Here is a 113,215-nt window from a genome sequence, read left to right as displayed (position 1 = left end):
TTTAAAATGATTGGAGGCATACAAGTTGAGCAAAGGAATACAATTGCATAGAAAATGAAGTCCAAAAGAGCATCAGAACACAATTCGCGAGCGCGCCATGCAAAGTCGCGAGCGCGAGAAGCACACAAGAGGGTCAGAGAGTTTACAGGCCAAATTCGCGAGCGCGCAATGAAATTCGCGAGCGCGAGAAGTGCAAAATGAGAGTCAGAGAGTTTATAGGCACAATTCGCGAGCGCGCAATGAAATTCGTGAGCGCGCATCGTGTTTTCCAGCCTGCGCAGTCTGTACTATTTTGGTCATATCTCTCAATATATAACTCTGATTTGGGTGATTCAAAAACCCATGGAAAGCTAACGCATAGAGGAACAAATAACTCTTTAGACTACTTCCTAATTCCATCGTTAAATAGGGTCAAAATCAAGGTGAAGTTATTGGTAAATTTTCCAACAAAACCTATTTCAGCATAAACTCAATATCTACTTCATTTATTCATTTCATCCCATGCTTTCTCACCATTTCCAGTCCTCTCACTCAACATTAAGCAACATATTTTCTCATTATCAACACACCACACAAGTTCTCATGCAAAGAAAGTGGTAAATGACAAGAGATATCAAACCTTCACTCCAAAAAGCTTGAGCTCTTCTTAGCTTCCTTTTTCTACTACCCTTGAACTCACTTCACCTATAAATAAGAATTCTTATGAATACTCTAAAAATATCACCAAATGTTCAAGTATGAAATTCAAGAAGGTTTACTTACTTGGATAGAAGAGAAGTTGAAGTTAAGGCTTAACTACCATTACAAGCTTCACTACCATTAAAATTGAAAGGAAGGTGGAAGAGGAAAGGAAGAAGATGAAGAAGATGAAGATAAAGATGAAAATGGGAAAGTGACGTGGAGATCACGGGTAGGCTCCCAAAATATCATTGATTGTGTGTAAAATTACCAAATGATACCTTAAGTGTCAAAAGGTTACAACTTAATACCCAAGCTTGATCTTTTAGTGCAAGTAAATCCTAACCCTTATACTTTGATCTTTTTCTCTCATTCAAGTAAATCCACTTATAATCTCATTCTACCCTAACCGGGTTTGGTTCAGGCCGACTCAACTCGACTCTATACAACGACTCGACTCAGTAGGATGTCACAATACTAGTTATTAATTAAAAGGCTATAATTACATTTCAATATTATAGTAATTGTAATAATAAAATATTATGTAAAGTATTAAGTTTAATACTTTTTTATCAGAGAATATACTTAGTATGTTATAATTAATTAATAATTATAATCTATATACATTAGACTTCAAAATATAATTATATTAATATATATGATGATACTAATAAAAAAAAGACATTTAACTAAGAGCCCATAATAATTATGTTTATAAGTTAATTAGTAATAATTTATACGAGTCATGATCTAATTTACTAAAAGTATATCTTAAATTAAAATATAATTATAATTATCATTAGAAGTTTACCAGTGACATTGATAAATAGCTTTAAAAATTTTTAATTATAACATTATTAGCATTCTACTCAATTAATAATTTTTTTTTATTTTTAATAAATTTCATAATTACCAAACTATAAAAAAATTCAATTAAGTTACTAAGACATGAATATTATATATAATTTTATTTACTATATTATAAAAAAAATAAAAAATTTAATTTATTAAGATATTATAATTTAATGTACATAATTTTATTAAAATTTAATTATGAATAAGATTATATTACTATCTAATAATATTTTATTCATTAATAAATATTTAAAGTATAAATTACTATAGTTACGAGTGTGTATATATATATATATATATATATTGTGTGTATTTCTACGTAAGAATATTAAGTAGCTTAGTGGTAAGGTAACCTAATTAGTACATGGAGGACAGTGACGGAGCCATGGGGTGCTGGGCCCACCGACCCTGGCTTTGATTTCTTTACATGTGCCTTAAGAATAAAATTGATAGCTTAGCATGGTAAAATCCATGCACTCAAGTTGCTAAACATAAGTTCAACACTCATGGGCTATAATATTTTGTTTTTTAATTTATTTTTTTACATAATTTTAGCTAATAAAATAATTTTAGATAGTTTTTGCATATATATATATATATATAAAAGCATACAAGATCTTACAATTTTCATAAGTTATTTTTTCTTGTGGTTGAACTTGAATGATTTATATCATTAATTTTAATTTTAGGTTATTTAATTTTATATTCTTCTTTAAATTTTAGTTTTGAATTTGATTTCATTCTATGAATACATAAAATTCAAGTAAAATTTTAAATATACAATAGTATTACAAATTTATATTTCAACTAGGTAAAAGTCTGTGCTTTGCGCGGGTTGTTTTGATAGTTTTTAATTTATAAATACATATTAAAGATTTAATTTTTTCATGAGTTGTTTTATTGTTGTACATCATATTTTATAAATTGTAATTAGTAATATTATTAAAAATTTTATTTTTCCCAAAGATTGTTATATTAAATTATCATGTTATTAAAATTGCAATATCTTTAATTTATATTAAAATAATTATTCAATTCAATTAATCATGTCTAGACTTAAAGCTTATAATTTGAAAAAATCGTAGAAGAATAGAGCATTTCTAGACTACCAACGCTTGCGTTTATTAGTATTTTTTTTTAAAAGAAAAAAATTGGGTCTTATTAGTTTTTCTAAAACTATAAATTTATGAATTTATAAATATATTATATAAAATTGAAATCCAAATTCGTTATATCTGAATATGAAATTTAATTAATAAATTTATAAATTAGTAATAATCAACAATTCAAATATATAATTTTTTTAAATTTTTAAATAATAATAAAATTAATTCAAAAAATTGTAAATACAAACTTTTTAATTCTTTTTTTTTAAATAATTCATGTGTTTTAAGACGATACAAAACACAAACACAAAATAAAACTTCAATACTCACATGCTATTTTTTATGTGTATATTTCAATGTTTGTGTGTACTATTTAATATATTATTTAATTTCTTTTATTTTACTCTATTATATTTATATTTAATTTCCCGCACACTGTTTAGCATGATAGTTTTTATTTTATTTAGACTTCAACTAAGGACAACATATAATGATTGAACATTTTAGCCTATATTTCTGTTTTACTCTCTTACATTAGAATATTTTTTATGGTACTGTACAAATTTCTTTGGCATGATAAGAACAAACCAGATTGCCATATAAATGAACTAATACACTAAATTAATTTGAAAATTAATTAAAATTAATATTATCGTCGTTAGAAAATCTATACAAGTTAATTGAAAAGAGAAATGAAAAGAAACTTATAATTGCATTTACTGTATCTCTATCACATCATTTTTGAAAAACATTGCAGGAACTAAAAAACTCAACAACTGAACATAAACTTTTATTCATTCTTCCAAGCATACAATATAAGTGAGAAACCAAGACCTTGCAATTGCTATCTCTGAATCACTGAGAGTACAACCAAGTCAATACAGAGGCGTCAAAAACAGATTAGCTAGACCATAATTTCTAAGCAGATAGGCATGTTTGGAACTTGAAAACTGCATTGCTCATTGCATTACCAAATAACAATTATGGACTTCTCAGGAGGCTTCAACAGGGAGCCCACTGCCAGTATGGTTTGATTGTCTTGGAACTTTCACTTTAATCTCTTGACCTGCATTACTGTCTTACTATCAATGCAGATCATAAGACATGGATCTTTAAGATCAACTGTATCACATTCGATTGTGACATTATGCATTTGCCCTTATCACAGACATGAGTTTTTGCACCATAAAACTTCTTTCCAAAAATATGCTCATTTTAGCAATAAAATGGTAGTGGAATGTATTGAGGCATTATCGATTTTCAGGTAAGAAAAACATTTAACGTTCTAGATTCTAAAAAACAACATATATATACAGATTGGCATAGAAACTCATATCCATTTAAACGAAAAACTAAAAATAACAACCATAATAAATTAGTCATTAATATCAAACATTAAACAGTTTAAAAAAAAAACTACAAAAACTGATGTTGAAATAAGCCATAAGCATGACAACTCCACCATTCTCATTTATCTTTTTCTTGGCAATCTTGGAGACCGGCTTAACTTTTTGTGGATTTGTAGAAGTACAGTAACTGATTGAAATTGAGACTTCAAAGGGAGAGTGAGGAAATACAAATGTTTCAGGTTTGATATAAATATATCTAAATATATATGACTATAGATAAGAAAATATTCAAAAAAATTCAAAGCGATATGTATTTATTTAGAGAAAAGATTTTTTAATATATATATATATATATATATATATATATATATATATATATATTCAATTAAAACTAAAAATATAAAAAAAAAAGAAAAAATTCAAAATTTTATAAAAATAGGAAAAGTAGAAAGCTGCAAGGAGAAATAGTCATGTAAGCATTTTTGAAATTTTTTTGCTTCAGGATTATATATATATATATATATATATATATATTGTTTATTATTGGTTATTTAATTAAAATTTAACAACTTAAAAAAACTTCAGAATTCTAAATTCATTGAATAAACACATATAATATTTAATTTATTCAAAGAGATGGATTTAATATTATAATTAATAATTCTATTTTAATAGTTTTTAGAAAATAATATGAAATTGAATTGATTGACTTTTAAAATTACAATAACATATTTAAAAATTTAAATGCTAATAATTATTTTCATTTTTATTTCTAATGTGTAAATTTTAGAAAATTATTTCTTTCCTCTTTAAAGTCAATATGTATACTAAAATAATGTCTATTATTTTGTTGTTATTTATACTATTTTTTTCATTAAAAAATTTTGACCATATGTAATATATTTGCTTATGCAATTACATTATTTTTAGGTGCTCTTTTAAATTACGTTTATTTTTTATTCATCGTATAAAAATATATTTTTACCCCCTGTGAAAAAATTTTGGCTTTGTCACTGATGGAGGTCATGAGTTTCATTCTGCTAATCATCATAAAAATTTTGTTTTAAATCATATGGGTAACAAAGTGGGTACCCGTTATCCAACCTCCTAAACCCGAATTCGATCCAAACATCACTGCTCGAATCCATTTATACACTAGCTACTCGAACCCGCAAAAATCGGAATGGCAATTTAACCCGACCCGATTTGTGGATTCATTCCTACATCAAAACTACATCGTTTTGATAATAAAATAGTTATTATTATTATTTGTTTTTTTTTTTTTTTTTAGTACTGGAAGAGGGAAATTTGAACCCGAATCTATGGTTGGGTCATATATGAACTTACCACTAAGCTATGCCTTGGTGTGCATTATTATTATTGTTGTTAAGTATTAATTAAAAGACTATGATTATATTTCAATATCATAGTAATTGAAAAATAATAATACTAGGTAAAATATTAAGTTTAATATTTTTTTTTATTAGAAAATATGTTTAGTAGGTTATAATTAATTATCGTTGTTGTAATCCTTAACCTATATACACTAGACTTCTAAGTATAATTATACTAAAATATATCCTTTTTCAAAAAAATTATACTGATATATATGATGATTCTAATAAAAATAAGAGGACATTTAATTAAAATCCAATTATAATTATATTTACAAGTTCATTAGTGATATTTTATACGAGTCATATTCTAAATTACTATAATTATATTTAGATTTTATATTTCACACGAGTCATATTTTAAATTAAGATCTAATTATAATTATCATTAAAAGTTCACTAGTGATATTTATAAGTAGTTTTTAAAATTTTTAATCGTAACATTATTAGCATTTTATTCAATCAACAATTTTTTTTAATTTTCAATAAATTTCATAACTACCAAACTACAAAAATTTAACTAAATTACTAAGACATGAATACACTATATATAATTTTGTTTAATATATTTTATGTAAAATAAATAAATTCAAATTATTAAGATACTATTATTCAATGTATGTAATTTCATTGAATTTTACTTATGAATTGAATTTTACTTATGAATAAAATTATATTATTATTCAATATTTATTAATAAAAATTTAAAATATATAATTAACTATAAGTACAATTGAATATTTAAATTTGTAGATTATTAAAGAACTAAATTGATTAGGAAGGTAGAATGGGTAATTTACCCATGCAATTGGCTAGACTCCTTATCTCTTCTTCTCATTATTGAACCGTAGCTTTCTTCTTCATCTTTTCCTCTGTGAATTCCAAGGAATTATCAAGTGATTCTTAAGAAAAGGTTAGTTATTTTCTCTTTTTTTTTCTATGGTTTTATTTTTGATTTCCATGAACTATAAAATGAGGTGCTTGTTTATTGTGGCTGACTTGGTGGAAATGAAGTGATTAAAAGTGATTTTTAGGTGATTTAAAGTGATTAAAGATGGTAAACATGAATTTGATGTCAAGATTGTATAATTGATCAAATTGGATAATTCTATGCATTTGATTGATATTCTATGGATTAGATATTTTGACTTATGAAAAATAATTATGTTAATTAAGTGTTAGGAGAGTTGTTATGCATAAATTAATGGTGTAAATAAGTTAGGAATGCTTAAGGAAGTAAAATATTCTTGAGTTTAATACTATTAAGCTGCCTGAAAATTTAGTCACTAAATTGATTTAATTAAATAGGTAAACAAACTACTAAAATTATGAAATTTTATAGAGAGCTAGCTTGGGATGTTCAGAAAATTATGGTAAAAGGAGAATCCAGAAGATAAAGGGAAATGAATATATAATTAAGTGAATGCAGGCTGCTCACTGTGTGATGTGTGATTTGAGATGTGTGATTTAGTTGTAAAAGGAGATTCCAGTACTATCACACATCACACACTTTAGGGCAATAAGTTTTGAGATTATTTTACTCATTCTATTCTATTTATCGGTCATTTGAATTCACCGAATTTAATTGCATTTTTATGATTGAAATTCAATCATTCTCAAGCCTAAACACTTATCGATCTGAGAGGCTTTGTGTTGAATATCTTGGGTTTAGAATTTAGATGATTTCAAAGGTTTATGCACAACCTAAGAAAATTTGAGGTTATGTAAGTTGGTAAAGCATATATGCAATATACCTAAAAATGCTGAATCATTAAAAAAATCTCAAACTTCATGATTAGTTTGAATTGTACTCTAAATTCAACTTTTTTTCTCCTAGTGCTATGATCATTTGGCTTAATGATAGTGAGATGATAAGCATTTAAGCTTTTATTATTAATGTCAATCAAAGGGTCTAAACTTGTTAAATGATAGAGATTATTATTGGTTGCTTGCAATTGAAATTAGCGGATGAAATAATATTCACAAATAAATGATTTCTGTGCAGTACCTATACCTACAAATTATTAAGTTTTGAGATATGATATTTGAATGTTATTTACTCGGAAGTAGCTTTAGGTATTCTTATTAAAACAACTTCGATTTTATGGTTGGTTTGTCATTTTGAATTCAGACTGTGCAAATGGTTTGCATTCTGTTATCATGCAATAACTTAATATAATTTTGAATTATAACATGGCGTGCAAGTCGTAGCATAAGAGAGGTGAGACATGGAGACAGAGAGGAGAGTGGCATTTGATTGAATGGAGTGAAATTGTACAACTTGAAAAGATTAGGATGACATTGAACAATTTAAAAAGGTCATGGTGAAGGATGAACAAATGACCCGATCGAAGCCGGTTCAAATACATCGGATAAAATCCACTTCATTTAGTAGTAAACCATATATGGATTTAGAACTAAATCGGACTCAAATAAAGATTGGATACGAATATAGTATAATCCAATTTGAATCCGATCTGATGATGGATAATTTTATTTTTTTTATTTATATCTATCTATAAATTATTGATTATAATTCTCGATCTACAACAACATTCATTCTTCTTTTGCTTCTTTCTTTTTTTATTAATATTCCAAATCATTCTCCATACCTCTTTCATCCTTTTTGTAATTTTTTATTTTAAATCTTTACATCAAGCAAAAGCATAGGAGTTAGACACTACAACTAGCAACCCTCAATTTTTCGCGCTTAATGATCATTGAAACATGTTCTAGCTACCTACCATATCATGCATTCTTTTTAGTTATTGTATGATTTTTTAGATTTTCAAGCATAATATATTATATGCATTTTTATTGAGTTATTTTTTTTTTCAAGCATAATAAAGAAAAAGATAATATTTGATCCGAATCAATTGGATCCAGCTCTCAATCCAATCTGAATTCAAGTGAAGTGGATATATATAGTTATAGGTACATGGAAATTATAGTGGATCGGATATGAATTTTTTTATAATCCAATCCGAATCCGATTTAAGATCATTACTACTCATAATGAAAAATATGATTTAGCCATTGATAACTCACAATGAAATACTCAAACCAAACTAAAAGATTACCTATTAGCAGTATAAATCGACATCAAATAAAAGTGAAACAATAATGAATGTTTTACAATAAAGATAAAATGTTGTAAAAGATCCAAAGAAGCCATTGATTCAGAGTAATGGTTTGGCCATGGAACCCAAGAAAAGAAAGTACAGTAAGATATATGCTTTTGACTTCTAAGAAAAGAAATTCAAGTCTACCTAATTTATTGAAATTTAATATGTATCTTCAAATCTCTTTAACTTTACCCACCAACAATTCAAGGGCTCAATGTGGAAATAGGTACTAAAAACGAGAATCATGAGCAGCTTTTATAAAATTTTCATAAATCTGAAATAAAGATAGTCTTGAAGAGAAATGGCTCTTTAGCTGATACCAAACTTCATCTTTAATAAAAACATAAAATTAAATTCAAAATTCATGTTATAGTATAATCAAATTGAGAGAAAGAAGAGAGAAAAATCTAGCTGCGAAATTTCATAGTCAATTCACAGACTTTCTGAATGCAATCCCAAGAGAATTTTAATCAAAATACAAAGCTTAAGAGGAAACCCTTCCAAGCTACAAATTTTTTAAACTCAAATTCTTCAGTTGGATAATCCTTTTGAACTCTCCACGTTTCCATCTTTATAATCGGATTATTTCTTCTCTGCTTCTTCTTTAATTTCTTCTATTTTAGTGCCAGAGGAAGAATCGAAAACTTGAGTTGATAAATTTCTGCAGTGAAGACTTGAAGAAGGAAAAGAATGGAGAAGAGGAGAGATGGAGATGTGGTTTGGGAGGTGGGTACCAGGTGGAAGTGACAGTGGCAATGATGGATTGAGAAGGAAAGAGAGAGGGAGAGAGGTGAAAATTAGGTTTAGTGAAAATTGAAGTGATCGTTCGACGATTGACAATTGGGGCCAAATGAGGGTCGTTGGGAAACATTAAATGAAGGTTAAAAAAGTCAATTCAAATAAAGTTCACATCAGACTTGGGTGACTTGGCTAATTCATATTTTTTTTGTCCACGTGAGCTGCCACGTGTTATGTGTTAGAAAATGAGTGTCACAACTACACAATTGAGTTTTCGGTTAGCCTGCTTAACAGGAGACACCTAATTGCAAACTTCTAAACATTCAAACACTCAATCAAATAGCATTTTCCGTTAGACACCAAAATAAATAAAAACAACAGAAAGTTCAGACACAAAAAGTATATTTATCCTATTATCATAGCAGTTTCATTGGAAACAAATCTAAATTTGAATTTGGAGTAATGCAAGTGTTAGAAGTAGAAAGTTTAAGAAGTTTGGATCAATTTCGCTGTCTCATTATTTTTCCATTCAAACCAGGGAACGCATGGGCTCATAGCCCTCCCTGTGTTGATGAGCTTGAATGGACTCAGCCCTACTATCGACTTTGGAAATTTTATGCGCGTGGCACTCTAGTGCTGCTGGTCGTGTATCCGTGGGCCTATAACAAAAATAATGTAATTCTGATAGTAATTCAAACAAAAATGCCATCCTAAGGGATAGTGGATAAGATCTGAATTCTATAGGTACTTAATTAGTGTTACTGCTTTTTTAAACATATGAGACCGCATAGCGCAGTGGATTAGCGCGTTTGACTTCGGATCAAAAGGTCGTGGGTTCGACTCCCACTGTGGTCGTGTAAACATTTATTTAATCTTTTCTTTTTTTGGAATTTTTCTTATATATTTATCGTTTTTTTTTTTGGAATTTTTCTTATATATTTATCGTTTATGTATATTTATTTACACTATGTTTGGAAAATAAAGGAAAGAAAATAAGAGGAAAAAATAATAAAGAAAAATCTATTTTCTTTCCTTAAACATTTTATCACTATTGTGTTTGGATGGAAGGACATAAGGTTGAGGAAAGAAAGTGTATATATTTTAAAAAACTGAAATTATTGAAGAAAAAAAATTATCCTAAGTTTACCATTTTACTCTTAATAAAAGAAATAATATTAAAATAATCTATATTATATTTTAAAAAAACTGAAATTATTGAAGAAAAAAAATTGTCCTAAGTTTACCATTTTACTCTTAATAAAAGAAATAATATTAAAATAATATATATTATATTTTAAAAAACTGAAATTATTGAAGAAAAAAATTGTCCTAAGTTTACCATTTTACTCTTAATAAAAGAAATAATATTAAAATAATCTATATAATATATAAAGCAGAGAAGTTTATCTTAAATGACGGCCACGTGTAAATCTTTCAAATTGCCAAGTCTAAGGACAGCAAATATTGAACATAATTGTAAGAAGATAAGTTATAACGATAACAACTGTAAAAAGATAAATTGTTTTCTATTTTCAGATAATATCATATAGGAGGAAATAAAAGAAAAAAAAAACTAAACTAATATTAATAAGCAAAAACTATTTTATTTGGAAATAAGAAAGGAATATAAAGGGAAAGAATTATGATAATTATATCTTCAAATTTGAAGAAAAATATAAAAAATATAAAAAGAAAATTTATAGAGAAAAATTAATTTTATTTTTATTTTATATTCAAAAAAAATAAGTAACATAAGTTTTTTTTCTTAAATTTAGTTTCGAAAAATGTCAATATTAAACGAATTGGTCAGCCTATTTTTTTTTTGTTCCCTGTTTATGAGTTTTTTAATCCAATAAATGTTTCCTCCTGTTTAGAGTTACGCTTTGACGAAAATTGATCATTGGAAGAATTAGATTTTGAACTCAATTCTTTACGCTTTGCATTTTCCTTCCTCTATTAACTTTATTTTTCTTTTATATAAAAAAATAACATAAGTTTTTTCGAAAAAAAATTTAGTTCCTTTTTATTTTTTCTTAAATTTACTTCTGAAAAATGTCAGTATTCAACGAATTTGCCAGATCTATTTTTTTTTTCTTCCCTATTTATAAGTTTTTTACTCCAATAAATTCTCCATCCCGTTTAGAGTTAGATTTTGACGAAAATTGATCATTGAAAGAATTAGCTTCTAATCCAACTCTTTACTCTCTGCATTTTCTTTCATCTATTAATTTTATTTTTCTTTTACATCAAAAAATAAGTGACATGAGTTTTTTTCGAAAAAAAATTAGTTTCTTCTTATTTTTTCTGATTATTCATTAACAAAAAAAGGCAAAAAAACAAATTACAAAAAACTTCATTTTTTCTTGATAATAAAAAAATCTTAGTTGATTAGCTTGATGTATGGAATAGTCTTATATACCAGAAGTTAGGTTGCACGGACGCGGGAATACGAGATATAAGAATGTATGCGATACGACAATCTTTAAAAAATAGAACATCCACATGCTTAAGACACACTACACTAAATAAGTATAATACATTAATATTTCAAATAGATAAATAATCATTTTTAATAAATCATAAACATAAAATAAAATATACTTAATTATTTATTTCAATATGATTAGTTAAATCCTCAAAATTATTATCACTATTCAAAAATACATTAATATTGTGTGTGTATTTTTTTATGCAGGTCATATTAAGGGTGTCAAAATGGATCATGACATGAGAATATGATTCGCCTAACACGCGAAATAAATTGATTAGAGTTGAGGTTAAATATGTTTGTGTTATAAACAAGTCACTCATTTATGACACAAATATAAACGTGTCGTACCACGAGTTGACATGCGGGCTAGACGAGTAATCCATTTATTTAAGAGTAAAAAAGTAATTTTAGTATTAGATAGAAATACTCCAACTAAAATCTATTTAAATTTTATTGTTGTATTACTTTTTTATTTTAGTTACGAATCTTGAAGAATTTATGCATTTTATTTATGAAAATTTATTTTTAAATATAATCTGAGTTAAATAGGTAAAATTTAAAAATACTATAAGCATATTAAATTGGTCGTATACAGGTTAACACTACCCTCTTCACTTGTTTATAATATTAAATGGAGTTTTACGGGTTGTATATTGATCAATATGACCAATTTAACTTGTTTATGATATTAGGCGAGTTAAACGTGTTGTGTCTGTGTCACCTGCTTAATTTTCTTCTCGTGTTCATGTCGACGAATTTAATGCAATTATTAAATTGATCATGTTCATGCTGACTCTAATTATATCATGTGTTAGGTAAATCCGTATCGAACTGGACACCTCAACCCATTTTGAAACCCTAAGTCATATCATACATGACTTTTGTTATTGCATACCTTGGTAAAAAGCTTTGTAGAATACTTAAGAACACACATATTAGCATTGCAACTTTTTTTAGCATATCTCAATGAGATACAATTTTGTAATGAATTTTACAATAATTTTATTATACAATTTTGTTAGTTTTGAATAATGTTATGAAAGATTATTTCATCCTTCAATATTGTTTCGCGCATCGCGTCGGTTCTAATACTAGTAATATATAAAAGAAGAGAAGTCTATCTTAAATAACAGCCAAGTATTAGTCTCTCAAATTGCCAAGTGTAAAGAGAACAGTTATTTAGCATAATTATGCCAAGCGTAAGGAAAACAATTATTTAGCATAATTGTAAGAAGATAAATTGTATTGACAACAATTGTAAGAAGATAATTTGTTTTATATTTTTAGAAAATGTCATATGGGAGAAAAAAAAGAAAAAAAAAACTAAACTAATATTAATAAGCAAAATTATTTTATTTTGAAATAAAAAAAGAATATAAGGGAAAAGAATTCCCATAATTATATCTCCAAATTAGAAGAAAAATAAAAACTATAAAAATAAATTTGTAGAGAAAAATTAATTTTATTTTTCTTTTACATTCAAAAAAATTAATATAAATTTTTTCTTAAATTTAGTTCCGAAAAATGTCAGTATTCAACGAATTGGTCATATCTAATTTTTTTTATTCTCTTTTCATGAATTTTTTAATCCAATAAAACTTCTTCCCCCGTTTAGAGTTACGCTTTGTTGAAAATTAATCATGAAAAGAATTGACTTATAATCACAACTCTTTACTCTCTGTGTTTTCCTTCCTCTATTAATTTTATTTCTTTTTATATTAAAATAAAATAAGTAACTTTTTTTTTTTTGAAAAATTTAGTTCCTTCTTATTTTTTCTTAAATTTAGTGCCGAAAAATGTTAGTATTCAACGGATTGACCTAACTTAATTTTCTTTATTCCCTGTTCATGAGTTTTTTAATCTAATAAACTCTCTCTTCCGTTTAGGGTTAGGCTTTGACGAAAATTGATCATTGAAAAGAATATATATATATATATATATATATATATATATATATATATATATATATATATATATAATCTTGAAAAAAAAATTATTTAAAAAGCTGACTCGACACTTTTCAGCACTCACTTTTTTCTTTTTTTTACTAATTTTTTATTTTTTAATCTTTTTTAACATTTATTTTTCTTTTTTTAAATAAAATTTGTAATCTATCTATTTCAAAAAGTTTGAACCTCTTACTGTCATATCTTATGTCAATAGAAGAAGAGTTTGAAGAAGAGTTTCACATTCGAATCAGCTTTATATTCTTCTTATTTATATATAATCCTAAAGCAAAAAAAAAATTTTAAAAACCGACTTGACACTCTACTTTTTCATCATTTACTTTTTTCTTTTTTTATAAATTTTTTATTTTTTAATCTCTTTTTTTAACATTTGTTTTTTCTTTCTTTTAATAAAATTTGTAATCAATCAATTTCAAAAAGTTTGAACCTCTTACTATCATATCTCATTTCAATAGAAGAAGAATTTCAAATTCAAATAAGCTTTATTTTCTTCTCATTGTTTTCTAAATTTGAAAAGCACTGAAAAAATTTATCTTGCTATAAGTTTGTTGATCAAAATAATTTTTGCATCTTCTTTCTCATCGCTATTTTCTATTTCCAGATGCCGGAAATCAATTTCTAAGAATATTGTATCAGTCATGCTCCTAGCAACTCAAACGCAAACCTATAACTACGGGCTTAATTAGTTTTATATCATTTTAGTTAACGCTCTTTTTCTCTCTTAGCGATTTTGTTAATTTGCAGGTCTACATGCTTTATATGAGAAGAGGTTTGATTTCTTTTTTTGGTCATAATTATTTTTTTTGAAGCAAATTAAGTTTATTTAGTGGCTTTTAATTTCATGGATACAAATTTTTTAAAAGAGAAAGGCGTTGGCATCAATTGTTGAGGCCTCCATTATAGAATCAGTTTGTGGAAAACAAGTTAGAATACATATATATTCATTGTATGTTAGGTATCACTCTGTTATTTTGTTGTCATAGTTACTCTTTTTTTAAATCATTATAACTTTTATATTTTTCTATATATTAATTGAATTTATATGATTTCCTAATTCACTCAGTTTCTAATTTATATGATACTCTTTTCCTATATTTTGTCATTTTGTTGAATTAATTTTAAAAGAAAGCAATAAAATGAAAATAAAAAGTATTCATTTATTCCATGCTTTTTGTCAAGGAACTTTATTAACTTGAATGTTAAATTACTTTGTTGCTTGTTATAAATTATTAATTATTTATTTTGCTGATTGTTATAAATTACTTTTAATAATCTTACGACAATGGTAATTAAGTTAGATTAATGTCAAAGTTTATGTTTTTAATTTCTGTATCTTTTAATCATAATAATAAGGCGTTGTGTTTTTTATTTCTGTATTTTTTAGTCATGAAAAAATTAATATTTGATTGATTTTTTCTATATCTTTTTAACAACAGAAAATAAATGGACGATCGTTATTGGAAAATTTTGATAATACAATTTATGGAATGATAAGCATTGCTCCAACATTCAAGTTCGAGTAATATCCCACCAAGCTGATACTACACGTGTACATGTTATTTATTTGTTCAAATGTCAATACTACAAATTGCATCTGCTTGATAATCAAAACTTAGAAGTATTTATTTTTGTTCTTTCATAAAATTGTATTATTCTATAATTTTTAAGTTTATAAAAATGCAAATTATGATATTATTGAGACATAAAAATTGAGAAATAGTTATAAACTTGAAGATTTGAAAATTTAAATAAGTTTAGTTCAAATTTATTTTTATCTAAAATACTTTCAATTACTTTTATTATTTATTTACTATAAAGTTATAAATAAATTTTTTTGAAACAAAGTAAAATGTACAACAAACAGAGCGATTCGCGCAAATGTGCGGGCTTTCGCCTAGTTGGCTTCTAATCCCAACTATTTATTCTCTGCATTTTCTTTCCTCTATTAATCTTATTTTCTTTTATATCCAAAAAAAAAAAGAGTAAAATAAGTTCTTTTTGAAAAAAAATTTTAGTTCCTCTCTATTTTTTCTGATCATTCATTAACAAAAAAAAAGACGCAAAAATAAATTTAACAGAAAAACACTTCATTTTTTATTGAGAATAAAAAAATCTTGGTTGATTAGTTTGGTGTATAGAATAGTTTCATATACCAGAAGCTAGGTTTAAAGACACAGAAACATATACGATACGATAATTTTTAAAAAAGTAGGACATCCACACTCTTAGGACTCGCTATACTAAATAAGGACAATACATTAATATTTCAAATAAATAAACAATTTCATTTCTCATAAATCATAAACATAAAATAAAAAAATAATTAATTCCTCATTTCAATATAATTAGTTAAATTCTCAAAATTATTATCACTATTAAAAAATATATCAATATTGCGTATGTATTTTTTTATATAGGTCATACTAGGGGTATCAAAATAGATCGGACATGTAAACATGATTCCCTAACACAGGGAATAAATGGATTAGGGTTGTGGTAACGGGTTCGTGTCATAAACGAGTCACCCATTTATGAAACGAATATAAATGTATTGTGTCGCGAATTGACATGTGGGTTGGTTCAACAAGACTCACTTAACATGTTTATGATATTAAGCGGGTTACACAGGTTGTATATTGGTCAACACAATTCACTTAACCTGTTTATGATATTAAGCGAGTTAAATGTGTCGTGTTTGTGTCACCTGCCTAATTTTCGTGTCGTGTTCATGTTGATAAATTTAACACAATTATTAAATTGGTCGTGTTCGTGTTGACCCTAATCGTGTTGCGTGTTAGGTGAATCTGTGTCGAACTTGACATGCCAACCCATTTTGACACCTCTAGGTTATACTATGCATGGCTTTTACTATTGCATATCTTGGTAAATTACTTCGTAGAATACTTAAAAAGACACATCTCAATATTGCAACTTTTTTATAGCATATCTCAATTAGATACAATTTATAATGCATTTCACGATCATTTTAAATAAAAGAATATTATTTCACGATTATTTTACTATTCAATTTTGTTATTTTTGAATGATGTTATAAAATATTATTTTATCCTTTAATATTGCTACGTGTGAGTTTTAACACTAATAATAAATAAAAGAATAAAAAATTAGCAATATTGCGAATGGATGAAGCTTATTTACGTTTATAACTTTGTCAAATCTTAAACAGTTAGCATCAAAAGAGCATTAAAATAAATGATAAGTCGTGAAAAAAAAAATGAAGCTTAGTTGGGGTAGTTTTGTAATTTAGCTTAAAACAGTGATATTTTCACTCATGTGTGAGGCACCTTCTCTCCAATTTGGAGAGATTGGGTTGAGGTGGGCCGAAGAGAATTTGGTGTAATTTTCCCTCTTGTTCCCAAGGAGGAAAATAGCTTTCCTTGATTATTTTCCTTCAATATTTTCTTTCCACCCAAATTTTCTCTCGTCCAAACAAAGTGTCAACTTAATACATTAAGTTTAAACTATTTATGTATTTGACTTTTTCTTAAAAAAAATACTCCCTCCGTCCTCAAAAAAATACTACATTTGTTCTATAGTATTTGTCACATTTAAAATTTCATATTCCTTAAGAAAGCCATTAAATTTGTTTAAGTTAGAATAAATTATTGAGTAAATTGACTATATTACCCTTAATTTAATACTAATTCTCTAAAAAAATCATTAAATTAAAGTAATAATTATTTGTCCTATACAAATGGTAACATATGGAAAAAATGAATTTATTAGTTCTTGAAACCACAAATGTGATAAGTATTTTATGTCCATTTTAAATAACACGAGCAATTATTATATTAAAATAATAAATAAAAATTAATGAAGATCATTAAAAATAAAATAAAATATAATAAATTATAGTAGACAATTTAAGAATTAATTATAATGCAAAAAAAAAAAAAAAGAAATGAATTATATTTTGAGACAATCTAAAAAAGAAGGATGGATTCTCTTAGAACAGAGAGAGTATATATTGACTGAAAAAAAATTATAAATTTGCGTAGGGGTGGTCAAAATCCAATTTTCAGAATCAGAACCGTCGGTTTCGAACCGGTGGGAATCGAAATCAGTCCAAATCAAAATCAGTCCGAACTAAAACCAGGATCTGCCTGAACCGATTTGATTCTGATTCTTCCAATTTTGGAACCGTGAACCAGCGGTTCCCAAAACTAGTCAGAACCGACGATTCTAGTTCCGGTTGGAATCATCTGAAAACCGGTCAGAACTGTTCGAAATCGTCTCGAACCGATCAGAACCGTTCGAAAATCGGCCACAACCGTCAATTTTGAAACTGTTAAGGAATCAAAACTGAAATTGTTCAGTTTCAAATCATAACCGGAATCGTTAATTTTCAGTTCGATTTTAACTCTAAAAAATTTATAATCAGAACCAGCATTTCCGGAACCTGGGCCACGTCTGAATCTGCGACTGTGAGGTGTAGTATGTTTTTCGAGATATTGTAACAATACCTACCATCCTACCAACGTTACCTAACATTGTCTATAGAGTTTTCAAAGAGGATTTGCTAACTAACGTACTTATAGACAACTGTAATTTGAAAGTGAAGTGTAACTGACAAATGTCCCAAAAATACAAGTGTGTTAATTAACACAAAGCTCAACATAAAGAGTCAAAGGGGCGGTAGCTCCGTGGGGTCCCATGCTAACGGCTTACCGCGTAAATCTATCAAATTGCGACAAGTCGTAGATCGGAGATTGGCTTTTCACAATCACACGTAGGTATTTGGTAGTTGAAGCAGTCGGACAGGTGGCCTACCTCACAAGTTGCCGACTACAACATAATAGCATCATTATTTCTTTTTCCTGCTGCATTGCCGGCTTTTAAGATCTTAACCTTCCAATTGGGCCGCAAAGAAATTACTGTTGTCAATAATGTAATTTTGGTAAGACTATGTACTCTAGATTTTTTAAAATTTTAATTTTTATTGGTAATAACTTCATTTATATTCATATCGATGTAATTAACATAAATTAGAAAAATAAGAAATAATTATTTATGACAAAATTCACAGAGTTTTGCTTTACAAGACCCTTTCTAATTTTCTTAGCACAAATTATACAAACTTTGAATTTTGATCCCCCACTTTCTAGAATAAACAATGGTTTGGATTATTCTACTTAATTAAATTGTTATTGCTTTGAAATACATATTCATAAGTCAATAATACTTAATAATTATCAAGCAGAATGGTGTCATAGTAATTATTAATTATAATACTAGATCACTCAACCTAATGATGGAGCTAAGACAATTTTTTTGAACTCAAATGAAATTTGTTAAACTTTTGGGGGGTTAAATATAATTTTTCTATATTTTAAGGGATCAAAGTGTAATTTTTTTTAATATTTTTTGGGGAACCCGACCCACATTACATCTCTCACATCTCAATAATACACTTTTGACAAGATGCCATAATTTAGATACTCATCTAGATCCAATAACATACACAACGTTAGACATACAAATGTACAATAATCATTGACGGAAGCATCTTAAAAATAATAAAATTTAAAATTTTAGTGTTTAATAGGTTTAGAATTTAAATTGAGATTTTAAATATTAGGGTGTTAGAGTTAATATTTAAATTTTTAGAGTTTTAAAAAGTTTAAGATTTAAAATTTTCTGGAGACTGGTATTTACAGATTGTGGTTCAATTGATAACGCAGACTGAATATATAAGCAGAACTCTCGGGTTTTATCTCCACTAACCGCATATGCAGGGACAGGTAAAAAGTGTTAAGCGATCTCTGTTAATAGGGTCCAGATATTGGTAGTTTAAAAAAAAATTAAGGATAAAAATTAGAATTAGAATTTTAGGATTTATTTTATACTTTTAATATATTATTTCATTATAATATTTTTATAGAACACAAACTTTTATTATAAGGGTGTAAATCTTTTAAATTTTTAGGCTCTTTTTGTTTTCGCAAAATAACTTGTGAAAATATATTTTTTACAATTTTTCATTATTTGGGCATTCAAAAAATCAACAGAAAATATTTTCTGGGTTAAAGTAAAATTATCATTTTCTTTTAAGAAAAATGATTTTCCATTTAAAAAAAAAAAACATTTTCTAAACATTACAAATTTATTATAACCTTATAAATATATATTTTTAATTTATTAATTACCGTTAACCACCGTTACCGATCAATATCACACCAGCCACCCGCGATCATCGCCTACACTACTGGTCACCATTGACTTTCAAGTGAAACTGCCAGTTGAGCTAGCAGTTCTAAATTGGTTCTGATGATAAGGATAAAAAGCAAGCTTGTGAATTACTGATTTCAATCTAGAATAAAACTTTTTTTTTTTTTTTAAAAATCCAGAATAAAAGTAAGATGCAGAATTCAAAATTCCGAGTTATGTATGTTTGTACACTTAGGTTTGTATGGACAACTATTTTATAAATAGCTTTTAACGTTTTGACATGTTAAAACGTTAAAAAATATTTTTTGATATTGTTCGGTAATTTCAGCGGTTTTAATAGATATTAATTGTTGTAATAACTATAATTAGCTATTAACGGTTAAATATTAGTTGTTAACGGTTAATTGTTTATATAGCGATTTAAAATAAAAGTGTTCGGTGAGAATAAATGTTTGATTAGGTATTTAATATAAAAAGACAAAGCAGGATAAAATCATATAGAACAAGACAAAGACAATTGATGGGCATAAGTTTGATAAAAAAAAATTATAAAACGCTAAACGTTAACGAGGATAATGTTTCATGAAACACCGTCTCAAACTCTAAACTTTAGGGTAGATGTGACAATACCGAACATACTAATAAATTAAAACAATGTTTTAACTCAATCAAAACACTAAACAATACTCCAAACGCTTTTGCCAAATAAAATCTTTGTAGTGTTCGGTAACATAGAGTTTGGACTAGTTTTTAGATGTTAAGACAGCATTTCATAAATAACTCATGTAAAATTTAGCTTTTAAAGTTTTACAAAAAACTAGTCAAACAGTTATATGCCAAAACAATTATATGCTACTAAAATAATTATCAGCTCTAAAATAACTAATTTTGCGGATCCACCTTCAAAAAATGGGATAGAAATAGTTATAAAAGGTAACAATTTTCTTTCAAATGGGAACAAATCATTGATTCAGATGTATGGGCAATGGGAAAATTATTTTGTCAGAAAAATAACCATATTTGTGCAGACATGGACAATTGTAATAATTTAATTTACAGATAATATATAAATAATTGAGTTAACATACAACTGTCATAAATTCATTCTCATGTCAAAAAAAAAAAACTGTCATAAATTCATTCTCTTTCCACCTCCATTACGAGGGCTCCACAACCATGCAAATGGTTTTTTTTTTTTTTTGAAAGCGTGAATGAATTTGCCATGTGTATGCATATTTCTAAATTAATTAATGACCAAATACGTATATTGAACCTTATATTTTTGTAAATTTATTTATAAATTTAAATTTTATATTTGATATGAAAAGATATAGAATTAAATTACATTAATTCAGTTATGTTATATGGATTTAAATATAATTAAAAAAATATAAAATTTATAAATAAATTCTACAACTTTAAACAAATTTAAAACTTCATAACCAAATAATCCATTTTCTTAGTATTCTAAAATTATTTTGTCAAGAATATTTTAAAAAATAAAAGTAAATATATTTTTTAATTTTTAATTAATTTCAAACATGAAAAATTTATTTACAAGTGAATTTTATCTAATTTATTTATATCAAATGGCGCATAATTAAAAAAAAAAAAATTTCGGTGTCATAAATTTTGAAGGGATCTACTGTGCTTTTGAAAATATAAATCTCATTAACATTACAAAAGCTCCGTTGAGTAGAAGTGAAGCTCCGTTGAGTAGAAGTGTTGTTTACTAAAAGCTCCTCAAGATTTTTTATAATAAAAAAAGGACTCTTGATATTTTAAAATTCAAATTTTTTCTTCTATGATTTGTTAATTACTTGATAATCAACGCTTAAATGCTTAATTTATAAAATAAAAATTATATATTATTCATTCACATTTCACTTCATAATAAAAGCAATAAAATTATTTTAAAAAATAAAAAAATAATAATCAATTTATTTTTCAAATTTGATGCCATATATAGAGGGTTAATTGAGTTTTTTTTTATTAGAATAAATAGATTAAATTAGATTATTAAGTGAAAATAAATAACTTGTTTGAGTCAGAGATAAAATTAAGTGATTAAATTTGTATTTTCTGTTTTTCAGACACTTTGATTACAAAAAATAAATCAAATTAATATTTTTCTTGAAAATTTTTATAAAATCGATATATTGGACAGATATAAAGACAAAATTAAGTATTATTCTTAAAAAAAAAAAGAAAAAAAATTCAAATATTTGAATTATGAACCTTTGGACTTTCTCCACCTTTTAAACAAGATCGTGTTTATCGCTTTCAGGCACCGTTAAGTTTATTTTAAGGCAAGAATATTGATTTAATTTATTATATATTTTTATTAACCTATTTAAATACTGTGAACGCAAGATCGTCATCTTCTTCAAAAAGTGCAACCTCTCAATTCTCAAATCTCAATTAACAGAATTTACTGAAACGGCCATAACCACACGGTTGATACGCGCTTTCACTTTCCTCTTTCCTTTTCAGCACTCTTCTCTTCTCATGTATCTATCCGATACTTGAAAAGCCCCACAAGATCACGCTAACCTGAATAAACCATGTCTACTAACCACCGGCACCACCTCCACCTTCTCCTTATCCTCCTCCTTATCGCCGCCGCGCATTCCCGGCCTTTCTCGTCCTCTGATCTGATATCCGATGGAGTTCATGACAATAACGGTGTTACTTCTCCCTACATCTTTCTTAATCCGTTATCTTTCAAAGCTGAATCGTGTGAGCAGACTTATGGTTTCTTACCGTGCACCACCACCGCATTTGGCAACTTGTTTTTGATAATTGTATATGGTTATCTTATGTATTTATCGGCCACTTACTTGTCTGCTGGTAGTGAGCTTTTGCTTGCGATTTTGGGACCTGGAATTGTTGGCGGTTTGTTTCTTCCTATGCTTGGTGCACTTCCCGATGCAATGCTAATTCTCGGTAATTGGATCTGATCTGATTCCATTTGCTTTAGTGTCGATCTTTTCTTTTTTTTGATTGGTTTCCTGGAAAGCGCGAGAAAATTAAAGAAATAGGGAGAAGGACCCGCAATATTCTTTTTTTAGTCATATTTAGTTAACTTCGTTTTCTGGCCTTTGAAATTGTAATTTAAAATTTTATAGTCTCGGATTTGACTAGTGTTATATTAAATACTTAATTCTTCTTTATACGGACCTTGGCCCAGAGATGCTGCATTCGTCAAATTGCATTGTGTGCACACTTTTTTATTTTAATTCTTTTAAAAATTCTTTCCCATGTTGATGCTTAGTGTCCTTCTTGCTTTTTGAATTCCTTTTATACCCATCATGCATATACCCGGTATCATTTACTCTTTAATGCGAAGATAAAGAATCAATTTCTAATATAATTTTCTGTGCTGATGTTGATATGTTAATACTAGGAGTAACAGTAACCATTGCTCATGTCATTGTATGTCTAATGCTGAATTTTATGGATATACTGTTCTCTATTTTAGTTAATCAGTTTTTTTTATCCCTTATTTGTAAATTTTATCTGTTGATTGACTCTTGTCTTTTCTCCTCAGTATCTGGAATTTCTGGAAGTAAAGAAACAGCTCAAAGTCAAGTCTCTGTTGGAATGGGTTTGCTGGCTGGGTCAACTGTCATGCTTATTACCGTTATTTGGGGATCCTGCGTTATTGTTGGCAAATGTGACATTCGGGAGTCAGAGATAGGTCCAGTTACAATAAGTGGTCAGAACACGAAGGGATTCAGCTTAATTGGTATGTTACCCTTCTTGCAATATACGGAAATATAGAAGATGAAAAATATGCACAATTGCTAGAAGCAGAAAATAGTTGTAGACAAAAGATCTGACATCAATTGGACATCAGAAAGCTATGAGTGTAATACCTACCTATTTCCTTAAACCCGCGAATAAGTCAGTAGCATTTTCTTCAATTGTTTTTCTTTTTATTGAAGAATGCATGAATCATTAGGATTAGGTGAATGTAATTACCATTGGAGGACCTTGTGTTTTGACTTTTGAGTTACTGATCCAAGTAGAAATAGAAACCACTGCAAAATTTTAGAGGGTAAACTCCCCAAAAGAATCATAAAAATTATGAATGCTATGACTCCGCCGGTATCTTGCCACCTGAGAACCTGTTCTGGTGCATTGAGCAATAGATAGGTAATGGCCTTATTTTCAGTTGCAAACCTAGGTGATCTTGTCAAATGTCAAAATTAGCTTCTAAGTTAGCTGATCCATTTGTTGATGGCATTTTGGAAGTCCTTTTGTTGTTGTTCTGATAAAAAATATAAATGCTCAAGGAACTTGAATCAGGGGGAAAGTGTTCTTAAGATTGCTTGAACAACAATGCAATGAGCTATCTTCTACACATTTCGATGGCAGCTCTGCTCTGCTACTGCTATTAAACATGATAGGGTTGAAAAGTGAAATTGAAATTAAAAATACATTTAGAATGATCTACTGGTGGGTAATGTGAGAGACAAAGGATGGCGGTTGAGATGGTTAAATACTGCATAGAGTCAATTAGGGGACTCTGAAAGTGACAAATATTGTGAAAATATAATCATCAGATGAAAAGTTTTGCGAATGCTATATTCTAAAATTCTGATTCTCCCTCCTCTCTCTCTCTCTCTCTCTCTCTCTCTCTCTGTTATTTTTCCTTGTTGCCTATTGGGTTACAAAATGTTATATCTAATTAAATATGGTATACACCTTCACACTACAGAAATTTTGATCTTGTGCAGGCTCTGGTGTTAGTACTGATATTTGGACTTGCTATGCTGCAAGGATAATGGCTATTTCTGTTATCCCATTTATTATTGTTCAACTACCACAAATCCTCAATTCTACTTCAGGAAGGCACTTGGCAGTCTTGATTGCACTTATTTTCTCTCTCTTAATGTTGATTTCTTATTGCATTTATCAGGTAACTTTCTTTTTCTTGACATGGAACAAAAGGCATCTGGATGAATTCTTTTTTACCAATCATACTGAGTCTTTTTTTCCGCAAGGGGCAAAATTCACTTAAATTTTCATTAGATCTGTAACTTCACCTTTTAATATCTACCTCAAACAAATCAAACTTCATAACACAGAATGTTTCATGCCCTTTATACCAGTTATTATATATTAGAAATTGCTACAATATTGCTTATAAGTATCTTCTAGTTGAAAAAGTCTGTTGCAGTATGTCAAATACAAAGTTGATTTTAGTTCATGCCCTTTGTAGTTGATTATAGTTCAAGCTTTCAAATTAAAATTTTCATAGTTTAAAATTTTCTTAGGACAAGATTCTTGTGAGCATGATATAGCCTTACTAATCATGCATTATTCAATTTAAATCCTCCAGTTACTTTTAGAGGTTGTGGGATTCAAACCTACAATAGAAATAGGCCTTTAGAAAGCTCACATGCATTTGGCTAGAGATGCGAATGCGACTTCAATACACAATATATTATTACATGACAAATCTCCAATATTTTTCCCTCTATTCCTTCTTTTACAATAAACGATTAACACTAATATTTTATATTTTCCCTCTCTTTGTATTTTGTTAATTTTATGTGCCAAAGTATGATAGATCTAATAATTTTTTGGACATTATAGACAGAGAGTTTCATTTATTGCCAATATTTTCATCTTTTCGTCCAAGGGATGGTGGTCAGTGAGAAATGAAATGCCTAATTTAGCAGCCTTTCTATAATTAAGTGTAGGGCCTTATAACATTGAAGGAGGATGATGCATACTTAGTGCATTACTATACTTTCAGATTGTACACTTTCTTCCTGTGATTTACTCATTAAGGATCAATTTTCCTAATCTGTGACTGTCTTTTCGCACATGATTATGCAGGTCGTTCAGCCATGGATCCAGCAACGACGACTTGCTTTTGTGATGCATAAACATGTGATATCAGGAATTTTGAAACATTTAAGAGAGCGTTCTTTGGGAAGGCTCCTGACTGACGATGGTCAACCTAATATAGATGTGATTAAAAGGTCAGTTATTTGAACATTCAAAAAATTCCTTGTTTCTTCATCTGATCTCTCTCTCATGTAAATGTCGACTTTTATTACCATTGCAGGTTGTTTGAAGCAATTGATGAAAATAAAGATGGCAATCTGTCTCGTTCAGAATTAAAAGCACTGATTTTAGGAATCCGGTTTGAAGAGATTGACTTCGACAAGGATAATGCTGTGGATAAAGTAATGAAAGATTTTGATACATCTCGTGATAACGCTATTGATGTTGGCGAGTTTTGCCGTGGTATCTCCAAATGGATTGAAGAGGCAAAGCAATCAGGGGCAGTCTCATCTGACTTTGGCTCTAGGACATCAAAGTTTCTACATAATTTTCACTTGGTAGGTAATACTGTTATGGATTTCTGGCTTTTTACACTTCTAAGGTCACATCTTTTCACTAATTCATGTACAGCAAACAAAGAGAGAACATGCTCAGTTGGGGGCTGAGGAACAAGGAGAGGATCAAAGTGATGATGAGGTTGTGGAGGGCATTGAAAATGCCAGATGGATCTCCATCAAAGCAGTGTTAATGTTGTTATTGGGAGCTGTTATTGCGGCTGCATTTGCCGATCCTCTGGTGGACGCAGTTGATAATTTTTCTGATGCAACAAGTATTCCTACTTTCTTTATCTCATTTATTGCACTTCCCTTTGCTACTAATTCTAGTGAAGCTGTGTCAGCAATCATCTTTGCTAGCAGGAAGTCAAAGAGAACTGCTTCATTAACATTTTCTGAGGTTGGCTTCTGCTTTTCTCCTCTTGATGTTTCTATTTCCCTATTCTCTGAATTGGATTGGCTGTCACCAAAAGTAACAGCAAATTCAGAGGACGTTTGCTAATGCACATTTTTCTTTAGCTATTATTCCAGAGTTTTCAGTCTTCCAAAGATTAAAGTGTTAAAATCAGAATACTATTTTGAACTGCCTTATCAGTTTTTTTTAATCAATAGTAGCTGTTCTAGTAGTTGTTATCTCTTCTTAATCAATACTCAGCCAACTTCCAAACACTAGTATAAATGGAGAACAAAGCAGTGATAATAAAATAAAAAGTTAACAACAACAGGAACTGAGTGGGATTTGCTTATTGGTATATAGGCAGAGTACGGATCAGGTGTCTGCAACAAGTGATCTTTTTCAAGGAATAAAAAAATGCAGTTGGAATGCAGAATAATGGTTTTGAAATGACCATGATACCTTTGAAACTGATACATTAAGAGAAAAAATTACTTTTAATTTTATGGTTAACTTCCTTGCACATTGTTTTGGTAGGTAACTTGCACATGCACTGAATCATTCATTTGAATTTTAATAAGCATATCAATAGTTTGCGATTAGGATAAAGTGCTAACTTATGTTTTTGTTGCTGCAGCTATACGGAGCAGTAACAATGAACAATCTCCTTTGTCTATCGGTGTTCTTGGCTCTTGTTTATCTCCGGGGTTTGACATGGGACTTTTCAGCAGAAGTTCTGGTAATTTTGATTGTGTGCATTGTAATGGGTGCTTTTGCCAGCTTCAGTACCACATTCCGTCTTTGGACGTGTTCAGTGGCTTTCCTTCTCTACCCATTCTCACTGGCATTAGTATACGTTCTTGATTATATTTTGGGTTGGTCGTAGGGTACGTAAAACTTGAAACTCAGTTTTGGGTGCACTTGATGTTGCACTTGCGGGGCTGCTCTTTCTTGATGTTTGTGTTGTATAACTAATACTGAAACGCGACTGAGACTGAAATTTTGTAGCTCCAGTATTGTTATCAATTTTACTGGTTGTATTGGAATATCCATGAGCCCTGTTACCTGTGCTTAATCTTTGTGGATTCTTTTTGTTCTTTTTGATTCTAACTGCTACAGATTTGTGCTTTTTAAGTTTTAATATTATCATCCTGATAAGTTTCCTGCGGTGTTTCTGCGCAAATGTTTTTTAACTTTTTGAAAGAAAAGTTATTTCCAAAAGGAGTTTTTTTAGAGATAATAAACATTTCAAAAGAGAAGATTCGCGGAACTCTATTTTTTAGTTTCTTAACTTATTTTAAAATTTAAAATTTTTTTATTCAAAACACTTATAGTCGAGAAGATTTGAATTCAATATTTCATACTCCTAATACTAATTAAATCAATCATGTAATACCTGATTGATTATTTCAATATATGCTAAAATATATTAGTCAATTTCAATACATGTTAAAATATATCAAATTTATACCTGATTGATTATTTCAATATATGCTAAAATATATTAGTCAAATATCAAGTTGGAAATTTTTTTTTTACTAGAATTCGTTGATGAACTAACTGGAATGCTGTCTTGGATAATTGTTAGCAAGGAAATTAGGGGCGAGCATTAGAAAAAAGAACTGAAAACTAAAGCTTTGTTTGGATGAAGGAAGGAAGAATCATTTAAAGTAAGGTATACTATAGTGTGGTAAGAGAAAATTATGGTAAATATTCTTTTTTTTTTGTGTTTGTGGAGAAGGTATGATAAATGAAGGTTTAATAACATTATTTTCTTTCCTTTAATGGTATTGGAAGCTAATATTAATTAAGAAAATGTCTTTTCTGTATTTGTGGAGAAGGTACAATAAAGAAATGTTTAATAATATTGTTTTGCTTGATTTGATGGTACTCCAAGGTAACATTAAATATAAAGATTATGAAAATATAAATATAGTTATGATAATTTTGAAAATCAAAATTTTTAACCATACTTAAATTCCAAATCGGCGGGTTGAAGGTTGGTGTGTTTAGATGAGTTTTCAACCCTTCAAATAACTTTCAAAAAATCATCCTCTCTCTCAAATTCTTTTCACAAATGACTAAATCATCTCTTTTTACCTTGTCTTATTCTCCAAACCCACCAAATAACCTCCGTTCAAAGAATCTTTAAATCAAATAGGTTGAGTTCTAGATCTATTGTCAGATGTATACGCACTTATTATTAAACTATACTTTGATGTATAATTGGTTTATTCAATTAACATAAACTGAATGCTCATCTTTAGATAAAATATTAAAATAGCCAAAAAAATTGTTCAATTGAATGGATATGTAGGGTTTTATTGAACTAAGCAACAAAACACCACTTAAATGAGCCGAGCTAATATGAACTTTAGCACGCTCGAGTTTAGCTTGTTTAAAATTAACCAAACTCGAATTCCACTTGATAACTATAAACGAGTCAAGCTCGAACTTAAAATTTATCGAATTAAAACAAAAGTCGCTTTAACATATTGGGTTAACTCGAGCTCGGTTGAGTTTGATAAAGTTAGTTTGCGAATTAATGAGTTTGAACTTGACTCGTTTATTAAACGAGCTCGATATATAGCTTGACTTGAACTCAGCTCGATAAACTTATCAAATAAACTTTTATTTACCCAACTTTTGAGCAGTTTATGAACCACTTGTTTTATTTGTAGCACTAAAGATACATACTGATATACACCATAATAAATAAATAAACCAAAAAAGAAATATTAACAGTGTTGGTATATCGAATATGGAATTATTCACCTTTAATTATATTAATAGAAATTGGAGTTATTTTTTTAAAACCCAAATTAATTTTCATTACATACATATTATTTATGTGGAATTTCAAAACTCAGAATAAAAGATTTTGGTGATCGAGAAAATTAAAAATATTTATTACACAATTTTAGATTGGAACTTATAGTGTAATATGTAATAGATATATATTGATCAAACCCTAGAAATTAAATAGTCCTTGTATCAACATTTAGACTTAATTTGTTTTCATAAAATTACTCTATATTGGAAAATATTTTTGATAATAAATATGTAAAAATATAAAAATGATAAATTTTGTCACTTGTCGGTGGCTGGTAACTGGTAATTGGTTTTACACTTTGCAGTTGAAGGATTACAATCCCAGCTTGAAACATTTGGATTACACTTTACAGCAAACATTAGCTACTGCTTGTAATCTTTTTTGGAGTTCAAAAAGTAAGATTTGCATTTCACATTGTTTTAATGACCAAAGAAAAAAAAAAGGGAAAACACCAATAAAGAGAGAAACGAAGTAGTCAAAAAAGAAATTTGAACATTATCGAATAAAAGGAACAAGAAATCAAATATAAAGGCAGCCATCTTTGGCTTGAAAGAGCAAGATAGTGCCATTAGAAAAATAAATATATATAAATATAAAAAATTCTACAAAGAAATTATGTGTGCATCTAATTATTTGATCTAATTTTTTTTTCTAACAAAAATAAATATATAATATCACAGCTAGAGATATAATAAATTTAAAAAAACCCGAAGATTGACATTCCATTACTGCCATAACAAGTGATTTCTTAAGTTTGGACACGAACAAAGTTGATAGGATTTCCTTTTCACGCCGCATGTCCTTCCCGCGTGGCGACACGGGAGCGAAAAAAGGAAAGAAAAAGATGGGATTTCTCTCGCTTTCGGCATATTGGGCCTTGCAAGATTTCTTGTTGATTTTATTAAACTGTAAACCGGGGTCTATTATTTTCAAATTAAATGAATATTATATGTATATATGTGTACACACGTAGGTATAACTATTGCGGTGAAAACACCAAATTAGACCAACTAGACCTCTCATCAAATTGGTGAAAATAATATAGTGACTCCTCAAATTAGTGAAAATACCGGTAGTCGAAATGACTTAAATTCGAGATTTTTCACTCTTCACATAAGTGAGAGAACCAACCAGACCACCACTTGATTGACAGCTCTTATTTATTTCATATCCAACAATTGCCTTGTAGATATTTGTAAGTTATAATTTGTATTTATATTATTTTAAACTTTATTAACCTAAAAATAATTGCTAATAAATTGTTTAAAATCAATATTTTTATGATTATTTTGTTTATAATTATTTAAAAGTATTTTTTTCTTCAATATTATTTTTAAAATTTAATTAATATTTTTATTTATTAATACATTAAAATAAAAAATAATATACTCACCTTAAATTAAAAAAAAAATTTATGTGCATATATACATTATATATGAAAGTATTTATCGGAGTCGGCCACTAAGGATTAAAGAGCTCTCGATGAATATTACATATATTCATGAATGATATTCAGCTCGAAAATTTGTTGAAAACTCGTCAAGTCGGCCACCAATAATGTTCAGCTCGAAAACTCGTCGAACCTTATTGAGCTTTATACATACACACATATAACGTTTATTTTATACTTATTCAAGTAGAGCCCAAACTCAAAATTTTTAAGCTGAACTCGAGCTTTCTTCAAATCGGCTCAAGCCTAAAATTTTCAAGTTTATTGATTTTCGAATCGAGTTAAATCCAAAATTTTCAAGTTTATTGATTTTCGAATTAAGTTAAATCCAAACGAGCCGAACTTCGATCCTGACAGGTTCGAGCCCAATTCGGTTCATTTACACCCTTATTCATGATGATTGAACCTTCAACCTCGCTCAAGGAAGAAAGGTGTCCAACAAGCATTCATCGGTAATGTTGTATTATATATTGTTTATGATTATAGCTTTATTGATTTGCATTTTTCAGTTTTGAGTAATTCCTTTATTATTTTAGAGATTTCAAAAAAGACCAGTAGCTAAACCAGCTATGCTTTACAACCAACATCTTATTTCTTTCCTTAACATTCTCTTTCTCCTCCTCATCACCACTGTCCACTCACGATCCGTCCCTTCTTCTCCGGCGACCAATGGCGTCATTACAGACTGGATGTCAACGGAAAGCTGTGATCAGACTTATGGGTTTATGCCATGCAGCGGCAATAAATTTGGGAACTTAATTTTGATAATTGGTTATGGATACTTATTTTTCGTAGCTTCTACATTTTTGTCGAATGGTTCCGAGATCTTGCTTGAGATATTAGGGCCTGGAATCGTCGGCGGATTGTTGCTTCCTCAGCTCGGCGAACTTGCCGATGCTACGCTTGTACTCGGTAAAGTTTATTTACACTTTATCATGAACATTTTCTTCTTAACATTTTTAAAATATTTGAAGAGGAAAACAAATAATTTTGAATAATTTATTAGGATTTTGAATAATTTTGATTCTTGATTTTAATTTCGTTTTAGAAAATAAGCACAAATTTTAAGCAATGATTGAAAAATCAAAGCGAATTGACATAAATTAAATTATTTCGATTTTATTGTATACTTTTATTTAATTTTGGTTTGGTTTTGAAAAAGAAATGTTTTGGTTTTCAATATTATTGGCCGGTTCGATTTAAAACCGAACTATCCGATCACACACATCTAGATTTATATCCAACCATTAGACTAAACCTATTTGGTAAGTAATTTTAATTAGTAACTTACATAAATTCAAACCAATTATTAATTCCAAAACCATCATATTTAGAACTTTATTCTACAACTGATTTGCATTATATAATATATAAAATAATGTTCAAAATTTTGATCGAACCAAGTGGTCGGACCGATTGCAATATAAATCGATAGCGGATAGGTCGATTAAATAAAAAAAAGAAGGTAAATATGTGATCTTTTAAATTCAATGAAGTAAATGGTCACGATACGATGTCAATTTATAAAAGGTCATAGGCTCCAATATTCGTCTTAACAATTTTTTTTTAAAAAAAATTATAATAAATAAAAAATAGGTCCAGAAATTACGAATAAATTTACCTAAATTTTCTTGAAAAACCTACATTAATGGTGTGTCCAATTCTAAAAATAGTTATTATATAATCAATAATTGATTAATTGTTTATTTACTTAATTAATAAAATAACATAAAAATTTTAAATCTGAAAATATCAAAATAAATTGTAGTCTAAAAATTTTTTATTTTTCGTGTGAAGGATTGAATGGTTTGAAAATTGTTGTAACATTTAAATTGTTGTAACAATATAAATTGATATTTAGATATTTTTATTATTACATTATACATTAATATTTGATTTGGATGATGAACAATATAAAATTAATAGCTATAAATTGATATTTGATGATGAATAATTTGAAAAATAATTATACACTTATAATTATATAATTATAAATTATTTTTAACAAATAATTATTGTTCCTATATTATTTCTTTTTTTTTAATTGTATCTATATATAGTATCTGGCCTTACTGGAAACACAACAACTGCTCAAAGGCAAGTATCGGTAGGAATGGGTTTGTTGGCTGGCTCAACTGTCACTCTTCTTACGGTTGTTTGGGGTTCTTGCGTTGTTGCTGGCAAATGTGACATTGGAGAGGAAGATTCGCTTGCCATCGATGGAAAGGACACTAAAGGTTTCAACTTTACTGGTATGTTTTATATATATATATATATATATATATATATATATATATATATGCGCGCGCGTGTTATCCAAATTCATTTTTAAAAATCTCACTTCACACTCTAATTACCTAAAATTATCAACTCCTGAAGTCCAATGAATTCCAATAATTAAACAAATCTCAAATTATTTGTTGTCTCAACAATTTCCTAGCGAGATAAATTATTACAGCAATTGCAGAAGTATGTGGGTTAATCCCACGTCGAAAATATAAGATGAGTAAAAGATTTGCGAGGAAATTGAACCAATTAAAATTGTTTAGTCTATTATAGCTGTGTTCGACAATAGTTTTTTAAGTTAACTTTTGAACGCTATTTAGACTAATAGTTATATTTTGTAATTTATAAAAGTACATATTGTGATGACTAAATAATTAAATTTGGGATAGTTGCAATTTTGGTGTATGAACATTTATTTTATTTTATTTTAGTATATGAACAGAAAAAGCTTATAATTTAGTGAATAATTATTGATTTTTTTAAAAATTTAGTGGATTGTGCATGTGTTCAGCCGGAAATTCCATAGGATGACATGGGCCGACATTTTTATTTATGGCTTGATTAGTAGATGCCAAGTAGGACGTTTTGCTACGTGGTTTTGACTGACTAAAGACGCGAAATGACTAAACTAACCCTGAGAATTAAAAATGACACGCCCCATTTTCACCCAAACAGTAAGTCCAACGGTTCCTAAAAAGGGAAAAAGTTTCACAAAGAAATCCTAATTTTATTTTTAGTAAGTGAAATCCTAATAGTTCAGAAAATTAGTTGTTAGAATTGCTTGCAAATAAACTAATTTTATTGAGATTATTTTTAGGAAGTTCAGTTTCTCAGATCAATGTATAACAACTTGAAAAACTGTTGTCTACTTGGCAGGCAGTGGTGTTACTACAGATATTTGGACTTGCTACAGCGCAAGGATAATGGCTGCATCTATTGTCCCATTTCTTGTTGTTCAATTGCCACAACTTTCAGATTCAGTTTCAGGAAGACACATAGCATTGTTAATGGCGTTTGTTATATCTCTCTTAATGTTGATCACTTATTGCGTTTATCAGGTAATGAAATTAGTTAGTATAAATAAAGGTATTATTGCTCTCTTACTGGGGAGAAAAAAAAAAGGGAAGAAACTAGTAAAAGATTGTGACAATTTTGTCAAAAGTAATATTGGTAGTTTATGCAGGTAGCACAACCAAGGATCCAAAGGAGAAAACTTGCTTATGCAAGATACAAACATGTAATATCAGGAATTTTAGAACATTTTAGACAGCGAGCTTGCGGAAGACTCCTAGATGATTATGGTCAACCTAATATTGTTTTATTACAGAAGTTAGTGCTTTTTACCAACTCAACATCACTCCTTTGATTTGTTGTTTCTTTTTTCCTTTATTTAATACTGCTTCTAACAGTTCATCTTCACTGTAACAGGTTGTTTTGCTCTATTGATGAGAATAAAGATGGTGTAATCTCTGAAGCTGAATTAAAAGCACTAATTATAGGAATTCAGTTCGAAGATTTAGACTTGGATTGGGATGATGCTGTGGATCTAGTAATGAAAGATTTCGATATGTCTCGTGATAATGCTATCGATCTTCAAGAGTTTGTCAATGGTATCACAAAATGGATTCAGAAGGCAAAACATTCGAAAGCAGCCTCATCTGAATCTAGCGTTGGGATGATGAGGTTTATATATGAATTTTACACAGTGAGTGCTAATTAACGTTACATTCTCTCTAGTTTAATGCAACTATTTTAGTACGATCATGACATTAATTTCGCTAATTCACGAACAGCAAACAAGGAAAGAACACACACTATTGGGGCCTCAGGATGTTCGAAGTGATGAAGTTGTGGAGGAAGTTGAAAACCCAAAATGGAATACCTTTAAAGCAATAGCATTGTTGTTACTTGGAGCCGCTATTGTGGCTTTTTTTGCTGATCCTCTGGTGGATGTTGTTGATAACTTTTCTAAACAAACAAGCATTCCTCCTTTCTTCATCTCATTTATTGCACTGCCCTTGGCTACCAACTCAGGTGATGCTGTGTCAGCCATAAATTTTGCTCGCCGTAAGAAGATGAGAGCTGCTTCACTAACATTTTCTGAGGTTTGTTTCTAGCATTTGAGTAGTCTAGATAAATTTTGCTGTTCTTGTAGCTGCTAGCTGTTGTACTAGTTGTTAACTGTTGTATTAACTGGTAGCTATTAGCATTTGGTTGGTAGCTATTTCTAGAGGGTTTAAATTAGAAGTGTTCGGTAAAAATAGTTGCTTAATTAGTTCCTTAACTTAAAATGATAATAAAAGATATTAATTGTTTAATTAGTTGAATTCAGGAGAAAAAAATAATTGGTGCAAAATGTTAAAAGCTAGAGTATTTAACGTTTCATAAAAAATTCTCTTAAACTCTAAAAATTATTATAAAAGCTACATTACGGAACGCTACAATTAATAGAAATAGAGCTTTAACTTGTTCAAAATGCTAAAGACTATCTCAAATGCTGTTGCCGAATATGACCGTAATGTAGCTGATGTAATGGTAAAAACAAACATAGCATAAGAGCTTACATTCCAAATTAAAAGTTACCTAACAAATTTGAAATTGTATTAGAGTTGTATGGGGTAGAGTGCTAACTTGTAATTGATGTTCTTATGTTGCAGATATATGGGAAAATAACAGTAAAGATCTTGCTTTGCCTAACGGTATTCTTTGCCCTTGTTTATTTTAGAGGGCTTGAATGGGATTTTTCTGCTGAAGTGGTAATTGTTCTTTTTGTATGTATTGTAATGGGTACCTTTGCTAGTTGTCACACTACATTTCCTTTGTGGATATCTTTAGTAGCTTACCTTCTCTATCCATTCTCATTGGGCCTTATTTGTATTCTTGAGTATGTCTTCTGTTGGAAATAGATTTGTAGTTACAAACAATCTGTAATTAAAATCAGTTTATATATTGGTTAATCAAATTTGAGTTCTATATGGATATTGAATTTATTATTCATCATGAGTTTCAGTTGGGTTTGAGCTTAATAAAGCCACGTAATTTAATTTTTAATCGACTATTAATATCATTTTAAAAATAAATGACAATCAACAATCAGATTAACCGTGGTTAATATTTTCGCCTTATATGAATTAATCTTTTCATTTTTATTCAATAAAAGAAATTTGTTCTCAAAGATTTGGTTAGGGCATAGATGAAAAATCTAATTAATTAATTCATTTTATATTTAGAAAATACATATCTTTTCTTTATTATTACCTCATAAAGTGATTCACAGTTTGCTTGTTGGTACTAGCTTTACGCGATAGCAGTTTCAAATAGCTGGTAACTAATAGCTATCAACTTATTAATATTAGTGTTCGGTAAATTTTTAATAGCAGTTGCTGTTAAATTATAAAATAATAATTAAAGATATAATTATTTTTATATATTATAATATATATGTATAATTTTTTTAAAAATATATATTTTTTATTATTATATTATATAAATAAAAATTTTAATCAAAATTTTTAAATATTATAAATAAAATAATCTTATATTAATATTTCTTTTTTAAAATTAAGGTTAATAAACCAAATATATATAAAATCAAATCAATTAGCAGCAGTTATCAAAAATAAATTTTAAAATATAATTAATTAAATAAATAATTGATTAAGACTTTTATTGGTTATTAGCTGTTTAAAAAAACCGGGTGCTAATAACGCGTGATAGCCTGCCCGTAGTGACAGCCGACAGTGACAGCAATTAACCGATGATATTGGCGTTTGCTAAAATTATAGTTGTGGCTGTTAAATGGCTCAAACGTTGAGAATTTCCGTTAAGTTCCAGTGCATTTACAAATGTACCCTTACTGAGTTTGGAGGAAAAGAAATGCCGCAACGTCGAGTGAGTTGGAGCAGCTCACTCCCTCTTGTTTTTTAACATTTTCATTTATTATGTGTGATTTAGTTCAATTTTCTAATCACACTTTCTGGGTTTTTTTTTTCTTGGTTTCTATTATTAATGGCGGAATTGGTGGGTCGAAGGTCGTACAACTGTTGTAATTGTCGAAACCATGTTTCTCCTCATGATGATATTTCAATTTATTATTTTAAATAACTATAAATAAAATGATAAAAAAATATTAATTTGATAAAATATAATTTTATTAATAAATATATACAAATATCGATAAAATATTAATATTATAAATATAAATCATATTTACCAGATATTATATAATTAGATCAATAGATAATTGGAATTTTTTATCGACTATCAACTATATAAATCAATTGAAGCAAATCCATTCTAAAATCCTTACCAAGCATCTAAATTTTAGTTTTTGGGTATAATTTAATTGTCAACGGCGTAAATTAATTAGACCAAACCCCTCTAAATTCGAAAAATAAAAATTTTAAATATTATCTTGTATAAATATATGCACAAAACATAGTAATTCAGCCAACTTACAACTTCAAATAAGTCTCCAAACTTCTAAATATATGAGATATGATACATGAAATGGAATGTATTTATAAATAATTTTGTTTTTATTTTTTATAAATTAGGAAAAATAATAATTTCATTTCTTTGAAATAAACAATGAGAGGAACCAATCATGTATTGCAGTAGTAGTTGCTTATCTTGGAGCATAATGAAGTATAGGGTCCCACAAAAACAAAGAGAAGACAAAGAAAGCATAATCAGAAGTCAGAACTTTTGGTTTGGTGCACATGCAAAAGTTTGTTACAACAGCACTATTCCACTCTTTGATTTGTATTTTGAGTTTTGAGTAATTCCTTTATTATTTTAGAGATTTCAAAAAAGAACAGGAGCTAAACCAGCTATGCTTTACAACCAACACCTTATTTCTTTCCTTAACATTCTTTTTCTCCTCCTCATCACCACTGTCCACTCACGATCCGTCCCTTCTTATCCGGCGACCAATGGCGTCATTACAGACTGGATGTCAACGGAAAGCTGTGATCAGACCTATGGGTTTATGCCATGCAGCAGCAATAAATTCGGGAACTTGATTTTGATAATTGGTTATGGATACTTATTTTTCGTAGCCTCTACACTACATTTTGTCGAATGGTTCCGAGATCTTGCGTGAGATATTAGGGCCTGGAATCGCCGGCGGATTATTTCTTCCTCAGCTCGGCGAACTTGCCGATGCTACGCTTGTACTCGGTAAAGTTTATTTATACTTTATTATGAACATTTTCTTCTTAACATTTTTAAAATATTTGAAGAGGAAAACAAATAATTTTGAATAATTTATTAGTATTTTGAATAATTTTGATTCTTGATTTTAATTTCGTTTTAGAAAATAAGCACAAATTTTAAGCAATGATTGAAAAATCAAAGCGAATTGAAATAAATTAAATTATTTCGATTTTATTATATACTTTTATTTAATTTTAGTTTGGTTTTGAAAAAGAAATGTTTTGGTTTTCAATATTATTGGCCGGTTCGATTTAAAACCGAACTATCCTATCACACACGTCTAGATTTATATCCAACCATTAGGCTATTTGGTAAGTAATTTTAATTAGTAACTTACATAAATTCAAACCAATTATTAATTCCAAAACCATCATATTTAGAACTTTATTCTACAACTGATTTGCATTATATAATATATAAATTAATGTTCAAAATTTTGATTGAACCAAGCGGTCGGACCGATTGCAATATAAATCGATAGTGGATAGATAGAATAAATTAAAAAAGAAGGAACATATGATCTTTTAAATTCAATGAAGTAGATGGTCACGATCCGATGTCAATTTATAAAAGGTCATAGGTTCCAATCTTCGTCTTAACAATTTTTTTTTTTAAATTTTAATAAATAAAATTTAGGTCCAGAAATTACAAATAAATTTACCTAAATTTTCTTGAGAAACCTACATTAATGGTGTGTCCAATTCTAAAAATAGTTATTATATAATCAATAATTGATTAATTGTTTATTTACTTAATTAATAAAATAACATAAAAATTTTAAATCTACAAATATCAAAATAAATTGTAATGTACAAATTTTTTATGTTTCGTGTGAAGGAATGAATGGTTTGAAAATTGTTGTAACAATATAAATTGAATAATTTGAAAAATAATTATACACTTATAATTATATAATTAGTTATTATCTTTAACAAATAATTATTGTTCCTATATTATTTCTTTTTTTTTTTTTAATTGTTCCTATATGTAGTATCTGGCCTTACTGGAAGCACAACAACTGCTCAAAGGCAAGTATCAGTGGGAATGGGTTTGTTGGCTGGCTCAACTGTCACTCTTCTTACGGTTGTTTGGGGTTCTTGCGTTGTTGCTGGCAAATGTGACATTGGAGAGGAAGATTCGCTTGCCGTTGATGGAAAGGACACAAAAGGTTTCAGCTTTACTGGTATGTTTTATATATATATATATATATATGTGTGTGTGTGAATTACTTTTAAAAATCTTACTTCACTCTCTAATTACCTAAAATTATCAACTCCTAAAGTCCAATAAATTCCAATAATTAAACAAATCTCAAATTATTTGTTGTCTCAACAATTTCCTACCGATTATCAGAACTCATCAAAAAAAAAAAAAAAAAAAAAAAAAAAAGAGATAGAGATTTATCACATCAATTGCAGAAGTATGTGGGTTAATCCCATTGTTGAAAATATAAGATGAGTAAAAGACTTACAAGGAAAGTGAACCGATCAAAATTGCTCAGTCTATTATAGCTGTATTCCACAACAGTTTTTTAAGTAGCTTTCGAATACTATTTAGACTAATAGTTATATTTTATAATTTGTAAATGGTACATATCGTGATGAATGCTCTTGATAGGTTCAAGCTCGATGCGGCTCTTTTACATTCTTATTCATGATTATTGAACCTTCAACCCCACTTAAGGAAGAAAGTTATCCAATGAGCATGTTAGGGCACCGACAATAAATTATGAGAATAATTACGGCAGCGAAAAATAAAATTGTGACACACAGAAATTTACGTGGTTCACCTTCAACTGTTTAGGGCTACGTCTACGGGACAAACTCTGAATCATTCTTCCACTATTAAAAATAGTAGGTACACAAAGAGAGTAATACAAAAATAGTGGCACACAAAGTGTTTCTCAAAAACACCCCAAAAATAATTTCCTCGCTATTTTTTTCTCCCCTAGTTTTAGGAAACCCTTCCTAAAACTAGATAACTCTCTCTCTCTACATTTTTTTTTTCTTTCTTTCTTTCTGCTGTGTGTATTTTGAAGCGTTGCATCCTCTCCTATAAATAGGAGACGAATAACGCATCCATCGATTCTTTTCAAAGAAAAACGTGTGTACTGTACACACGTTTTCCTCTTTCCTTTTTTTTTCTTCATTCAAAGCGTGTGCATGCCATATGTCGGAGGGACCCACAACAATTCTCCCCCTCCCGACGACATGTTGGGACTCTTCATTCCTGCTGCTTTGACACACAGCTCGGACTTCTCCTTTTGCCTCAGTTGTTGACAAAGCAACACACTTCTGTAATCTTGATTGCCACAACACGGCTCCCCCTGCAAATGTGATTGGATATCTTGAAAATCCATTTCATTGCAGTCCAATGTTCCTTTCCAGGATTTGAAAGAAACCGACTCACTACTCCAACTGAGTGAGCAATATCTGGCCGTGTACAAACCATGACATACATCAAGCTTCCAACTGCTGAAGCATATGAAATCTGTTCCATTTCTTCCTTCTTTCCATCCGTAGAATGACACTGTTTAGAACTTAATTTAAAGTGATTAGTAAGAGGACAACTAACCGCTTTAACATTCTCCATTCTAAACCTTTGAAGTACTTTCTCAATGTACTTCTCCTGCAACAACCATAATTTCTTGGCTCTTCGATCTTCATGCCAAGAATTTGCTTTGCTGGTCCCAAGTTTTTCATGGCAAAAGACTTACTTAGCTGTATCTTCAAGCTACTAATTCCGACCAACAGTCAACATTTCAACCACATAGAGCAAAAATAATGTAGTCATCATCAGAGAATTTCTTTATAGAAACACAGTGATCTGAAGTAGTCTTTCTGTAGCCATGCTCCCCCATAATAGACTCAAACTTCTTGTACCACTATCTCAGTGCCTGCTTCAAGCCGTACAAGCTCTTCTTTAGTTTGCAAACACAATCCTCTTTTTCTATGAAACTCTCTGGCTGCTCCATGTATATTTCTTCTTCCAAATCTCCATATAGGAAGGTAGTCTTTCCATCCATTTGCTCGATTTCCAGTTCAAAACTGGCTGCCATTCCAAGCACTGTCTGAATGGATGTCATTTCACAACTGGTGAAAAGATCAAAATCAATACCCTTTCTTTGATTGAATCCTTTCACAACCAGTCTAGCTTTGAATCATGGTTGGGAGCTGTGTTCTTCCTATTTGATCCTGAACACCCACTTTTTCTTCAAAGCTTTCTTGCCTTTGGGCAACTTCACCAGCTCAAATGTTTCATCCTCATGCAAGGGCTTCATTTCATCTTGCATGGCTTCAATCCAGTTCCTCTTGTGTTCATTTTCCATAGCTTCTTCAAAGCTTTCAGGTTCTCCCCCGTCAGTCGTTAATACTGTGACATCCTACTGAATCGAGTCGTTGTATAGAGTCAAGTTGAGTCGGGCTGAACCAAAACCCGGTTTGAGCCATTAGAGTCCAGAGTGGGGTAGAATGGGATTTACAATAATAATGAAAAGAAGTGGCCTAACTTGAATGAAACAAAAAGATCAAAGTATAAGGATTAGGACTTACTTGCACTAAAATATAAAATTTAGGTATTAAATTGTAACCTATTGAAAATTTAGGTACTATTTGGTAATTTTTAACATACAATCAATGATATATTGGAGCTTTCCCGAGACTTCCATTTCATTTTCCCTTCTTCATCTTTATCTTCATTTCCTTCATCTACCTTACTATGCCACCTTCCTTTCTCCATCAATTTTAATGGTATTCAAGCATTAAATTCAGCCTCTATTCTATCCAAGTAAGTAGAATTTCTTGAATTTCATAATTTAGTGATATTTTAGATTATTCATAAGAGTTCTTATGTATAGGAGAGGTGAGCTCAAAGGTAGAAGAAAAAGGAAGCGAAGAAGAAGATTTCAAGCTTTTTAAGTGAAGGTTTGATATCTCTTTTAGTTTAACAAATTTTCTTGCATGAGAACTTGTGTAGTGTGTTGATAATGAGAAGATATGTTGCTGAATGTTGAGTAAGAGGTCTGGAAATGGTGAGAAAGCATGGGATGAAATGAATACATGAAGTAGATATTGATTTTATGCTGAAACAGGTTTGTTGGATAATTGACCAGTAACTTCACCCTGATTTTGACCTTGTTTAACGATGGAATTAGCAAGTGCTTTAGAAGAGTTATTTGTTCCTCTATGTTTTACCTGTCCATGAGTTTTTGAATCACCTAAATCAGAGTTATAAATTGAGAGATGACCAAAATAGTACAAATTGTGCAGGCTAGAAACACGACTCGCGCTCTCGAGTTTCAGGGTCGCGCTCGCAACTTATGCTTAAAACCTCTCTGAATCTCTTGTGTGCTTCTCGCGCTCGCGCAGTTGAATGTCGCGCTCGCGACTTGTGTTTTGATGCCTTTTGGTCCTCGTTGTCTATGAAAGCAAGCCTTTTCATTCCTTTGCTCAAATTGTATTCCTAAAATCACTTTAAAACAAAAGGACAACACAAGCAAACATAAAATGTATAAAAACAAAATGCAATCATGCAAATGATGTGAAACTAACATAACACAAGTTGTCCGCTTTGCGAGGCTATAAGCATACAAGTAAACAGAATGGTTTATGAATTTTAGGAAGCGTTTAATATGCTTTTGTTTTGTACTGTTGACATACCGATAATATGCTCCATTGAGGTTAGGTAGAAACCACGTAAATAAGGCTATGTCATGACATAGGATAGCAGATCTGCGCCCCATACAGTTTGGTACTCCAGCTACAGGCCGTTGAGTGGATATGATTATATATGGACCATAGCAGCCCAGTCATACAATATTCATCCAGTTTCATACAGTTCTTCTTATCACTTTGGTTTCACTATAACCTTATGGAGCCATACAGTTATATTGACTAAAAATTGCATAAGTCATACAGCATAATGAACAACAAGTACGATAATGGAAGTATCATGATATATGTGCTTACATGTTTATTTATACATATGTGTGTGCTTACATATTTCTTTATACGTTGAGATATCCACTAGCTTTATTTGCTCAGCGAGTTACCTGTTTAACTCGTAGGTTTTGGGACTGGACCGTAGAGAGTCATCTTACAACTGCTGCAGTTCATCTTTGGAAGACCCAGTCTTCAGGGTAGCTACTCATTTTGATATTTTGGTTCTGTCTATACTTATCATGGCATGTACAGGGCACATAGTTGGGCCCATTTCATTTTGGAAACTAGTATTATGTCTTGTATATATATATATATATATATATATATATATATATATATATATATATATATATATAATGTAGAAAGCAACAACAGGATGATATCAGCATGACATAATATAGGTTCAACCAGATTGTAGTGTCTCAGCTCGGTTCATTCGAGTTAATGGATGGACCGGAAAGAGATGTTACAAGTACATACTCATTGACTGGATATCAAGTAGATGGTTGTCAGATTCTACTAGATCTTCTTAATGTTTGAGAACTTTCCGGTGCTGGTGGTTCTGTAACACCCTCCGCCCAGTCCCGTGAGACCCGACGACGGATGCCACATTCGGTGTCAAAGACACCGTCTTAACTTAACATACAAATCATGAAATTAGATTATTATCCCCCTCTCTGTAGCACCATTCATGATCCGATAAAATAATATCATTTTAAGATTTGAAAATTTTGGGGCGTTACAGGTTCAACATGAACACCATAATCTTCATCTGGTTCATTTTCATTAGGAACTTCTGGATTTTCTAACTCTGGCACTTGTTCTTGTGGAACATTTTCTTCATCTCCAATTTGTCTGCGTTCTATTAGAGGGACTCTCTGTATCTCTGTTGAGTCTTCATCAGATCTATTGGCACTCTGCTTCAATATCTTCAATAGTCTGATCTTCAACAAATACAGCATCACAATTTCTTATAATCGTCTTCTGGATTGGGTCATAAAACTTATAGCCACATTGGTCTTGGCCATAGCTAATGAATACACACCGTCTAGTCTTGACATCAAGCTTAGACCGTTCATCCTTTGGGATATGCACGAAGACTTTACAACCAAACACTCGCAAATGATCACAGGAAACATCCTTTCCTAACCATACTCTCTCTAGAGTATCATATTATAGAGGGAAACAGAGTGAACGGCGAACTGCTGTGAGTAAAGCTTCATCCCAAAATCTTTTAGACAACTTTGCATATGAGAGTAAACATCTGACTCTCTCCATCAAAGTTCTGTTCATCCTCTCAGCCAAACCATTCAGTTGCGGCGTCTTCGGAGGTGTTGTTTGATGTCGAATGTCATGCTCTTTGCAGAAAGCATCAAATGGCCTAGTGTATTCTCCGCCATTATCTGTCATAATACACTTCAGCTTCTTGCCTGTCTGTCTCTCAACTAGGTTTAGAAGACCTCAATGTGTATATCCAGGTCTTCCTAGAATGGTCATCGATGAATATCACAAAATATCGATTTCCACCATATGACATTGTCAATGGTCCACACAAACCTGAATAAATCAGATTCAATACATTCTTCATTCTAGAAGGAGGGATAATCTTGAAAGCTACTATGTTTAGCTTTCCCGCCATACAATCAGGACACTTGTCTAGGTGAACTTCATCCAATCCAGGTAGTACGTTCTTTCTTGCCAAAGTTTTCTCACTCGTGTGACATAGTCGTTTATGCCACAATTCAACTGTACTGTCATTCTCCGCAACACTCAAAGTGTCTTAGGAGAGTTTCGTATGCATCACGTACAGCTTTTGGTCTTTAGCTACCACAAATGAACCTTTTGTGAGCTCCCACTGACCATTTCTGAAGGTGCTACAGAAACCTTCATCATTAAATCTACAACCGAGATTTGGACACATGCTCGAAAGCTAGGCATGGCCGGTTCAGTGAATCGCCGATTCGAGATTTTTAAAATTTTGAACCGGAACCGACCCTTGAACCTCCGGTTTCGGTTCCGGCACGGTTCAGCACGATTCCGGCGAACCGACGGTTCAAATTACGGTTCCGATTCGGTTCCGGCATTATGCAAATTTTAAAAATAATAATAAAATTTTGATTCCAAATTCATGAATAAATAATAATTTTAAAATGTTTAAATTTTATTAACTAGATGAATTATTATAAATTTTAAAAGAAAAACTTCTATTAACTAACTTAGAACTATTATTACATTAAATTTACAAATTTTGCTAATTTACTAATATAAAAAACTATAAATGGAATATAAAATTAATGGAATGAGTTGGAAATTATTATTTTCAAATACTAAGAAAAGTATTTAAAAAATCAAATGAAGTAAATTTATGAATGGAAAAATTTGAGATTAGAGAAAGAATTGGAATTGGATGTAAGAAAATAAAAAATAAACAATAGATAATTCCAATATTAAGGAAAATAAAGCAATAGAAGAAATAATGAACTATAGAAATTTGAGAGAATTTTGATTGAGAATAAGAGAAGAGTTAGGATATAATTGATTGTGAAATAAAAAATCATCAACTCATCATATTTATACATGTTTCTCATTTATTAGTTTTCCAAATTGTCCCTTATAACAGAAAAATAACAACTATATTTTTGGATAATTTAGTAAATTATAGTAAATAAATAAATAAATGATTAAAAATGAATAAAATTTATTTACCAAAAAATAAATAAAAAACAACTATCATATCAAAAACTATCTGTTACACTCTTTTTTTGTACATTTGAAAGTATTTTTTTTATATAAATCAACTATTCATGTACCATTTTTTATATAAATTAAGTCAAAAAACATGTATTTTTTTCACAACTTTTTATAACTTATGTACCATTTTACTTTTCTTCACCATAAATCAAATCAACTACAATCAAATCAACTGATATAAATTTTTTTATAAAAATTTTAAGCTACAATTTTTTGTGCATCCGGTTCGAACCGGACCGGAACCGCCGGTTCCGGGCCGGTTTCGATTCATATTTTAACATTTACATGAACCTTAACCGGCCCTTGAACCGCCGGTTCCGGTTCAAAATTATGAATCGCCGATTTCGGTCCGGTTCCGGTTCGTCTACAATACGGTTCGGTTTCGATTAGAATCGAACCGGTGGCCATGCCTATCGAAAGCCCATTCCTCATCAGTCTTGTCTTTCGGTTTAGTTCAACTAAACACAGGCAAATGCATTTTGATTACCATAAGGAGATCTCTCATTTCTCCATATATGGTAATTCCTGCCATTTAGACTGATCATTTTGCTTATCCATTTTGACTTGCGCAGAAAATCATCACCAACATAAATCGTATACGTGAACAGTAGTATACGTGATTAGTGACCATGAATAGTAATAGTATACTCGAATAATAACTATATGCATGAATAGTAACTGTACACGTGAATGGTACGATGCGTGAATAGTGTTGGGCTTACTTGAAATGGTGTCAGCAATAGTAATGCCAATAGTACTGTTCACATCAACTTGGAGTTACTATTTTACTATTCATCACTAAGTCAATTCTGCAACGTCTTTCTGAGTGGACAGCACCAATGGACTCGTCGTAATTTTCTCTTCATCATGGTATATTTATTTTCAAAATATATTCACGGATCCAGTACCGCTATCTGACCGGCTGGACCTATCGAAACCTTCGGCTCTGATATCACTTGTTAGGGCACCAACAATTACGAGAATAATTACGACAGCGTGACACACAGAAATTTACGTGATTAAATAGGAGAGGAGTACGCGTTAATAACGCGTCCACCGATTCTTTTCAAAGAAAAACGTGTGTACTGTACACACGCTTTCCTCTTTCCTTTTTTTCTTCATTCAAAGCGTGTAGGTCTCACACGTCGACGGGTCGGTAATGTTGTATTATATATTTATTGATTTGTATTTTGAGTTTTGAGTAATTCCTTTATTATTTTAGAGATTTCAAAAAAGAACAGGAGCTAAACCAGCTATGCTTTACAACCAACACCTTATTTCTTTCCTTAACATTCTTTTTCTCCTCCTCATCACCACTGTCCACTCACGATCTGTCCCTTCTTATCCGGCGACCAATGGCGTCATTACAGACTGGATGTCAACGGAAAGCTGTGATCAGACCTATGGGTTTATGCCATGCAGCAGCAATAAATTCGGGAACTTGATTTTGATAATTGGTTATGGATACTTATTTTTCGTAGCTTCTACATTTTTGTCGAATGGTTCCGAGATCTTGCGTGAGATATTAGGGCCTGGAATCGCCGGCGGATTATTGCTTCCTCAGCTCGGCGAACTTGCCGATGCTACGCTTGTACTCGGTAAAGTTTATTTATACTTTATTATGAACATTTTCTTCTTAACATTTTTAAAATATTTGAAGAGGAAAACAAATAATTTTGAATAATTTATTAGGATTTCGAATAATTTTGATTCTTGATTTTAATTTCGTTTTAGAAAATAAGCACAAATTTTAAGCAATGATTGAAAAATCAAAGCGAATTGAAATAAATTAAATTATTTTGATTTTATTATATACTTTTATTTAATTTTAGTTTGGTTTTGAAAAAGAAATGTTTTGGTTTTCAATATTATTGGCCGGTTCGATTTAAAACCGAACTATCCTATCACACACATCTAGATTTATATCCAACCATTAGGCTAAACCTATTTGGTAAGTAATTTTAATTAGTAACTTACATAAATTCAAACCAATTATTAATTCCAAAACCATCATATTTAGAACTTTATTCTACAACTGATTTGCATTATATAATATATAAATTAATGTTCAAAATTTTGATCGAACCAAGCGGTCGGACCGATTGCAATATAAATCGATAGTGGATAGATAGAATAAATTAAAAAAGAAGGAACATATGATCTTTTAAATTCAATGAAGTAGATGGTCACGATCCGATGTCAATTTATAAAAGGTCATAGGTTCCAATCTTCGTCTTAACAATTTTTTTTTTTAAATTTTAATAAATAAAATTTAGGTCCAGAAATTACAAATAAATTTACCTAAATTTTCTTGAGAAACCTACATTAATGGTGTGTCCAATTCTAAAAATAGTTATTATATAATCAATAATTGATTAATTGTTTATTTACTTAATTAATAAAATAACATAAAAATTTTGAATCTACAAATATCAAAATAAATTGTAATGTACAAATTTTTTATGTTTCGTGTGAAGGAATGAATGGTTTGAAAATTGTTGTAACAATATAAATTGAATAATTTGAAAAATAATTATACACTTATAATTATATAATTAGTTATTATCTTTAACAAATAATTATTGTTCCTATATTATTTCTTTTTTTTTTTTTAATTGTTCCTATATGTAGTATCTGGCCTTACTGGAAGCACAACAACTGCTCAAAGGCAAGTATCAGTGGGAATGGGTTTGTTGGCTGGCTCAACTGTCACTCTTCTTACGGTTGTTTGGGGTTCTTGCGTTGTTGCTGGCAAATGTGACATTGGAGGGGAAGATTCGCTTGCCATTGATGGAAAGGACACTAAAGGTTTCAGCTTTACTGGTATGTTATATATATATATATATGTGTGTGTGTGTTATCCAAATTCATTTCCCAAATTACCTTTAAAAATCTTACTTTCACTCTCTAATTACCTAAAATTATCAACTCCTAAAGTCCAATAAATTCCAATAATTAAACAAATCTCAAATTATTTGTTGTCTCAACAATTTCCTAACAGGTAGATTACCAGAACTCATGAAAAAAAAACAGGTAGATTACCAGAACTCATGAAAAAAAAAAGGAGAGAGAGATTATCATAGCAATTGCAGAAGCATGTGGGTTAATCCCACGTGGAAAATTTAAGATGAGTAAAAGACGTAAGAAGAAAGTGAACCAATCAAAAATTGCTTAATCCATTATAGCTGTGTTGGATAACATCATTTAAGTAGCTTTTAGACACTATTTAGACTAATAATTATAATTTGTAATTTGTAAAGGGTACATATTGTGATGACTAAATAATTAAATTGCTGAGTCTATTATAGCTGTATTTCAAAACAGTTTTTTAAGTAGCTTTCGAATATTATTTAGACTAATAGTTATATTTTGTAATTTGTAAATTGTGATGACTATATAATTAAATTTGGGATAATTGCAATTTTGGTGCATGAATATTTTTTTCATTTTGGTATATTAATGGAAAAAATTTACAATTTAGTGAATAAATTATTGATTCTTTAATAATTTAATGGATTTTGCATATGTGTACGGTCGAAATAGGACAATATTGGCCCGCATTTTTATTTGTAGCTTGATTAGTAGATGCCAAGTTTGCCTGGTTTTGACCGACTAAAAACGCGAAATGACTAAACTAACCCTGAGAATTAAAAATTACACGCCCATTTTCACCCAAACAGTAAGTCCAACGGCTCGAGCTCCCAATCCCTAAAAAGGGAAAAAGTTTCACAAAGAAATCCTAATTTTATTTTTAATAAGTGGAAACCTAATAGTTCAGAAAATTAGTTGTTAGAATTGCTTGCAAATAAACTAATTTTATTAAGATTATTTTTAGGAAGTTCAGTTTCTCAGATCAATGTATAACAACTTGAAAAACTGTTGTCTATTTGGCAGGCAGTGGTGTTACTACATCTATTTGGACTTGCTACAGCGCAAGGATAATGGCTGCATCTATTGTCCCATTTATTGTTCTTCAATTGCCACAACTTTCAGATTCAGTTCCAGGAAGACACATAGCATTGTTAATGGCGTTTGTTATGTCTCTCTTAATTTTGATCTCTTATTGCGTTTATCAGGTAATGAAATTAGTTAGTATAAATAAAGGTATTATTGCTTTCTTACTGGGGAAAGATAAAAGAGAAGAAACTAGTAAAAGATTGTGACAGTTTTATCAAAAGTAATATTGGTAGTTTATGCAGGTAGCACAACCAAGGATCCAAAGGAGAAAACTTGCTTATGCAAAATACAAACATTTGATGGCAGGAATTTTAGAACATTTTAGAAAACGAGCTTTGGGAAGACTCCTAGATGATTATGGTCAACCTAATATTGTTTTATTAAAAAAGTTAGTGCTTTTTACCAACTCAACATCACTCCTTTGATTTGTTGTTTCTTTTTTCCTTTATTTAATACTGCTTCTAACAGTTCATCTTCACTGTAACAGGTTGTTTTGCTCTATTGATGAGAATAAAGATTGTGTAATCTCTGAAGCTGAATTAAAAGCACTAATTATAGGAATTCAGTTCGAAGATTTACACTTGAATTGGAATGATGCTGTGGATCTAATAATGAAAGATTTCGATGTGTCTCGTGATAATGCTATTGATCGTCAAGAGTTTGTCAATGGTATCTCCAAATGGATTCATAAGGCAAAACAATCAATAGCAGCCTCATCTGAATCTAGCGTTGGGATGAGGAGGTTTATATATGAATTTGACAAAGTGAGTACTAATTAATGTTACACTCTCTCTAGTTTAATGCAACTATTTTAGTACGATCATGACATTAATTTCGCTAATTCACGAACAGCAAACAAGGAAAGAACACACACTATTGGGGCCTCAGGATGTTCGAAGTGATGAAGTTGTGGAGGAAGTTGAAAACCCAAAATGGAATACCTTTAAAGCAATAGCATTGTTGTTACTTGGAGCCGCTATTGTGGCTTTTTTTGCTGATCCTCTGGTGGATGTTGTTGATAACTTTTCTAAACAAACAAGCATTCCTCCTTTCTTCATCTCATTTATTGCACTGCCCTTGGCTACCAACTCAGGTGATGCTGTGTCAGCCATAAATTTTGCTCGCCGTAAGAAGATGAGAGCTGCTTCACTAACATTTTCTGAGGTTTGTTTCTAGCATCTGAGTAGTCTAGATGAATTTTGCTGTTCTTGTAGCTGTTAGCTGTTGTACTAATTGTTAACCGAAAAAAATAATTGGTGCAAAATGTGAGAAGCTAGAATATTTAACGTTTCATGAAAAACTCTCTTAAACTCTAAAAGCTACTATAAAAGCTACATTACCGAACATTACAATTAATAGAAATAGAGTTTTAACTTGTTCAAAATGCTAAAGACTATCTCAAAAGTTATTGCCGAACATGACCATAATATAGCTGATTGTAATGGTAAAAACAAACATAGCACAAGAGCTTACATTCCAAATTAAAAGTTACCTAACAAATTTGAAATTGTATTAGAGTTGTATGGGTAGAGTGCTAACTTGTAATTGATGTTTTTATGTTGCAGATATATGGGAAAATAACAGTAAAGATCTTGCTTTGCCTAACGGTATTCTTTGCCCTTGTTTATTTTAGAGGGCTTGAATGGGATTTTTCTGCTGAAGTGGTAATTGTTCTTTTTGTATGTATTGTAATGGGTACCTTTGCTAGTTGTCACACTACATTTCCTTTGTGGATATCTTTAGTAGCTTACCTTCTCTATCCATTCTCATTGGGCCTTATTTGTATTCTTGAGTATGTCTTCCGTTGGAAATAGATTTGTAGTTACAAACAATCTGTAATTAAGATGAGTTTATATATTAGTTAATCAAATTTGAGTTCTATATGGATATTGAATTTATTATTCACCATGAGTTTCAGTTGGGTTTGAGCTTAATAAAGCCAAGTAATTTAATTTTTAATCAACTATTAATATCATTTTAAAAATAAATGACAATCAACAATCAGATTAACCGTGGTTAATATTTTCGCCTTATATGAATTAATCCTTTCATTTTTATTCAATAAAAGAAATTTGTTCTCAAAGATTTGGTTAGGGCATAGATGAAAAATCTACATTGAAAAATCTAATTAATTAATTCATTTTATATTTAGAAAATACATATCTTTTCTTTATTATTACCTCATAAAGTGATTGACAGTTTGCTTGTTGGTACTAGCTTTACGTGATAGCAGTTTCTCGTAGCCGGCAACTAATAGTTATCAATTTATTAATATTGGTGTTCGGTAAATTTTTAATAGCTGTTACTGTTAAATTATAAAATAATAATTAAAGATATAATTATTTTTATATATTATAATATATATGTATTTTTTAAAAAAATATATATATTTTTTATTATTATATTATATAAATAAAAATTTTAATCAAAATTTTTAAATATTATAAATAAAATAATCTTATATTAATATTTCTTTTTTAAAATTAATGTTAATAAACCAAATATATATAAAATCAAATCAATTAGCAGCAGTTATCAAAAATAAATTCTAAAATATAATTAATTAAATAAACAATTCATTAAGACTTTTATCGGTTATTAGCTGTTTAAAAAAACCGGGTGCTAATAACGCTTGATAGCCTGCCCGTAGTGACTGCCGACAGTGACAGCAATTAACCGATGATATTGGCGTTTGCTAAAATTATAGTTGTTGCTGCTAAATGGCTCAAACGTTGAGAATTTCCGTTTAAGTTCCAGTGCATTTACAAATGTACCCTTAGTGAGTTTGGAGGAAAAGAAATGCCGCAACGTCGAGTGAGTTGGAGCAGCTCACTCCCTCTTGTTTTTTAACATTTTCATTTATTATCTGTGATTTAGTTCAATTTTCTAATCACACTTTCTGGGTTTTTTTTTTCTCTTGGTTTCTATTATTAATGGCGGAATTGGTGGGTCGAAGGTCGTACAACTGTTGTAATTGTCGAAACCATGTTTCTCCTCATGATGATATTTCAATTTATTATTTTAAATAACTATAAATAAAATGATAAAAAAATATTAATTTGATAAAATATAATTTTATTAATAAATATATACAAATATCGATAAAATATTAATATTATAGATATATATCATATTTACCAGATATTATATAATTAGATCAATACATAATTAGAACTTTTTATCGACTATCAACTATATAAATCAATAGAATCAAATCCCTTCTAAAATCCTTACCAAGCATCTAAATTTTAGTTTTTGGGTATAATTTAATTGTCAACGGCATAAATTAATTAGACCAAACCCCTCTAAATTTGAAAAATAAAAATTTTAAATATCATCTTTTATAAATATATGTAATTCAGCCCACGTACAACTTCAAATAAGTCTCCAAACTTCTAAATATATGAGATATGATACATGAAATGGAATGTATTTATAAATAATTTTGTGTTTATTTTTTATAAATTAGGAAAAAAATAATTTCATTCCTTTGAAACAAGCAATGAGAGGAACCAATCATGTATTGGAGTAGTAGTTGCTTATCTTGGAGCATAATGAAGTGAAGGGTCCCACAAAAACAAAGAGAAGACAAAGAAAGCATAATCAGAAGTCAGAACTTTTGGTTTGGTGCACATGCAAAGGTTTGTTACAAAACCACTATTCCACCCTTTGGCCAAAGAAACCAAACAACAAAGTTAACAAACAGGGAAATCAATAAATCCCAAACCCAAAATACAAGCAACCAAATCTTCCCCTTCATGACACCTTCAAACTATCAAATCTACATATCCTTATCCCTCATTCAAAATATCAAAGATTTTGGGGATCTCTTTCACATTACACCCTTCAACAAATATTTAATCTTAATTATTAATTAAAATAATACATAAATAAATAAACAGAAATAACAATTACAAAAACTTCCTACTTTCTTTTTTTATTTTTGGAAGAGAAAACTGCAATTCATTATCTAAAAGAAGAAGAATCCAACACTAGAAGCAAGCAAAACAATAGGATGCTCTAGCAAGCTTATGAGCATCTATAACAGCTTACCTCCTTACCCACTTGAACTTAATGTCAAGCCTAGCTTATAAGATAAATTCACAATAGGAAACCACCAAACCAAAAGGGGAATGTCTATCTTACAGGAAATGAGAGCAAAAAAATAGACACTTCTAAGTTCAAGAGCTTCTTCCTACTTAGTACTCAAATATATATAAAAGAAAATAAGAAAACAAAGGTTCATGATATGTTTAGATTTTTTAACTAATATATATTCAACCTTCATAACAATCTACTAGTGATGTATTAGTTTATATAGAAGAAAAAGGGGGGGAAGAACTTAGTGGTACCTAGAGAGGGAAAATTGCCCTGCCAATGATACACCACAGAGTGATGGGCATTAGAAAAAGGAAATGCTATACTGTACTAATTTACAACTTTAAATTGAGATCAATAGTTTCTCCTACTTCACTACCATTACAATTGCTAATGTTCTTTGTTGCTTCTCCAGTTTGCATTACTGCTGGTGGGAGGAAACTATAATAAGGCTGTAGCTGATTTGGTACACTTGGTCCTGATTGGAATGTAGGATCTTCTATGCCACCCTTTAAGAATAATTAAAGAAAAAACATAATTATAGAAGTTAAAATTATTTTATAGAAAAGAGATTACTGAAATGGGAAAAATTTTTAAAAATTGTTTTATAATCTCTCACTTGATAAGGTAGTGAATCAAAATCACATGATTCACAATTATGGAAGGCAAGATAAGCTGACTTTGGGTGCTTCAACTTGGAATTAGGACATGTCCAAGTAGTTGAAGGTGGTGCTAATGTGAGAAAATCTCCATTGAGAGCTCCAATTTCTTTCATGCTTTTCTTGGAAGTGTGCTTACGGTCTGAGATTGAATCAGAACATAAAGGACCTTCTCTAAAAAAGACACAAAAATATACTAACAAGTATCAGTAAACAAGATTGAATTTTGATGTATTAAAAGACCAATTAAATTAGCAAAGAAGATAATATAACAGTAGAGATCAAGATAAATGGAAACCTGAAATTAGGGCTGACAGAAGTGAAATTGAATGTGCTTCCATTGCCAAATGAAATTGATTCATCTGATCTGCCAATGATAGGAGGGAACTTGCAGTGGAAAGAAGGACCTGGAGGATTGTCTAGAGAAAATGGATATCGTCTCTTCCTGCCAACCATCTATACTACATTTCAATCAAATCCACCAATTAACAAAAAGTGAACAAGTTAAAAAGGTAATTCATGTGTTAATTATATCCCATAATTTCAAAAAAATTTTTTGGACACTTCATCATATTCAAAAGAAATTACAATTGATTCTAAAAAATTTGGGTTAATTTTAGTTCTAGTTAAAAGATTGCAAGAAAGTTAAACTCACCTTCTCTTCCTCTGACCATAAAGGTGTATAGTTCCCATAATAGATTTGGTTTGAAGGGAGTTCCATAAACAAATTTTGTAGAGATGATGATGATGAACTTGTTGATGATGAGACATTCACCTATACAAATAATTTCCACACAATTAATAATTACCAAAAGAAATAAAAAAAAAATTAAACATCTGAAAATTAGCCATTACCATTGAAGAAGGAGGAGGAGGAGGAGGGGGAGGAGGAGGAGAAGGCTGTTGTTGATGATGATATTGTGCTCTTTGCATCAAACAAGGAAGAGGCCAAATGGGAGTTGATTCAAAAGGCAAATTCAAACCAGACCTAAAAGCCAATCTAGGATCAACCCCACAGCTCTCCTTTTCAAGATCATTATAGTCGCAAGAATTCCAAATCTTAGGAATATTTGCATGCCCTTGATGAACAGAAATTGACTGCCAACCCAAAGAATTTGAGTTAAAAATATCAATACTTTGAGGCCTAAGTATTGAATTTGGAGAAGAGATATCGCAAGGGTAAGGAATTGCAGAAGAGGAATAAGTTTGATTATAATTTGGAATTACTGGCAATGGTTGATGATTGGAATTTGGTTTATTGGGTGGTGAATTTGATGATATAGGAGGTTGTGGATGAGATGTTAAAATTACAGACCCATCTTTCTTTTGTTGCTCTTCCAATCTGATCTTTTCTAGTTGTGCCACACCAAGTCCTCTTTGTGGTACTTTCTTTTGCTTTTGTTTCTTTGATGATCTACCTATATTTCCACTATTACTATTGCTACACTTTTGTGCTTCTTCTTCTTGAGCCATTTTTCTTACCTTCCATGTAACTACTAATGCAATAATTTATTTCAAGAACTCAGACCCACATGCAAAAATCTAAACCAAAGATCCAATTTTCTTGGATTTTATTGAAACTTTTTTGGTTATAAAACATAAGAATTGAAGAGATTTCAAATGGAAACTTCAATCGGACACACAAAACAAAAAAATAAAAAATAAAAAAATAAAAAAAAAAAAAGAGAAAGAGAAGCAAACAGTACTATAGGTGTTATTGTACTCTCGCAAATTGACAAGATGATTTGAGAGAGATAGACAAGAACATTGCGAAGAGAAACCCAAAACTTAAATTTCAAGAAAACATAAGTTTTGAAATCAAAATCTAAGAGATTACAACTGTAAATATAGAGAGAAGAAATTCAAGAACCAAGTTAAAAGCGCACAAGCAGAAAGATTACCAAAAATCTCGCTGGTTATAGAGTCAAGATCGGTATATCTATTATGAGAAGAGAGGAACAAACCCACAAGCTTAGCCAAGCTTTCAGCAATAAGATTGAAGAGAGAGAGAGAGAGAGTGTGTCATATATAGAGAGAAAGTATCTGAAAAAGCTTCGGATTTTTCTCAAACAACAGTTGTTTGTGTGTCTGAGAAAGGGATTTACATAATTTTTTTTAAAAAAAAAGAACAAATAAATGAAAATAAAAAGCTTTTCTTGTTCTTGGGTTTTTGATTTTTTATAATAATAATAATAACAATAATTTTTTCAAAAAAAAAAACGTTATAATGAAATTAAAAACGATGCAAATCTATAGCACTATGAATATATTTTCTCTCTCACATTTCTTGCCCAAATCCTCGCTCCACTCTCCTCTTTTTAATCCTTGAACTACTCTCTTTCTCTTCCTCTTTCTCTCTCTAGAACCCAAGTCTTGAGATTTTCTCTCTCTAAAATTATGTATTTTAATTGAGTTTCTAGAGAGGCAGTGTAGCTAAGAGGGTGATATTACTGTTGGCTTGTTTGTTTCATTTGAAGGCATCTCTTGCTGGCTCTGCAGCTTTTGGGCCTAACTGTGGGGCCCCCTTGTTGTTTCCTAACATATGCTTACATTCAATTCTCCAATCATATGCCTTCCTTCTTCATGGGCAATTTGGCATTTTGGATTATTTCATTTTATTGATTCATGGTTGACATTTACTTTTAACATAGGAAATTATTCAACGTTTGAACCTTTATCATGGATTTATTTTTATTGTTGTTTTTTATATAATTGAAAAATAAATTACATTAAAAAATATGAAGTTTTTCAGAATATGATGAATACTTAGTATGCTAAGATTTAAAAATTAATTATCCTATTACTTTTTTTTTTTACTATCTAATAAATTAAGTTAATATTAACTATTTAAATGAATCATTATATACGAATATTGTGGAAAACTGAAAAGAAAAATATTTCTAAAAATGTAAATGAGACTATCATTTTTAGGTTAAGGAGAGTGAGACTATAATTTTGTAACGGAGGAGTATATGTTATTAAAAATTATTCTTTAATGAGTTTTCATAATTTTTAATTATTAAAATTTTAAAATAAATGCTTTGAAATTAATTTTTTTAAATATATATATAAATATCTAAAATGATATTTTCTTCATAAAATAGGTTTGAGTTTTAGATAGAGGTTTGATTATTTAGTTATCAACCTTAAATAATAAAGTTAGGTTGTAGTATTTCTTTTTCCTATCATATGATGGTTATTGCAACTCATACTAATATTTAATGTAGTTAATTATATTCTTAAACATTTTCAAATCCAAACGGAATCATACTATTTTATCAAAAAGAAAACTGTGTTTACAACGTATAATTTGATTTAAAAAAAAAAAAAAAAGACCTTTTAGATTAATTGAAGACAGGCATTTAACCTCATTATCAATTTATTTTAGAAAAAAATAATTTTGAATTTTTTTAAATAACAGAAACCATTTAATTTAACAAAAAAAATCATTTAAAAAATTAGAAAAAATCCCTAATTCAAATAGAAAGCGGTTTCACATCTTTTAATTTATTTTAATCTTTCCTTTTCTTTTCAATTACCCTCTAATTTCTTACACTTTCTAGTGTACGAAACACCGCAAGCAATCACTAAACATCGAAACAAATATATATAGAGAGAAATTAATAATTGGTTCTAGAATAAAAAATTTTCACGATGTGAAAACAATAAAACTCAACATATATAAATAAACAATTCCCCTAATGCATAAATTCACTTACGTACTTTTCATATAAAATCTTATAACACGCTTAATTTTTATTTTAATCTATTAAACATTTCAACTTATAAAATTTTATTCATTAAATGTTTCAATTATAAAAATTACTTTATCGAACATTCGAATTTGTAAAATTAGCTCAATACAACACTTACTCATATGATAAGGGATAGCCTTTTTTTTTTTTTTCTCTAACTATCCGAAATTCGAACCCGAATTCACGTCATGCAGACCCACAAAGAGGAGAGATAAAGCTCCTTATGAGTGTTTAAACTGACTTTATATTCTATAGGCATGATCATGGTTCCAGAATTACCGATTTTAATTTCAAAACCATTGGTTCCAATTATAAAAAGAGTGAAATTAGAACCGAACTGCTTTTAGACGGCTTTAAAAAGATTTCAGAATCACTAATTTCGGTTCTATTCTGATTTGGAACTAAAATTAAATAATCTTCTTAAAGCTTTTTGAATTTTTATTTTTTTAGATTTTATAGCTTGAACAAGTAGTAATAATAATAATAAATAGTACTACTGTACCATGGAGTGCCTAGATCAAGTGGCACTGGACTTATTTTTGCTTAATCGGACCCTGGGAATGCAGCAACGTTAAATACTGTATGGGAAGAGAGAACCGACCTTCGGGGTCCTATACTCAAAAAGATAAATAGTACTATCGAAACATTAAATCAAATTTAATTTAATGTAAAATGTTAAAAATTTATAATAAAACAAAAAATAATATTGAGAATTTATTTAAACATAATTTTTCAGGATTTCAAACTGGAACTATTGGTTTTAAAATAAACCTGTTGGTTTCAATCTTAAAAAATAAAGAACCAGTATCGAGAACTGAAACCATTGGTTTTAAAATAAAATTGTCTGTTCCAATCTAAAAAAATAAAAAACCGGTATTGAGTTGTAAATATATGATTTCAGTCGCAATTTAAAAATAAGAACCGTTAACTATAGTTTGATGCAAATTTTGAAATAATTCAATTTTGATTCTGTTTAGATTTGAAACCATGGTTCAAACTCGAGACATCTAATTAAAAGAGTTGAGATTTTTTTTTTCTTTTAATAACATTATTAAAAACTATTATGATTGCATCTGAGGGGTTAAGGGATCCATAAGATCGTGAGTTCGAGCCATCTTTCAATGCAAAATCCTCATAGGCCAGCTCCATGCCTTTTGGAGCAAACATAAAATATTCAGATTATATATAGTGTTAAACGGACATAGGTTTGAATCCTCCGTGATTAAAAAAAAGTAACTCTTATCATTAAGAGAATTTGAATTGAGATATCTCATTATCCATATTATTATCTCATTCACATCATTGGTTCTTCATTTTTTATTTTATTTTAATTAAAGAAATAGAAATATTTAAACATAAACAGAAGTAGTGTACAGTAGGTTGGTTCATTTATGACCAACTAAAAAAACTGTGAAAGAAATTGTGATTTTGAGTCTTGTTTATCTTATCACTGTTGAATTAACTCTTTGATCATGAACCTCGTGTTGCAGAGGCAATGTCATTTAGGGTCGACAACTGCATCATTTACAGTTTGAATCTGACTCATTGCAATTGGTGCAAGCTTTTCACAAGGGTAAGGAGCATACATCGATAGTGGCAGAATGTAAATATATTTATAAAAAGATTAGCGAATAAAGTTGCTCACCTTCTTGCAATTTAAACATATTCTTCATTTGATTTTAGGGAGCGAGGTTCTGTCCCTCATAATTCTATTGCTCATGTAATCTTTGACGAATTTGTTTAATGAATTTCTACCATTTACCTTAAAATAAAAAGTAAAATAACTTAAACCAAAACAAAATATAGCCAACATTAAAATTCAAGAAAAAATGATAAGAATACATTTCTGACAACTTGAAATTAGGTTTGTAATTTCATTATTTGTTATTCTTGAATTTTTGTCTTCTAATGAAATATGATTAAAAATATATAAATCAAAAAATAAATATATAGCATTAATTAGGTTTCTCTTTTAAATTGACCCCTATTAATCTATTTTGGCCTAGCACTTGTGTTCATTCCATTTTCTTGTTTTCTTGTAGATATTCTCTTTTAAATTGACCTCCTCTTCATCTATTTTGGCCTAGCACTTGTAACTCTTCCACTATTTTTTTTTTTTTTTTTTTTTTGAAAAGTTATGTACTTTTTAAATTTCACTCATAGATTCAAGCCTCATCTTTATTGGATGTTACTTTTGGAGCTAGCTAAGCAGACTACCGAACAATAAAGAGATGAATTGAATGTGAACGTGATTAGCAAAAAAAATGACTAGGAGCTTGTACGAAAAGAAGTGGTTGATGCTATGAATAACTTGGAGCCTAATTTATGAGCAGGATCAAATCAGGACGGACAATAGTTGGCTCAAGACTAGGCTAGGCAAGAGAATCACCCTAATATAGCCATTTATGATGTACCCCCAAATTGAAGGGTTTTTTTTTTTTTTATATATATATGTATATATTTTTTTCTCTAATGAAATTTCATATTTCTTTTTCTAAAGGCCTTTGATTTTGAGTTCTCTAACTCATTTTTATCTTGAGCTTACTTAGGCTCAGATTTTAAATGTTGCACACGCTAATTTTAGAGCTTCTGCCATTTTGCTTTGTACTTTTATTTCCTTTTTGTTTAAAAGTTAGTATAATATGAACGGACAAGTTAGTATAAGTGAGATGATAAATTATAATCAGTAACTTCTTTATTCTTTTTTTTTGTGAATCGTTTTCCGCAACATCAATTGCTCAAGCATATCGTGTTTTGGATGTATAATTTGTCCAAGTGAAGTGTAGTCTACTGAATCTTGTGGGTGATTGTCTTTTTACGAAATCGTCATTCTTCCTTTCTTGTGGAGCTTTGGTATGTGCTTACTGGATTTTTCAAGCCTCATCTAGTCGAGCATAGTTGTTTGCTCTAGACATTAATTTTGCAAAAGAAAGCGGAGGATCAATATTAATGGAATCAAACAGTTTTCCTTACCTACAATTTTTTGACATTACGCAAATGACCACTTCTGTATTTAGGTCCTTAATTTGCATAGTCAATTTTTGAAATTTATTAAGGTACTCCTTGAGTAATTCTCCATCAGCCCTTTTTAAATCAATCAGGTCTGATGAGATCTTTTTACTTGGAATACGTGTGACAAACTGACTATTAAAGGCAAAAGCTAGTTGAACAAGGATGCAATTGATCATGTTTTGAGCATTTGGTACCACTCATGTGTTGGTCCCTTCAAAATTGCTGAAAATGCTCGACATAATAGAGCATCTGTAGTTGTCCGAATGTGCATTATTGTCTACAAGTTAGCTATGTTACTTCTTGGATCTGTTGTGCCATCATATTTTAAAATGCTAGCATCTTGAATTTTGATGAAAAAGATATTGTCAGCACCTCCCGTGATAATGGAGAGACAATTCTGAGTCCATAATCACTACTATTTCCTACCACTCTATATTCTTTAAGGATCTCTCTGATTCTTGCTTGGAAATTTTCTTTGCTCACCTCTTTTGGAACATTTGTAGTGTTCCTGATATATGTTGTTTCTGTCTTCCAAGACGACTCAATTTCTTCTACCATATATGCTCGCTCTTCCTCTTCTCTAACAACCCGTCTCCCATTTCATAGCGAATATTCTTTGTGCTGGAAAGGTTGAGACAAAGGCTGAGAGTACATAAACCGCTCCAAAATTGATGCAAAATTATTATAGGCTTCTGCTAAGACTTTTTCCACTTGTGGATATGTTACGGGTGGAGGATTGGAAGCAGATGGGGTATCATTCTGGGTGTGATCATTTGGATTGACTACTTTGAAGTTAGGTTTGGAGTAGACTCTATTCCTGTATTTTGAGCACCATTGGGCAGATCCTGCGACTCATTGGATGTCATTTCTGAGATGATTTTGGGAGAAAGAGATTGAATAACTTAGGTGTGTTCCATGCTCACAGCACCAAATTGATAGAAGTAAAATATGAATATTCAGAAATTGCTTTTACATGTAATATGTCTTCAATGGGATGTGATACAAACATTTATATTGTGCTTCCTATTGTAATTGAAGATGTAAATATCGAATAAAAATCCCGGTCATAAATGTCAAATCAGAATCTTGGGCATTAATTACATGGTTAAATAATTCTTTGACCAAATTTTACCATTATTTAAACTGATTTGAGTAACCCTCGGTCCATTTAATTGTTCATTCCATTTTATCAATTGCTCCTATCACTGAACAAATTAAAAAGAGTAGGTAAAATTGAAAAAGAATGTAGACTTTAGTATATTATTAGCAATATCTTAATTTTTTGTTACCTTGAAGTCGTATACGGAGATTGTCATTCTTATTAGATATTGACACACATCCATACACACATATAATGACAGAGCTAGAAAGTAAAGTTAAGGGGAGTTAAAAAAAGATTTAAGAATTAAGGGAGAAAAATTTGAAAAAAATTTATTATTTTAAAGGGTAAAATAAAAATTTTCAATATTTTATATTATATATCTTGTTATTTGGGTTAAAAATAACACTGTAGATGATAAAGGGATGCTTATTTTCTTTTTTAAACTATTTTGATATTCGAAGTCTATTAGCACAACTATTATAAATTAGCAAATATAAATTTTTCAAAAATTAGAGATGCCATTAAAATATATAAAAAAATTTAGAATAAAATAAACCTAATTAAATATCTTTCTACTACGAGTATTGTCATTTTTATTTGCAAAAAAAAAAAAAAAAAAATCAAAACCATAAAGAATTGTCTGTTGAAATGGGAAAACCTTTCAATTTATCTTTATACCATGGTTCTAATTAAATATTGAAAACTAGTCATTTTCTAAAAAAATTTTTGCTGTTAGAAAAACAATAATTATCATTTACTTTACAATTTTGTAATATAAGACTTGCAAAAAAATATAGATAATTTTGGATACTTTACATACTAATATTTAATTAAAAAATAAAAATAAAAATAATAATTAAGGTCTTGTAGCTCAGTTGGTTAGAGCGTTGATCTTATGAGCCGAAGGTCGCGGGTTCGAGCCCCACCAGGACCATAGGCATTATTGATATTTCTAGCTAGTCTTTTGTTTAAATGGCTTTATAATTTTTTATCATGCAAAAATAATTATAATAATGAATGATAGAAAATAAAACATTGGTAAAAGATTGTTGTTACTAAAATAATAATAATTAAATTGAATCAGTAAAAATAATTTAGCTTGAATAATTTAATTCATCGAATGTTTAGCCTTATTTAATATGGATAAGAACGGCAATAAGACCGGTTGAAAATGATATTGTAATTTTCATTTTCCCTTAGCAATTACGGTAGAAAACAACATGTTAAAGTGAAATTGATCTCCAAGTTGCGTGTGTCATTGAATGAAAATATTTTCTAAAAAAAAAAAATGAAATGAGTCTTTTTTTTTATCGTTGAGTTATTTAAAAAGAATTTCTTTTAAATTTCTGTTCTTATTTCCATTGAGTTATATAAGTTTTTCATTCTTTAGGTTTTTATTCCACTGATTTCTCTTAGTCTTTTTTTTTATTCCTTTTAACATTCTTTAAGTCACTACATGGTCTTTTGTTTATATCTCTATTTTTTTTTTTCTCGAGAAGGTTTATATCTCCATTTGATTGATCATATATGTAATTATTATCTTCATAATTATCATAAATAGCTTAAGATTTACGTTAATTTACAATAATCACTACATAACTATAGATCCTTCACCTTTAATTAAAAAATTATGTAAAAGTTTGTCATATTTAAATTTTCACATTAAATCAATAATTCAATATATATTCATAACCAATTTGATTTAGTTAAAAGTATGCTTCTTCTTTGCTGGGACCTTCGACTTATAATTCTCCTCCTATCAATCTCTCTACTTGCTTGATTATAATTTAGCTGGTGTAACTTATTTACGCTTACTTTAGTTAGTTTCTTTTAATATATTTATTGTATATATATAAAAAATAAAATTATATGTATGACTTGACAATAAATATCAGATTTCTCCCTAGCAATAAAAAGCAACTTACACATTCCATCTAGATTGGTGGTCTTTCCAACACCTGATTCCATGCCTTATTGGAGTTGACTGATGACCTTCCATAAGATCAAACAGCAGCTTCAGCTTAGTTGGGTAGTCAGTTATAAGAGTTTGTAGGGGAAGTGTAAATGTCCTTTATATATATATCTGGCATTTCTTATATTGCACTTCAACTTCTTATAACTACTTAGCCACCCATCTTCACAAACCCATCACCACACAACACCCAAAAAAAAACATGTGTCAGTGTTGCTGCTTCTCTGGTATGTTTGTTACCATTTTCTTATTTTGGTAATCACTTTTTTTTTTTTTATTCTATGTATATATAGTATTAGAGTCCATATATCCTTGTGAATGAGTTCTTTTAGGGTTACTAAAAGTAAATTTTTAATAATCAAAATTTTGGGAGTAAAATTTGTATTTGTAATGTATTTTTTATTCCACTTGGATCAAATTATTGTTTTGATGATGCTGCTAGTAGCGAAGTCAAGACACGAAGTTTTATTTTTTATTTTTATTTACTTAATTTAAACTTTTAAAGATTTTTCTGCTAATCTTTCTGAATTTAGATGTTCGAAAGTTTATCCTTTAATTTTAATTTCTTGATTCGATTTTGGATATTACAAGACAAATTTCGACTGATCTTTTTTTTTTTTTTAAATATGTTTAATTTGCAATGCTATAATGCAATATATGTTTATTTTGGTCATTACACTAAACAACAGCATCTTGATCTATACGAAATGGGTTCAGGAGGCTGTTTTAGGTCAATAATTAGCCTGAGGAAAGCCAAGGAAGACAGGTCCAAAAAAGTAAAAGTAAGTACAATTATTGAAATTTCCAATTTTTCCTTCTCCAATTCCAATTCAGCTATTTAGAGTGCTTAATCAGAATTGCAACTCAATCTCATGAAATCTAATTTTAGTACCATTGAACTGAAGCTAAACAAATCATGGGTAATTATATAATTGCAATTTTAGTCTAATTTTGGTCTTGCTTCTATTTGAGACAGGTACATTCAGATGCTGAAAAAACAAATGGGGCAGAGGAAAGTTCTAACAGTCACATAGAGTCAAATATTCCTGTTGTTAATGGCACAACAGAGGTTAACAATGGTGTGCCTGAGATTTCTTCAGAACATAAAGCTGCTATTCGGATTCAAACTGCTTTTCGTGCATATTTGGTAAATTTCATTAAGGTCCATATAATTCTAAATAAATCTTTTTTAGGGGTAAACATGAATGTCATTTTCTTTTCTTTTTTTTTTTTGAGTATTGGGGAGGGAGATTCGAATCTAGTTCTATTATCAGATCATATATAGATTTATTACCAGGCTATGCTTTGGAGCGCAATGCCATTTCCTTTTCATCTGATGTTAAAGTAGGAAAGAGCAATTGCAAAAATGGGAGGAGTTTGGTTTAGTTATTTCATGCAGCTATAGCTTACTTGTAAGCAGCAATTAGGGTAGATGAGTTTAGTAAAGATTTTAATTACCCCATAGATATTGAATTCCATGAATATAATAATTATAGTTTTACTAGTCATTTTATTTTTTAACAGCAATTATTACTAAAATTTTATCAAATATTCAGGATTCATTAGTTAACAATTACCAGGAACCACTCTCATCTATCAAATATCATAAATAATTAAACCAAATAAGCCCTTAATAACAATGCACAATTTTATAGCCTGAATACATAATTTAACCTTTGAAATTTAATAAAAAATCTTATGGTACCTTGAACTTTAAAATCGACCTTATAACATCCAAAACTTTTTTTTTTGTAATAATCCCACACCTCATCACAATCGAAATAACAAATTTTTAAGTTTTTGGCTTTCATATGCAAAATATTGATTTGATATGTGGTTAATACAACTTTTGAAACAATAATTTTCACTTTTTTCTATTATCCGATAAGGGATTAATCGATTTAATTTTATAAGTTAAAGTGTTCAATGTGTAAATTAAAATGTTTAAGAGATATGATTTTATCAATTGAAGTGTTTAATAGATCAAAGTGAAAGTTGAAGGTGCTATAAGATTTTTCATAAAAAATACATGGGTGAATTTATGATTTAGCCGAATTTTATAGTATGGTCTGGTCATTTTCAGGCAAAGAAAACGATGAGTCGTTTCAAAGGAGCAGTAAGATTTAATGTATTGATTCAAGGCAACGACACTCAAAAGCAAGCATCAAGCACATTGAATCATATACATTCATGGAGCAACATACAAGCTCAAATTAGGGCTCGAAGACACCATATGGTAACAGAAGGAAGGATTAAGCAAAAGAAATTGGAAAATCAGATCAAACTTGAGGCTAAGCTTCAAGAACTTGAGGTACCAATAACTCTTACCTACTTTGCTTTATGGCTTCTTGGGTTCCTTTTTTAGTTAAACATAAGCACAGTTGCTAGAGGATGTCTTCAATGATTCAATTTTTATAAGAACATAAAACCTCAACAGAAAAATTCTGGCTGCCTTCAATGGGTTCATTTTGCTTGTACTAACAAAGAAAATAAGCAGGATGGGGTTTCAATTAGTCTCAATCCAACTATTATAGACTCAGCAAACTGAAATTTTATAAGATAAAACAGAATTATAGGGTACAAAATGCACAAATTTTTAGCTATTTTTAAATTAACTCTGTTAGCTACTAATAATAAAGTTCTATGTCTGGTCTATACGAGTATTTGTAATTTTTAATATTATTATTAATGAATCATATTTTCAAAAAAAATGAACTAAAAATTTTTAATTTTTTTTCTATTAAATTTAAAATCGAACCAAATTAATTTATTTGGTCGGATTGGGTTGCTCATGCTCAAACCTATCAACATGAGTGTGCAAGGGAAAAGTGGATCAGTGGAGCCCATTAATAATCAATGAGCCTGGCCCATATTGGGCAGAGTAGTAGCTGTTTAGCCAAACTGCCATTGATACAAGTGGGACATGTCATCTGGTGAGCCTATTGGCAATTATTTTTGTTCCTTTTGGCAGAAAATTAATTTTTTGACACAAGTGGGAAATGTATATTATTTTTATGAAAAAATTACTGTAGGGTTTAAGTGGTCTGCAAAATATAATTAGTTTGTATTTATATTTTTAAAAATATATCGATTTTTTCTATATTTTGCTTCCATTATATTACTAGGTCTTTTATTTTTTTGTCAATGAAAAAAATAGAAGTTAAAAGGAGAGATTTAAAATTTTAATATTGAAAAATTACATTATTGTCCTTATGGTTTAAAAACTACAATTAGTCGTTTCTATGTTTTTTAAATATATACCAGAGGTAAGAAGAGATAAATTGATGTTATGAACTCTTAAATAAGGATAATATACGCAGGAATATTACAGTATATACTCGGTAATTTATTATGCAGTCGTTATATTATAATGGAATACATCTCAAGAACCATTGTTATCTTATTCGTAATGGTTTGTTTTTATAGGAAGAGTGGTGTGGAGGCTCTGAAACCATGGAAGAAATCCTTTCAAGGTTACAACAGAGAGAAGAAGCAGCGGTTAAGCGCGAACGAGCTATGGCATACGCCTTCTCGCATCAGGTCTAATATAACAATTATTTGCATTTCTTATTTGCGACTCGTTTGGTCTAAACTTAAATTTTGAGAAAAAAAAGTTTTATATTTTGAATTATTTTTTCTTTGCAAAAATGACAGTATGATCCATATGATTTAAAAAATACAATTAGTCAATCTTTGTGTATTAGGAAACAGAATAAAATTTTTTTATAGTTTACTTCTGTCAAATTATAAGATCATTTCGTCCAACTTTAGTATTTTTTTTCTCAAGTAGTGAAACACCTCTTTTTATCTTTTCTTATTTTTGGTAGACTAATTGTATTTTTCAAACAACAAGACTATATTGTAATTTTTTTTAGTATCTGACCTCTGTGTTTTCTTGTTGATTTAACTGAAAAAATATAAAAATTGGACAGAAAAACCTAAAAGTATAAAAGAAGCAAAATATAGGGACAAATTGCTATATTTTTAAAAAGATAAAAGATGAACTCTTATTTCGCAAACCGGAAGAAGCATACTATAATTTTCCTTTTTCTAAAATCAACTTTAGAATTGTAGAAATAATGTGACAATGATTTTGCAGTGGAGAGCCAATCCTACACAGTATCTAGGACAGGCTTATTACAGCATTGGCAAGGAAAATTGGGGTTGGAGTTGGAAGGAGCGTTGGATAGCTGCTCGCCCGTGGGAGATTCGAGTTCATGCTCTGCCTAACAACACAAAGAAAGGCCATACTAGCCAATTAAGCAAACCAGAAGTGAGAGTAACTCTCACTATCAAACCAACCATGTCAAATGGGAAGGGAGCTCCTAAAGCTAAAAGATTGTCCAGCTCCAACATAGCTCTTGATCATGAACCTACCCAAGAACAAGAAGCCAATTCTGCAGTAGTTAGCTCATCTCAGGCACCGAATCCAAGTTAATAGATTATAGCTTACCAAATTTCTATGAACTCATTCTGTTCTGTGGTTTTTCTTTTCTGTTTTTTTTTTTTTTTTTTTCTTTTTCTTTTTGGGAGGTTGGGTGTGAATTTTGGATGCTGCGTGTAAATAAGGCAATAGACCTTTAAACACTGTTTGATTTGATCTGGGTTCGTGATTATTACACTAGAAATGCATTTAATTACATTGCAAGTATCCAACGAGGTCTTTAACCGAGAACTTTATTGAACACTTTGCAATATTGCTTTCATGTCGGTCAAGTTTGGAGTATTCGATCGTGATGAATCGGTTAACATGTAATATGTACGTTCAAAGATGGAAAATGGATCAATGGGTGAAAAATCGAGGCATAGAGCACCAAACCATAGCAGGAAATGTTTCAACTGTCATCTTTATATTTTTTTATTACTAATGCATTAAATTAAACACAAAGTGAGACCCAACTATCCTGTCCCATTATGAATTAATTATCCCAAGTCATTGTTTTATAAATAGGCAAAAAAACAACTAGAACACAGCAAGATCCTGCATCTCTAAACCCATGAAAGTCTGCATTTTTCTGGAAAAAAAATCACTAATTAAATATCCATAGTTAGCATATTCATCTAGCGGGCGCCGTATCCTCAGCAAGCTATATATACTAAACTTAGGATTATAAACTACTAATTAGTGATTAATCCATGCTAAAAAATATGCATAGTTTGATTAGTGTCTGACCTTATGATGCCTTTTATCGACAAGGATACTAATTTACCAATCTGGTATAAAGTAGCAGCCAGCATATATAAAAGTAAATGTCACAATCCCAATTGAAGCCAAGAGTTTCACTTTTATATTTTGGTGGTTTTCTCCCAGACAAAGAAAAAAAGAAAAAGAAAAAATTCCAGCTAGACTGGAGAAAGATTTTTATGAAGGGAATTAGATTTACAGGTATGTGTATGGTGGGGGACCAAAGGAAAAACAGGTGGCAAAGTAGCACAATTTTGGTGGTATCCATCTGTGTATTCTTCCATAATTGAGCTTTGTTTGTGTTCATCCCCATTCCACTTTCATGGTTGTTCCTGAAGATGTACTCCACTTAGCCCCACTTGGTCTACCTGCCGCTAAATTTATCTAAACTTACTGTACCATAGTCACAGACCATGACCTTTAGATTCTTTCACTACCTGATCTTAATGTAAAGGGCAAATCTGCAGCACTTGTTTTTCAACTCCCATCCTCCACTTATCTTTAAACCCCTGCCTAGATTGCTGGTCGCAGTTAGCTAACAATTAGATATTGATTGTTGGCCGTTAGCCACTTGAAGCACCATTGCCAACAACTAGAAATATCAGTATTTAATATCTTAAATGCCTGTTTGTTTAGATTGCTCGTCCCCTTCGCTAACAGTTAGATATATTAGCATTCGATATCTTTAAAGCCTATTAGATTGCTCGTTGCAGCTAGATATTGACGACTGAGAAACTAATTATTGACCACTGGCTTGCTGTGGGTGAGTTGTAAGGCCTATCACAAATCGTTAGCAATCAAACTAAACATTGAATTGCTAGCAATCAAAAGATGTAATATTCTTGAAATAACAATATCAAGAACTCATAAAGGGATGCATAGAGAATCCAGAACAGCAGTAACTTTGGTAATACACTAACGAGTACTTTCCTAACATGGGTTTTAGGATCTATGTTTTACTTAAACTGTCATATCTCTAGTTCTCTCACATTCAAGTCTAAGCAAAGCATAGAAAAATAGAATAAAGGATGAAAAAGAGCTGAATTAATGAAATCCAATTTCTATTATCAATCCATGCCCAAAAGCTAGCACTGTAGATAGAAAATGACTAGTGGTTAAATGCTCCCAGAAATGTGAGCAATGATAGAGATGTTAAAAATTGGTTATTCTTTCAATTCTTTTTGCAGAATTTAGGAAGTTGTTGAGGCAGAAAAAATCAGTAAAGCAACAAACAAAAACAATCACATTTGAGGAACTCTCTTTTTCATTTGCATGAAAACAAATTGACCATTTCTATACAAAGGAAAACACCCAGTTCTTTGTTTTGATAAAAAAGAAAGCAACAACTAGCTTTAAATCAAATTTTGTAGAGGTAGGCATTAAGGCAATTACTTCTGCAAAATTTCTATATTTGCTGATCTCAGTTTGCCTTTTTTTGTGATAATTTTTATTGAAATAATGCCAGATTATGCCTACCAGGTCTGCTCTATTAAGGAAAAAATAGGACTGTCTGTCATTAAAGCAAAACAGTTCTGCTTCTATCAGTTGACTCTACAAATGGAATCAAAAATAATAATAACTGAACATCCATCAACATACAAAAGCATTACTAACAACATAAACACACATGAAGCCAAATCCAATGCAAAAATTCAAACAAAGTTGAGCTCTGAAAGCTCACTTAAACATGGAAAATGAGAACAGAGTACTAGAAAGCAGGATAATAGAATAGAAAGCTAAAACAAACAAACCCGGAATCGAAAAACCTGAAAAAATCCTACTCAGATCTTTCTCTTCCCATCGTATTTGCCATTGATCCATTTTAGATGAACCAAAATCTCTCTCCTCTTAAATTCATCTTCTTTACTCTACACAAGTCCCTGCATAATAAAAACAATGAACGACATTGAAATGAATAACTAGATTTTAAGAAATATATGAATTTGAGAAATGGGTTTAAGAGTAATACCTGTTAGAGGTGAGATTTTTGGATATTCAATGGCGAGAATCAGAGGAAGCAGAGGACGGCTTGTTGTGAATGCTGTCGTGCTCCTCTTCTTCGCCTTGAATTCGTGCTGGAACTCGAAACCCGGAGAATCCGCCAATAGAGGCAGCGAATCCTGATATTGGTGATGGTTGTTGATGGATTTGTGGAATTTGGTGGTGATGATGATGATCGGAAGTGATTGATGGATCTATCCAAGCACGAACTGAAGGCGTGTTACTGGACTGAAGGGGTCCCCTCTGAGAAAAAAACTGGTTTTGCCCGAATAACGGCTGCAAAAGTGGCGGTGACAACACCGTTTGTGGTGGCACTGATGTGTTGAAGATAAACCCACCATTGCTAACACCACCGCCAATACCAGTATCAGCTGCACCGCCAGCATTCCAAGCTACCATTCTCTGGAATCTGCTAATTTCTGCTGGATGGCGATGGTGGTGCTCGGACCACCCAGCAGAAGGCCCATCAAATCCGATTTGATTTCCCGTTGTTCCAGACAAGAACAGTTGCTGTTCACCACCGTGATGATGTGGTGGTGGCGGTTGCTGGTGGTGCTGCAAAAGAATTGGTTCTTGAAATGACTGCAGCGAAAGCCGCAGATCTTGATTTTGACTACTGGTTCTTGATAGCAAATCCGGCGGGTAGCTCTGAAACTGTATAGAAGCGGAGGACGTCTCCGCCGATGCACCCATCGGAAAAAATGACTTAATTGTATCTGCAATGGCGTCCGAGTCTAATGATGGCGGCAAAAAACTATAAGTATTACTGGGATTTTCTTGCAGATGTTGATGTTCCATATTTTGAACATCACTGCCCACGGTTGAAGTTGTTGTCGCATTTCCTGCTATTGTTCTAGTATTGCCTCCACTAGAACCTCCAAGAACAGCAAGATTTTCCATCGAAAATTGATAATCTCTCTCATCACTAATTTGGTCTTGTTGAGTGGTGGTTCTAGTGGTGGCAACAGTAGTAGGAGTCCATGGGGGCAGTTCTGCAAGCTCATCTATGGCGGCTTTGGCTTTCTTGATTAACCAATCTACGGCTTTACTAGGACGGTCATAGCCAAGGCGGTCCTGCACATCATAGAACTGAATTGCAGTATTGGCTGATAGCCGGACACGACGGTCTCTCGGGCCTTTGGCCGTGCAAACTTTGCTGTGACGGTCTTTTCTTCCGGTGGAGCGAACAATGTGACCTCCTTGGACTTCCACTATTTCTCCTCCCGTGTTTCTTGCTCCAAGCCTTGATGATGTTGCTGCTTGGCGGTGGCTTTCTCCCATTTTCCTTGCATATTCGATGCTCTGCTCCGGCAAAGTTGAAGAAGATGACAAGTAAGATCGCTTCTTGGGTGGCTGTAATGGAGGCTGGAGTTGTTGTAAATCTAATCTTTGATAAAAAGATGGGCTTTGATGATCTTGTTGAACAAGAAATGGTAATTGGTGATGATAGAAATGTGGTTGTTGTTTCGGAAGCTCTTGTTGTTCTTCTTCTTCCTCTTCTACATGCCTTGAGTTTAGTACTGTTTCTTGATTTTCTTGTTCTTGTTGTTGCTGCTGTTGATGATGTTGATAATGGTGAAGAAGGTGGTGACTATGATGATTCCTTTGAGGATCCAGACTCAAGCCCTTTTTCTGTTCCAGCTTATAACAAAGGGCACTTTTGCTTTAGTAGGTGGTAGTTGTTTCTTTACTACTCTGTTTTTGATTCTGCTCTTTCCTAATCTCTTCTTGTTGCTTGTGCAACTGCTGCCACCACTCTGTTTCCTGTTTCTGTTCCTCCTGTTGCCTCTTCCAAAAGGTCCTGCCATTCAATTTTTCCACTTCCATCACACCTTCAAAACTCCACCACCCAAAAAGAAAAACCCAAAAAAAAAAAAACCTTCCACCTCTATTTGCAGCCTAACCCATTTCTTCGCTCCTCTCTCTCTCTTCTTGGGGTCTAATAATTAGATTTCTTTCCTTCTTTTTCTTATCTAGTACAAGAAGAATTAAAAATGGTTTTCTTAACCAACAGCCACCAGACTTGTGGAGCCAAGAAGAAAAAAACTCTAAAAACACAATTTCTCTAAAAGGGTAATCAAGTTGAGAAATTTCCTAAAGCAATTTCCATGCTTTCTTGTATTGAGAGATGAGAAGTTGGGGATTGTGCTAGAGAAAGAGTAAATATAGGGTACTATACTATAGGATCAGGAAAAGAAGAAGGAGGTCTTGATTATGATGACAGTGGTAATGAGGATAATAGTAGTGTTTGGCCAGAGAAGAGATTAAAGATCTCTGTGATCTCATCACTGCCTCTCTGCCTCTACTGCTGCTTCTGCTGTTCTTTGTACTATACACTCTCCTACTGCCCAATACAAAACAACATCAATCCAAAAACTAAATCAAAAAAAATTATAAAAAAAAGTCCTCTCTCTCACCATTTGTTTCACATTTTTTTTTTTTATAATTTGAATGTTTTCTTTTTTTTCTCTCTCTCTCATTCAGTTCTTTTCAGATTTTTACTACTTAGCTAGCAGTTAGAATATATATAGCTGGTTATAGTTCTGATGGGAGAGAGAGTTTCTTGATGCTTTTGATATATAGATTAGATCCTTTATATGCCACCACCCACACCTCTTTGAAAGTGACCCTCCTTCACAGCTTTTTCTCTGCTCTCCCTTTCTCTCTCTATATGTATACATGTATTGCTTCGCTTAAAAGAAACAACACATCATTTTCTTTCTTTCTTTCCCTCAATTTCCTTCTCCCAACCTATCTTTTTCTGGTTTCTTGGATTTTTGTACATGGCATCTTACAAGGGGATGTGTCCTTTTTCTTTCTTTCTTTTCTTTTTTTTTTTTTTTCCCTTATTTTTATTAGGCAACATGAATATGATATAAATGTTATTTAGTACATAGTTTTGTGTATGTTCTTGTTTTGCTAGTCATTTCCATCACTCATTCACTATTTTTACATTCAATGATGATTTTTTGCCTTCTCACTGTATAAAATCACCATTAACCTTTTGGTTTCATCACGTGCCAATCCAACTTTAGATTGAACTACAAAACCCCTTTCTGTTTAATTAATTAGTAGACTGGTAAATCATTCATAAACAAATTGGAGAAAGGACATCTCTGTTTTTTATTGATTTGAAATTTGAAGGATTAAGATATTTGTGCAAAATTCAAGAACAAAAGAATGAAAATGGAATGTAATTAAGTGGGTAAATATAATTATGTCGCTAGATTATATTTAACATTAATTTCTAAAAATTAGTCCAAATGCTATGTTACAGAACTGCTTTTTAAGTAGCATTTAATGCACTATATTACATAACAGTTTTTTTAAGCAGTATTTAGTTTTTTGACCAATCAAAAAATTAAAAATTACCTAAAAAGCTGTTGCCGAAAACAATCATAATAAATTGATAACGAATTAAAATGGACTCAAACTTAACTTACAGAACAAACATGTATTCAATTAAGAAAAAAAATTAAAAAAAACAACTCGGTTAATACATGAATTTATCCCAGCTGAGTTTGTGACTTTTACATACAAGTTATTATTGCATAAAAAATAATAAAAAATATGATAAGATGTAATATGATAATAATTTTATGTGGATGATGAGGTTAATTTAAAGCCTAATTCTCTCTATAAATAGAATTATCTTATGTGCCAAAAAATAGTACTCCTTTCGTTCTTTTTATATGGACAAATTTTTATTTTTTGATAACATTAGAAAAAAAACCAATGTGAAAATCTCATATTATCTTTGTCTTATTCTTTGTAAAAATTTTATTATGGAGATTATCAAGGTCATGACTCACAAAAGTGTAGATGGACATTAAATGTGAAGGAAATTTGGTGATAGAGTTGTCATTCTCTAAATTTACATTGGAAAAATAAATACGGTCCAATTAAGAAAATTGTGCACAGATTGAAATGGAATTTGAGTTTTAAAATTACACAAAATTTAGAAATGGAGCAAAGTTAAGAGTTGTGATTCTACATTTTGGGTCATTTTTTGTGAAGTTACTCCATATTTAAATTCTTTGACGGTTACTCAAGTTTGTTGGACGAAATAGTCCTTTTTACACAACTTATACAAAGAAGGATCAATAATAAGTTTTCCTCAAAGGCTATAGCATAACTTTTTTTCTTTTTTTTTTTTGCGCTCATTTGACTTTCAGTCCAATTTATGATTTATGTGCACATTTTGTAGGACATGCTATTATATTTGTCCAAATTTGTGAGCAGTCAGTTTATAAATTGGATCCAATTTTTTTAGGAAGCCAACGTATTTATCAAAATTTCAACTAAGGATGCAAAATTGAGTTTCAAAATTTTGAATTTTTATTCCCTAATCAAATCTCTTAATATTCCATTTTTTTTAAGAAGACAATGCATTTATTGCATTATTTAACCAAGAAACATTATTAAAGGCAATTTTACATTTTAGAGGAGGAGTTAATGTGATATAGAAGTATATGAGGGGAAAAAAAAAAGGAAAAATATGATTTCTTAAACTGATTTTTTAATCTTGTGAAAACGCAGTTGTCTCAATATAAAAAGAAAGAAGGGAGTAATATTTTTTTTCTTTGATTATTAACTATGTGGTTTGGCATGATTATGATAGATTGATTTTTCAATTGATGGAGAAGTCCACTAAAATGAGTCAATTCTACTAATCAGAATGACTTCTCTCCACTTATAATTGGTTTATTTATGCTACTTAAATCTAGGTATTAGCAAATTGTAAAAATTGTAAATCATTATGAAGTCTTTCCACGCTTCTTTGAAAATCTAACTTCTTTCTTTTGTCAAGCTAAGAAATAGTCTACTCCCAAGGAAATTAAGATCATTTTCCATAAATTGAGACATATGATGCAAAATTTCTCTCTTGGAATAATTACACAATGAAATGAAAGCTTTGGTTCCCATTTCACATTTAGAAATTGATGTAGGAACATTAGGTTAATTGAATCTAAGAAATACACCCTCACTTTGATAAGAAGTGGCACAATTTTAATTTTTTTAAAATATAGTAAATTACTACTTTTATCTTTATTTTTTAGTATCTAAGTAAATATTAATTATTTAGAAAATTGATAAAAGGATAATTTAGTGAATTGTATTTTTTTTTTTTTTTAGGACTGACATGATTCAATGATTTCTCTTTTAGGAGATGATTTTTTTTTTTTTATGCTATTAAAAATTGAACACTTTCAATGGAACCGAGGTTACATGTATCAACAAGATCAAAGATTGATAAAAATAAAATAAAATAAAACAGATTTTATATAGTAAGTTGTAAGGATAAGTAAAATTCATTAAATCAGTAGAACCAAATTGGTCAGTTTGATTTAAATTTGTTTCTATTTTATAGAAAATTAAAATTCTTTCAATTTGCTTCAATTTTTTATGATGTAAAAAAAAATTAAAAATCATAAAATTAAATTGATTTAATCCAAAAAGTTAAGTCAAACCCAAAAATGAGACTTACACAAACTTGTTCAATTCAGTTCTAAAAAAATTTGATTTCTGATAGATTGAGAAAAATCTATCCATAGCCAGAGAGAAAAGGAACCTTTCACCTGTAAGCTGCAGCTACTCTGATGCTTTAGTAAGTACAATAATAAATAATCGTAATTGAATAAATATTATGTTGTATATTGTCAATTTAATCTCCTTTATACAGAGGTACAAAGAATTAGAGAAAATTATGAATGAAATTTCCTAATTCTATAAAGAAAGATTATATGCGAAATATAATTTTTAGTCCATGAAATATAATTAGGTCTTAAATATAAATTACAGTTAAATACCTAATAATGATTTGATTTCCTTTAAAGAAAAATCAATTAATATAAACATCAATATTAGGAGTAACCTAATCCGTCCAAAAACTTGTACTTTAAAATTCTATTTGGCTCATCAATCCGATGATTTATCCAAAAACCCAACCCTAAAGTCAGTCTAGGACGAGTCAAGTGGCTCTACAGTCACATCAAAACATATAAATTTGCATTAGATTGTCAATATATAAATGGCTCATTGAGTCATGGCTGTCAAATATCATGTGGGATATAGTTGCCTACAGGGTGTCATGGTCGAACCACCACTTTTATTTTGAAGGACTCAAATATTTAATTATTAATAATTTCAATTAAATTTTATATCTGAAACATATTAATAAACCTAATAATTTGTTTGTTACTTTAAAATTTTCTGAATGGACTTAAATACAAAGTATTTTACAGATTATATATATATATTTGGAAGAAAATGATCTTTTTATATATCTCAAATATGTAGTCCCCATCGCCTCTAATAATACAATACCTTTAATCAAATAAGGCAACGAATTAAAAGAGGTAAAAGAAAGAAAATGATGGTGGAGCTTTTGATGAATGGTCAAAAGGTGTGCGGCTTGATTTCCTTCACGATATATGTGATGAATGGAAAAAGAGTGAAGATGTAACAAGTCAGCAACACGCAGCAAAACCGAAGGATCTGCTCTAATCCATTGTGCCCGTGAGTAACTAGATCCAGACAATCCATTTCCACCTGAATGAGATAAAAACCTTTATCAATACTCCAGGAGAGCTCCCAAATCAAAACCTCAAGTTCTGCTATATGTATAAATGCGTAGTTATAAATCCCATTTGTCTATTTATATATATAGAGAGAATATGATTATCTTTTCATTAGAAAAAGAATTAAAACTGTTATTTTACTTTATATTTTTTAAATTAACGTGTACCAATTAGCTGTACACTCAATTTAATAGTACTTTTAATTTTTATTTAACACTCATTTGTTAAATTTAAAGAGAAAAAGATATGCCAAGAGTCAATTGTTTGTGCTAAATTTTAAATATTAAATTTGAATCAATAAGTTTATAGAGTTCAATGATTAAAAAATAGTATATGTTATCCCGAGGGGTGAGATGGGATGACAATGCTCTTTTCTCTCTTAATTAGAGATTTCGATTAATCGGGCCAGTGGATTTCGAACATCGGACAGTTAAAAAAAAAAAAAAAGTATATGTTGTTTGTATGAGGCAATTTTGTCTTTTCATCCAATAATTTACATAGCTTATTGAATTAGCTAAAAAAGAATTTTTTTTTTTTATTCAGATAAAATTTAACTTGCATATCCAGATTAGCGGATTATTAATTCAACTCAAGCAAATAAGTTTAATTCATTATTGTATGCAATATGATACTTTTGGCTTTCTGGAAAATGAAATATATTATTATTATTATTATTATTATTATTATGAATATTTAAATATCACCATCATTTTGAAAATATATTTTTACATTTTTCACTATGCTACATACTTAATTTTAGTTTGTTTAGTTTAATTGCGCTTAATATAAATTCTTTCATACTTATTTAAATAATTAATCATTTAAAATAATTGAGTACATTCATAAATTTTGAAATATTTAATTTTTCTTTTTTGGAATAGAATGAAAATTATATTCATAGATAAAAATTACATTTTAATTCTTCATAATATGATCATGACGTCAATAAATTTGAAATTATAAAAGCATTAAATATATTTGAATACTGTTACCTGTTTCTATTATTCTCCAATGAATAGGAGAAAATGTTTCTATTACCTGTTTCTATCATTCTCTAATAACAAGGATCGTTTAAAGTTAACTTTAATAAGGATATAATAGACAATTTAAAAATTAACTATAATATAAAAAAAGTAAGTAAATTATATTTTGGAACAAATCAAAATAGAAAGATTGACTATCTTTGGACGAAATGACTATAAAAAAAGAACCAATATCGATAAAGTAATAACTGCAAATTCCTAAAAAGGTAACAAAAATAGCATGAAATACTAACAAAATTAAACTAAACCAAATTGGATTATAGATCTAGCAAAATATAAATTTATTGAAACAAGAGAACTACAAAGAAAGGAAAATTACGAGAAACAACCCTGTTTCATTCAAATTTTTAAATACTTGGTTATTTCAAAATGATTATGTGAACATATTCTCAAATTATATAGAATCATAAATTTATAGTAAAATTCAAACTATTTATGAGTAAGAATCCAAACTGAAATTTCAAAAGCATGTAATAAAGAATCTTTCTATTCTTTAGTATTCAACTTATGCTCTCCTTCTTGTATAAACATAAAGCTTATGATTAGAGAATGTAATGTTTGTCGATAAATAACCAAAATTTCATTTAATTAATATCCCTTTATTATTACTTGCATAAAAAATAAAAAAAAAGATGTTACCCCCTAAGGAACAAAGGTCAAACTTCAAGTCAGGTTTGAATTTAAACATGGCCCTCCATACACGATTTGTCGTTCTTTATGCTCACCAAATCAGATAAAAAAGCTAAAACAAAAATATTAATTAAGGGGTACAAGTAGCATTCCCAAAGTTAAAAAATGCAAATAGCACTTTTAAAAAATTCGCAAATAGCGTCCTCAATTAATTGATTAATTAAGGGATAAGGGAGGTGAGGCTTTGGCATCATCAAGGCAAGACTTCATCGACGGGTGTTCCTGGAAAGAAAAAAGAAAAGGGTTTTTTAATGGATGAATCTTTTGGAGAATGTAGAGGATTCATTTATAATCAAACCGCATGGGTTCTGGCCACGTATCCCAATGTCGTCGTCTCTCTTTCCGATTTTGGTAAATACATGCTGCACACGAGGCACCCTTTTAAGCCTAATGTCCATAAACTTACCGTTAGAAAATTATGATAGCACGTGCAAACGGTTGATTAGGTTTAAAATTAATGTTTTATTTGAATGGATGTAAAATATCGGTGATAGAGAGTGAATTTATTGGGATTATCAAAATCTCTTATGAGATGAAAATATGAAGAAATTTATCCCTCTTTGGCCTTATTTTCACTCTATTTTGGAAGAAAAATGAATAGTAGTGTCATTTTACTTGGAGGAAAATAAACAATCATTTTACGGACCAGAGTAACATTGTGGCTATATAACACGGGTAGAAGTAGCCATTCTCTTTGCATAACATTCATTAAATTAGTTATAATCTTTGTGGTGGAGAGGTTCTCTACATCCTACGATAGATAAAAGATCAATCAGACCACACATCACTAGCAAAATTAAATCTAATTCATCAAAGTAAAAAAGACCGAATACATTTTTAACTTTAAGTTTTGCAATATTAATAAACGCTCTCTCTCTCTCTAAATACGGTAATGGAAGGAACAAATGCAGCCATAAAAATTAACTAAAAATCCAGTTCCTTAAGGCAAATCAAACTACTGAATACAGCAAAATTGTGAATTACAGTAAAGAGGAAATGTCATTGATGGCGCTTGTCGAGACAACAATAGAACAAGAAAAGACTTGCGGATAGCAAGCATCAGAGCCCTAAAAATTATAGCTTTTTCAATTACAATGCTCAAAAGTAGAAACTATAAATGACAATTTTGTGAAATGACAAGTTTATGCTATGCATTTTAACCTAATATTTGATAAACGATAATTTCAATATTTTACCATTGCCCCATTAAAGAAAAGAAAATTACTGACTCTGTCGTTAGATTTTGATTTTTTAAAAATGAGTGGAATGGAGGCGGTGGAAGAGCTTATAAATCTATATAAAAAAAGGTTTAGCGAGATTTGATGGTTCTATTAATGCAATTGAGGCTTTGGAGGAGTTGCTAGAGGATATTTTTTGGATTCATAATTCCAAATGAAATGGCGAAGGAGGTTTATGGGTTTATACATTGAATACAGATCCATCATCTTCGAGATAAAGCACAAGCTTCTAGTTAATTATAGCTCAACACTTTGCATCTATCTCCCTCTCTTTCTTTGTTTATTATTCTGTTTAATAGGTGGATTGAAATAGAAATACGAGGAGGTTTAATTGATATCCCCATGCTCCACAAAACTAGGGAAGCCAAAAATGGAATAATCTAAATTTTGAAAGGAGAAATGTGATTAGTAAATGTAGAGTATGTTGGGCAAAATTAGTTATTTTGATAGTTGTTTTATGTTTTAGTCGCGTTTAGTTGTTAACTGTTTAAGTAGTTTTTCATAAAATGTTAAAAGCAAAACGTTATATAAGTTAATTTTTTATAAAACGCTACTCTAACATTTAAAAACTAATTTAAATACTATATTACCAAACACTATAATGGTTTGTGCCCGGTAATAACTTTTCAAGTAGATTTTAGTATTTTGACTAAATGCTATTTTATTATAGTGTTCGGTAACATAGCGTTTGAACTAGCTTTTAGAGGTTAAGGTTGCGTTTTATCAAAATTTAATCTATGTAACGTTTAGCTTTTAACATTTTATGAAAAGCTACTCAAACAGCTATCAGTTCCAAAACAGTTAATTTTGTCAAACAGACCTAACAAATAGAATTTAGCGTTTTTACATGCTAGCTTTTAGAAGTTAAGGTAGCGTTTTATAAAAAGTTAATACATGTAACATTCAACTTTTAATGTTATCAAAAGATACTCAAACAACTAACAATCAAACGCTACTAAAACACCTAACAACTATCAAAACACAACGAAACGTTTTATGATTAATTTTTCTTTCAATTTGTTGGCCTCTATATATGCTTTCTAAAACACAAGTATTGTTTAGGCTTCTATAAGAGCTATGTTGAAGCATAAAAGAATCAAATAGCTTATATCACTGTCTAAAAGCTTGTTTCAATACATAACCATATAATGATTTTATTCAATAAACAAACATCATCTTCTTTGCCTTCAATTCCAAAACCCTCGGATTGTTGCCTGTAAATTTCCTCTTAATGTCACCGTGGAAGAAGATGCATGGTCTTAGCATTCGCTTGTTCTAGCTTTAAATTACATATATGGCTAGTAAAACAAGTACTCCTTCCGTTCGCAAATACTTGTCACATTTGGATATTTCATTTCCTTTAAGAAAACTATTCAATAAATTAAGAAATTACAATACGATTCAGGTGGTTTGTGAATATAACTAGTCTGTCTCTGTCTTTTAAAAAATAGACTAAAACGTCCTTATAGTTTACTTTCGTTAGACTATAAAGTCCTTTCATCCAATTTTTACATCTTTTACGTTAAATGCTTTATAAAATGACGAAAATATCCCTCTTATTTTAAAAACACAGGGACAGACTAATTGTATTTTTCAAATCATAGGGACTGCACTATAATTTTTTTACTATTATATTTTAATATCTCTCATTTGGCCTCTGTATTTTCTTGTTGACTTAACGGAAAAGATGCAAAAATTGGACAAAATGACTTAATTGTGTAACAGAAGCAAAATATAGAGACACATTAATATATTTTAAAAAAGACAGAGACAGACTAGTTGTATTTCGAAAAATATATGAATCGTACTATAATTTTTTCAATAAATTATTGAGTGAATTTATTATATTATCTTTAATTTATAAAATCCAAAAGATAAAAATGGAAAAACTAATTTATTATTTATTAAATATACGAATGCGATGTGTATTTGGAAACGGAAAGGAGTAAGATACAAATAAAGCTCAGTTTAGTAATAGGTAAAAAAAAAAAAAAAAAAAAAAAATTAGTATTAAAGTCAATTCCATAAACTTGACTATTGTATGTACAATATTGAACAGCTGGAATAGCTTCCTTTCCCCGTTTAAAACCTATAACCTTATTGTCTGTCTCTAAGAGGTAGTACCATTCTTATGGAGAGATTCCATTCTTCTGGCATAGCAACAAACCACTTAATTTAATTATCACAAGGAATAGCTTCAACATGAATTCTGATAGGTCTTATTTTTATAGTATTTTTAATATAATTTTTATTAGAATTTTTAGTGTTTTTAATGACTTTAATTAGTTTTTGTTTAAATTTATTTATATTTTTAATTTTCTTTGATTCTTGATAAGGTTGATTTGAAAGGTTTTTAGCAAGAAAATAAACTAAATTTGCATAAAAAAATTTGGAGTTGAAATATGAAGATAAAAGCTCAATATGGCTAAGTAAGTGAAGTATACGGCGTGGTCATCCATGTCAGGCGCCACGGCTGTGTCTGACGCCACGGCCGTGTCTCCAAGAAAGCTAAAAATTCCAGTATGCCTAATTTAATTATTTAGCCCGTTTAGATTTGAAGCTTGGGTGTGTCTTGTGCATGGACCTGTAATGGAATAATATAAGACTTACCTTGTTTGAGTTCCAGTCTTATTTAGTCAAAGAAGACTCCTAATTGAGAAGAAACATAACACAAAATCAGTTTCCTACTCAAATAATATTTCTTCCTAATTAGGCCAATCAGTTTCCTATTCGGTTTCAAAGACATCTCACGAAGCCTATATAAAGAGAAATCTCTACACTAAAAGCGAAGATTCACATCACATTCATTATTCCATATTCTTTTCTTTACATCGTTTCTCTTTACAAGACTTCAAGCAATCAAGTTGGAGATCAAGATTCAAGGAAGTGCTACAAGCCAATTGTCGACTAGTTTTTATTTTTAAACTCTCTTCTTGTTTTATTTTCAATATTCATGTTGATTATGAAAATATTTACAAGTTTATTTGATTTTAATTTATTTACTATGTCGAACTAAATTCATGTACTAGAGATTTGATGTAGCTTAATTTCGATTCCAATTTATATTATTAGATTTACTTTTCTGTGTTCAAAGTATAATTTATTACTGAACTTAATGCTTCCAGACAGAGTTTCTCTCCTAAATTGATTTATTTCATTAATCACTATCAGGAGAATATTTTTTATATGAAAAAAGTAATTAATTACATGAGAATAATAATTTAATGCGGAAGCTATTTGGTTTGACTCATGGGGGTTTACATAAGTTAACGACCTTAGGTTATGAATTTATAAACAAACTATAAAACTTAATGATTTAATTCATGTTTGATTGCGCTATTGGAAGATAGGTAATTAGACCAGGTTAAAATAACTAACAATACATCGGGAGAGCTTGTTAGCATTTTAGAGTTGTTTCTCCTACTTGAACAATTAAAATTGATTATCAAACTAATAAAATAAATTGAATAGAATTAAACAAAGTCATAATCCCTAATAGCTTTTAATCGTTGATTTCTTTTCAACAATTAGTTGCTTGAGTTCTTTTCATTGCTTTATTTTATTTTTTTTTATATTTAAAATTATTCTCTTTCTTGTTGTTTGAATAATGGTAGGTCTAACACAATTTTGGTACTTGGTATACAATCTTCGTGGGACAATACTCTACTTACTCTTTATTACTTGTTTACAATTTCGTACACTTGCGAAAAAGCTTGTCAAACTCTGTGTCATTTATGAAATAACAATTACCATGCTATTAAATGGTTTGTTATTTACCTACGGATTGTAGTTCAGTTGGCAATACAGACTGGATATGTGGGAAGAGCTTTTTGGTTCGATCCACTAAATGCACCTGCAGAAAGGGACAAAGAGCCTTAATTGTGATTAAACTCCAAGTCGGATTGAACAGTTCCTAGTAATACAGTCCAGATAGCAGTGGTTTACACCAAATAAAAAAAGGTTTGTTATTTATAAATGGTTAAAATATAATTAGATCTCTAAAGTATGTTCAAATTAATACTTAAGCATCTCAACTAAAATAATCGAAAATTCAGAATTTATAAACTTAATATGGTCGAATTTTCAAAGAAACCAAATCGAGTTCAATTTAGTCTTTCCATCAGAACCAAATAGCACGCTGAGGGAGATTTCTCATGGGTGAAATGTAACTTTTTTTGAGAGAAAATTTAAATTTTTAAAAAATTCAGTAATTTTTATTTTCAAAATAATTTTTTTAATTATAATATATACTGATAGATTAGCCTTTTTTTTTTTTTTCGCCATATCAGGATAAAGAACAGGTTAATCATTGAATTGACCATCTTGAGATTAAAAATTAAAAAAATAATAATTTTTTCCTTTTAATTTCCGGCCGACGTACTAAAAAAAAACCTAATGACAGCTCTCAATTTACAATATAATATTAAATTATTGATGAGACTAATGTTGCAATCTCTCTTAATTCTCTACATTAAAATATGATTGAAAGGACAAGGACAGAGACAAACCATAGACCGATACGATAGAAACAGCATTGTAAGATCAGATTTGTTATTTTAATATATTGAGTCTATTTTAATTTATTTTTTTAACCTTCATTTAAATATTTATATGGACTATATATATAGAATCCCATTGGACTTTTATGGGTTCAACTGATTCTTAATTTATATATATAGAGTTTTGTTTTCATGCAACATATATATATATAATCATAGTCTATAAATTTTAATTTAAGTTGGTGAAGAGTGTAAATCTTACTCTTGTTTGCCATATGATTGGTGCTAATAATGGAGTAGTTGTAAGTTGATGCTTCAATCACTACATGAATGACCAATTAAATATATGCATTAACAATAATAATAATAATAATAATTATTATTATTATTATTGCATGTTTGTTAGTCTATATTTTTTTTTCTTCGCTTAGATGGTAATTAAATCGTAATAATACTTTGAGTTACACAATAAAAATAAAAATAATTTAATTCCGTGAAGTTAAATTTGATATCAAATATTATTTTAATATTAGAAATTTAGAATAGAATATAGACTATATATGAATTCGAAATCTAATATCTCAAGCTATATGTTTTTAATAAAAAGTTATTTGCATATCACTACGGAGTTTTTACTCAACATTAGAAATTTGAACCATAGCCAAAAAAGTTATGAAGTTTTGAATTCAAAATGCAATGGGGAACAACAAAAGAAAAAAGAATCAAAATTTTGATTGTCTCCAATTTTTCTTTTTTAGGGAAAAATTATCTCCAATTTGTAAATAGTCTCTAATGGTAAAAACTCAACATTTCATTAATAAATATACAAAATAAATTATAGCTAGATCTCTAAAATTGACAATATCAACAGAAAATTAATTCTCAATTCTACCAATAATATTAGATTGACATATCTCTAAAATCATGTCATTATTTTGATTAATTTGTTTGACATTAAATTGACTCCCAAAATATTAAAATTAATTATTTAAAAATAGATTACTTTATCAATAAGATATTAAATTAACAGAGGTGAACTGCATTTTTAACGTGCAAAGTCAGCGGTTTAAAATATTAATCTGAGCATAAAAATACAAATGCAAACTAAAAAATTAGACTACTTTCGACCGAAATAAAATTTTGCAAAAATTAAATTAAAATACACACTCAAGTACTTTTTAAAAAAAAAAATTTCCTAGAAAATGACATTCCACTTGTTGTATTATTTTAATAATGTCCAACGAAAGAATTGCAATAATTAGAGTATATTAAGTACTATACATGCATTTTTTAAGTAGCTACAGATGTTGTGTTATGGAATTTTATTTTTTAATAATAACTTGAACTTTCATAATTAAAATATATTTATGCAAAACCAGACAAAAATTATTGGAACAAATATTTAATCAAAATTTATTCTCAAAAAAAAAAAAATCATAATTAACAACTTCATTCGATCATCCACATATTATCTTTACTGTCTCACTTGTTCAACCCAGCATGCCAAAAAAAAAAAAAAATGTTTATCGTAAAAACTGGTTAGGGTTAAATCTATAAAATTAATTAGAGAGCTTTTATTATAGAAAAATTATTAATTCCCCAAGAAGTCTTCAACTTTTACAACCTCTTTGAACAAATAAATTTGAAAAATGAAATTTAATTATTCCACATAAAATTCGAAGAATTTATACATGAATTCCAAATAAAAATAATTCTCAAATTTGGAATGAAGTAATTTAATACATCGAATTTAACTGAATTCTAAGGTATTTGACATCAGCTTTTAAGTTAGCTTTTTGCGTTTTCATCAAGTCAATGTTAATTATATACCTTATTGCCTATTGACTGGTTTTATGTTGGACAAAATATTTCACGTAATAAATATTTCATTATTAATAAAAAGATATTTATTTATCTTTTATATTCTACTAAAATAAGCTCTGTGTAAAAGATAAAGTATATGAGATAATATTGCTTTGCAAAGTAAATTATAATATGATTATAATTATGAGTTTTATTTTACATTAAAGCAATATATCTAAATATTCCAGATCAACATTTTTCTCATTATTGGACAATGATTACAGTTGTTGAAATAAATATATTATATTCTTTCCTTTAAGGTTTTTTTTTTTTTGACAATCATATCCTTTTTTTCCCGAATTCAGCTAATTAAACAACTAATTTCTTTTTTTTTTTTTTTTTAAGTTCTCTAATTAAACAACTATTTTTACCGAAGACTTTTAATTTAAACTGCTATATAAACAGCTATTGGCTAAAAGCATACTAAAATACCTATATTACCAAATAAGTCCCTAAATATTTATATTTAAAGAAATTTGGAGAAAGTAACACAATTAAAAGAATCCATATACCGAATATTTATAAGAAACATTTAATTTTGAAAATATACAAAAAAATTTTGTTGACAAAGAAAGAGAAACCCACAGAAAGTAGAAAAATGGAAGAGAAAGAGAAAGCAGAGAGATGAGAAAAACAAGAAAAGGAAGAGATAGTAGAGAGGGGGGAGAGGGAGAAACAGAGAGAAAGAAAAAGAATGAGAAACGTATGCATTTTGTCCAAACAAATTTTTTGTTTAGTTTTATGAAATTCATATTGATACTTTATCTATTTTGATAAAAATCATGTTTGAGTTTACAAAATTGAGTTTGTAGATTTGAATTTATCAATTGGGAAAAGTTCCACAAGGAGCTTTTCAAATCAAAGTGCCATTGAAGATTTAAATCGGAAAAGTTCCATAATATGCTCTCACTTTTGTAGTTGAAGAGCAGATTTTGATTGAGGAAGTTTATCAAATTTTCTTTCTTAATGAGATTCTTCTATTTCCCTTCAAAAAAAAAAAAAAAAAAAACCTCTTAATAATATTTTGGACAATGATTCAACATATGATTACTGGTAAAAGTTTATGTGAATATTCACATGTTTAATAGATAAAAATAAAAATAAATGACAAAACTTACAAATTATTAAAGCTTTCAGACATGTTTAGCATTTTTTTTTTTTTGGAAATAACATATATTTTCTATAAGTGAACAAGAAAAAAACTTAAACAGCTCAAACTCCAAACTAATCCATGGTCAAAAGACTTGCTCGATCTGTACAATTTAGGACTGAAAAAATTAAGTGAAAAAACCTGAAACAGATATCAAAAGAAGAATGGGGACCAAAAAGCTCGAGGACTCCTCCCACCCACACAGAAAGACCGGCTTTTAACAAAGTACTCACACCAATTAGCGATGAGCTTGTCTACAAACCCAATGCAAGAAAACCAACTCCCTGCTACAATAAAAGTTTGCAATCTTAGATAACATCTTCAATAGACTGCACAGGCATTAAAACATATCTTAGCAGTCTATTTCAACATCATTATCACATAAATCTTGTTGCAACACCCAACGAGAAATCTCTCTCAGAGCCCCAGCTTCAGCCATCCTTCCTAGGCGTTTGAGAAACCTGAAATGAACAGCCCAAGGACCACATCGAGACACACCAATTTGTCTTCTGGAATTGCCAAGAGCAGCGCCTATTTTGCACTTGTACCTGCCTTCGACAGGCTTCTGCCATCCAGTTGGACCTGCATGCACGCAAATTAATTGACGGGGAGGTGAGGCCACTTTCAATGATTCCTTGCCTGAGGTCCATGCTTGCATGCAAATATACTGATGTTAATAGCTAGCTCAGCATGTCCAATTAAAGCTATTTATGGTGTTCTGGCAGTCTCATTTACTTCCTCCAATTGATGCCATTGTATGTTATTTAATATTCGGACGGGTACATATATGAATGTACCTTACTTTAATATCATGGTATCCTCAATCTTTATTTTTAACTCATCAAATGCTTCAACTTATAAAATTATAAATATTGAACACTTCAATTTATAAATTTATTTTATTGAATACTATAATATTCAAAGTTATATTAATTAAAAACTTAACGGATCGTTGAAAAAAATGAAAATTATTGTTTCTGCTAACTATATTACATCAATGTTTTATTTATAAAAACTAAAATTTGGCTTAATTTCACCAGTTACATCTGAACTATAAAACCTTATTAGATTGATAATCCGAAATTTTAATTTGTCACGCAAAAATATATAAACTTCAATTAGTGTTAAATAAAAGGGAACATGTTAAATTTTCTGACCAAAGTGGATGGAAAGCTGACATGTACATCATTAAAATATTTAAAATGAAAAACTTGCCACCTCACCTCTACTGATCAATAATCAACTTTAACTTTCTATTTCCTCATTACTTTTTTTTTTTCATTCTGCGGTTTGATTTAAGAACGTGAATGTAATAAGGATTATATTTCAGGTACAACGGGTGAAATTAAATCCTAAATTTATAAGTTCAAATGCATGATAAATTGTTCATAAAGTTTAGGTATCATATGGTTAAAATTATAAAAATATATATTTCAAGTTTCATTCTATATACATATATTAAGACCTGAAAGAGTAATTAATATTGGGGAGTAAATGTCCACCTGAAGAAATTCAATACACATTCTATAACAAGATAGAAATAAAATCTACAGTCCTTTTTGCTTGTTGGCTTTGGAGACACAGTGGAATGGACCCACAAGGCCACAACCATAGTCATGAAACTTTGCATGATGGAATGATTCTTAACTATGAACATTTGGATATTGTTTCATTGATTTCCATTCTTCCCTTTAATGGGAGATTATCAATGAAATAATTTTTTCTTAAAATACCTTCTTTTTTGTCATTTAAGCTTTCAGGTATACACAAATATTATCAATTTGCTATTCCGTTCAAGTAAATAAGTTTGCACAAAAGCTTTAAGCTTTTGGAAAGTTAGAATTCACTTTATTTAAATCAAACTAATGTCATCTTGTTGTTTTTTTTTTTTATTAAAATTATAATAGGTTTGACAAAACATGTTAATCCATATATCTCTTATATATGTATATTCCACAAGTGATCCTGAAGGACAAGCTCTCATGCATCACAGGTAAAATCTATGTTAATTTTACATCACAACCAAAATGGAGGAAGAACATGATGGACTCTAATCATTTTTTGTTTTAGAATTAATGACTCAAACTCGAAATCTCTTTTTCTACATATGCATTATAGAACATGAAGAGACCAATTAAAGCATCTATTTGATATTTTTAATTATCATTTTGCATAAAAATTACTATCTTCATTCCATATTGCTTGTCATATTTGAAAAAAATAGTTTGTTTTAAAATATTTATCACATTTATAGTTTTAAAAAATAATAAATATCCTTTTTTCATGTTTACCCTTAGTATATGACTAATAATTATTACTTCAATTTAATAATTTTTTTAAGGAAGATGAAATTATAAATGTGACAAGTATTATGGAACAAAAGTAGTGATATATAGCAATTCATTAATTAAGTATATGAATAATGTAAAAAGTTAATTAATGTTCCAACTTTGATTCGAAAAAAAAAAGTATTACAAACCTTTATCTTTATAATAATTTATCATCATCTTTACAGTAACTTTTCATGTTCAAGCTTTTAAGAGTTTAATGTCCTTATGTTTAACTTTAATGTACACTATCATAACAATGTCATTTTTAAACTATACTCTATGATAAACTATGTATAATTTATATAAAAAGACTTACAAAACAAAAAAAAAATATATATATATATATATATATATATATATATATATTGAGAAAAAATTCATAACATATATAATTTTAATAGAACTATTCAATTTTAAAAATTTTTTAATTTATTTGTGAGTGTGAGTAAAAGTAAATAATTTAAATTAATATCTCTAATTATTATTACTCAAATTAGAAAATAAAAACATGAAAAGGCTTAATCTTATAAATATCAATTAAATCATGTAGGCCTTTTCCAAGACATTTTTTTTTATTTTATTTTTCCTTATTTATAGTTGACTTGAAAGCATGTCATGTCAACAATGATGGGTCATCCTAAAAGGTAATTAACCAATCAATTTTGGTGGGTCATCTCTCACATGGCAAAATATAATACTCCAATGGCCCCACATAATCAACGCCCACTTGGTATCCAACTGTCAAACTCTATCTAACTCTCTCTCTCTCTCTTTAAAAAATAATTAAATTTACCCGAAATTTTATAATAATTAATACATTAGTATTATTATTTTAAATATAACAATTTTATGCTTTGTTTGGATAGGAGGATGTAAAATGAGTTGGATTGGAGAGAAAATGAGAGAGAGTTCGTAAAATAAATTTATTATACTTTGTTTTGCATTTTTATGTTTTATTTCCCTCCCATTTGGGAGTAAATTGAAAAGAGTAAAAATAAAATATATTTTACATTTACTTACAATTGAAAAGCCAAACCTGAAGGAGGGAAAGTGCTCCAATAAATCGACAACCTCTGAATTTTTTTTAAAATGAATTATACTTCATTATGTGGAATCAAAATACATTTATTTCAAATATATATTTGTAAATCAACGTATTTTTAGGAAAATTATGATTTTATCCTTATATTTTGTTGTAATATATAACATGGCCCCCATATATTTAGAAATATATAATTTTATCTCTATTTTTTGTCTCGGTTAAACCATTGTATCATTCCGTCAAATTTTTATGCCTTTTTTGTCAATAAATTACTATTTTATCTCCATATTTTGACTTATCTAATTTATCCATATATTTATTAACTATTTTGTCCCTATATTGTCCTCTCTTTTTCACAAGTAACTTTATATTAGCCACCTAGAAAAAAAATGAAAATCATTAACTTTTTAAAGTATCGTTTAAATTTATTATTAGGTGGTATATGTATTTATTATTAGGCTATGTTTTAGTATGCAATTAAAATCATTAAATTAATTTGAAGGATTTCGTTGTGTTGATAAAGCAATGAATTTGGGCTACCGGTAGTGGCACACTCCACTAGCAAGATATTGTCCATTTTGAGCCGAACCCGCTTAGGCCCGCATGTATTTGTTCCTAGGTTAAAACCACCACATAGTCCAAAAAGCTTCTTGCTAGTCTAAGAGTCGTCCATCCTTATGTACACCACTTCCACATCGATGTAGGATTCGCCTAGGGTGTCACATTACTTTGTTTCAAAACATAAATCGTTTTGAGTAGTTTAAGGAGTAATAAATTATATTTTTTCAATATTACCCTTATTTATATATTAAATATAATAATTGTCTTTATAAGTTACCTTAGTATTGAAATAAAGAGTAATTTAATTAAATTATCTTTAATTTTGTTATAATTTAAGAGAATTATGTGCTATCGTAGTAATTTTTAATTTTTCTACTCTTATCAGAGAGCATAATTTACATCTCATTTTGATTACTATTCAAATAATAAAATAATATAAATAAAGTCACTGTGAATGAAGCAACAACTAATGCAACGTATAAGAAGTAACAAAATCCTAAAAAAGGGTCAAAGATAAATAAATCTATAGATATAGACAAGATTTGCCTACTTAATACCTTCTCATATATTAAACCAATAGAAAAAGTTGATTTTTTTTTTCAGTGAATGGTTAGAAATATTCTTATTTAAATTAAAAAATTATTTTAATTAGTTTGATATATGTCATGGACCCGTACACTGGATGTAGGTAAATCTTTCCCCATAGATATATACCTAAAATTTTATGAATAGAGTTTCACATCGCGTCAATCTAAGAGCCCGTTTAAAACAAATGAATTTCATAAAATTTTGTAAAATTCATTTAGAAATCCAAAATATTGTGTTTGGAATAAAAAAATATAAATTTGAAATCTACGAATTGAATCCTATGGAATTGGGTATGCCTAACTCAAATTCTACTAAAATTGATAGAATTTGTAAATGAATTTCATAAAATTAACCATTGAAATATTTATTGACAAATTACCCTCCACTATAAATTTAATTATTTTTACTTTCTTTTCCTTTTTATTTATTTTCTTTGGAAAATTTCAGACTATAACAATGTTATTTTTTTTAATCCAATAATGACATTAATTTATATTTATATTTTTCTTTTCCTTTTTAGTTTTTTTTGAAAAATTCCAAACCAATAGTGATTTTTTTTTTTTTTTTGAAGTCTAGTAATAAGGTTAGTTATTATTACTATGAAACTATAAAAATTGAGCATCAACAATTATTTTCAAATGCAATTAAAAATAATAGTGACATTCTTAATATTTTTTTTAGTTTTTAAATTAATTACTTAAATCAATAAAATTTTTTACATCAATTAAAAATAATTATTATGATGAATGTTACTGCTTATATAATTAATTACTTAGCATGGAATATTAATGTACTTATTTATATGAAATTTATTATTTATATTTTATTAAAAAAATGACAAGTTATTATATTGTACATAATAAATATAATTGGTATTTGTTATTTATTTTTATTAAATTATTATGTCAAGGGTGTTATAAGAAATAAAGACAAATGAATTTTCATTTATGAATTTATTTCAAAAATAATTTTATGAAATTCAATTGAATTTCTTATTTTAAATTGTAGCACACCAAACATGACAAATTCATTTGCAAATGAATTCTACTTGAAATTTATTTACAAATGAATTTTACAACGATAATTTATTTGTTCCAAACGGACCGTAAATGTTCTCTAACAACATAGTATTTTGTTTTCACTAAAGTGAATTACTATTTAGTCCTCTGATTATTATTATACTCCAAACAGGATCTATAGTTTCATTTAATTATATACTCCTCCGATTTTACGTCTGTTACACAATTTATAATCTTTTTATTAAATTTATAGTTACTCAAAAAAATTAAAAAGTGTAATTTGGACAAAATTAAGACAAAATTAAGGGATTATATAATTAAATTCTTAAAATAAGGCCTCCTAATTAGTGTTTATGAATATAACTAAATATACTTCTTTTAGAGACTTTTACATTAAATTTAATTAGTATATGCATTTATTAGAGATAATAATGTCTTTTCAGTAGCAATTAATGAAAGAATAAAAAGTTGAGAGAGTAAATAATTAAATTTTGAAAATAAGAATTATAACTAATTTTATTCAAATATAGAGCAAAACTATATATAGTAGTGAATGACAAATACTCTATATTGATACAGATGCTTTTCTATACTGTAAGATTTATTAATTAAATATCATCCATTGGATTAACTCTTAGTAATTAACTTGCCACTAACTAAATAAGTTATATGTATGTGTGTGAATTGCATTTGCATATATTTCTTTAAGAAAGAAAAAGAAAAAGAAAAAGAAAAAGAAGTTAAAGAGAAAAGGGAAAAGGAAGAAGAACGCTGCAACTTTGGGCCAGCCAGGACGACCTTCCGCACTCTTTAGTAGAACGGCAGCGAGAATTGGAGCTAAAAATGGAAAGATGCGATAAAGCTGAGAAAGCAGAGGAATTAATTGTCCCTTCTTGTTTACCGTACAAGGCTCGTGATCCAACACCATTAGTACAAACCAAGAAAATTGCATGTCTATACATCCATCAAAAGAAGCATCAGATGTTGAAACACATGTGATATGTTACATGTGTGGGAAGATAAAAGGGCCGAATACATAAATTTTATCATGAAATTAGATCTGAAATATCGCCCTGAATTTTACGGGATTCAATCATAATCTTATACTTTAATATTTTAGAATAACTATACTTTTTGCTAAAATGATATGGGAAAATGCAGGTTTATGATTGAACTCCATAAAGTTATCTCATTTTGGCGATAAATATAGTTATTATTGAATGTGAAAGTGCAGGGTCGTGATTCAACCCTGCAAAGCTCAAGCCACAAGGAGATAAAGGTTCAGGGTCAAATTTTGTATTAGATTTTTTTACTTTTATCTATTGAACATTTCAATATATAAAATTTTATATGTTAAATATTTCAATTCCAAAATTATTTTATTGAATACTTCAACTTATAAAATTTGATCAATTAAACACTTATTAGATGATTAAACAAAAGTGAAAGTCAACATGTTAAAAGTTATGTCAACAACACATCAAATTAATATTTTATATATAAAAGTAAACAATCTTGATAATAGCTAATTTTTAGTGTAGGGAGGTGTATAATATTATCAAAAAATCATAAATTTAGGAGGTATGTAATAGGTCTTTCATACAATTTAGGGTGTTACAAGGTCTTTTTACAATAAATACAAGAGTGAATTTATTTATTTGACAATGAAAAGAGTAATTAATTAAATATTTAGACTTTTAATTTTGGTGGAAGTTACTTATCATATCTTCACTGTTTGGTAAAACCACAAATTCATCTCTAAGTTTTAGTTCAATTAAATTGTTTAAGGTATGTTCAGTAATATTAATTGTTTTAGTAGTTGTTAGCTTTTTTTTTTCTTTTTTTTTTGTAACTCGCCGGTATTCGAATCCTATTAGCAGGGATCGACTAAATCCGGCTCGAGGCTTAGTCACAATTAAGGCTCTTCACCTCTTCATGTAGGTGTATTTAGTGGGGATCGAATTTGAGAATTCTTCCTACATGCTTAGCCCGTGTTGCCAACTGAGCTACAACCCGTAGGTAGTAGTTGTTAGTTGTTTTAGTAACTGTTCTATTAGTTATTAGCTATTAGAGGTTAACTATTAGCTATCAGCTATTTGATATCTGTTTATATAGCGGTTTACATTAGAAGTGTTCAGTAAAAATAATTGTTTAATTTAAAATAACAAAAAAAGAGATTAGTTGTTTAATTAGCTGTATTTGGAGGAAAAATATTGATATGATATCAAAAAAAATTAATTAAGACTCCGTTTGTTTCTATAAAATAACTTACAGAAAAATATTCTCTATAATTTTCCATTGTTTGGGGCATTCAGAAAAATAAGTCAACGGAAAATATTTTCCTGGTCAAAAGAAAATTAAGTCATTTTTTAAGGAAAATAACTTTCTATTTTCGAGAGAGTAAAAAATTTTTCGGATATTGACAAACCTTATAAATTCATGTTTTTTTAATTTATTTATCATCATAGTCACTACCACCAGTCACCATTTCCCACTGATCACCACTGGCGGTCACCATCACCGCCCACCGCTGGTCTTCATAATTTACCTTTTTTTTTTTTTGCATTCTTCTCATGTTTAACAATAAAATTTATAAATTATAAAATTTCTATTATTATTAATTTTTTCATGGTCTTATGAGATAAAGACTTTAATATTTTTAACTAATTTTCAATATTATAACTAAACAATGAAAAATAAGTAATTTGGAAAATATTTTTTCCATGGAAAATATATTTCAGCAAATTATTTTCTTACAAGTTATTTTACGGTAATAAACGGAGTATAAAAATTAAAAATTAAACCCTAAAGCTAAATGTTAAACGGTGTTGAAAGTTTCACAAAAAAAAGCTCTTTCAACTTGTAAAAACTATTATAAAATTTATGTTACCGAATATTACAATCAATAAAGAGTGAGAGAGAGTTTTAACTTGGTCAAAATGATAAAAGCTAGTTCCAAAAATCTGTTGAGCTAGACTTTAATCATTCTATCTAAAAATATTGCTTTCACTATTAAAATACATTGTAACATTTAGTTATTATTTAGTAAATTATTTAATCATTTATTAAGTAATTATTATTTAGTAAGTCATTATTTCATAAATAATTATTCACTGTTAAATTATTTAGTCATTCATATTTAACACGTTATTACTTATATCTATTGAGAAACAAATGTTCTAAATAAATAACTAGAGTTATTCGTACTCATATTTGTGGATTTTATTTTTTTTAAGGGTTAGTTATAAATTTGGTGTTAGAACTTTGCGAAAAGTTCTATTTTGGTGTCTCACCTCGGCCATATTGATGTCTCACCTGGGCCATATTGATGCTCGCTGTTTATCTATATGACTTCTTGTTTATTCATGCTTGCAGTTTATTTGGTCTTACTTGTTGTTGCATCATGCTTGCTGTTTATTGAATATTAAAGATTCATGCTTGCTCACTTTATGGCTTTTTCTTACATACATGTTAATGATTGTCAACATTTTCATGTGCAGTTACTGCTACATTTTATTCAGAGTACAATAAATAAATACTTATGCATTTGAAGCGAATAAAAAGAACAAACAAACACAATTACATGACAGAAACAGATTTTCATTTTCATTGAAGCAATTCATCTGAGTACATGGCTACAAATGCTTCTCTATTAGACAAAACACCATAAATAAGCCTAATTGCAAATTATCCCGTTCTTTGAAGCATTTCATCAAACATGTGTCATACATGGCTACAAATTATAATCTACTAAATAAACACCTAATAGAACATACTCTCCTAACTCCTAACTACACTTACACTACAGTCATTTTAACAAGATGAAAAAAATTCAAATGACTACCCAAGTCTACAATAATCTTTCCCTTCTTTGTTGCCCCCTCAACTGTGCTTCCAAGTTATTCACCTTCCTTAGCAATCCAGGAATGATTTGCTTCGACCTACTACAAATCACCGGATCCACCCATTCAAAAAACCTGCATCCCTGCCTCTGCCTCACCTGCAAAACAAAATCAGTTGCTTCATCCCCATTCGCAAACCCATGAATGTAAACACTATAGAAAATAACAACTCACATATCTTGACTCGCAGCACATGAATCTTCTTCGTAGGTTTGAATCCGTCCACGAAGTTCGAATCACGCAAGGTTTCCCACATCTGCACACCCCGTTTTCTATCTCCAGTTAAGAACCCTAATGTTTCAATTTCTAACTCGTGCTCTCCACCTCTCTCTTTCAATTATATTTAAAGCCCCTAGTATCCAAACGTATTTTTTTGGTTATTTTAGTAAGTTAAATTTTAAGAATGAAGGTAAGGGTATTTTAGTAAGTTAAATTTTAGTGGTTACAGTCACAATGCCCAATTATCAATTGCCTACTCAACGTGTTAATCTAACTTAGAAAAAATTCTGACATGACATAACAGTATCTGAAGTTACTGTATTTCCGGCATGCCAAATTAGCCAAAGATACTTGTTCGAAAATTTTTAATAAATATAAATAATTAATTGTAAAATTTTTCCATTGAAACGTTAAAATAGAATTTTTCGCAAAGTTAAAATACCAAATTTATAATTAAATCTTTTTTTAATCTATAGCGGATAGGAAGACTAAATAGCTTAACCTTAGGGATAGGATCAGTGATTTTGCCAAAAAGGAAGGGCATGGCAGTAATTTCGGTCAAATTCAGATACTGAACGAACCGATGCCACCAAGGTCGCTACTAGCGGCCTTCACTAATAATTTTCTACTATCGTGTTTTTACTTTTTACTAGTTTCTATTAGCTAGATTGAGCATTTTTGGTCTCATTTAGAAGCATTTTGGTACCTAACACCAAAAATGGCTGAATGCTGAGAAAGAACCAAGTCCAAGAAGACTCGCATCTTTTGAAACTTTTTAGAGCAAAACCTGGTAAATGGGTGGGTTCGCACAACATATTTAGACTCCTGGCATCTGGTAAGTGAGGGATGAAGCTTCCCCGTCTCCAAAGCTCATTGGCGACCGCCATGTGTGACGATGTGGCCTGACATTAACGACGTTGTAAGATGTGTGGGGTTAGTCTTAATAGCTTTGTTTAGTCTCCTTGACAATAGTACAATCTTAGTTCTCTCGATGCCCATAAGTTTTATAGTTAGAATTTATAATTATTTGATGTGGAGATAAATTTACAAATTGGTTAATAATTTATATAGATTTAAATTATTAGATATAATTATTAGTGAGTCGTAATAGAATATAATTTAACTTTAATTAAATATACATCAATTATAAACAATATTATAGTAAAGTACGCTTTATTACATTACATTTTATCATCACTCATCAAACAAAAACTTAAAGCTACTCATCTAGACATTCTTTTTATATGGCTACATATGGTATTCTAAGTAACAACAAAAATCTATGGTTACATAAAACAATGACATGAACTTGTAGAGAATAACATCACCCGAAATGGTGGCTGGTAATAAAGATGTTGATCATCTACCTGTTTTATCTAGGTTCAATCCTCCATGACAGCATCCCATTATTTATGTTGTCTAAATATTGACTCTACTACTTAGAAGCCACGGCCCACTTTGTGGGCTGTCTTAGGCTGGACTCTACGGTCGTGGGTTGAGGACCGCAATGCTACGATCCTGCAGGAAGGAAGTAATGTCTCCCATTAGTGGTTGGAGGCTCAATTCACCTGTGGAGTATTTTAAATTGAGACATTAACACCTAACCAATGATCCGAGTAGTTAATTAGGATTTTTTGTTCATAAAGGCTAAGTAATGCTCACACCAAGCTGCTTGGTCCCTGTCATGTGCTGTGGGATAATGACACTAAAAATTTTCTATTTCTTTCTTGTCTCTTCTTTCTACTCATAACAACCTGGAATCCACAATCCACATGTTAAGGAGAGGCAGGGAGAGATTATTTAGTTTGCTTTCAAATTGAGAATATTGCAAAATTGTAATTTTTGGAGTAAAGATTTTATAATTATTTCTGATTAATTTACAGAAAGTGCATAAGGTTTTGTTATTTTTCTATTTAAATAAATTTCATATACAGTAAAATAATATATACTTTTAGGTACAATTTTATATATCAAAAAAAAAAATAAATAAACATGCAAATCATGTGTAAACTGATTGATCTTTTCACTTATGTGAGGAATGAGATGTCTTGAGTTTCAATCCTCTCAATCATAAGTATTTTCACCAATTTGGTGAGTCCAAGTGAGAACTACCCTGCTGTATAACTCATAGTATTATTTCGGTCCATCGGTCCTACGAATAATATATATATATATATATATATAATTGTCCATCGGTCCTACGAATCCGGTCCCATCATCTAAATCTATACTATATATATATATATATATATATATATATATATATATATATATATATATATATATATATGGAAATAGAAGGGGAATAATGGAATTTCTGATAATATCTTTGATGAAATTTAAAATATTCTAAAATAATTTTAGTTATAGCCATTTAAAAAATTATTTTAAAAAATATTTATAATATTTAATTGTAAATTTTAAATATTTTAATTAGGAGAAAGATAAGGATAAGAAAACCTTAAAAATATAAATTCTAATTGAATTATTCCAAAAAATAGTTAAAACTAAAAAATCAAAATTTTAAATCATGGATTCACATTAACTTATATTTAAAAAAATCGATTTTTTTTTCATTTTTATTGGTTGAATTCCGTCAAAACCGCATTGCACATATGTATTTGAAACAACATCAAACTTTATATATTAAAAAAAAAATTATGTAATCAACATCAAGATTTTATATATAAGATATATATTTGAAACAAAATCAAACTCAAAAGCAAATTTAAGTAGACTAAAATATTTTATATATATATATATATATATATATATATATATATATATATATATATATATATATATATATATATATATAATATTACATAACAAATATTAAAATTTTCTATAATATATGTAAACGTGGGAATAATGAGGAATAATGAAATTTTTATATACTAGCATTAGTTTAATTTGAAATTTCCAATATATCATTTTAGTTAGATGTTTAATGCATTCTAATTGGAGAAAATAAGTTCATTTATCCTTTTGAAAATCCTTTTACTTATATTTATTTTATGTCTTTTAAGTTAGGGAAATATATTCTATTTATGCTTTTGAATATCCTTTTTAATTATATTTTTATGCATTTTAATTCGAGGAATATGTATATTTATATTCTCTAATTGATCTTGCAATATTATTATCCAATAATTTTTATAATTAATAGATTTTGATGTTCTTAATTATAGGTTCTCATGTGATATGGTTCTTTAGGACGTAAATCGAAAACCTTAATTTAAATATTGAAATTAAAACTTAAATTCTTCTAATTTATTATGTTCTAAATTTTTTAAAATATGGTTAAATAATTTACTATTAGAGTCTATTAGTTAAATACAATAAAATTAAAATATATTTTTTAAAATATATTGTTTCCCTGTGATTTATACGTACTTGGATTATTTACACATTATTGTGTTTTAAAATTTTTTATAATTTTAATTTAACAAAAATAATAAAAGTATGAATGATAGTATTTGACTAATATATCAAATATGAAAGTTTGTCCTTTTTACCCTAATGAAATATTTTTTAAAAAAATGGGGTATAAAAGATTAATGAAAAATGACTATTTAGACATATTTGCTATCATTTTTATTTTCAGCTTTTCTATATTTAAGATGAAATAAAAAGAAATTCAAGAGCTCTCTTTTTATTCAATATTTTATTCTATTTTTTTTAAATTTAAATTTCATTTAATTTTCTATGATTTAATTGAATGTATTTGTTTGAAATAATTTTTAAAATAGGTATAAAGATAATTAGATCTTTGAGATTTTAATTTTTCTTTAAATATTTATTTAAATAGATATATAGGACTTTGAAAATTTTGAATTTAATAATCATTTATATCTATTTATAAACTTGAAAAAGGATATTCCCTTACCAATATTGTTGTTTGCACATTGATATCGAGCTGAGAACTTTAAGCAATTTATTTTTAGATTTTGTATAAAAGAAATAGTGTCCAAAATATTATATACTATTGACAAAATTTCAGCTTAACTTCATCTAACAAAAATAATTGATGTGAAAATCAAATTTATATTATATATTGTGGCTACATAGAATATGTCTTGATTAATAAGGTAATGTCATAGTATCACCAAATTATAAGTATTTTACAATATGGTACATGCAAAGTTTTAGTTATTTTATATAATTGTTAATAACAAATAATAAATTTTTTTTATTAAAAAGAGAAGCAAAAACATTGTTTTCTCTTCAATTTGATGTTACATTGTAAGAAATGTTCATTATGTGTATTTTAATCTAAATAAGAATTTATATTAACATTATATAAATAAAAAAATTAAAGTAAATTCAACGCACATCACGTAAAAGAACCAGTAAAATAAAAGTGTGTTGAAAAGTAAACTTTTTTTTTTTTGAATAATATTGATAAATTATAAATTTATTTAATAACCTAATATAATAAGTTATTTCCCCCTCATTTTCTTTCCACTAACTTTTACTCTTTCCAACAAGTACAAAGAAAATAATAATCTCGTATCCACCTTTCATCTATTCTTTGCATCCCTCTTTCTCTTTTTTTCCCGTTACATTTTTTCCTAAACGGACAATACTAAATTCGGGTTTAGTTATTGGTTTTGATGTGTTAAAAAATTTGATTAGTTGCTAAACCTCACTCTTGTTCTGCTTGATCAAAATGTTAATATTAATAATAATAATAATAAAAGAAAAAAATATTTTTTCTTTATATTTTAACATATTAAAAATTATATTATTTTATCTTTGTAATTTGAATTCATTAAATGAAATCATGCTTCTGCTCATTATTTGAAATTTAAATAATTAACTGCTAATGAAATTACAAGACTAACCCTGTATACATATGAATTAAAAGGAGAAATTTTATATTTTTGTGCATATAGTTTGATATAATTAACTACTTTGTCCTTCTAGTTTAAAAATTATACTAGTTTATTTCAGTAGTTTGAACCTACCGACTTACTTCAAATAGTAGATGGAAGGATAATTTCATTTAATGGAGACAAACTACTAAATTTTTTTTTTTTTTTTTAGAAGAAATCAAACTAGAAATTTCATTAAGAGTAAATTGTATATAGATATAAGATATAGATCAGTATGTTTCTATACTTTTGTATTTCTAATAATAAACCACTCATACAAAAAATCAGAAAACACAATCTTGATTTGACGTATCTGATCAAGTTGACAGAGTATAATATTTATGTCATAGGCGATCGCTTGCTCCACTTGGTGGCTATTTATTACTGTTTGAATTCATGGTCTTTCTACAAATCAAATCTGATTACCTTCAAATTTATTGCTTATATTAAATAGGAGATCTACACTTCTTTCTACATAACTATCCAAATAACAAATGACGTTTGATAAAATCACTATAAGAGTGATAACAATAACTCAGAACTAGATCTAAGAATAAAATCTCAAAATATGACAAATAATAAATCTCAAAATATGGGTAATAATAAATCCAATGTGTATATTATTTGCAAAAAAAATAAACAAAAAAAAAAAGTAGTAACCACCAATGAGAGTTTATGGGTGGCTGCAAGTGGAAGAAGAAAATATAGCTTTTAAATTTTAGGTTTTGGGAGAAAAAGAAAATAGTATAATTTTTAAAATGTAAAAGTAGAGTAGTTAATTATTTTATAATATAGAAATATCGTAATTTTTTCTTAATAATAATAATTGATAATAATAATAATAATAATGATATGGTCAATAAAGATAGCGTTTGGTTCCTCTAGATCGATGGCAATAATATAATTACAAATTGATTCATCAAATAATAAGCCATTTAAAAATGCTAGTTCTTTTGTGATATGCATTGCACGTTAATTTTACCCATTATATACTTATTTTAACTATGTTTAATTTTTTAATTATATATCATTAAAATACAAGTTTTTATTTAGATAATAATAAATTCAATAATTAATTTATATTGCACTTTATTTATGCAATGAATATTTTTTGTTACATGTATTGCACTCTAACATTTAATTGAAAAGAAAACAATATTTTTACTTCTCCCCTTAAAATAACATTTTTATCTTTTTTCTCTAACTCTAAAAATAGCACTTTTCATTTATATTCTTTTTGACATTGTTCTGAAAATCGGACCGGATTGGATAGGTTGGTACAACTGATTCAATCGGGAACTGGACTGTGGTCCAAGTTGTATAGAAAAATTGGATGTTCAAAAAACCAGCCTGAACCGATAAAAATCAGATGAAAATTGGTGAACCGGATCAGTTAAAAACCGGTTCGATTCAATTTCTAGGTTTTTCCAGAAATTTTGTTTTTTTTTTATTTGGGCCTCTTAAAAAATTGGACCCACTGATTTTTTAATTTTCGGCCTCCTTATTTCTAAACTCAAGTCCTAATATATTAATTAAATGAAAATAATAATATATTTTATGGTAATTAATTAATTTTTTTAAATTTATTCATATTTTATTTTTCTTTAAATTATTTACTAATTTTTATTCTTTTTGTAAAACCCAAATTTGAAAATTTTTTTTATTTGAGTTCAAAAATTTTTTTACCTAGATTTTTAATTTTATTTAATAAATATATTATATATAAAAATCCGATTGAACCGTATTGAATCTGGTTGAACCCTCCGATTCAGTGAACCCCTCCCTTCACTAGTTCACTAACTAGTCCGGTTCTCAGAACACTACTTTTTGAATCACTGGTCCACTACAATGTGGAAAAATATTATATTAATAATTATTATCTAAATTAGATTTCTATTGTTTTTTTTTAAGTTATCCAACTCGAGTTAAATGCTTAAGAGATTTTGATCTCTTTAATTTAAATTTGCTTTTGAATTTGATTTTATTTTAAATACCTATTTGAAATATAATAACTAATATTTAAAATTATACTCGTAATTCTGCGCATTGGGCGTAGACATAAGTATATTGTTTAAATAATTTTTTTTTTTAAATTATATTACTATTTATTTGATTAAAAATAATAAAAATTAACATGTATTTTTACTCATTAAAATTAATGATATAAAGTATTTTTTTCATTTTAAATAATATACTTTATAAAATAAAAAATAAAAAATTACTATTTCAAAAAGAGTGATAAAAAATCAAACTCATTGAAAAAAAAAAGAGTATTTTTACTCGTTAAATTAAAAATATATTCAAAGGTAATGAAAAATTTTATAATATCGAATTTTATATTTAACATGCATCTACTTTTTATTTCAATTATTTCAAGATTTTTTCTTTAGTAAAAAAGACTGTAAAATAACATAAATAAATATTAATATATAACTTAAAATGCGCAAACAATAATATTGATAATGGAAAATCCTCCCCCAAGTTTAAAAATAAATATATATGGGGTTAAATTCAAAAATTTCAAAGTTTTATGTACTTGTTTAGAAAATTTTTAAAAAAATTAAAATATCAAAGGTCTAATTATATTTATATCTTTTTAAATATTATTTTTAAAAAAACCATTCAATTAAATCATAGAAAAATTAAATGAAATTCCATAAATTTCAAAAAATATAATAAAAATGTTGAAAAAAAGAGGGCTCTTGAACTTTTTCATTATTTCATCTTTAATATAGAAAAATTGAATGAAAAATAGAGCAAATATACCCAAGTAGCTATTTTTTCATTAATTTAAACTTTTATAGCATATTTTTAAGAAGATTTCGTTAGATTAGAAAAGGAAAAAATTTTTATATGATATTAGTCAAATACAATACTGTGTAAATAGTCCAAATAAGTGTACATCATAATCTCAAAAAAAAAAAAAAAAAAGAGAGAAAGAATATATTTTAAAATATTTATTTTAATTTCATTGTATTTGACTAATAGAGTTTAATAGTTAAGTGTTTACCTATATTTTAAAAAATTCATAATATAATTCATTAAAATTAATTTTTTATTTTTAATACTTGAATTAAGGTTTTTGATTTATATTCTAAAAAATAATATCACATAACAACCTATAATTGAGAACATCAAAATCCATTAATTGTAAAAATTATTGGACATTAATAATGTAAGATCAAATAGAGAAAATACATACGCCTATTTTCTCCAATTAAAATGCATAAAAAATCTAAATCAAAAGATATTCAAAAGGATAAATGAGATATATTTTCTCTAATTAAAAGACAATAAAAAATACAACAAAAATGATATTTAAAAGGATAAGTGGCTTCCTCAATTAAAATGCATAAAAAAATCTAAACTAAATGAATATATCAGGAATTCTAAATTAATCTAAGGCTATTATAGGAAATCATATTATTCTCCCTTCCCTATTCTCACAATTATAGACAATATAGATAGATTAGTTATTTGAAACATATTTACTATCACATCACTCTCTCTGTTTTTTTTTTTTTTTTTTGTTATTTAAAGTTTTAACACAGTGATTAAGGAAAATAATTAAATCACTTAAAATTATAAATAAAATACTCTTTAATTTAACTAAATTATCTTTTATTTCATTCAATTAATTACTCCAAATCTCAACAATTCTCCCTCTATCACTTTGCCACTAAAATTAAGAGAAAGATGTGCTAAGATAGATTTTAAGAAATTGTAAAAAGAGTTATTGTACTTGGTAGAGATAACAATTTCTTTTAAAAAAAATTAATCAATATTCTTTATTTTTCTGAAAATAACAAATAATTTTGAATAAAACATGCTTCAAAGATGTTAAAACATTACAATATTAACATGTTAAAACATTATATTTTCTATCTAATAATATCATTTTAGACATTAAATTATAATAAGAAGATAAAATCTCCTCTATTAAAATATATTCAATAATTAAAGAGAAACTTATTTGATTAATATCTTAAATAATTAAAAAGTGCCCAATAAGTTTTTTAATTTCTCACTTATGTTTATCTAAAAAATTTAACTCATTAAAGAGTTTCAGGAATAACAAATATTTCTATATTACAATGACAAAATTATTTTTGTACTTCCAAAAATTATTTACTATTTTATTTTAATTAGTTTGAAATCAATAAATACTTTTAGTTTAATTATATTTTTCATTATTAAAATATACAAAAAAATTTTTAAAACCAAATTTTAGTTTAGGAGACCCAGAATAAAAAATTATTTTAGCTATGTCATAAAGTATATGAATTAGGTGATGTCATTTCTGCAGTTTATTCTTAATAGGACTGCATATAGCCCGATACCCGTTCTAACTCGATCAGATCCGAGCAATCCGACTCAATTCAATTTAATCCAGCGGATTAAAAATATAAGAGATTGAGTTTGACGGATTATTTTTATAATTCACAAGTTGTATTAGATAACGGATTTCACTAGGTAAACCCAAACCCGATTCTACCTGTAAAATTAATTTCAATTAATAATAATATATACAATGATACTTTTTGGTGGAAAGATTAAATGTTTAATGGAGCTAAACCTTAACCACGAATCAATAATTTTGTTAAACAATAGAAATATAATAATAACTTTGACTAAAATTCAGAAATTAAATATTAAGTTAAGATAAATTGTTATCAAATTTCTCCATATAGGAATGAACATTTAATCGGTTTAATTTCTTGTAATTAAATCAATTTATTTTTAAAAATTTTTTAAAAATCAAATCCAACTAAAAATTTCGGAAGTTTTTCAATGTAAAACCAAAACTTAATCCCATTTTTTTATAAAAACTAAACTTAAGCAAAGCAATTGTTTAAGTTGGATTCAAGATCTATTTAATATATTAGTTAGGGCAACCTCAAATTATTTAGTTTAGTAAAGTTGTAAACGCATTATTAACTAATTAGTTAATTAATTAATTAATTAATTAATAGAAAAAGCATAGTAACAACTATTTAAGTAGATTTTAGCATTTGGACCAGTCAAAATGTTAAACTCTACTTTTTATAGTGTTTGATAACATAATCTTTAAATTAGCTTTTAGGATTAAGGTAGCATTTTATAAAAAGTTAATCCTCGTAACGTTTAACTTTTCGCATTTGATCAAATGTTACTCAAATAGCTAACAGCTAAACCGTTAATTTCTATCAAATCAGCTATGTTGACCCAACTGAACAAAAGTAATAATGCGTTTTCAATTTTATGAGTTAAAAGTTAAAACACAAAACCCATGAGGTCACTGCTTAGCGAATCCTAGTTGCTTTCAATATATCAACATCTTCCAATAATGAAATAAATAAATAAATGAACTATATATTATATTTTATATTTAAAAAAAAAAAAGAAAATAGTTTGGTTCAGCAACATTACATTTCTATCTCTGTCTGGGTATGTCCATATCACCGACCATCAATAATTCTTGTCCAATACATTATCATCACCAATTTCATTTTCTTTCCTTAAACAATGTGTAATCATGTAGTCATCTTTCTTTCTTTCTTTCTTTCTTTCTTTCTTTATTTTTATTTATTTTTTTATTTTTTATTTTGCTTTTTCTTGCAAGGTTATGTCATTAATTAGCTTTTTTATTCTTTACATCAATTCTAATTAATTAAGGTTGTTAACTGAGCTGAATAACATTTATATAATATTTTTTTAATATTAAAAAGGTAATTTAAATTTTGTAATTTGCTTTTTTAAACTCTAAAATCAGTATAAACGCTATAAACAATAGATTAGTGAATTAATATTTTGATCTTAATCAAAACTACTTAAAAAGCTGTTGTCAAACAGATTATAATCTAAGTTAAGAGTTAAAACTTTGATCAATCCTTTTTATCTAAAAAATATCCAATCATAAACAACAACAATTTTAGCTTATATGCCTCATAATGAGTATGAATAAAAATACCCACCATTAAAACATATAATAAAATTATAAAGGAATGCTTGTTTGAATTCTTGAATTATGAAAGTGAAGAAACTATTGTTCCGAATGTCAAACTTTGCTGCTACTGCTGCCAATTTCCAATAAAAGCAAAATTCCAAGAAAGTTGGAGAATGCATCAAAGTCACTTTCTTGAGAATTCTTCAATGCCAGCATTTCTCTATATCTTTCCATTTCAATTCTATTCTGGTGTCACTGTTCTTCTGGATAACGTAGAAATATCAAATATGCTGTTCTTTTGGAAGAGCCATTCCAAAACTTAATTTTAGGGTAATTAACTATTTAATCTAAAAAGTGTAGTGGAAATTGCTAATTTGTTTCTACTGTATAGTAAAATTATTGATTCTTTCATGAGATTTAATTTCGTTAAACTATTTAGTTATTTTATCTAAAAAAGCGTGCTTTAATTGTTAAGTGCAGGGATTGAATGGTAATTTTATATTAAATGTGAAAGATCAAATGGTCAAATATTATATAGTATTTAACGGTTAAAATGACACTTTTTAGACCAATGTTAAGATTTAATTTGTTAAACTATTTAGTTATTTGTAATGACTAATAAAAACTAAACCTAAGGAATGAAGTAATGATTTATTAAACAATAGGCATGAATTAGTATTTTCGATCAAATTTTTAAGGATTAAATAGTTAATTCTCCTTAATTTTAATATCCCAAAAATAACAATATATTTTTTAAAATATGCTCTTTTTTCTTTATTCATAGTAAGTCAAATGCATTTGAAGTTTAAAATACTCGATAGAGAATAATATTTTCTATTAATAATTCTCGACAAATCAATAAAAATATGTAATTGGAGATAATTGTTGAACCAAAAACCTCGTATCTTTAGTATAAGTATATAATTACAATATAATTCAATGTATTTTTAATATAATATTAAAAATTCATTTAATTATCTTATATTATTAAAATACATTTAGTTACTAAATTGCATTATATTCCTTTACAACTTACCAAATCTTTGTGAGAAAAGGAAACAATTTTTGTGAGATTATTTTTATTTTCTGGAATAAATTTTAGGCTTCATTGAAAACTAATGGGCTTAATTGTTAAACTTAAGTTCAGTAAATTCAACGGCCCACTTAAATTTTTAGTTTCAACCTACTTTTAATATAACTACTTGTTTTGGGCTATATATTAAGTGGACTTGGGGTTGGACATTTGATAAAATAAAAGAAATTGACATAATTTAAAATTAAACACTAAGAAAGCAAGAATTATAAGTTAAAATTTAAAATATAACTTTCAAATTTATTGGATATCATCATTTTAAAATTTTCAACTCTAATTGCTTTTTTAGAAAAAAAATTCATCTTTAATTACTAATTGTGGACATTCCAATCGATTTGGTTCAATTTGAGTTGAGTCAATTAAACAGCCTCTTTGACAGCTAAGAACTAGGAACAGATACGGACAGAGACTTTGTATTCGTCTTTCCAAAACATTCATATGTAGCATGGGCAGTTTTCTAACTAAATTATTTTCTTTTGAAAAATAAAAATTGACTTGATTATTTCGCTTTGGTTCTATTTTTATGAATAAAATTAAATCTTTTCAATTTAATTTAATTTGTTTTTCATATTTACTTAATTTGATTCGAATTCTATATTTAAAATTTGATTTTTCAATTGGGGCGATTCAATTGAACTGAATGCTCATCCTTTACCTTCATCATATCCATGCAAATAATGTTGAGTCCATAAAATTTTTTGCTTAGGGTTAGCAAATATATATATATATATATATATATATATATATATATATATATATATATATATATATATATATATATATATTTTCTGTCAAAGATGGGCGAATGGATCCCTTATTTACTAAGCTAGATGCAGTATACCTGCAAAAAGAAAGTAACACCAACTAACTGGAATATTATCACTTAAATTTGCTTAATTAAGATTACATTTGTGTTTGAAAAATAATTTATTTTGAAAAATATTATTTGATTGACTGGTTGACAAGATCGGAGAACAATGAGATTGGTTTTTTTTTTTTTTAATTATTACGAAAGAATCACAAGTCTTTAAGTTGGTGTTGTTACTGCAAAAGTCTTTGTTGTTTCTTACTGCTTCAAATGGAGCCACAAGAAAGGCTTTAGTGTGTTTTCAGCAAAATTAGTTATTTTTGTAGTTGTTAGTTATTTGAGTAGCTTTTTATGAAACGCTAAAACATTAAATGTTACACGAGTTAATTTTTTATAGTAATTCAAATGCTATATTATCGAACACTATAAAAAATAACGTTTAGCATTTTGATCGGTCAAAAACAGCGTGTAGCGTTTAAGCTATTATTGTTAAAGTTGATAAATATATAGGGATATATCCCAAAATCTTGAGATATATTTCCTATGAGTTGGTTTCTCTCTAAGATAAAGTCTTAACAAGCTGTTGCAATTTTGAAGGCCTTTTGGGATGCGACCTCTAAAATCATTTCCATTTGCCATATGGTAGGTGACCTCCCAATCTATTGTAATATATTTGTATACTTGATACTTTTGTCAAGTTTCCAGTTACAAGGAGTAGTATTGGCTGGAGACCAAGAAGACAAGATAAATTGACTCTAAATAAGGCTGTAAACGAGCCGAGTCGAGCTTTAGTGAGTTGGAGCTCGACTCAATAGGAATATACTCGAGCTTGAGCTTGGCTCGAGTTCTTTTCAAGCTCAAAAATCTAAGTTCGAGCTCAGCTCGTTTAAAAATAGCCCAGCTAGAGCTCGATTCAGGCTCAGCTCGATAAGCATAAATGAACAGAGCTCGAGCTCAAAATATATTAATCAAAATGACGTCGTTTTAATATAGATTTTAATTGATTTTGGCTCACGAGTTACCTCAAGAGCTCGGCACGATAAAGCGGGCTCGTGAGCTAATGACCCAAGTTCGAACTTAGCTCGATAATCTTATCGAACGAGCTCAAGCGAGCTTTTATTAAGCCGAATCTCACACAGTTCATAAGCAGCTTGTCTCGTTTACAGCCTTAGCTTTTTGTTTCAAGACTAGCTTTTCACTTTAGAAGTGCATTTGCATGAGTTTGAATAGCAGCCGCAGAAGCAAGGACATGGAAAGATAATATAATTAATAACATAGTAGTAAGTGAGAAGAACAGAATAAGGAATTGAAAGCAAATTTTCAAAAGAAAAAAACATAAATTTTAAAAATATTTTTTCCCCAAAAATAGCGATAAAGAGTAAGAAATAAAAAAGGGTGCCATGATGATTAAATTATTAGTTAGAAATTGCAATGCTTAAGAACTATTCGTTTTATTTATTTATTTTAGTTTTAATTAAAACAATGGTGTCACTGTTTGGATTTTTCATAATTTTGTAATGTATCAAAAAGTTGTATAAAGTTTTCAAGTTTAAACAAAACTACTTGCTTTCAAATTACTAATTTAACTAGATATAGACCTGCGGAACTAGTTACTCAATATTAGTATATTTTACAGTTTGTACAATTAAAATATATAAATTATAATTAACACATATTTTTTCCATTTCATTTTGTTTGCTTGTTATTTCTTTTTTGGATGTTCAAAATATTTGCAAGGTTTCTAAATTTATAAATATAAATAATTACTTTTTCATAATAACCTTTATGATTGCTGATTGAATGAATGACTTCTATTAATATCTTAATTACTTAATGGTATAAAATGGTAAAATAACTTTTGTTGACTAAATTATTAATATGCGTATTTTGTCAAACCATGCGAACAAAATGGGATGGAGTAAGTAT

The 113,215-nt window shown here is 28.8% G+C and overlaps 5 protein-coding genes, 1 long non-coding RNA gene, 2 other non-coding genes and 2 pseudogenes across 12 annotated transcripts; 6 read left to right on the top strand and 4 right to left on the bottom strand.

Moving 5' to 3' along the window:
* Window positions 1-3,429: 3,429 nt before the first annotated feature.
* On the bottom strand, window positions 3,430-4,104 carry LOC149494925 (uncharacterized; annotated as a pseudogene).
* Window positions 4,105-10,026: 5,922 nt separating this feature from the next.
* TRNAR-UCG (transfer RNA arginine (anticodon UCG)) lies at window positions 10,027-10,100 on the top strand. Its single transcript has one exon. It is a non-coding gene; the product is annotated as a tRNA-Arg (tRNA).
* A 12,143-nt stretch (window positions 10,101-22,243) lies between these two features.
* Window positions 22,244-27,717, top strand: LOC149494923 (sodium/calcium exchanger NCL-like). The gene is made up of 7 exons (XM_089724141.1): window positions 22,244-22,838; window positions 23,443-23,640; window positions 24,635-24,816; window positions 25,743-25,888; window positions 25,975-26,251; window positions 26,325-26,648; window positions 27,280-27,717. Exons 1-7 carry the CDS (start codon window positions 22,457-22,459, stop codon window positions 27,526-27,528), a joined length of 1,758 nt encoding a protein of 585 aa, XP_089580267.1. The 5' UTR covers window positions 22,244-22,456; the 3' UTR covers window positions 27,529-27,717.
* A 3,724-nt stretch (window positions 27,718-31,441) lies between these two features.
* LOC149494922 (sodium/calcium exchanger NCL-like) lies at window positions 31,442-36,184 on the top strand. The gene is made up of 7 exons (XM_089723736.1): window positions 31,442-31,837; window positions 32,986-33,177; window positions 34,088-34,269; window positions 34,395-34,540; window positions 34,640-34,916; window positions 35,005-35,316; window positions 35,869-36,184. Exons 1-7 carry the CDS (start codon window positions 31,495-31,497, stop codon window positions 36,115-36,117), a joined length of 1,701 nt encoding a protein of 566 aa, XP_089579862.1. The 5' UTR covers window positions 31,442-31,494; the 3' UTR covers window positions 36,118-36,184.
* Window positions 36,185-37,966: 1,782 nt separating this feature from the next.
* On the top strand, window positions 37,967-51,959 carry LOC149494921 (sodium/calcium exchanger NCL-like; annotated as a pseudogene). Its single transcript, XR_016321802.1, has 8 exons — window positions 37,967-38,392; window positions 39,420-39,611; window positions 48,751-48,942; window positions 50,014-50,195; window positions 50,319-50,464; window positions 50,564-50,840; window positions 50,929-51,240; window positions 51,642-51,959. The product of XR_016321802.1 is annotated as a sodium/calcium exchanger NCL-like (transcript).
* Window positions 51,960-54,326: 2,367 nt separating this feature from the next.
* On the bottom strand, window positions 54,327-57,272 carry LOC149494920 (uncharacterized). Its single transcript, XM_089724558.1, has 5 exons — window positions 55,689-57,272; window positions 55,489-55,608; window positions 55,132-55,289; window positions 54,794-55,007; window positions 54,327-54,683 (listed from the first exon to the last, which is right to left on the bottom strand). The coding sequence occupies exons 1-5, from the start codon at window positions 56,304-56,306 to the stop codon at window positions 54,510-54,512; spliced, it is 1,284 nt and encodes a 427-aa protein (XP_089580684.1). The 5' UTR covers window positions 56,307-57,272; the 3' UTR covers window positions 54,327-54,509.
* Window positions 57,273-63,562: 6,290 nt separating this feature from the next.
* Window positions 63,563-63,636, top strand: TRNAI-UAU (transfer RNA isoleucine (anticodon UAU)). The gene has a single exon. It is a non-coding gene; the product is annotated as a tRNA-Ile (tRNA).
* A 1,166-nt stretch (window positions 63,637-64,802) lies between these two features.
* On the top strand, window positions 64,803-69,325 carry LOC105635749 (protein IQ-DOMAIN 10). Of its 4 annotated transcripts, none has more exons than XM_089723918.1 (6): window positions 64,803-64,901; window positions 65,392-65,456; window positions 65,651-65,836; window positions 66,758-66,985; window positions 68,101-68,214; window positions 68,774-69,325. In XM_089723918.1, exons 1-6 carry the CDS (start codon window positions 64,877-64,879, stop codon window positions 69,110-69,112), a joined length of 957 nt encoding a protein of 318 aa, XP_089580044.1. In that variant the 5' UTR covers window positions 64,803-64,876; the 3' UTR covers window positions 69,113-69,325. The 4 variants fall into 4 exon arrangements, with proteins under 4 accessions (XP_089580044.1, XP_012074225.2, XP_089580043.1 ...); XM_012218835.4 differs by having other exon boundaries at window positions 64,807-64,901; window positions 65,651-65,821; XM_089723917.1 differs by having other exon boundaries at window positions 64,853-64,901; window positions 65,364-65,456.
* A 2,162-nt stretch (window positions 69,326-71,487) lies between these two features.
* On the bottom strand, window positions 71,488-74,587 carry LOC105635738 (transcription factor TCP3). Its single transcript, XM_012218825.3, has 2 exons — window positions 71,829-74,587; window positions 71,488-71,739 (listed from the first exon to the last, which is right to left on the bottom strand). Exon 1 carries the CDS (start codon window positions 73,139-73,141, stop codon window positions 71,855-71,857), a length of 1,287 nt encoding a protein of 428 aa, XP_012074215.1. The 5' UTR covers window positions 73,142-74,587; the 3' UTR covers window positions 71,488-71,739; window positions 71,829-71,854.
* A 23,461-nt stretch (window positions 74,588-98,048) lies between these two features.
* On the bottom strand, window positions 98,049-99,004 carry LOC110009646 (uncharacterized). The gene is made up of 2 exons (XR_002284524.3): window positions 98,541-99,004; window positions 98,049-98,464 (listed from the first exon to the last, which is right to left on the bottom strand). It is a non-coding gene; the product is annotated as an uncharacterized LOC110009646 (long non-coding RNA).
* Window positions 99,005-113,215: the final 14,211 nt, after the last annotated feature.

This window comes from Jatropha curcas, chromosome 7, assembly GCF_041381405.1.
Source record: "Jatropha curcas cultivar XTBG-Jc1 chromosome 7, XTBG_Jcur_1.0, whole genome shotgun sequence".
Taxonomy (NCBI): domain Eukaryota; kingdom Viridiplantae; phylum Streptophyta; class Magnoliopsida; order Malpighiales; family Euphorbiaceae; genus Jatropha; species Jatropha curcas.
Note: the sequence above shows the minus strand (reverse complement) of the source record. Positions and strands in the feature narration are given on the sequence as shown.

Bases quoted from the DNA above. Each gene is read 5' to 3' on its own strand.
- LOC149494922 (XM_089723736.1), top strand. From the start codon at position 31,495: ATGCTTTACAACCAACATCTTATTTCTTTCCTTAACATTCTCTTTCTC. The intron at 33,178-34,087 runs GTATGTTTTATA...TCTACTTGGCAG, and splicing joins TAAAGGTTTCAACTTTACTG to GCAGTGGTGTTACTACAGAT. The intron at 34,917-35,004 runs GTGAGTGCTAAT...ATTCACGAACAG, and splicing joins TTATATATGAATTTTACACA to CAAACAAGGAAAGAACACAC.
- LOC149494920 (XM_089724558.1), bottom strand. From the start codon at position 56,306: ATGGCTCAAGAAGAAGAAGCACAAAAGTGTAGCAATAGTAATAGTGGA. The intron at 55,290-55,488 runs GTGAGTTTAACT...AATGTAGTATAG, and splicing joins TATGGTCAGAGGAAGAGAAG to ATGGTTGGCAGGAAGAGACG. The intron at 54,684-54,793 runs GTGAGAGATTAT...TTATTCTTAAAG, and splicing joins TTGATTCACTACCTTATCAA to GGTGGCATAGAAGATCCTAC.
- LOC105635738 (XM_012218825.3), bottom strand. From the start codon at position 73,141: ATGGGAGAAAGCCACCGCCAAGCAGCAACATCATCAAGGCTTGGAGCA.
- LOC149494923 (XM_089724141.1), top strand. From the start codon at position 22,457: ATGTCTACTAACCACCGGCACCACCTCCACCTTCTCCTTATCCTCCTC. The intron at 22,839-23,442 runs GTAATTGGATCT...TTTTCTCCTCAG, and splicing joins CGATGCAATGCTAATTCTCG to TATCTGGAATTTCTGGAAGT. The intron at 24,817-25,742 runs GTAACTTTCTTT...ATGATTATGCAG, and splicing joins TTTCTTATTGCATTTATCAG to GTCGTTCAGCCATGGATCCA.
- LOC105635749 (XM_089723918.1), top strand. From the start codon at position 64,877: ATGTGTCAGTGTTGCTGCTTCTCTG. The intron at 64,902-65,391 runs GTATGTTTGTTA...AAATGGGTTCAG, and splicing joins TCAGTGTTGCTGCTTCTCTG to GAGGCTGTTTTAGGTCAATA. The intron at 65,457-65,650 runs GTAAGTACAATT...TATTTGAGACAG, and splicing joins ACAGGTCCAAAAAAGTAAAA to GTACATTCAGATGCTGAAAA.